We start from the raw sequence: 144,179 nt of genomic DNA, 5'->3' as shown, positions 1-144,179 counted from the left end.
CTCAAGCAAAAAATTTTCTTTTGTAGTCGCATTTCTTTTTTTTGAAAATAGCTAAGATTGTTGTGGAGGATTTCATTCAAGCTTGAAGAGCAAGAGAGGATTCATAGGAGATACTACATCATCTTCAAGCATCCAGGTTCCTTCAATTTAATTTTGCTTATTATGCAGCTTATCCTTGCTGCAAATTAGATTAGAACAATTTGCTTAAGAAATTAGATCATTATGTTTTAAATTCTTGATAAGAATTAGATCCATTCGTTTAAGAAATTAGATCAATATGTTTTAAATTCTTGAGAAGAATTAGATCCATTTGTTTGAGAAATCAGATCAATATGATTCAAATTCTTTTTAGATCAAAATGTTTAAATTTCTTGTTAAGATTTAGATCGATTCTTGCTAAAGAACTAGATTAGATTAATTTTTACTCATTTCGCAATTTGAAGTTTTAATTTCTTGGGTTAAAAATCTAAGATAATTACTATTAATTATTTTAGTTTAAATTTTAAATTTTTTTAATAATGGCATTTAGGAAATGTTGACTCTTTCCTTAGTGTAAATTTTAAGATATTGAATTTCGACTTAGAAAAAAATTGGGGATTAATGTGTAGCAAGTTCATAATTAAATTATCCTTAGTAAAGTTTATAATTGTAGACTATATTCTCTTAATTTGAGTTATTCAATCCATTTAAGACCCATTGGGGCACTTAAATTGGCCTTTAGAGATTAATTTACATTAATATGATTTGAACCGAATGCTTAAATTTAATCGCTATTTTGGATTTGCTAAATCATGCAAGATGCACTATTCTTATGGCATGCAAATTTCTCATAGATTAATTACTTTCATTGACGGTTCATAGCATGTGAATTATTTATGGATTAATTACATTTTTCATGCAAGTACACATGTAATTACTATTATGCAAGTTTCGCGATGGTCATTATTATGCAAATTATACTCCAAGTAGTTATTTCAATTAATTAAATTTTACGCTTTCATTTCGTGATTATTTTCAAGTATGATGTTTTCGTAGTTAGAAAACTAAATAAAGGAAGTTGGAAAACCAAAACCAAGTAGCGTTCGGTATATACAGTGCCTCTAGGTCACGCTTATGGGAAATGTCGTCGTGTTGAACTACTGCACTTAACGCCTAATAAAGCTACATCAACGACGTTTGTGGCATCGTCCCTATAAATCGTCAGGGAGTAATAAGTGACACTTGGAAGTTAAAATCCAAGGGGTGGGTAATCCCCCTTGGATCGATAATCTAATAAGATAACTTTTAAATGATTTCACACCCATTGAGATAAACCATAGTAAACCCCTTTTAGGGATGGTCAAGTTAAATGCTCTCATGAAATTGATTTCTTTTTTTTATCTTGAAGGGATATTGGTGATTTGCAATTTGGTCAAGGGTGACGCTCATGATAAGAATTAGGATCTAGTTATTTTTAGGCCACAAGCAATAGGCCATCTTGAGCCTTCGCTTAAGCGCTACCATCGTGGGTAGCAACCACAAAGAAACTGTCTAGGACATTGACCCTAGAAAGGGTTGCGTACCCACAAATCAGTTTACATCAAACCATAGAATAGAAAATAGAACTACATACTTTACGCCTTGATCCTGTGCCGAAGCAGGTATGTAGGCAGTCTTGGGACAGAGTTGTCCCTCGTACTCAGGTGTTCGTGGGTGGGGTATAGGCTTGGTTGACTAAGAATCATAATTGAAAGATAAGATAATTAAATTGAAAAAGAAATTCAATGCATACTCGGAAGGAATCCCGTATGGATTCGCTTGACTTTCCGAGGATTTAAGCCAAATTCCGAGGTGGAATTCAAGCTTGTATTATTTAATTACTCCTAAGGACGGCGACCTCGGTGCACTTTTGTTAGAAGAGTGTAGTACTTTGAGTGGCTTAGGACCCGAATGGTCCCGATGAGTCTAAGTCTCTGGCCAGAGCATCTCCTATCCCGTTTGGATAGATGCCTACCCCGTATGGGTAGATGCCTATCCCATTTAGATAGATGCCTACCCCGCATGGGTAGATGCCTATCCCGTATTGGATAGATGAAATCTTATGTCCCGTATGGACAATTGCCTAACCCGTATGGTTAGATGCTCATCCCGGATGGATGAATGCCTAATCCTAAATAGATGGATGCCCAGAGTATGCAATTGAATAAAACATAATGATTACATTAAACAAAGAAAAAAAAAAAAAGAATACTCAATTTTTGTTGAATCAATTATGGTGGGTTATTACATGTGGTATCAGAGCAAAGGTTCAAATCTAGGCCTTGTGCCCACTTCAATTTATTCAACTAAGGGAATGTTTTACAATAGTAGAAATTAATTTTTTTTTTAAATCCTAAGTCAAAAACTAACTACATAATTTAACTTTCAAGTAAAACCTAGAATGGCAAGAGGAAGAGGAAGAGGAAGAGGAAGGGGTAATGGAAGACGTACTAGGAGTCAAAGGGAAGAAAACCATGAGGAAAACCATGAAGAAAACCATGAGGAAGACCATGAAGAGGATCGACACAATCCAAGAAATAACGGAGATGGGGTCCAAGCTATAATCGACCTTCTAACCGAACAAAGAGATAAAATCAACTTCTTGGAACAATCACTGCAGGACCTTAGGGAAAGGCAGAATGACTATGAAAATAGAAGTGGTACCAAAAATGGAAACCCTGGTAGCGATCAAGGGAATGTGATGGGTAATAGAAAGGAAAATAACATATTGGAACTCTCCAAGGACCTAAAGAAAATCACCCCTCCTAAGTTCGATGGGAGGCAGATTCGTGAAGGGGCTGAGAATTGGCTAAATGAAATGGAAAAATATTTTAAGCTAAGAGATTTTAGCAAAACAACCAAGGCTTTATGGGGTTCCTATCAACTCACAGGGGAGGCAGCTAGTTGGTGGACCAACACCAAGGAACAAAATGGGTATAACAGGGATACGGTCACATGGGATCAATTTGTTCACCACTTCCGAGATAGGTGGCTCCCTCAATTGTTCTTTGATGAGAAAGTGACAAAATTCCATAATCTACGTCAAGGGTCCCTATCCGTTCAACAATATTGGGATAAGTTCGCCAAGTTGCTTAAATATGTGCCTATGTACCAAAAGGATGAAGAAGGCCAAGCAAGGAAGTTCATTTTGGGGTTAAATACCAACATAGGGGCAAAGGTTGACATGCATGGACTCAGAAACATGAATGAAGTACTTGAAAAGTCCCTAAGGCAAGAGAGGAAGATTCAAACACTAGCAGGGCGGAACTATAATGGGAACCACTCATTTAAAAGGAAGCAAGAATTCAATGGAAACACTAATTTCAACAAGGGTCAGAGGAATAATTCTTCCGAAAGAAGGCCACCGCCTAATCAATATCAGAAGAATGGAAATGATAATAATAGGGGCAATAATAATAGAGGCAATTATAACAGGGGCAACTATAACAGGAATGACCAGCAGAACAGGATAACTTATCCACCCAGGGCCATTGAAACAAGGAATGATCCCCTTAGAAATCAAGGTAGGAGGGGTCCTCCAGGTGGATGCTTTATGTGTGGAGAAAACCATTTTGCCAGAGAGTGCCCCAGGATGCAAGGGCAAATTAGGGCCAATCAACCTCAACAAGGGCCCCAACAAAGGATTCATGCAGCGGTTAGGAACCAAAGAGGAAGATACCAGAATGTTCCCGTGGAAACTACAGGTATGCTATTTGAACAACCAATATCAATTCTAATTGACACTGGATCATCTGAATGTTTCATCTCACCCGAATTAGTAAACAAATATGCATTAAAAGTTAATCAAATGGAGTCATCATGGATGGTTCAATATGGGGATAAGGCAACTAGGGAAGTAACTTAGTGTTTACCGAGGGCAAGGGTACAATTCCCTGAGTTCGAAACAAGGGTAGATCTCTATGTGGCACCCCTAGGATTATATGATGTAATTATGGGAATGAGTTGGTTAACAGACCATCAAGCTAATGTAGATTGCTATAACAAAGTTGTTGAATGTTTGGATGATGGGGGGAAAAGGGTCAAAATCCAAGGAAAGTTTAAACCCATTAATATAGAAACCATCTTAGCAATGCAATTAAAGAAGGAAAGGAGAAGAGGAGGTCAAATCTATATGGTTGAAATTGATGAAGGAAAGGAAGAAAATACACCAACATTTGAAAACACCCCTTTCTTAAAGGAATTTAAGGATGTTTTTCCAAAAGAATTACTCGGTTTACCTCCTAAGAGGAAGTTTGACTTTTCTATCGAAGTACTCCCAGGAGCTGAACCAGTATCAAGGGCACCTTACCGGATGAACACAACTAAATTACAAGAGCTCAAAATGCAATTAGAGGAACATTTAGTACACTTACAAATTGTTTTGCAAAGGTTGAGAGAACATAAGTTATATGGGAAATTGTCCAAATGTGCCTTCTTTGAGCAAAAGATTCACTACCTTGGGCATATAATATCAAAGGAAGGAATAGCAGTCGACCCAAATAAAATAAAGGCAATAGTAGAATGGCCAATTCCTAAGAATGTTTCAGAGGTAAGAAGCTTTATGGGGCTAGCAGGTTACTATAGGAGGTTTGTGGAAGGATTCTCTAAGATAGCAAATCCCATCACCTCATTACAAAGGAAGGGCAAAAGGTTTGTGTGGACCGAGCAAAGTGATAAGGCATTTCAAGTCTTGAAGGGAAAACTAACTTCAACACCCAAGGTACCAGATCCGAATGGACACTTCACAATCGTAACTGATGCTTCTATTGAAGGGTTAGGAGGAGTATTTGTCCAAGATGAAGGGGTAGTAGCTTACGAATCCAGGAATTTAAAGACTCATGAAGTCAATTATGCACCCCACGACTTAGAATTGGCAGCAATTGTGCATGCCCTACAAAAATGGAGACACTTCTTACTAGGGAAGCCCTCTGAGCTAAAGTCAGATAACCAAGGACTAAAATACATCTTTACCCAACCTCACTTAAATGCCAGACAAAGAAGGTGGTTAGAGTTTCTAAGTGAATATGATTTTGAAATTGAATATATTAAGGGGAAAGAAAATAGGGTGGCAGATGCCTTAAGTAGGAGGAGACACTTGATGACTATAGCAACATTCAAAACCTCTTTCAGAAGGCAAGTAATGGATGAACAAGGACATGACCCATGGTATGAGCAAGTCAAATTGACTTTAGAACACAACCCAACCGATCCTAAGGTCGAAGGGTATACATTAGATGAAGATGGGTTGCTCAGATACAATAATAGAATCTATATTCCTAATTCAGGGAACTTAAGGGAAGTAGTCTTGTCGGAGGCTCACAATGCCCCTTATTCAGGGCACCCAGGAGTTAACAAACTTTATGCAGATCTAAAGAAGTTATACTTTTGGCAAGGGTTGAAGAATGATATTGTCAAGTATGTAGCTAAATGTTTGGACTGTCAAAGAGTAAAGGCAGAACATAGACACCCAGCCGGATTGTTGCAATTGCACGATGTACCTCAACACAAGTGGCAAGTTATTAGCATGGATTTTGTGCAAGGGTTACCCATGTCACCTTCTAGGCATGATGCAATAATGGTGGTAATTGACAAACTCACTAAGGTGGCACACTTTATACCAGGAAATCTGACGAATGATGCACCTAACTTGGCTAGACGCTTTGTTAAGGAAATATTTAGGTTGCATGGATTACTGGAGAAAATCATATCAGATAGAGATGCTAGATTCACTTCAAGGTTTTGGACCACTCTTCAATCAGCTCTAGGAACTCAACTAAATTTTAGCACCGCATACCATCCTGAAACCGACGATCAGACAGAAAGGACAAATCAAATTATGGAAGACCTATTTCGTATTTATTGCATGGACCAACAGAGGAAATGGGAAGAGTACCTACCTTTGGTAGAGTTTGCTTACAATAATACATATCAAACATCTTTGGGAATGACACCTTTTGAAGCTTTGTATGGTAGACCATGTCAAACACCTTTGAGTTGGGATAGTCTTGAAGATAGAGTGATTATTGGGCAAGATATGTTGAAAGAAATGGAAAGGAAAACTAAGGAAATTAGGCAAAGATTGAAGGAAGCCTCAGATAGGCAAAAAAGTCATGCAGACAAAAGCAGGACACCAAGGGAGTTTGAGGTAGGAGAGAAAGTCTTCCTAAGGGTTAGGCCACACAAGAGTTCCATAAGATTTGGGAAAAAGACTAAGCTTGCACCTCGTTATGTTGGACCTTTTGAAATATTGGGAAGGATTAATCCAGTTGCATACCGATTGGCCTTACCTCCCCAATTGAGCCGAATCCATGATGTCTTCCATGTATCTCTTCTTAAAAAGTATGTACCTGATGAGAAACACATTTTGAATTGGGATGCTTTAAAGGTCCAAGAAATGGGAGGAATAATGATAGAGCTATTCAGAATCTTGGAGAGGCGCCAGTGCCAAATGCGCAACAGAGAGGTTGATAGCTGCAAAGTGCAATGGGACCAGTATGATGAAAAGAATGCCATGAGGGAAGATACTAAGGAGATGCAGCAGTTGTTTCCTTTTTTGTTTTAAACATGAACTATAAACTCTTTTGGATGCATTTAATAAGTGCATCGGGACGATGCACAAATTAAGGGGGGGAGGATGTCACAACCCTCCTTTATCACCTTTGGATTTAAAATACAAACTCTATTATATTTCTTTTGGATAAACTATTGAATGAATATTATAAAGGGATAAAAATAATAAAACACACACACACATGGAAAATATACTTTTTTTTCTTAATTGTTTATTTAATTTTCCTCACCCAAATTATGGCACATGTTGTAGGAAGAATAAGAAGCTTCTAGATGCTTCTCCACCACCTTGCATGTAACTCCTCCCACTAAGTCTAATCAATTTGCATGAAGGCCAAATTGGGAGAGAATCTCTTTTTTTTAATTAAAAATTTAGGTAGTGGAATAGGAGAATTTTTCTTATAAAAGATATACAAGTTTTCAAAAAAGGGAGTTGGTTATTCCATAAAAAAAAAAATTCTTCTCTCAAGCAAAAAATTTTCTTTTGTAGTCGCATTTCTTTTTTTTGAAAATAGCTAAGATTGTTGTGGAGGATTTCATTCAAGCTTGAAGAGCAAGGGAGGATTCATAGGAGATACTACATCATCTTCAAGCATCCAGGTTCCTTCAATTTAATTTTGCTTATTATGCATCTTATCCTTGCTGCAAATTAGATTAGATCAATTTGCTTAAGAAATTAGATCATTATGTTTTACATTCTTGATAAGAATTAGATCCATTCGTTTAAGAAATTAGATCAATATGTTTTAAATTCTTGAGAAGAATTAGATCCATCCGTTTGAGAAATCCGATCAATGTGATTCAAATTCTTTTTAAATCAAAATGTTTAAATTTCTTGTTAAGATTTAGATTGATTCTTGCTGAAGAACTAGATTAGATTCATCTATTTTTTTCCCTTCTCTAGATTCTTCTCTCTGGTTTTCGAACAGAAATCTGAAACTTATCCTTTGAAGAGATTTCGTTGTGATTATTCCCTCTATGATTTTCTCATTTTCTGGTTATCTAAATTCTCTGTAGAAAAAAAATATATTTAATATTTCTTCTCTATGAATAAATTTCTCTGTGTGTACGAATAAATTTATCTCCCTTCTCTGTGAATAAATCTCCCTGGGTAAAGAACAAAAGGAATAAATAATCCTTCTCTGGTTATTTCTTTATTGTATTTTCGTCCCTGGAACTTAATTTGTATTCTCTCTAACATTAATATTCTTTTTTTCACATACCTGTTATCTACTCTTCTCTGTGTGATTTTAATAATCTGGAAATGCAATCCTCTTGCATATAAAAATGCACATATATATATATAACATAAAATTTATTTCAAACTTTAAAATCTACTAAACCATTGCAATGCACGACATTCGAAAAATACCTTGAGACGGCTAGCGGAAGGCATGCAGGGACAACAATTAATGTAACCGCCGCAGGGGGAATGGAGGGGTCCGCGGTGTCCCCTCAATCCTGCGGGCCTACGCATGCAGGGCCGCAGGGGTGATGGGACCCGTGGTCCCCACCCCACACCCCTATTAATTATCTCAAAAAAAAAAAAAACATTTTTGCCATTTAGTTTATAATTAATTTTTACTCATTTCGCAATTTGAAGTTTTAATTTCTTGGGTTAAAAATCTAAGATAATTACTATTAATTATTTTAGTTTAAATTTTAAATTTTTTTAATAATTGCATTTAGGAAATGTTGACTCTTTCCTTAGTGTAAATTTTAAGATATTGAATTTCGACTTCGAAAAAAATTGGGGATTAATGTGTAGCAAGTTCATAATTAAATTATCCTTAGTAAATTTTATAATTGTAGACTATATTCTCCTAATTTGAGTTATTCAATCCATTTAAGACCCATTGGGGCACTTAAATTGGCCTTTAGAGATTAATTTACATTAATATGATTCGAACCAAATGCTTAAATTTAATCGCTATTTTGGATTTGCTAAATCATGCAAGATGCACTATTCTTATGGCATGCAAATTTCTCATAGATTAATTACTTTCATTGACGGTTCATAGCATGCGAATTATTTATGGATTAATTACATTTTTCATGCAAGTACACATGTAATTACTATTATGCAAGTTTCGTGATGGTCATTATTATGCAAATTATACTCCAAGTAGTTATTTCAATTAATTAAATTTTACGCTTTCATTTCATGATTATTTTCAAGCATGATGTTTTCGTAGTTAGAAAACTAAATAAAGGAAGTTGGAAAACCAAAACCAAGTAGCATTCGGTATATACAGTGCCTCTGGGTCATGCTTACGGGTAATGCCGTCGTGTTGAACTACTGCACTTAACGCCTAATAAAGCTACATCAACGACGTTTGTGGCATCGTCCCTATAAATCGTCAGGGAGTAATAAGGGACACTTGGAAGTTAAAATCCAAGGGGCGGGTAATCCCCCTTGGATCGATAATCTAATAAGATAACTTTTAAATGATTTCACATCCGTTGAGATAAACCATAGTAAACCCCTTTTAGGGATGGTCAAGTTAAATGCTCTCATGAAATTGATTTCTTTTTTTTATCTTGAAGGGATATTGGTGATTTGCAATTTGGTCAAGGGTGATGCTCATGATAAGAATTAGGATCTAGTTATTTTTAGGCCACAAGCAATAGGCCATCTTGAGCCTTCGCTTAAGCGCTACCATCGTGGGTAGCAACTGCAGAGAAACTGTCTAGGACATTGACCCTAGAAAGGGTTGCGTACCCACAAATCAGTTTACATCAAACCATAGAATAGAAAATAGAACTACATATTTTACGCCTTGATCCCGTGCCGAAGCGGGTATGTAGGTAGTCTTGGGATAGAGTTGTCCCTCGTACTCAGGCGTTCATGGGTGGGGTATAGGCTTGGTTGAGTAAGAATCCTAATTGAAAGATAAGATAATTAAATTGAAAAAGAAATTCAATGCATACTCAGAAGGAATCCCGTATGGATTCGCTTGACTTCCTGAGGCTTTAAGCCAAATTCTGAGGTGGAATTCAAGCTTGTATTATTGAATTACTCCTAAGGACGGCGACCTCGGTGCACTTTTGTTAGAAGAGTGTAGTACTTAGTGAGTGGCTCAGGACTCGAATGGTCCCGATGAGTCTAAGTCTCTGGCTAGAGCATCTCCTATCCCATTTGGATAGATGCCTTCCCCGTATGGGTAGATACCTATCTCGTTTGGATAGATGCCTACCCCGTATGGGTAGATGCCTATCCCGTTTGGATCGATTCCTACCCCGCATGGGTAGATGCCTATCCTGTATTGGATAGATGGAATCTTATGTCCCGTATGGACAATTGCCTAACCCGTATGGTTAGATGCTCATCCTAGATGGATGAATGCCTAATCCTAAATGGATGGATGCCCAGAGTATGCAATTGAATAAAACATAATGATTACATTAAACAAAACAAAAAAAAAAAAAAAGAATACTCAATTTTTGTTGAATCAATTATGGTGGGTTATTACAAAGTGTCACCATGAGGAGGCTTGAGAGGAGAGATAAGGAGCATTAAATGCTTGAGAGGACAAGATGGTTACCCTAGTCAAAGAAATAAATGCTTTGAAAAGACCCATGAGTCAAAAGGATGGTTAAGTTAGAGGAAAGTCTCTAACCAAAGGTAAAAGGTGAGTTAACCATAAATGGTTATGTAAGAGCCTTTAATAGTTTGGAAGACTTTAGAGGTTAACCATTTAAAGACTTAAAGCCTTAAATGTCTTTCAAAGACTTTGAGGGCTTTGAGAAGTGACTCCAAGTTGCTTAGGAATGTGACAATATTTAGGGGATGGATTAGGGTAATTAGGAAGGGGTTAGAAGAATCTAGAAGGGGGTTAGGATTGCAAGTGGGTTTTGTAGTAGAATGCAAGTGGGGGGAATTTTGGGATTTTCAATTAAAATAAAAACATTTATTTCAATTAAATGGTGTAATTTGCATTTGGGTAAATATTCAAATAAATATTAATTTATTTAAATGAGAAAAAGGAAGATAAAGCATTTAAATGCTTGAAGACTTTAAGGGAAACCATTAAAGGCTTAAGAAGACTCTAGAAAGAAGCCATGAAGTTTGAAGGCTTTAAGGGAAACCATTAAAGTCTTAAGAAGAATTTAAGGGAAGCCATTGAGTTTGAAGACTTTAAGGGAAACCATTAAAGGTTTCAAGTGGGTGAGGATAAATAGGATTTTAAATGAATAATTTATTTAAAATAGTTGTGCAACTTGCATTTGTAGGAAAATGCAAGTGGGTGGAGGATAAAGGTGATTTTAAATAAATGTTAATTTATTTAAATGTGAGAGATGAAATTTTGGGGGATTTAAATAAATATTAATTTATTTAAATGTGAGAGAAGATTCAATTAAACAAATATGATTTATTTATTTAATTAATGGTCTGAATTTGGTTAAGTGAATCAAATCAAATAAATTGAATAATTTATTTAATTAATAGGAGAAGAGGATTAAGCTGAATTAATTAAATATTAATTTAATTAATTATTGATTGATGGTTAAATAATCAAATAAATACTAAATATTCATTTAATTAAGTGGACAGATTTATGTGACTACATTTGCCCCTCTTTGAGACGGTGCGGTTTTATCGCATCGTTTCAAAGAAAGAAAAATAGGTGTGAAGAAATATGCCCCATAAATGTTAATTTAGTGGGTGGTATGCCCCCTCGAGAGATGGGCCGAAAAATTTTGAAAATCGAGCGATCTCTCGAAAAAGAACGAGAAGTGGAGGGGAGGTAGAATAGAAGAAATTAGCAATAATGATGAAAGAATGGGAGGAAATGGAGTGACTACGAAGAAACAACAAGCCAGCGAGTACCCTGAGGTCATGCAAGAAATACAGAGCAGATGTAGTGTGTGGTTTGGATTGATGCTATACAATTGATCAAAATTGGTTGGACAATCTGGTGCAATCGGTTTAATTGCCCCGGTCAAGTCAAAGCGTGAGAGTTGATGTCAGTTGGTCTCTTGGATAGGATAAAGTCTGAGTAAGTGAATCAAAGTGACTTGATGTGACTTAGACAATTGATGTAATTGCCCGATGAAGTCAAAGTATATGAACCAAAATACTCGTTGAAACGTAGACAATTGATGTAATTGTCTGTTAGATTGTGTTTGGATTGGTTGATCAATTGATAGTGTGTGTGGGATGGATGGTTGTGGTGAATCATAGCATCCCTGTTGAGACTAGGTCATTATGATAAATGCCTGTTGTAGTCTAGGTTTGTCATAATCGATTACCTAGTGAGACCCGAAGATACTTGATCAGAGTATCTGTTGATAGTCTAGCTGTGTGTGAGTCGATGTGCCTGTGTAGACAAAGTAATTGGCTTGATTGGGTTGATGGGAGATGATGTAGGGCATGTGATGCTGATTACCAAGATGGGGAGGGTGAGGGTGGGGTTCGATGTTAGATAGAAGAAATGGAGGACCTATGACGCATTCCTATGGAAGAAGAGGAAAATAGAGTATGCACCCATTGTCATTACTATGTATAAATGATATGCAACTATTTATGAATGTATGGATGGATGGAATGCAATAGAATGCAATATATACAAATGAGATGGAATGACAATCCATCGTACTTTATTTTTCATCATTGAGCTTTTGAATTGTGGGAAGTGAGTGCAAACATCGATAGTATAATTAAACCATGATGATCTGAGCACTTCTTTCCTAGATTTTGATATAGCAAGTTAATACAAGCAACTTGATATAATAGATCAAGTTGACCTGAGTAGTGCTTGCAAAATAGACAAGGATTATCTCCTTTCATGCATGACTTGGAATGTCCTCCTTGATCTTTTGTCGATCATATCTTGAGACAAGTTCATACCATAGTAAGAGATAAATCATTATCGAGCATGGATGAGGCAGTAGGAACCAAAGATGGAGCATTGTACCTGTAAGAAAACATCATATATAAAGAATAAAGAATATGGACCCTCGATAATGGTTCATGCTCATATGGTTGAGGTATACGTTGTAGTCAGTAAGCCATAGTGATCCATGATTGTATTGCGTAGACACCATTAGTAGATGCCCCAGTACTTCAATGGAATAATTCACAGAAGATACACAAACAATGTTGTAGGAACATGATATATATAAATGAATGAATAACCTACAAATCAACCAAGTACTTGATAGCTTAAATAAAATTTCCTTGTCAAAGAAAATGTTATCTTGTAATTGTTTTGGTAAGGAAGGATGCATCCTTGTTTAGACAGTTTGCGTGTTTGATGTTGATTGTTTGGTTGATTGGATAAGTGGTCATCATTTGATTATTTCACCATGTTTGTGTGGTATCTGCTTTGAAAAATTGGTATATACAAAGCGTTGCCATGTTTTTGTTTGTTTGATGTTTTCTGAGGTTTTTGGATTTTGTGAGATAGTTTTCCAATGTTTTTGGATTTTGATGATTGTTTTCCAATGTTTTTGGTATTTTGTGAGATAGTTTTCCAATGTTTTTGGATTTTGTGAGATAGTTTTGAATGAAGAACTCAATGAATCATTGAAATAATGTATAATCCACTTCCATCAAACAGATTAAGGGCATTGCCCCCAGTTTAGACATGACTATGAAAAAGCGGGATGCGAGATGCATGAAGTACTATCCTTGATTGTGGATCAATAACAAGTCATGGTTTGGACGGATGGATGTGTGGATGTAATGAATGTGATCGCAACAAGTTTGAAAGACAATGGAGCCATAGCCTTTACGAGTGGCGCCTGTTTGCCAAGTTTTCACTATCGCACTTACCTAAGGTGCCACCGAAGTGGTTGTTCACCGTTTGGATGCATGATTTTTCTTTACTATTTTGATGTTTTTGTATTTTCTTCAGGGCATTTTTCTAAATGTTTTTGGTGTTTTTCTGGTATGTATGAGAGCCTGATACTTTGTACAGCTTTTACGTATAAAATTGTTTGAGGTGCATGTTGTTGATCGGATCTGCTAGTGGTTCTCCTTCTGAAGTAGCCAACTGATATGCCCTAGACCCAAATACAGTAGTGATAACATATGGACCCAGCCAGTTTGATTCAAACTTTCCCTGATGTTCTCTGTTTGGTTGATTACAAGGATTCTCTCGAAGAACAAGATCACCTACCTCAAATGTACGAGGTCGAACTCGGTGATTGTAACTTCTGCTCATGCGCTGTTGATAGGCTTTGAGATGATTGTATGCAGCTTGTCACTTCTCATCAAGTAGTTCTAAGTCCTGAAGACATGATACTCTGTATGCTTCATCATCTATCAGATTATGCAAGGAAACTCGTAGTGATGGTATCTCAACCTCAATAGGTAAGATAGCTTCGGCACCATAGACCAATGAGTAGGGAGTTCCGCCTGTAGGGGTTCGAATGCTAGTTCGATATGCCCATAGTGCTGGATTCAATTGAACATGCCAATCACGGCCGGCATCATTGACTATTTTCTTGAGGATTCTTAATATGTTCTTGTTTGATGCTTCGGCCTGACCATTGCCTCGTGGGCAATAGGGAGTGGAAAAGCAGTGTTGAATGTGAAACTTTTCACAAAGTTCAAGGACATCTTGATTCTTGAATGGAAGATCGTTATCTGTGATGATGGACATGGGTACACCATACCGGCAGATGATGTAATTAAGGATGAATGAGGCGATCTGATTGTCAGTGACTTGGGTAAGTGGAACAGCTTCGATCCACTTTGTGAAGTATTCGGTGGCGGTAATAATGAATTTGTGGCCGTTGGATGAAGATGGATGAATTTTACCCACAAGGTCAAGGCCCCACTGACAAAAAGGCCATGGTGTTGTAATTGGTTGTAGTTCTTGTGTTGGTGCATGTATCAGGTCTCCATGGACTTGGCATTTCTTGCACTTTCTAACAAAGCAGTAGGAGTCTTTTTCCATAGATGGCCAATAGTATCCATTGCGCAGGAGTTTCTTGGCTAGTGACGGACCACTTGAGTGAGTCCCACAAATTCCTTCATGTACCTCTTCCAAGGCCTTTGTTATCTCATCTTGTTCAGACATCGAAGGAGAGTACCATCAAGACTGCGTCGGTATAGGGTTTCAGCAATAATGGTATATCAAGCGGTTTGGCGAATGAAAGTTTTACGTTGGTTATTTGATTGGTTGCGAGGAAGGGTGTGATCATGGAGATAGGTGTAAAACTCACCATACCATGGTGATTCGGAACCGACAAGGCGGCATATTATCTCGGATTCGGGGATATCATAAGCGGGAATCCAAAGTTGTTCTACCAAGAACTCGTAGCGTGTTGAATTCTATGGAAGATCTAGAAGAGATGCGATAGTAGCCATAGCGTCAGCAACTCAATTCTGATCTCTGGGTATCTGCTCAAAGGTAATTGTAGTAAATGATGCCTTTAGACTATCCACCATTTGCTTGTATGGCATGAGTTTATCATCCTTGGTCTGATATTCATGTGTTGCTTGTCGAATGACCAGTTGGGAGTCGCCATATACTTGTAGTTCTTGTAACTTCCATTGTATGGCTAGCCTGAGTCCTATGATCAAGACCTCATATTCAGCTATGTTGTTTGTGCATGGAAATGCGAGCCTGTAGGACTTCGGGATGCTGTCACCTTGAGGTGTGATAAATAGAATGTCTGCCCCCAAGCCATGCCTAGTGTATGAACCATCAAAGTATAGCTTCCATGGTTGTACTTCTGTGATCATGAATATCTCTTCATCTGGAAAATTGGAAATGAGAGGATGATTGCCTATGAGTGGTGCATCGGCCAACTGATCTGCAATGACTTGTCCTTTGATAGCTTTACGGTCCACATACTCGATGTCAAATTCACTTAGAATCATCACCCATTTGGCCAAGCGACCTATCAATGCTGCTTTACTGAGTAAGTATTTGAGTGGATCAATATTTGCAATGAGCTTTACTTTGTGTGTCAACAAATAGTGCCTCAGTTTAGTGGCTACCAAGATTACTGCTAGGCAAGCTCTCTCAATAGGGGTGTAATTGAGTTCATAGCCAACCAGTGTGCGAGAGATGTAGTAAACAGCACACTCTTTCCCTTATGCATTATGTTGTGCCAGTAATACACCCAATGCAGTACTTGTTGCGGATATATAGAGTAATAGAGGTCTGCTCGAATCTGGTGGGATCAGCAATGGTGTACTCGTGAGATAGTCTTTAAGCATCTGGAATGCTTGCTAGCATCTGGCATCCCATTGAAAGCGGATGTTTTTGTGTAGCAGATGTGTAAAGGGGTGACACTTATCTGTCAGTTGTGCAATGAATCTTCGGATGGATTGTAGTTGTCCTTGTAATGTCCTTAGCTAACTGATGTTCTTTGGTGGTGGCATGTCCATGATTGTCTTGACTTTTGTTGGGTTGACCTCAATACCTTTGCTTGAGACAATGTATCCGAGAAGCTTCCCTAAGGTTACTCCAAAGACACATTTCTTTGGGTTGAGTCTAACATGATATTGTTCCAGTCTATCAAAGATTATCTCTAATATGTCCAAATGACCTTCTCTTGTGAGTGATTTTGCTAGCAAGTCATCAACATAATCTTCCATTATGGTGTGCATCATATCATGGAAGATAGTGCTCATTGCTCGTTGATAGGTCGCTCCTGCATTTTTTAGACCAAAAGGCATTACGTTCCAGCAATATGTGCCCCATGGACATGTAAAGGTTGTCTTGTGCTAATCTTCTAGTGCGATTTTTATCTGATTGTACCCTGAAAAGCCATCCATGAGTGAAAGCATGGCATGTCCTGCTGTTAGATCCACTATGATGCCGATGTTGGGTAGGGGGAAGTCATCCTTAGGACATGCTTTGTTCAAATCTCTGAAGTCAATACAGATACGGATGCCTCCATTTGGTTTACCAACAAGCACAATATTGGAGATCCAATCTAAATAATCAATTGGTCTTATGAAACCAACATCCAGAAGTTTCTTAAGTTCTGCTTTGACGAGTACTACAATATGGGGATGCATCTTGCGAAGCTTCTGCTTAACAGGTTTGGCTCCTTCTGCTACTGTGAGATGATGCATGACTAAATCTGGATCAAGACCAGGCATGTCTGCATATGACCATGCGAAGTTGATCTGGCTTTTTTGGAAGAATTCGACAAACTTGGGTTGTTCCTCTAGAGTCAAAAGAGATGCCAGATGTATGTGGTGAGGAGTTTCAGGAGTCCCCACGTTGTATTCTTTTGTTTCCTCGATCAAAATCATTGATCTTTCCTGTTGTGTACTAGTGGGAAGGATGTCAAACCTTTCATCCTCGGGCGCCTCAAAGAGGTTTTCACCGTTGGATACGCTCTTTCTTTTTACTTTTGTGGGATCAAATAGTGCCACAATGTGGTTTTCACTAGAAGATCCATGTTTTATTGTGATATTTTTGTAGCTGAAAGGTTTGGCATCTGCCCCAAAGTATGTTGCGCTATTAAGTTCAATGGTGAATCCAGCTTTGTGATCCCCGCTTGGTATGTTATCCTGCAATTCCAAGAAGTCAATGATTGCCTCATCGTTTTGGAAAAGGTCAAGACATGGGGGATTAGGTTGGTTCCATTTGATGAGTTCAGGATGGATAATGGGCATTACCTCATCGATTAGGTTAAGTTCGTTCGATGTGTCAGTGAGGGTTAAGACGTTGTGGTGAAGGTCATTGATGGTACTCTCCCTGTCAGAATCAGGCGTAGGATGTGATGTGGGGTCTATGGAAGAAATTTCCAGTTCAGGAACCCAAGAGGTCTTTATCTATGCTTCTCCATAAACAGGGATGTCTTTGCGGGGTGGAGGTAGTGATGTGTCCTCCTCATCTGAAGTGTTAAGCTGTACTGAATCAAATTCCCACTCATGTGAGTCGGTTTCTGAGTCACTTTCCAGTAACCGATTACTGTACCATGCTGGATATCTTTTGAGTTAAATACTGCAGGTGTAATCGATTGATGTATCTTTGTGGATGAAATGATCAGTGCTGCAGGAAGAATGATAGGGATCAACGAATCTCATATAGGAAGTATTGGTAGTGTTGAATTTGCTGCTTCTGCTGGAATTGTTGGTGTTGTAGATACTGCGGGGAATTCAGATAGAGTTGTTGCTGCTAAGGGGACTATTGATGTTATCACTGCTGCTGATGGTGTTGCTGGGTCAATTGATGGGACGATTGGCATAGCAGATGGTTTTGCTGGGATTTTTAGCTTCAATGGGGCAATTGTTATGTTTTGGGGTGTTGCTTTTATAATCAATGGCGGCCTCTTTGTAGTAGGTTGATATAAGGGTTTGTTGGGTTTCCCTTTGAATCTGAGCTTAGGAAAGATCTCCTTTTGAAAGCCTAAGCCTGTGCTATCTTTAGGCTTCATTTCTGTCTGCAGTGGCTCATGTCGTCCTTGCTTACAATACCCTAAAGCACTTTGACCATCATATCCCATTCTTTGCATAATGAGAAGACCTTTGCCATATTGATCTATGGGAAGTTTAACTTGCGGAATGTAGGTGGTGATAGGATCCTTATAGATCCATTCTCCTATGTCCTCATCGTTGGTTTCCTCTTCTTGACTCTTTCCAAGGATGAAAGGCGTTAATGTACAAGGTAGTGTGACCAATGATGTTTGAAGCACCTGTTGAGGTTTGCCATGTGTTTTAGGAGAAGTGGGCATTTGTCCAACACAAAAGAGTTGGCTTAGATTGTATTCCCCAGGACCTTCCTCTGCAATTTTCATTTTGAGCTTCTCTTGCTTGGGTATAAGAGTGTTTGAACCAGAAAGAGAGGCGGGACTTATGTATGACGTGGAGGAGATGGCTTCTCTATTGTTGGGAACAGTTATCTCTGGCTAATGATTTATGTTATGACAATATGCAAAGGGGTTTGCATCGCCCAGGATTGTGATTTCTGCACCATTATGTGGGAACTTGATACACTGATGGTAAGTGGATGGAACGGCTTGCATGGCGTGTATCCAAGGTCTTCCCAACAACAAATTGTATGGCAGAGGAAGGTTCAGAACCTGACATATGATGTGCTTCACCACAGGGCCCACTCGAATTGGTAGTACAACAGCTCCTTTGGATGAACGCTCTGCATCATCATAAGCTTTGATTGTGATCTTCTTGCGAGGATCCACTGATTCAATTGCATATCCCAATGCAATGACTAATTGGAGTGTACAAATATTCAGGCCTGCTCCATTATTGATCAAGACTCGCTTGATCCTATGTTGATTAATAAATCCTTCAATGTGTAGTGAGGTGCTATGTGGTTGCTGGAAGGTAGAGTTGTCACTTTCAGAGAAAGTGAGACAAGGTGATGATCTTAGACTTCCAACCATGGCTTGGAACTGATCTATATTCAAGTTAGCAAGGACTGACGCCTCTTGGAGAGCTTGATCCAAGATTGTTTTATGAGATGGAGACAGGCGCAATAGCTCTAAGATAGATATCAGTGCAGGTGTTTTGTCTAACTGGTCCACAAGGTTATACTATTTTGGGATAGATGGGGTGCCTTGTGGAGCTTCTTTTATGGTAATCTTATTGCGACGTGTAACAACATTGCAAGTGGAGCTGGGATTTTTTATGGTAATAGTTGCAATTTGTTCGCTGGCATCATATAGGTGATTCACAGTGTAATTATACGTTGCTTGTGTATAATCAGTGGTGTCTGTGTTTCTCCCTGAAGTAGAAGGACCCCTTTGATCTTGTGATGGAAGTGGATTTTTGAACATCAGATGATCATTGTTTGTTGTCTTTGGGTCATGTCCTTCGATTTTGATTTCCCCTCGATCAATAAGATCCTGAATAAGATCTTTCAATCTGTGACAATTGCTTGTCTTATGTCCTTTTCCTTGATGAAAATCATAGTGTTCAGTATCTCTCCACCATGCAAGTTTGGCTTGAGGTTCATAATTTGATGTTCTGGGTAAGGTGACCAGATTCTGAGAAACCAACTAACGTAACACAGTTTCGATGGGTTCCCCTAAGGGAGTGTATGTTCGTTTTGGTTTTTGTTGATGTGGTCTGGGTTCATCTTGAGATGTGATGCATCCTTGATTTGGAGGAGCAACTGTGTTAGTCTTGGGTGGAGGATTTTGTCCTGCAAATCTAACCACAGGTTGGGCACTTTTGATAGTTCTTGCATTCGCAACCTCGTCGTTGACGATATTTTTGTTTTTGTTCCAAAAGTTTGGTTTGTCACTATTGAAGCGTGGACGAGGGGCATCCTTTGGCTCATTGTAGATTTTGATTAGCCCCTTTTTTATGAGAACCCGTTCACACTTTAAACCTTTTGTGATCATGTCATTGAAGGAATCTGTGTCTTTGAGATCCAGGTGAAATTCCATTTCGTCATTTAAGTTGGAAATAAAAATTTCCACTAATTCCCATTCTGGTAATTGAAGTGAACGTCTGCTAGACATTTGACACCATCATTGCAGAAAGACCGAAAATAGCTCACCTAGTTTCTGTTTAGTGTTACATAGATCCGCCATTGTGATATCCCATTCAATATTGTGTGAGTAATGTGATAGGAATTTCTGGATTAGCTCTTCAAAGGTCCTAATGCCACTTGGTAATCGGGAAAACCATGATGTGGTTGTTCCTCCCAAACTCTGGGGAAAGAGTTACATTGGGTATGTATCCTCGTATGCCACTTCTAGGCATGTTGAATGGAACTCTCTAACATGATCACGAGGATCTCCTTTTCCTCGATACTTTTCAAACTTGGGTGTTTCAAACCCTCGTGGAAAAGGTGGCATATAAAGATTCCTATCAAAGGGATAGGAACAAATATCATTAAGTGAAAACTGATTTGTTTTCACGCCACTATGAAGTTGTTGGGCGATATTTTCAACTTGTTGCCTCAATATCTCTATGTCATTCGGAGGAGGGGGAGGTGGTGGATTATCTTGATGAAGGTTATGTTCGATGGGATCTCTACCTCTTTCTTCCTCATTGTGACTTTGTCATTTTGATGCTTGTCTTAGTTGTGCAAGATCAAAGTCAGAGGGGAGTTTGGCTCCCTCTCAAGCAAGTTTTAAAAAGTGAGCATTAGCATTGCTCCTGAGTATTTCGTCAAAAAGTCTGTTAAAGAGAGGGTTGTGTCATGCCCTTTCTACTGTAGCAAGGGTAGGAGTACCTGCATTTTCGTCATTTGCGTTTCCTCCAAGGTCTTCTTGGAATTCATTGAGGTTTTCCTCCTCTTCTTCTTCAATTTTCATTTCTCGTTGCCTTGATCGTGATCGGGTATGAGCCATTTTGTTTATAAGTTTTTGTTGAAGTTGGGTGAAAATGATGATGAGTTGTTGATGAAATGAGAGATTTATGTTTGGTGTGGTGTTTTGCATATGGATCTCTAGCACTTTAAAGGTAGATGTTACCAAAGTTCTTTCTTGAATTGTTTGTTGTGTTTTGACAAAGTTTGATGTGATAAGGTTCAGAGAAATCTAAGATGTGTTACAGATTTAACCACCTAGTAATGAGAGGATTCACTCATAGACTAGTTTTTAACCTACGTAGAGATGTCTCTTAGGATGAGCTTATCCTAGATGTAGAGACACTCTAAAAAGTGATGTATTGTGTTTGATTCAAGCAATATCTAAAGAGAACTTAGGACAAGAACCTCTTAATGTTTTGAGAGTTGAAAATGAAGTGATGATGTGAATGTGAGAAATGGATGAAATGTTTAACTTCAATAGAAACTTTGTGTTACATATGGAACAAATTCTATCTCTTCTCTTTCAGGTGTTGGTGGTATCTCTCGAGCTACGTTGTATGTGATACAAATATCTAGAAAGAAGTCAGGATTGATCTTGCCTCCTTGGTTTTTGTGATAACTCAAGGCTCTATATTGCATAAAAGCTCTGCGGTTCAATGACTCTTGATCAAATTCGTTTGATTTTCCTTGAAGGTAAAGACGTATGTGACGTAAGAAGGTTCCATTAGAGACAAAGACTTGTCTATCAAGATAGAAGAATTTTCTCCTTTTGATAAGAGCCTTTGAGCTCAATGGTCTTTTCTTCAAGTTGATGTGTTGATGAAGATTCTTCTTTCTCAAGATGTGAAGAATGGTCATATAGTTTGATACTTTTGCTCTTTGATTTGGATCCTTTGTTGGTGTTCTGAAAAATGTTTTGTGTTGGATGAATACTTGTTTTTGGAACTGCTTTTTGATTTTTCTTTTATAAGAAAACAAAGCAAGCACACAAACACAAGAATGTTGCCTCAAAAAGCACAAATAAGTATGGATCTAGATCAACCCAATCATTGGACTTTTGATGACCCTTTCCTTTAGATGTATTTTAAGGTGTATTTCCAAAGCCTGAAGGCGGCTCAATTTGTAATTGGTCTTGACTAAAACGAAAACACTTCAAACACTTTTTATCCCTAAGGTCAAATGGCCAGTTGCGATAAATTCAGCCCACATCTTGATATTTCTTCGACTTTGGTACTACATACCTTATGAATCCCGCCGTGGCAGGTAAGGATGTGATATACTAAGTCTTGCACGAGCATAACAAATAGATAATCCCTATGATGGGGGAGTCACCACTTTCATCAAGCCACAAGTGACTTTTCAAAAAGTTATGTTTCAACTCAAGGAAATATGTATGGTGAGTATCTTGGGAGCAAAACCATCTATGCTCTTGCACTGAATTGTATCACAAATATCCTCAATCAATAGAACGGGTGGGCTTCTACTTAAAGGTGTTTAGTAATGTTCAATGTCTTTGAATATAAGTTCATTCTGCAGTGACTCACTTAAGAGCCTTGTAACTTGTGGTGGGGCCCATTTGTCCTTTCGGCAAGTTACACTGTAGGAACAATTATACCCAAGGCTACAGCTTTCGCCCTCACCTGATTTCTATAGCGGCTCGAAGGATTTACCACGCGAGGTCGTTCCCAAGAGTAAACGATCCCTTGGCAGGCCTCTCTTAAAAAGATAAAACTTGAGTGTTACTAACACTTTTCTCTTGCACCTAGAACCACGAGAGCCAAGGGAGAGGATAGTGTGTGTTAGAAGTAGGACCACTCGACAAAATCTTTTTGCACAAGTGTGCCAAACACGAAATGCATTTGTTCTTTTTAACTTGTCATTGCAATGATGTTCTATCTAATTGGAGATGTTGCTCCAACAATCATGGTGTTCTTTTTATCTTAATGGCAAAATATGTTGTAATCTAGGAATTGGAAATCCTGGTCAACTGAATTAAGAGCATGTTTTGCTTGAAGCAAATCGATTTGACAACAACTGTGACAAATTGGGGATTTTTTTTAACTTGCACAAAAATGAAGTGTTGATTGTGAATTTTAGTTTGATGCAAGAAATAAAATTTGTCTTGTTGATTTTAAGCACCAAAAGAATTTGTTCCTAACTTTGCAAAAAATAATTTTGTGTGTTTGTTTTTATCATTCTTTTTTACTTTGAACAAGTGTGATTCTTTTTAAAGCTCTAAACGAAAGATGTCGTTCTTTTTAAAACTCCAAATGAAAGTGTAGTTGATTTTAACCCAAAAGGAAAATGAATTTATTTTATCCTAACTTGAAAGACAAAGTTAACAATATGAACAAATATATTTCCTAAGCTAAAATTGCTAAAAATAATCCTATTGTAGGGGTTAGTTAAAACCTCCACAAAAGATAATTAGTTAGAAAAATCCGCATGTTTTGGTGGGCTTCTACAAGCCTAAAAATTTTGGTTTTTGGTTACAAGGAATTTTCTTACAACTCTCTGTTACAATAGCGCTACTCTGTGTGAAAACAAAAGCGCTATTTAACACGAAAGACCAACAATATAGACAATAGTGCTAAAGTATCAATTTGTGAATGCGCTAAACTGAGAACAAAAGCGCAAGAGAATGCCCTGTGAGTCAAGCTAAACAGTCAAAAAATTAGTAAAAAGTTGTTGGATTCACGTCGGGTTCACCAAATGATGCTCTGCAAAAAGAATTAGAAAATCTGTTTGATGGCAACACACACAAGAGCACAAGAAACAAATGTTAGTGTTAACAACAAAAGATTATCCTAAACAGGCATATCAAAGAGATATTAAGCATGAAATAGAAAGCATACAAACATAGAATAGATAAACTATACTCCTCCAAATGCTAATCAAGATGCTCATAGTTGCTCCTCCCTTGTTCCTCTCCTCTCCAAGTCCCACATGAGTGTAGCTCTCAACTTTTAGCACTAGCCATGGATGCCATATGGAGATTCAAGATGGTTGAATATGATAAGCAAATGCTATGCAAGTGTAGATAGTGATGCTATGAAAACTCTCTATGCTAATACCAGTATAACAACAATACTCTAATTCTTCCTTCTTTGCTTGAAGAGAAGGGTTCTATTTATAGAAGAAATGGGAAAATGAAGGGTTAAGATTGAGCAATCTTAACAAGGGTTAGGATTGAAAGATATTCAATCCATGTGAGACTTTCAACCCAATCCCATGTTGACAAGTGTCACCATGAGGAGGCTTGAGAGGAGAGATACGGAGCATTAAATGCTTGAGGGGACATGATGGTTACCCTGGTCAAAAAAATAAATGCTTTGAAGAGACCCATGAGTCAAAAGGATGGTTAAGTTAGAGGAAAGTCTCTAACCAAAGGTAAAAGGTGAGTTAACCATAAATGGTTATGTAAGAGCCTTTAATGGTTTGGAAGACTTTAGATGTTAACCATTTGAAAACTTAAAGCCTTAAATGTCTTTGAGGGCTTTGAGAAATGACTCCAAGTTGTTTAGGAATGTGACAATATTTAGGGGATGGATTAGGCTAATTAGGAAGGGGTTAGAAGAATCTAGAAGGGGGTTAGGATTGCAAGTGGGTTTTGTAGGAGAATGCAAGTGGGAGGAATTTTGGGATTTTCAATTAAAATAAAAACATTTATTTCAATTAAATGGTGTAATTTGCATTTGGGTAAATATTCAAATAAATATTAATTTATTTAAATGAGAAAAAGGAAGATAAAACATTTAAATGCTTGAAAACTTTAAGGGAAACCATTAAAGGCTTAAGAAGACTCTAGAAAGAAAACATTAAGTTTGAAGACTTTAAGGGAAACCATTAAAGTCTTAAGAAGAATTTAAAGGAAGCCATTAAGTTTGAAGACTTTAAGGGAAACCATTAAAGGTTTCAAGTGGGTGAGGATAAATAGGATTTTAAATAAATAATTTATTTAAAATAGTTGTGCAACTTGCATTTGTAGGAAAATGCAAGTAGGTGGAGGATAAAGGTGATTTTAAATAAATGTTAATTTATTTAAATGTGAGAGATGAGATTTTGGGGGATTTAAATAAATGTTAATTTATTTAAATGTGAGAGATGAAACTTTGAGGGATTTAAATGTAAGAGAAGATTTAATTAAACAAATATGATTTATTTGTTTAATTAATGGTCTAAATTTGGTTAAGTGAATTAAATCAAATAAATTGAATAATTTATTTAATTAATAGGAGAAGAGGGTTAAGCTGAATTAATTAAATATTAATTTAATTCATTGATTGATGGTTAAATAATCAAATAAATACTAAATATTCATTTAATTAAGTGGACAAATTTATGTGACTACAGGTTCTAATGCTTTTGTGGTTCGATTGATCAGCTCTTCAGGCTTTGGTTTCTCATGCCATCTGTATCTTCGAGTTCAGTGTTTTGTTTACCATCTAATTCGAGTAGTGTCATTTGAGGGCACTCATACAGATTACAGTGTTCTCTACCTGGTCATGTTCTATTTCAGTGGAGGTTCTTCAGATCAGCAGTTACTCTTCGACAGTGTTTGCATCTATTTCATGCTTCAGTGGTGTTCTTCTTGTTTTTCCATCTCTTTTTGGAGTAGAGTTTTTTTCCCACGTGGTTTTCTCTATTTCTCCGTTTCATAGAGATTTGGTTGTGATCGGGTACCTCATCAAGCCTTGTTGTCGGGACGCAAATTTGCCTTCACCATGTAGTTGCATTTTTTGTTTCATGCATTGAGTTTTTTAGCTACTCCCTAAGTTCATCTTAAGGGGGGGTGTTAGAGTTATCTTGTATTAGCTAATAATTATTTATTTAATTATTAGTCTATTAAACTCTACGCTTAAGCTGAACTTAGGCATTTAATAAATATTGTAGGTATTTAATAATTATTCTAATTATTAAATACACATTATCCCTTTAGGGTTTCTTTAGGGTTGCACATATTTAGGGTTTCTATTATCCTTTTATAAGGATTGTATTGTACTTGTTAATTAAATTGGTTCCCTTTCTGAATGATGATTTTCTTCTTCAGAGCATTTATGTTTTTTTGCTTTATGTGTCTCCATTCTTCTCTTGTGACAGGTATTTGCATACAGGTGTTCTTGAGATCTCTGAGGTTGTATTTCCTCAACTTCTTCAGAGATCTCATAGAGGGAGGAACCACAATAGTGTCCTTAAGACATGACAAGGCCACCCCAAGATCTAAGCACTCATCAAAGTCATGAGAAAGACATCCTCCAAAGAGAAGTGATCCTTAACATTCAAGTAATTGCCAGTAGCATTCTTCCATTAAGTCACTAGACCCTTCCAGCATCCCCAAGAACAATCTAAAGCCAAGTGGCTCATAGCAAAGCAACAACAACATCAGAAAGTGATGCCTTCATAGTCCAAAGGTTGAGTCCAAGGTTTATCAAAACCATGTCTCCAAAAAGAAGCATGGAGAGGTCAACATTACCCAAAAAGACAATGTGACATTAGTTAATGTTTGTACATATGATTTGTTAAAACGAGACTTAATGGGGCGCAATCTTATTAACTATATTGCTCAATGGGTAAGGCACTTGCTTAGCACTCATCTTCGTATGATTCATCTCTCAAACTTCAATTGTCATCATATGGTGTAGTAGTCTCATCATCATGTTAAGTTGATATATTGTTTACATGGAGATCCTATTATGTACTTTGTATCATATACAACACAACTTTTAAGTTTATCATCTTTCCACATGTTGAGGTTAATTTAATTATTTTTTAAAATTGGTTATCAATAATTGTGCAAAGGTTATCGTATTGTATGTAGACCAAGTCATGTGATAGTTGTTAATTATGAAGTGTCACATATAGAGGTGAGGGTATTAAAAATGTGTTATATAATCAAAGCAAGTAGGATCATGAGTAGAGAAAAAGGTGGAAAATTGCTATGAAATAAGTTGCATCATTCAATAAATTAAACAAGGAGAAACAAGATGTAATAGGGGGTTGAAGTTATTACAAAGTATTATCAATTTGATGCTTCTATCCAAGATCCAATAGGTTCTCTCTCCTCTCAGTCCTACCGGAGGGCATCCAACTTAGTTTGTTGTTGCAATATCTCTAGTATTGCCAATGAGTTATAATTTTTAGCATGATGTCATAATTGCATGTGGTGATTTGATTCTTTTAAAATTACCTTTTGTTGTTTATGAATGAAGATTGGTCATTTCCATCAATTCATTTTAGTTGCATGGCATGCCTTCTTTCTCTTTCATTCTTTGTGATGGCGATTGTGTTGTGCTATTTCAACTGCTTATTAAGTAAATCACACCCACGTCCATTAGCATAGGCAAGAACTTTAATATATTGTATTCTTCCTTTTGTTCAACTTTTCAAGTGGTCTTTTATATTTCAACACTCCAAATTTATCTCTTTTCTAGCTATTTTTCTTTCCTTTGGTACTTTTTGATAAAAATACACAAAATATTTAAACGTTGACATCAAGGGAGCTACCCCTGTTAAACATATAGAGACCACCGTATTCATTGTGATATGTACACACCCGATCAAGTAGTATATGGACTTAAATAGTGACGCCAATAATGCACATCATAATTAGTTTGTGAATGGTTATATCTATAAGGATGGAAGAGAAAACAATTCAAAAGGAAAATTAAAGGACATCGTTAGATTAGATATATAACACACATTTCTTAATAAAATTGAGTAAGTATAGAAAAGGAAGCAAAAACCTTATCATGATAGAATTCTAGAGCTGAGATAATTCAATGAAAGTTGACAATTTTTATTTTATGAAAATAACTAGAACATCCTATGAAGATGATGGTGGCAAGATCCATATGTGATACCTATCCAATCACTAAGACAGTGGATACAAAAATTTAGAATTATTTATGCAGTGAAAGAAGACTTTGTGAATGGTTGTTGAATCCCTACAGTAACTAAGATTATAGTTTAGGCAGTAAAACTAATATTTGTGTGACCTATTTATGTGAATGGTCATTTTAGAGGCAATAAATAGTTAGGAGTGTTTGAGATTGAAGCCTAAATATATAATTAGAAAAAAAATAAAGGAAATTAAGAATAGGGTTGAGTTCAGATAAGTGGAGAAGGCAAGTTGTCTTATTTGTGAGTGAAATGTCAAGTTATCTTCAAATATTAATAGAAAGGTGTATATATTACAATGTATGTATAAATTTTCAAATTTATTTGTATAATTGTTATAACTTATAAACATTGATCAACTCCTAAAACAAGTGATGTTATACATCAAGAAGATGTAAAGTAAGAAAATAAAAAGGTAAGAGAAGAATTAAGATCAATAAAATAAGAGTTAATGGATAATACCTTCCATTTTTATGAAAGCTATTAGAACCAAGAATAACTAGGGTTTTCTACATTTTATAAGGCATCGTCATAGTAGAGTAGTATAGAAAGAGACAAAAAACCACAAATATTTCAAAAGAAATGTTTTAAGAGACAAAACATAAATATGGTGTAGGACATGTATAAATGTCGCCCAACAAAAGGAGAGTTTCATGCATGGAGGAATTAGTGATGTCATTGTGCTCTATAGATGAATTGCTACTCAATTGGCACAATTAATTGATAATGAGAGATCTTTATGATCCAACAAAAGAAATAAAACATATTTCCAAAAGAAAAACAAACTCCATTGAGCCAAAATAATCCAAATGTGTCTAGGGAGAAAAGGACATAGAAGGAAGGTAAACGAGTCATCTAAGCCTCTATATTAAGACAAGAAGACACATAAAAGGAGAAAAAAAATGGAGAGAAAATGAGATATATTTTCTTCTCTATAGATGAAGAAATAGAGGTGTGAAATACACAAGCAGCAACAATCCTTATCAATTCTAGATGTACAGGTGCAAAACATAAGCACCCAAAGACATAAGGACAATATAAAGGATAAAAGAAAGGAGAATAAATCTATAGAGAGGATGACCACAATGAGTTTGTCTTTGTTAGCAAAATTTCCAATGGCCCCAATAGAGCAAATAGAAAAATATTGTTTCAGTTAAATTAGCAACAAAAAACCCCATAAAAAAAGATATTTGTTTTATAAGAAAAGACATTTTTAAATTTTCAAAAAGTTGTATGGAAAGGCCTATGACATCATAATTATTGTGAATTGCAAGAGGTAACACAAAACGGTAGGTTGTGTATGATGGCACGAGCACAAGGTCTTAATGACAGCAGCTGCAAATATTTAGTTGCTGGCACCATCAATAACAGTAAGTGTTACACATGTCAGCAACACTTAATCATCAATAAGGAATAGATGCACGATCTACATGAATCTTCGAAGTTGAAATACATTTTTTGGTGTAGCATATAGTGTTTACTTAGAGAAGGCTGTAGCGACACAATCCACTAATATCACAAAAAGATCCCCTCACTAAGGTTCAAAATAGTTCCTTAGGCCATCAAATATTACAAATACCATGAAGTGCATGGAGAATATAACAACCTAGTGACCCTAGCCGCTACAACCCTAAAGTGGCACAAGGGAATGGGGAAGAAAGTACATGGGAACCAACACTAGATTTAATTGGTCTGCATGAAAGTTGTAAATCGTTCGAGGAATTAGGTTCCCATGTACAACTCCCTTTAACAATTTGCAACTCAACATTTGAAACCAACCAGAGAACTAGATGAACAAAAGAAGAGGAAAGCAATTGTAACCAATGAAAGAGGATGAAAAAAGATATGGATGCATGAAAGATGGAGGGAAGAGAAAGATAGACAAGCTATGATGATTAAAACAGATACCCTAATTCAACCAATACACAATACACGTCCTTGTAGGTGGTTTACAATTTGGTATGACCATTGCGAGCAATGACAATATGGAACTGTGGCACATTTTAGACGAGTAGGTAAAAATGGCACAAAGCATATTTAAGCATATATCCATGAAAATATATTTTCTTCACACGTTATAAACAACTCAGATCTAATGTAATTGGTTTCAGTTTTTTTTCATACCTTTTTTATGGTACTGTTGTTATTCTGTGGCTTTCTTGTTTTATGTTCTAGCGTTTCAATTGCTTATGCTTACAGAGTTCCCAAACTCGCCGCGAGTCAGGCGAGTCGAGCCAAGCTCGGCGAGTTTTGCTGACTCGGGACTCGGACTCGGCGAGTTTTGACCATAACTCGCCTGACTCGCGAGTCAGGCGAGTTTTGACCATAACTCGCCTGACTCGCGAGTCAGGCGAGTTATGGCAAAACTCGCCTAGTCCAAGCTCCAAGACTCGGCCACGACAGGTCAATGTTTTGACTTGTTTGACAAGTTTTTCTCTCCATCGGGATTCATATATGGAATATAACATTTAAGTATAAGATTCTTATACTTTAAGTTATATTCCATATATATTGTCAGGATGTTTGAGAGTGGTTTCGGACCTCCATGAGTTATAATGCAAAATCTAGTTTTTGGAGGATCCTTCAAATTTCCAGACTTAGTCAAATTTCAAGCCGTTTCAAGATCAGGATGACATTCCAGACTTTTAAGGCGAGTTCACTCTGACCTTGATGTAAGGGACGAGACCTAGGAGGACACTATGCATTACACCAAGGTTTGATTTAGCAACATGAAGCGTGACCAGATAGTACACAAAAACCCTAGGAATGATCTAAATAACCCCTAATCACTCAACTGACCTAACCTCCTTCAGTCCACCTTGAGGAGATCCACTTGAATTGATGACCTTTGAGAAACTCAATCCCTTCAATGCAAAGGCTAAGACACTAAAACGACCAACAACAAAACTAAAAGAGCTAACCCTAGAAAGCAAAAAGTGGGGGTCTTCATTTGCAATGGGGCGATGTGTGAGTACCTAACAACAGGGATGTTTCTTAAAATTTTGAAAAAAGAGGGTGAGTTGGGGACATTTCCTACCTATCCCCACATCCCAAAAAATCCCGCCATGGGGCACAAGGCTATTTTTGGCAAGGGACATGTCTCTGAAGAGCATAATTTCAAACCCTTATGGCCTCACAATTCCCCCTTCCATCCAACATATATATAGCCTAAAAACTAAGAGGTCCAAGAAAGACCAAGGTCAACTATAGTCCCAAGGTAAAATCTAAGTTCAACAAGCACGCTATTTAATGCTACCATACACAAGCACTCCTTACAGTTTCCAAGTGAAGATGTTCCTGATGTCTCATGTTGGTGCTCCCAAAATTTCAATTTGGCGAAAGAAAATACTAACAGAAGCCCCAAACAAGTAGATACTCTACCAACATGCCTTTCATGGCATAACAAGCTAGCACACATTATAATTGGGCTTTATTCAATAATGGGTGCATGAAACAAGTTTAAAATTGTTAAAAATCTCTTAATTTCAAGGGTTTTTTAATTTTGCCGAGTCATTGCCGAGTCGTAGCCGAGTCACGAGTCGAGTCGGCCTTGCCGAGTCCGAGCCGAGTCCGAGTCTGGGAACTTTGCTTATGCCATTCTTTTGGTTGATTATGGGAATGTGAGAAGGTGATATTTTCTTGTATTAGAAAATGAGTCTACGCAAGTCACAAATACCACTTATGTTGTGGACTGCACAATGTTAAAAGTGGTTTTTAACTGAAAATTAAACCTTGAGGCAGACTTATAGCCCTCCCCGAATGTATTGGTGAAGACAAGGTTGTACAAGATTTACGACTCCTTAATTATCACATGTGAGGTTAATTAAGGGACAACAAAGTAGAGATTGCAAGTCCTCTACGTTTGAAACGCTAAATTAAAATTATGTCAATGTAGTTCTTCCCATTCAAAATATCATGGACCGATTTGGAGAGAATTTAATTGAGATATTACATACAGATATGGCATTAGAATATATTCTTCATCACATGATTATGTTCTACTACTACTACTACTAATGCACATATAATAAAGTGTAAATCTTCATTACCTAATTATTAAGCATGAAAAGTGACCAGATAGACCATTTCCTCACTGTCCTGACACAGATCAATAAATGAGGATCACCAAAATTTCTCTGCCACTTTTTGACAGGAAGAATATCCCAAGACATCACTGAATTCTTCTAATTAGATGGAACATCAACCCATTCTTCATCTTCTTCTAAGTTGCCCAAAACAGAATATGCATCATCCATAGCAAAGCCATATCAGCATTCCCTCTTAACCATCTGGTCCCCAGCTTTCTAGAGATTTGTGCAACACAAATTTACACAAATTAGTGGAAGAATTGGAGATTTGTACTATTATTTCATATAAATAAGGGTTTCTATTTCTCTTGTACTTACCGATCCAACTCTTATTATCAAGCTAGTTATATTATTATGTATTTCCTCCATTGTTTAAATTTATAAGTACAATATATTTATTAGGTACGCATGTTTCTTGTGTTTTGATGTACTTGTGCTTAGCATCCATTAAATATTCTCAACAAAATTATTCACAAGTATGAGAAAAGTAATGTTTCTTATTAGTTGGCTCATACAGAAAAGTTCATGTACCATCTCTCTCTTATACTTTTGCATTATCCTGGTCCATATTGTTGACCACCTATTTCTAGCTCTATATTTATAAATTATATCATTAGCATGATCTTCATTGATTAAGATTTATGCTTCTTTGTATTTGGGATATTGGGGTTTCCTATAAAATTCACACATCTCATTTATTGAGAAGGACCCTATTAAAAAGCAATAGATGCTGAAGTGGGTAAAATCTGATTAGTGTAAAGAATGGATGCCCAGAAGGCAACAATCCGTACAATTCCTTATGATGGCATTTTGTTCATCAATGTTTATGTTCAATGCTTGTCAAACTCTTACCATTAATATTTTCCTACATTATGAACATTTTTTCATAACACAAAACTGTACAATTACATATCATCAAAGTCATCATGGTCAATTACATAGTCTCCAAGTAATATAGACTTTGCACGTTAGTGCATTCTGTTAATGGTGCTTTATGGCTTTAACCGTGGCTTGAAACAAAAAGTAAATCACTTATTCTGTTAATAGTATTTTATGACTTTGACAATGGCTTGATATTTTAAAAATATCGCATTCCAACAAATTCACTTTACTATGAATTATGCATATCTAATTGTCTGTCTTAAAAATCCCATTTATTGAAAAGGCAGTTTCAATCAAATAGTAAATGGGAATCAATATATCCCCATGTTAAAAAGAAACGCTGTCAACATACCGAAATATTTCAACTCCTTTAATTATAATAACTGTCACTAACAAGATCAACGATGCAAGGAAAATCTAAAGATTAGAACTTCCATTAGCACAGTCCAAGCAACAGTTCAATGGCTATAAAATACAACCTCCCTCAAATCGAATCTACTTCTAGAATGGTTTCCCACTGGCTAATAAAGCACAAAGATCAAAACCATTTTTGTGAAGACCATAAATGCTATTCATACTACAAATGTAATGTTACAATTACAACTAAAGTGTATGCCACAATGGAATTGATTGACTTGAGATTTGGCTAAGCTGTGGTCTTACTCTTGTCATCCTTCTCCTTAAAAATCTTTTTCCATTGTTCAGGACTGTCAAGTATTTCCCCTGTTTTAAGAAGATATCGGACCTTCCTACCATCTTCTAGAACTTTATGTCCCACCCGACTTGCCATTTTCTGTGTCTTGGAGTACAGCATTACATTTGAACTGTGGATAGGTCCCTCAATCTGTAGAATCCATCAATACATGATCTATTAAACCAATGTTTTTTTCTCATTACTTTGGCAACGAAGGCATAATTTAGATACTGCTCAGAAAAGTTTTTGATGCCTCACAAAGTGATAAATAGCCATATACTGTGTTCAAATATTAGAAATGGAATTAAACTCAGTCATCATCTTTCCTCAAGTATAACTTACTCTCAAGTACAATTCACATTAAAACAATGGCACGGTCACAAGTACAAGAATGGGAAGTACAAGACAGCTTCTTAACTATTTGGTGTCTACACTAATAATGTCCACAGAGCAGCAGGTCACCTTAGGTCATGCAATCACACAACAGTTTAAGTGGGCTGTTTCTCAAAGCCTCCACAAGACGTACATTTTGGTTTACTATAAGTACCTTACATGGTATAATTGGCCAAAGGAAATTCATACCCCTTAAAATCTTGTACTCAACATTCTGGTCTATTTAATAACATGTTTATTTCGTTTCACTCATCTATCCAAACATTCCAGTTTACCTAATAACATCAACTACTATGGGAAAGGACACTACTGAGTGTCTCCAAAGATCTCTCCGAGAAGCAAGTTGTGTGTCCACCCATACAGAACCGATTGCATCCAACTCCTAAAATATGCACATTCCTGGATATACCATCCTCAGATAAAGCCTTGAGAGAGTTTGTGGATGTGGATGAAGAATGGCAATACTCATCGGAGCTGTATCAGACAAAGGGGAAACATTTTTCCAGCAGTTCAATAGAATTGAATTTCTTGAAGCTTTTATTTGATAATTGATAGTGAAGATGTTTCATCTACCTCTATTGATGGTGAAGGCTTAAGCTAGTTCCTATAATTTCATTTTAATCAGCTACAACAGATATTGTTTGACCATTCTCCTAATTACTTTTTGGCACTCATTGGAAATCAACAATGTCGATTCATTTATTGCCCTACTCATCACAATGCACAGATTAACCAAGCAACACGAAGACCTGATCCCCAGGACTCATGAAAAATGTCTATTCACTTACCTCAATAATTTGTCCTGCCTCGCCTTCTTGCTTGCCTTTCATATGTTTGGTCTTAAGATTAATGTCCTTCACAATAATTGTACTGTTATGCGTATAGATTTTCATAACCTCACCAACTTTACCTTTTTCACGGCCTGACATCACTTTGATGGTATCACCTAACTTAACATGCATTTTTTTAAGAATAGGAAGGCTGTTTGGTTTGACTTTTGTCCTTTCCCATGGCTTAATCTGCAAGAACACGAGAATCACCACTGATCAGTTCAAATGAAACTTCCAGATTAACAATCTAAAATCTTTTTCCAGAAGAGAAAATCGACATAATTACTGAAAGTTGTTACCCAATTATGAAAACATTACAGTTCTGGTCATGCACCATATTTCAATACCATGATTGTTCAATGTCGATGAATCACATTTCACAGGAATTTTCATCCTCGATATGGAGAATGGAATATGCAAACTTTTGCAAAAGGAGTAACCATGGAGTCAAAACATATAATATCAATCAACAATGTAAAATATAATATTTATTTTATCATTTGAAGTATTATGATATCCCTCATGATTATATCCATTCTTCCTACTTCTAAGATACTTGTTGCACACCAATCAATAAAATTGTTGGGCACCTAATTTGATTACCGATAAAAACTATAATGCAGCACCCCAACTTAAAGTTAGCTAAATCAGGCTCTTACATTAAGTCTTTGTACAATTTGTATATTTCAAGATTTGTTAGGGGTATATGCTTAGTATAATCAGAACCCCACAACACCAAATAGTAATAACAAAGAAGACCAGCTTATGTTTTCTATCAGAAAAAACATTGAGCATCCGGCATTGACCAAATCCAAATAAAATCTTTATAGGCTTTGTTTGTTAAATAAGAGACACAAGAAAACATCCCATAAGGCATCTGGCATTGACCAAATCCCAATAAAAAGAGCTGTAGCAGCAAGGTTTCAGAGACAATTTGTTGTCCGGAGTTGCACTGTAGCATTGGTTTATGAGCTAGTAGATTTCTGTATATCTTTTTCAATGCTCCTGCAATAAAATAAGGTTTTGGCAGCTCTAAAAGATTTCTTCTTTCAAACAAGGTCTTCTAGAAATATCATGAAATTCATATAGGACCTTATATTTGAGGCCATTATTTCTAAGTTGCAACTATATTGCATCCCACTATGAAAAAATATTCTGATTATGTGGATTAAAACAAGCTCTTGATTGAAAATGGAGCATAAATGTTTTTGATCATTCATTTATCTACATCGGCAGCATATTATTTCTTTTTCCTGTCACTCATAGCTTCCGCTAGCATCCGTACAGAATATAAATGGTTTGAATGCATTTGCTGATGTCAGCATTGGTTCTTCTGTTAGCTAGCAATGAATGAACGTTGTTATATCAGAGGATTAGTTATTAACTTATTGCAACAAATGAATCCTGTTCATTTGAATCTTTGCAATGTCATTAGGAGTTGTACTAGAGGATTAGTTATAGTCTCATATGGACTAATCAGCATCCACATATTTCTTTAATATCGAACATATCCTATGAAACTACATATTTACTATTTTGCAGATGCCTAAAGTTTACTTCATTGTCACTCTGACTTTTTGTGGGTCTGCACCTGCATCTTAATTTGAAATGAATATCCTAGGAAGTCAACTCCTTTGAAGAGACATTTAGAGACTTTAAGCTAGAATGTATATTGTTTTAGGAGTTCTAACATGATATTTAGCTGTCCTTAACGTTCTATTTCCTTCTTGTTACAGTTGAAATTATACATTTTATTGGTTTGAGTGGCACAATTTTGGGCACATGTAGCTTTTCAATGTTGATATTCTTGACTAAGCCCACTAAGGGAAACAATCAAATATCAAAGGTCTTCCACCAGAAATTTTAGAACGCACCAAGGTGGAATGATGTTCTTATTTGCAGTTTTACTATGTTCAGTATTTCTTCGTTGCATTTTTTTCTCATGGTAGATTATGAATTATTTGATTTTTTGGTCCTACAATCCATCTATAACTACAGCCCATGTTTGCCCATGTTTGATGTGATGCTGTCAAATTACCTATGGTCATGAAGGATGGCGATATTCATGATTATGTTGCTGCTACCAAAATTGATCATGTCTGCCAGCTCCATACTTCCTTTTAGTTTTTCACATTGCCCTTGCAAGTTGTTTAGTGTTAGAAAGACCCATTTAAATCTATCAATGCAGGAGTTGGCAAAGGTTGAAGAAATCATACTATTTGCAGGAATTTGTGAGCCAAACAAAAGTTTGTAGCCTGTTGTTGCTTGGAAGCCACGAGGGCACCCCGTAGAATGAAAGAAACAAAGAAACTATATTAAGTTCCAAGATGAGAAAATCTAGTCCAACTGGACTCAAACATTATATTCACTTATAATAGTAAAGTGCGACGGTAACAACAGCCCTGATTTATAGAAGGTAATTAATCACTAAACCCTTTAAGAAATGTAAATATTAAAGAAGTAAACACACAGCAGTAGAGGGCTTTGCAGCAAGCAATCCTCTTATTTTTCTAGATGAACAAGAATTGGTATTATATGCTATCGATGGTATAAGTGCAGAAAACCCTAATGAAATGTAAAACAGGCAAATCCCAAATCACTTGTGTGCTTTGTAGTTGAAGAAAATTCTTAAAAAATCATGTTACTAGAAGTCGGTGGCATGTTGCCATTCGCAACTCATTGCAAGCTAGTCCAAGTTGAATATGGAAGAATAAATTAAAGGTGTTCTGGTTATGACTGAAAAGATTGTATTCCATCAAATGTCCAAGATAATTGGAAACATTATCATTCAGAGGGTTGTTCAGCATGTCAAAAACAGAGAGCATGTATAAATTTCAAGAGTCTTAAAAGTGTTCAAAAACGTTGAAAACAATGAGAACCAAGTAAGACCAAGGACTATTATTAGGAAGAAAGATCCATGAAATTTTTCATTGTCAGGCCACACATTACTGATGTGCTGGAAAGCTTTTTTAAGGTTTACAATTTTAAAAGGTTTTGAAATAACAGGGCAAGTGGGAAACATGTCTTTGTGCAACTGAGAAAGCTGGGACACATCTCAGATACAAGGAAGTGAACTTGTCTTGGGGTGACGAGACAGAACACTGTAGACTTCTCCTAGTTCTTATAGACTTCATTTAGAGTTTCTCCTGTCTCCCACAAGCATCTGCTGATGTGAGTACCCATCACTTGCAAAAGCTAAAAAGGGTAGAAAAATATATTAATAAATTAAATGATCAAAACTAAAGCACCAAATGGAACACACATGAGCAACAAACTTCAAAGGTCTAAAACCCTATTGTTAGTTTTTTGCTTTTTTCTTTCATGTTTTTATCATTTTTCATTCAAACGTGAAGATTGCTGCAGCCACAATCAATAGTAGTCATGATTGCAACACAATGACAACTATTATTAGCAGCAACAACCACCATTCCCAGCCAAAGCAACCATTATCAGCTAAGGCCACTATATTCTGAGTACCAGTGACCAGTTTGAGGGTTGAATAGATCAGTATCATCATTTGTGAGGCTAGTAATGATAATGATAATAATAGAATTGTAATCTGAACCTAACAATCAGAAGATGAAGAGCCGCACACAGAAGTGCAACCATTTTATCTTCCATTACAATAATATGCGTTCTACAACATTGTATAACTATGTTTACATATCTAGTTAGGTAATTATCATCAGATATCATAATACAAATTTAGCTAGTAGAAGATAACCAACTATACATCTCCCTCAAGAGTATGCCATATAGAAAATGCATCGATTAATAAAGTTTTGCGTTACAATTCTATTATTATCATTACCATGCTCATTATATTTATGTTTAACATTGCTTCTACATATAACATATCCAGATTCTAAAAATTAATTGTAAGGTTTCCTCCAGTACCTTCTCAGCTCTAGATCATTAGTATCCAAGAAGTTCATCTTCGCCATGTGTGTACAAGTCAAACAATGTCAGGGTATCTAGAACTGGCATCCAACATTGTGACCCCTTAAGTATCACTTGTTCTGTTTCAACTTTCAGGCAAGTTTAGATGGCAAGAGACACCAAATCACAAGATGCAATCTGTAAGATGATTCATAACTAAACTCCAACAATGCTTAAACAGAAAAATACATTTTTTGTTCAGCTAGTTGGCTGAAATCCTCATACAGGTGGTTCGCTCAATCCTTCATTAAATCTTTTGGACATCAAGTCCCCTCTAAGTTTAAAATGAATTTAGATATTATTGTATTTGAGGATAAAATCAATGTTAGTGGAGTAGTGTTGATGTGCCTTTTATACACGATCAAACACAGAATAAAATACCCAAAGGTACCTTATCCTCTCTTGAACAAAGCTTCCCCGAATGCTGAAGATTTCGCCTAAGGATCAATCGAGGGAACTCCAAGGTTTTAATATGTAGGTTCTCTACTTGTGGATAAGCACCAATGTTTGTTGTGTTTGCTGTTTTATCAAGGGGCCTTACGTACTTTCTATGAAAGCTGGTTCTTGCAACTACTTTACTAATGAAGAACTGGATTTTCCTAATACTAACCGATGTTTCAAAAAAGGGCAAAAGATAATGGATTCAAGAGGGCTATGCTAAACTAAGCCTAAGAATGACTAAATGAAGGGCGATCTTAGTGAAACTCTACCAATCTCAGTATTGCCATAAAACAACAACTCTACTGGAATTGGTGCAATCTTCTAAGGGAATTCAAAGATTTTTGAATCATTAATGAACATAGATACTATCAATAGGATACATATCAATATTCAAGTAATGATTGAACCCTACACAATTTCAATATCTCCAATTGACCACACAGGGCACACTTACAATCAGTAAGAGGCTAGTGGTTTGGACTATGAGCTTCACTAAAAGATCAAACACGACATTTATCACTCAATCTAACTCTAACATCTAAATACTATTTTCAATAAGAGTGATTCAAGGAGATGAACAACTATGTAAGAAGCTACAAAGATTGCAATAAAACACCATAACTTCAATATTTCATTGATCTCATAGCAAAATATAACAACAATTGTTCAACTTTCTCTCTTCACCAAATTTGCAATAACTACTCTTCTTCTCTGCTGCTAATAAACTTATTATTCTTAACTCTAACCTACAAATGAAATGAGTGAGAGCTTATATAGCATTCTCAAATACAACGAATGGCCAAGATTTAAAGAAGATCGAGGGCTGAGATTTTGACACCCAAACCCCAATTAGGGTTTGTTATAGAAATAACCCTAATTAGATAAGCATTATTATAACATAGCCAATAGAAATTGGCACAAATAACGAGGAAGCATTGTCCAATAGGGATTGAATTGCCACATCATTTCATAACAACTTCTCATCTAGAATTTTGTTCCCTTTTCCTTGTTCCTTTCTGGCATATTCGATGAATCTGGGCGTAATAACTTCAACCTCTGCAATGGGAATCTCAGGCAGGTTCTTCATTCATTCTTCCAAGCGAAGGACCTCATCAAAGGCCGAAAGAAGAGTCATCTCCCATCTGTGCTCTAACTCTTTTGTTTTCTCAATCAGGAACATAGTAGTATACATCTGATTGCGTTGCTCTTATGTGATTATGTCTTCCTCTCTACAAAAGATGGCCTTGACCCTGTCCTCCAATTCTTGGACGTCCACATCTGTTTCAATCTCTATCCTTCTATCAAGGATTGTACACAGTACATCAAACACCTTATCCTGAACAGGATGGATAGTGTCCTCAACTCGGGTGCACCTACTATTGATGTCCTTGAATAGAACTTCCTTCATTTGGAGCAAAGTTGACAATTGTAGGAGATTATGAATTCCTCCATCAATTATCCTTTCTTGTGCTAAAACCTATCTTGATGTCCTTCTTACCACTTGCAATACTGGGATGACAATGTCTCTAGTGTGAGTGAATGCATCGACAGTTACCACTAGATTATGAATGATCTCAAGGACTTGGATGGCCCTGTGGACTGTTTTCATCATTCTTCCAACAAATTCCTTAACTACCATGTAGGATCTATCAATCCATGTATCCATGAGTTGGGCTAAGTTCTTCATCTTTTCTGCCTGATTTATTGACTCAAGAGGGAGTGCCTGCAAGGGTGAGACTACTGGATCCTGTTGCCTTAACGACTGGTTAAAGTGGCTAAGATAATTCCTCCAAGCGTTAATCTCCTTTTCCAACCTTTTATTCTTTTCCATTTCTTCTTTTAGTTTATCATTAACTGCCCTTACTGAATCCGTCGCATCTTCCTTGGCTTGCTCAGAGGTAAGTGGGCCAAGATCAAATGTCTCTAAATCATATTCTTCTGCCATGATCTCATCATCGTACTTGTCCACTGCTGGTGTAGCTATCTGTATCTTTCTGGATCCTGTATCATCTCTGATTACCTTTTTGACATCTTTGTAGCTTTCTTCCTTTCAATCTCCTCTTGAGAATTGCCTAGGAGGCTTTCTAAATCAAATGCTTGCTCTTCATCTTCAACCACAACTACCTTTGTAAGTCTTTCTCTAAGCCAATCTGGAATGGAAGACTTTCCCTCTCTTACCTGCACTTCCTCAGGCAATGGCCGCTCGCCTCTAAAAGGAGATGTCACTTCACCATCATTTCTTTCTCTTTGTTGCTCATTAACATCAACTTGGAGAGGAAGAGACTGACTTGATGAGTGTTGAGGTGTCCTTCCTTTGTCTTGTTTGTCATTTTGTACTGTGGATTCCATACACTCATCTATTTCTCTCTTTGATCCTCTCCTTGACTTATCTCCTTTTCATGTCTAGAAGAAGCACTCGAGGGATGATCAGGATTCACCTTCTGTCTCTTCTTGGATGATTCTCTCTTTTCAAGTCCCTCCTTTCTCTTTGACCCCTTAGAATGAGAAGTGTTCTCACTTGCACTCGCCTCTCCTTCTTTTGTTCTTGTTTCTAAGCTGAATGTCATAGCTATGTTTTGTTCCTTCAACTTTTGATGTTGGACATCTACCCATCTGCGAGTACAACTCAAGACTGGATCCATCAATGCTCTTAAGTCGGTGACCTCTTGCTCATCCCAATCAATCTTCATTTCTTTGTCTTCTTTCTCATAGGAAGATTGAAGATATCTGCCACTATCTTGTGCTTGATCTACTACTCTATAAAATTTGCATTTCCTGATAAGATCTAAGGGCAATCGAGAGTGCATCTTCCTTTTTACCTCTACATCATCCTGAACATTTATCTAGAAATCCTCTACTTGAAATACATGCTTGTACTTCTTCCCAACTGTTTCTTCCATATGACCATTACGATCAAAATTTTCTCTCAAAGCAAAAGATGTGAATGAGTAGAGAGATAGCTCCTTTTCTGCATCTTCAGCTGCTTGAGAATTAGGAAATACTTCAATTGAATTTCCAAGTGAAATAGGTATAGGATACCATTTCCATGCTTATGTCTCGATGCCTTAGCACAAGCTGCCAGCTGTCTAGTCACCTCAAGTAGTACTATTCTATCCGTAGGATACCTTGGCAACATATAAGGAGGGGAAGGACATCCATGGATCCTGATGTAGGTGAATTTAGGAAATTGAATGAACCATACACCATGTTTCTTCACGAGTTCTTGTGCCTCTGGAGACAATCTTTAGTGAATTCCTCCTTGTAGTGTCCCGGTGATATGCATTGTGAAAGTATTTTTGACTAGCTTGTAGTAATTCTTAGGTGAATGATGCAATTGAGCATAAGAATCACATACCCTTATCTCTCCGGGTCCTCTCCCAACAACTCCTCTGTGTGGTAGTCCTACATATTCAAAGCATCTGGCTAAAGAATATATAACATATGAGCTCATGTGGAATGACTTAGTAGGGACTAGCCTCCTCAACTGCACATCTAGGTTGTTACTGATAATCCTAGCCCAATTGAACATCCCTTTCCCTTGAACAGTCACTTGTATAAAGAAGAACATCCACCTGTTGAAAAAGAAGGCTTGAGAGGCACCTACAATTTGATTAAGCATGGTTATCAAGTCTCTGAATTCTTCTTGGAAATCAATTCTATGTGGTGTATTGGGTATCTTATTTAGGCGAGACCTACTTTTGAGCAACCAATTCTTATTGATGAAGTTTAGACAGGTATCAGGATCATCCTCGTAGATAGACTTAGCTCCTTCAAGACTCTTGTAAATCATATCTCTCTGTTCTGGAAGATGAAAAGCTTCACTTATAGCTCCTTCTGAGAGATAGGCGAGGACAGTTCCATCTTTGGCTACAATTGTCCTTGAATGTGAATCATAGTGCCTAGCACATTCGATCATTAGCTCATGACATCTGACTGCGGGAGAGAAACCTGCCGCCTTTATGATCCCACTCTCGATTATCTTCTTGGCTATGGGTGATGGCTTACCGATGTAGGGTGCTTCTCGAAACTTCTTCACATTGAAGTTTCCTAAGTTGGTGTCTCTGATATTGCTCCATTTGGATACAATCCTCGTCTCCAAGTCGTCATTCTTTTGATCTTCTTTAATGAGAGCCTGTCATGTAGAGGATCCACTTGCCTTGGGGGCCACCATTTGTTACCTATAAAAAAGGGCTTAAGTTAGGTTTTAGGTATAGTAACCTAGATAGGCGATTCAAGACCTTAAAAGAACAATTGAACTTCAATTTGCACTCAAATGAATAAGCATTAAAATTTACAAATTGAAATTACAAATGAATCAATAAGAAGACCTATCTTTACAAAAATATTGAATAAAATCAGAACTTCACTTAATCCTCTTCAAAATAAATCAGATTGCACATACTTTAACCTTGATTTTTGAACCTTTAAAGGAATGAACCTAAAAAGAGGGGGAAAATAATGCCTTGCTATTGAATTCGCCTCTTTCCAAAATGCTTTTCAAAGAAATTTGTTCTGCTAAAAGCTTCAGGTCTGCACCTCAAATTCACCTTCGAAGGATTGCTGATCTTCTAAGTTGTCCTTGAGAGGATCAGGTCTGAGATTAAGAAGGTTAAATCTGCCTGAATTATTATATGATTTTTGCCTTCTTAAACCTGAAATTAGCCTTCCATCTGCTGGAGTTCGCTTCTCCAAGTCTGCTCCTTGAATTCGCTTTATGAAGAATGAATGAATGATTAATGATTTTGAGATTTACTTCCCTTTATAGGCACTTCGACCCATTCCTTCAAGAGGCCGACTTTGTTATATATAAAAAAAATTCATTAATCCACCCTCTTGAGCTGGCCGACTTTGTTAAAATTATATTAAAAAACTTTGGCGCCAAAGGGTAAATTTTTTGAATTTTAAATTTAAAAAGTGTTAGGTCAAGGCGAATTTGCTTAGCTGTTCAAAATGAGGTTTGATGAGCGATTTAGGAGAGGAATAAAGTATTTTGGAATGTAAACTTGGCTTTTAGGTCCTCTCCCTATCTCAACCTAGCTCATCCATCCTTAAAATGACGTCAATTTCAAAGAGTTTGGTGGGAAATTAGGCTATCTTAGGATTTCGCTCTAGACCCTTTGGAAGGGTCAGGAGCTATTTTTGGTCTTTAGACCCAAATTTTCCACTTTCTCATCCTCCAATTGCTCCCAAGATATGATAATGTCCTAACTAAGGCTCCAAGCCACAAAATTGGTCCAAATTTGAAGCAAGGAGGATCTTATGAAAATTCGCTTTGGACCCTTTGGAAGGGTCAGGAGCGATTTTTGCTATTTTGCTCAATTTACCTCACATTTCATCATTTCTCACCTTTGAACTTAACCTTTCAAACCTCCTTTCATCATGATTATGCAACTAGCCTCCATCCTTAGCTCGAAACAAGATGAAAATGAAGAGTCCTAAAGATTTCACTCTGGACCCTTTGGAAGGGTCAGGAGCGATTTTTGTGATTTAGCCTTAATTCTGTCATTTGTTTGCTCCAAATCACTTCTCAAGGCAAGTACACATTAATCTACTCTCCACCAATGCCTTAGGAATCAAGATCTTGATCTCAATCATGAGCAAATCAGAGGTTTTTGGGAATTTCGCTCTGGACCCCTTTGGAAGGGTTGGGAGCTTGGATGAATTTCGCTCTGGACCCTTTGGAAGGGTCAGGGGCTTGGATGAATTTCACTCTGGACTCTTTGGAAGGTTCAAGAGCAAAATTTCTTTTCTTGACTCAATTCACACTCAACTTGCCTTGGACTCATCCCTTTGACTTTTACCTCATCATACAAAAGCCAACTTGCTCTAAGGTGATGTTCTTTTCAACTTTTTTGGTGAGGAAATGAGCTATCTTAAGGATTTCGCTTTGGACCCTCTGGAAGGGTCAAGAGCGAAATTCATGTTTTAGCCTCAAATTGACTTCATTTCCAACCTTTCCCTATCAAAACAAGTGCTTTGCTTTCAAAAATGCATGGGACAAGGATTAGTTCATAGGTTTGGGCAAGGTAGAATGCCTTATGAAGAAATTCGCTCTAGACCCTTTGGAAGGGTCAGGAGCGAAATTGCTCTTCTTGGCTCAATCCTCATTCTTTTTCACTTGGCTTTGTTCTAAACTTGATCTTTGATCCTTTTCCTTCCATAATCTTGCAAACTTGCCCAACCATTCAATGACTTAGGTGAAGAATTGGGTCTTTTGGGAATTTTCGCTCTGGACCCTTTAGAAGGGTCAAGAGCTTAAATAAATTTCACTCTTGACCCTTTGGAAGGGTCGGGAGCGAAATTTGCAATTATGCTTAATTTCTTGACCTTTTCATCACTTCGCTTTGTTGAACACATCAATTCTTTCTTGATCATGCCATAAGGACAAAGTTTTTATACTAATTAGAACAAAGAAGGGAGGTATTAAGAAATTTGCTCCTTAGGCTTATTTGACACTTCCTTTTCCCTTAAATCACCCCAAACTTGACTTATCCAATCTCTTCTCGCCATAATAAAGTCAATTTGCCATCAAAACAAGGTTGCCTTAGTGCACTAGGTGAAATTGGGAGCCCATCTAAGAATTTCGCTCTGGACCCCTTGGAAGGGTTAGGAGCTTGGAAGAATTTCGCTCTGGACCCTTTGGAAGGGTCAGGAGCTTGGATGAATTTCACTATGGACCCTTTGGAAGGGTCAGGAGCGAAATTTTCTTTTCTTGACTCAATTCACACTCAACTTGCCTTGGACTCGTCCCTTTGCCTTTTACCTCATCATACTCAAGCCAACTTGCTCTAAGGTGATGTTCTTTTCACCTTTTTTGGTGAGGAAATGAGCTATCTTAAGGATTTCGCTCTGGACCCTCTGGAAGGGTCAGGAGTGAAATTCATGTTTTAGCCTCAAATTGACTTCATTTCCAACCTTTCCCTATCAAAACAAGTGCTTTGCTTTCAAAAATGCATGGGACAAGGATTAGTTCATAGGTTTGGGCAAGGTAGAATGCCTTATGAAGAAATTCGCTCTGGACCCTTTGGAAGGGTCAGGAGCAAAATTGCTCTTCTTGGCTCAATCCTCATTCTTTTTCACTTGGCTTTGTTCTAAACTTGATCTTTGATCCTTTTCCTTCCATAATCTTGCAAATTTGCCCAGCTATTCAATGACTTAGGTGAAGAATTGGGTCTTTTGGGAATTTTCGCTCTGGACCCTTTGGAAGGGTCAAGAGCTTATTAAATAAATTTCATTCTGGACCCTTTGGAAGGGTCAGGAGCGAAATTTGCAATTAAGCTTAATTTCTTGACCTTTTCATCACTTTGCTTTGTTGAACACATCAATTCTTTCTTGATCATGCCATAAGGACAAAGTTTTTATACAAATTAGGACCAGGAAGGGAGGTATTAGGAAATTCACTATGGACCCTTTGGAAGGGTCTAGAGCGAAATTGAGGTTTTAAGCTCAATCTTCTCATTTTCCCCTTAATTTTTCTCTTAGACTTGGTTTATTTAGGTCCTTCCTTCATCTTAATCAAGTCCATTTGCCTTTTGATGACAAATTAGGTCTTCTCTAAGGATTTCGCTTTGGACCCTTTGGAAGGGTCAGGAGCAAAATTGATGTTTAGACTCAATTTCTTCATCCCCTCTCGTTCCAAGTGCATTTATCCCCTTCAAAGATGCCATGGGAGCAAGGTTTGTGCTGCAAATTAGGACTAAGAAAATAGATATGAGGAAATTCGCTCTAGACCCTTTGGAAGGGTCAGGAGCAGATTTCTCCTTTTGGCTCAAATTCCTTATAGTTACATCCTTCCAAGCTTGCTCATGCTATCCTTCATGCCTACATTTTGATCACTTGCTTCATCACATCAACTCAGACTCGACAGAAGGCAAGACTCTGACCTAACAACTCACAACCTTGACTCGTCCTGACTCAAACTCCTCAAGACCTCCTTGCAAAATATACATTCTCCAACTTTCTAAGGCAAGATCCTACTAAAATTACATCAAAGTTCAAGGTAGAGAAAAAATGACCTCCCCAAGCTTAGGTCAAACTTGGCCCTAAAAGGAACCCTAGGCAAGCTCTACGAAAGAAACCCTAACTTACCCGGCCTAGGCGACCACTAACTCACTCAAAACACCTAACAAGCAGAGAAAAAGATAAGCAAAGAGAAAGCAAGACCAAAAAAGAGACGGGGTCCCCATTTTGATGGGGCGATGTGTGAAATGGTCACAACAAGTAGATAATTGGACAGATCATTTATAATCATATGTATCTATGAGCAGCTTCTTTGATGAAGGGAAGATCACGACTGCGCTTTTGAAAGTCTACACACCTGTGATGAAGCAGTGGAAAGCTCATAGTCTATGGGAGAAAGATCAAATGCAAGAGTCTACACCAACCTGACAGCAATTCCTAAATGCTTTCGAGGATGAATATTATCCTGAAGATGTCTCCAATGATCTTTATATTCATTGACAACAATTTTGCCAAGGACATGATCAATCAATCCAAGAGTAAACAGATGTCATCCGTATCTTGTACATAAAACTAAGCCCATTCCCATCAGAGCAACACAAAGTTCTCAAGTAATACAATGGCTTACATCCCTGCATTCGATCCATACTGAAGCTGGCAAAGGTCAAGAAGTAGGGAAAAACTAAGAAGGACAAGCAGGACACAGCTTCAGCACTGAATATATCAGCTTATTCGAACAAGAGACCATGACCATCTAAAACAACTATGTGGTGCATAAAACATAAAACAGATCACCAATAAGCTGCAAAGTGTCATACTAGAAAAAATTGCTTATTGAAGACAAATAGAGGATTCTAAGTTTAAGCTCTCTAAAAAACTCATTGACACAGAGCCACACATACATTTGTAACCAGAGAAGCCATGTCAATAGCACAAGAAGAAATAGAAAGCACATTTCATTCACAGATGTGGGTGCACAAGAAGCCTCTAGAATCTTCTCTTGATAGCAATAGCATGAACAATCTCGTCTCTAAGGCAACCATCAAGTGGCCATGTTTTCCAACCAAGCCTTATCTGCAACCATACAAATCAGGATGGTTCACTTACTACAACACCAAAGGTAAACATGTCACCCATCAATGTCGCATATCATATGCCATGCAACCTGTTAGAGATGAAATAATATTTGACATGGTGCTTGTTGTGACGTTTTCAGACATCACCCCATTGCAAATGGGGACCCCCTCTTTTTGCTGAATAAACCAAGTCTTTTGCAATTTGTGTCGTCTCCTGACCCTACGGAATGAGTCGTAAGGAAGTCTAGATTTTGAACTTTGAAAGTAATGAAATGCCTAAGTATGGAATGGATTTCAAAGAATATACAGCCTAGACAGGATACAGTCTTAATATTGTCGTCAAGTCGAGAATTAGGGTTTTGATGTATTGAGAAATGCATTGTGCTTATTGCTTTATCCTTCAAACTTTGCATTTGCTAACTATGAACTAATACAGATGCAAAAGCATATGGATTTCAAAGAATCGATGTTGTTCAATTAATCAAGGAGACAAAGCTCCTTTAAATAGAGTTACAAAGACGATGTTTCTAAAAGAAACAATCGTTAACTAGAGGCGAAATTAGAAACAACTTAAATGACCATTAATAACATAAAGAGAAAGATATTATTCTAATACCCTCCCTTAATGGTCATCGTTCTAACTACCAAGAGAAGGTTGCCCCCTTCTTCTCAGAACACGCTGCAACAGAAGATAAGAGCCTGCCACTAACTCTGCCGCTTGAGATGAGTCTGCCACCAACCCTCCCAGAAACTGCAGAACTTTTGGAGATACAACAACACCAACTGTCCAACATGATGTTGGAGAACTGTTCCTCTCTGTAACTAGAGACACACCAAGAATAGCTGTCACGATTTTGAGGAAAAATCAGCAAACCCTCCAAACTATTGCAGATGAGCAAGATGCCCGAAAATAGACTACAAATAAGAGACTAGTGCAGATGTTCGCACAACTCCAGGTGCGACTAAAAACAGACTGCAGCAAAGTACAATTTTTGAGGAAAAAATCATAAACCCTCATGAATTTTTAACAGTTTTTTTTGAAAAATTTCTTTGTTTATTCGAAATTTCTACTTTGGCAGTTCATTTTGGCTGCAGCTACTAGGGTTTTCTGGCTATTTTATGCCCTCTCCTGCGACCCGTCTCTCCTGCATTTCGTGCAACCACGCAATGCAATTTTTTTCCCGCCTACAAATTCAGCGGGAAAAAAATTGCATCGCGTGGTTGCGCGAAATGCAGGAGAGACGGGTCACGAGAGAGGGCAGAAAATAGCAAAAAAACCCTAGTAGCTGCAGCCAAAATGAACTGCCAAAGTAGAAATTTCGAATAAACAAAGAATTTTTTCAAAAAAAACTGTTAAAAATTCATGACGAAATTTTAATTGAAAAATTATTTCGAAAATAACCAAGGCTCTGATACCATAATATAGATGCAAAAGCATATGGATTTCAAAGAATCGATATTCAATTAATCAAGGAGACAAAGCTCCTTTAAATAGAGTTACAAAGACTATGTTTCTAAAAGAAACAATCATTAACTAGAGGCGAAATTAGAAACAACTTAAATGATCATTAATAACACAAAGAGAAAGATATTATTCTAATATGAACTTGATTGATACTTGCATAGTTGAACTACTCGCCAAAACCAAAAACTCGCCAAGGCCTTAAAAAAAAAAAACTCAAGAAAAACTCAGCCAATACTCGACAAAAAACTCGAGAACTTAAAAAATTGCTTAAATTTAATTACAAATGCATTTTTTTTGCAAAATTCAATGAGAAGATGCATCCCATGAGTCAATAAATGAGAACACAAAAGAAACAAGCTGAGTCTAGATATATTTAAACGCAAAAGTGGGTGCAAAATCCCATCCTCATAAGGAATGTTGATGGCTGGAAGCAAAAATAGTAAATAGTTTTTGTAGAACTAAAAGTAAATAAATATATACAATTACATCTTCCTCTTCCTAACTCTAGTAAAAACTAGGGGAGAGGTAGAACTAGAGGATCTAGTCCTAGAAGTTTGTTGTGGGCGTGATTGTGCCTCCTCGCTCGATATGACTAGCTCAGGCTATAGTTCGTCCTCCATCTTGGATGTAGCTCTGCCTCTAGCTGCACCTGGCACTGGCAATGACTCCTCATCTTCCTCAATGTCATCCAGTGTGAAACCAAATCCAACCCCCTCCTCCTTTGTAGCCTGCCTCTCCAAATCATTGATGTCATCCTCTGTAAACAATGGAGGTTGCTCCTATGATGTCCAATCACTATAAGGATCTATATCATCCAAATAAATTGGACCAGCCAATGCTTCCTCCACCTTCCTTATGTGCAATTGAAGATTATATTGCACAAAGACAAGTTCATTGAGGCATTTTTGAGCTAACTTGCTCCTCTTCTTCGTGTGGATGGCTTCAAGCAAGCTCCAATTGTGCTCACAATTGGATGGTCTACAAGGCTGACATAAGATTCTGAGGGAAATTTTTTTGAGATTTTGGGTATCTCCACCCCAACTTTGCCACCAAGCATCTACAAAATAAAATTAGGTTGAAGGTAGCACCCCTTGCAGGGGTCTGAGGGTGAGAAAGAGAGGGGTAGAAAGATAGGTCTAGATCTTGGGGGAGAGAGGAGAGAGTGAGATGGAGAGTGGTAGAGAGGGGGGTAGGGGAAGAGTGATAGGGAGATAGATAGGTCTAAAATAAGGGGCAGATAAAATGAGTGAGATAGAGAGCGAGAGAATGCTGATAGGAGCATATTGATTACTAAAATTTGACTAAGTCTGAAAATTTAAAAGATCTTCTAAAACCTAGAATTTGCATTATAACTCCTAAAGATCTGAAACCACTCTCAAACATCTTGCCGGTATATAAATGAAATATAACTTAAAGTATAAGAAAGGAAAAAGATATATTGAAATGCGTTTCATGTATATATTCTGATGAAGAGAATGAGACTAACCTGGAAAAAAATCGATGGAAATCAGTTTGCAAGTGTTTGGGAGTGTGTTTTTCCCCTTCTTAGCAAAATACAAGACAAAAAATGATGAAATGAAACACATTTTTTCCGTTTTTTGCCTCTATTCACTGGCGGGCGAGTTTTTTTCACTGACTTGCCGAGTTTTTGGCAAAAACTCAAAGAGTTTTTCTTGCGAGTTAAAGTCGTAAGAACTCACCAGGGAAAAATACTCGTGAGTTTTTTAAAACTCGCCAAAAACTCAGCGAGTAGTCCAACTATGAATACTTGTACTTCACAATGTTTCCTTGTCTTTTTCAAGTACATTGCGGGGAGCAAGAATTTGGATATTGAGAAAAGGACTTTGTTGAGTGGATGATATCATCGTCCAAGGAAGAGATTGCAATGATTGAACAAGGAATTCAATAGCAAAAGGATGGACTGATGCAAATTTTATCAAGTATTGAAAGGTCTGCTTGAAGAAATGAAATCTAATATTGTTCAAAGCATGAAGGAATGAAAGAGAAACAGCCAAAATTTGGTTAAGTCTAGAAAAAGCCCTCCCCAAGAGTGAAAATGCGCTCCAGATCAAGGAATTTAGTGTGTGGATGAATGAACATGATTTATGCTAAGTCTATAGGCAAACTCGAAGAAGAAGTCCATAACCAAGTGCATAGTGAAATTTGGCTAAGTGCAAAAAAGGAAACCTTCAAAGGGACTACCAGTGAAATTTGAGCATTTTCCGAGAACTTGCTATTTTTCGTAAGTTTATTTTTAGTAAGTTTCATTGTGGCCCCGATTGGCCTAATTTTGAGTTTAAACAAACTTACTATTTTTAACAATGTCTATTTTTAGTAAGTTACACTATGTCCCTATTTGCCCTAATTTTGTGTTTGGAAGAACTTACTATTTTTATTAAGTCTATTTTTAGAAGGTCTATCCTTGGCAACAAGCTAGCACTGATTGCAGAAAGAACCAGAGCATCCAGTTCCAAATCCAAAAAGCAAATGAGCAAGCAGGTGATCAAATTCTAACTAAGTCGATAAATCCTCCTTGAAAAGACTAAGTATGACAAAATCTATTCTTGGGTGCAAATTCCAAGGAGAGAAATTTTCCAAAAATCTTTCTCTAGGTCCAAATGCGCCCAAGCATTCTCAAGGTATGGAAACTCAAAAATTTGACTATGTGTGGAGAAATTCCTTCTCCAATCTCCAAGTGCGTCCAAGTCTTAGGAAGACACAAAAACTTCAATATTTGACTAAGGCATTGGAAATTCTTCCTATCCGTTTGGAATGCACCCAACCTCATGAAGGGAGAAAATGATAAAAAATGGTTTAGTGTTTAAAAATTCCTCCTTCCCCCTCCAAGTGCGCCCAATCATTCATGAAGTCATGGAAATTGAAAATTTGGTTGTGTTTGAAAATTTCTCCTCCAAGCCTAATATGCACTTAAGCATTCCAAAAGGTATGGAAACTCAAAATGTGACTATGTTAGAAAAATCCTCCATGCCATCTCATGTGCACCCAAGCATTCTCAAGGCATGGAAACTCAAAAAATTGACTATGGAGAAATTCCTTCTCCAAGCTCCAAATGTGCCCATCTCCAAAATGTCAAAAAATGATAAAACATCAAGGATTCATCTATCCAATCCAAAGACAACATTAGGACGTCAAGAGGCATGGAGGTCCAAGATGAGCAGATCCAGTTTATGGCATCCAAGTTCAAGAAGAAATCCAATCTCAAGAAGTTTATGGAGGAAGAATTCCAACTCCAAACATTCAAGAAAGACATTCAAAGTTCCTGAGATCCAGTTCAAGTATGAAAGGCTTCAAGAATGATAGAATCGTTGACAAGGGAGTCCAATCCATTCCAAGAAGGTGAATTCCCAAGCAAATACATGGAAGGAAGAAAATGATCAAGGAAGGATAATTTCAAAAGAGTTGATCAAAGTTAGAACCTTGGTCCAAATGATGCAATTTGGGAATATATTCGATCACAACTAGTCAAAATGGAATACTCTTCGTGATGAGTTACTGGGTCCACATGGTGTCCAGCATGCTAAGGTGGTGCCCCGTCACCTTCTCTAGCCAATCACATGTTTCCAAACCGTCATGACCAAATTCAATGCATTTGCCGCCAAGAAGAGGGATATTGGGAATGCTATTTCGGGCAATGAGCTATTAAATGCTTAGTGGGCATGCTATTATAAGTGATGTGCTACTAAATGCTTAGTGGGCATGTTGTCTCATTAATTGCCAGGCCCACTACTTTGCACCTTGGGGGGTTATTTTTGGTCAAACGCTAATTAGCGTTTGCATGGTATAATTTTGGCCCTTGATTTCAAATCAATCTTGGTCGTTCATTTGTGGGAGGATCTCTATAAAAGGCCTTGCCTTCTCATTTGTAATTCATTGGATATCTCATTAGAAGTGAAGAGCTCTTGTTCCTTAGAGTAAAAGTAGAGTAGGCGAAGGAGAAGACATTGTTGCAAGACTTAAAGAAATAAAATTTGATTTCAAAGAAAATATGGTGGATTCATGTTTGTTTCAACTTGTTGCACGATGTTCTTCCAATTTCTCAATTGCTAGATAAAGTACTTTGGTTTTAATGGCGAATGCATTGGTGTTTGATGAATTTCCATGGCTCATACTTTTTACATCTTACTGATTATAAGTTGCAGTGTAAAGTTAGCCTAAGCCTTTTATATGGATGCTTAACTTCAATCATTAGATGTGCATTGTTCGTTATGATGGTGTTCATTATGATATGAACATTCTTTGCATAAACCTTGAAAAATTGCATCGGTACTATGGAGTTGTTGCTGAGCTTGGCGAAGTAGGACTTGGTTAATGTGGAATTCGTCCATTGGAGCACTATCCATTGATATCATTGTCCTTAGGAGTAGGGTAGATTCTCTAACCCTTTCCCCTTTAATTTCAGTTCATTTCAGTTGTGTTTGTTCGAAGAAGAAGCATCACGTGCAATATCTGATGATGAAGTTCCAGTCATAGCATTGAAAATTGAAAGAATGATCCAAACGTAAGTCCCTTTGTGTTACCAGCATATTACATCAAGCCAAACGAGCTCATATCCAACATAAGTCGCAAGTTCACAATAGGAACCTTGGAGTCGCCTCTATGATCTTCACAATCTTAGCATAAGAGGGGTCTTTGCTCAAGAGAGGATAGTGTCCTTTGGAAACTTTATTCCATGTTGGCGTGGTCATAAAACAACCATCAACAGTGCCAAATGATTTTTGTGATGTTATCTTTAAGCATTTGCCTAGTCACCAGAGTATATACATACTAATCCATGGAATATCATCATATGAATGGGCAATAAGACAAATGGGATTCTAGAAAGTGATTCCTTCCTCTAATGATGCCATGCCAACTCCAAGGATGATTGTGCCATATAGCTATATACATTTTGCATTCAGAATCCCACATTTTCTAGCAAACAACCTCAAGCAGTAAAATTGGATTGAATTCTAGACAAAATGCATACAGAGAACTATTCAATGCTGTTATATAAAGTTTCCAAAACAGATCAACTTACTCCTGCGCTCTCTAACATTCTGATAATGGATCACAGAGTGTAATCCAAAACGTTGATGCAAATAAAAATACACAATCGAAATCCAGTAAAAGCACACAGCAAGATCAACTTACTTTCCAAAACAAGTGGTTAAAGGTTGGCTAATAGGCAACTCTCCAATCTTTCTTCCTAGAATTAAAATAATAGACTCCTGCTCTTCAAGATGGAGCAAATAATCCAGGTAGATATACAACTCCAATGATACCAACAAACCAATTTTCCTGGTCTGCAATAAAGCCAACTCATGTTTTACGGTTTGAGGTATTGTACAACCACCTCTCGTTGTCTGCAGCACTTCGAAGATTACTGATCCATGTTCATCAAATAACCGTACATATGTTTCCAACAAAATAGGCATTTTGAGTAGACTGGGCATGATGCCATTCACATGCGCAACAAATCTTGCCTGATCTTCATCATTGGCTTTGTCAAGATTCAAGATATTTGCAGTCAAAATCACTAAGGTCAACTCACAGAACATGACCCTGCTGAGCGCTGACAATGTTGCCATCTTCACCCTTAGAAGATCCCCATCTGACTCACGAGGTTCCCCTACTGGAATCAAGGGCCAATGCCATAATGGAATGAAAGCAACTCTCCATATGCCAATTTTAACCTTCATATTTGTTATAGATCAACAAAACTAATGGAGGGGAAAAAGTAGCCAATGGGGGTAACCATGCATCTTCCATAATGATCCTCTACAGTTTTGCAGCATCGTATGATCATGTATTCATATCTAAATAGATAGATAACATCAGATATCAAAAGAAAGACATAGCTGGCTAGTGGAAGTCCTATTATCTCCTGAAGTCCTAGGGTGCCAAAATTGTCCTTCAGCAAAATGGGACCAACTGCCATCAAGGTGAAGCATGAAGTTTGGAGCATGCGGTAGTTGAGACAAATGGCCTCAATGATTTAGCTACAGTTGATTGCCTATAGAGGAGCCAAAGCTCAACAACAATAACCATATGGAGAGAATCCTGACAAAGCAATTGGAGATGGAGGAGAGAGTCATCAACAAAGATATTGATCTTGTAGATGGATGAATTGTTTTGTATCTAAGATAAAGGGATCTTAGACTAGGAAACATTGTAGAATGAGATGCCAATTTCTAGTTTCTGTTAACTAGACAAGCTAGGAAAAAAAAATACAACATAACTTTCAAAAATCGTTTATGTTGTTCACCACTGCAAAGGTCAACCTAAATATTATACCAAATACTACTTAATGCATATAAGAACAATTTTTTAGCCACAAAAATATTTCCACTTTTTGATCCTGAATTTTACAATTTTTAATGAAGAACAAGCTATTCTTATTTATCTGAGTCCTCCAACATTAATTTTATTGCCATGGAGGCAAAATAACTGCTATAAACCATCTTGCACAACTTTTTGACTACCCAATTGTCTGCTAGATTTGCCATCATTTTTCACATCCTAATATTTTGGTATGAGATCTCAAGATTCTCATTTTCAATCTTGATTTCCTCAATAATATTGTTCATTTTCCAATCATTGCACTTCACTTTTTATTGCTTGCATAATTAGCATTGAGTTCCCTTCCATCTAAATTTTTAAGGAATTGTTTTCTTTAGCCAGTCCTATTCCTTCTAAGAGTGTCATTCCTTCTGCCTTATCGTTCCTATTCAGTCCCAAAAGGTCTAAAAATATAAGCAAAGGTTGTCCATCATCATCTGAAAAGATACTTTCCCCCCATCAAAATTTGAGCCTATTTCTACCAATTATTAGATTACTTAATCAGATTGCCTCTTTTTTTAAATCTTTTCATTTTCTTTAGATGCCTTATTTGATTTGGGCTTCCAACTATTAACCAATTCTGATATTAAAGCCTATATCTTCCCCATATTCTCCACACTAGACTTTCCTTCTCCCTAAATATTTGAGTTTCTTTTCAGCTACATTGCAGGGTTCGGGTATTTGCAGGGGCGCATCCACACCAGGTTCGCGCAGGTTCAAGTTTACCCGGGGTACGCCTGGGTGGGCCCAAGGTACACACCAGATGAACCGGGTGCACGATGGGTATGCAGGGCAGTGCACCCAAGGCATCTAGGGCATACCCAAGGCGCAACCACAAGGAACCAGTGGAGCCCCCTTAAAGAAACCAAAAAAACACTTTTAAAAAACTTTTTTTTTTGCCCATAAACAAAGCACATTATGTCTCTTCACTCTCTTTTCTCGTTTTGGTATTTTTAAGGGCAGCTGGTTTTTAAAAAAGGAGGGAAGATAGCTTGCACAAAGGAGATTTAATCATCTAAGATAAACATTTAACCCTATTCTGAATTCTCTAGTCTTTTAACAAAAAATTTCAAGATTTCAATGAATTTTTTCAAGTTTTTTTTATATTTTTTTAGAATAAACAAAAAAAGCTTCAGTATTTGTTGTAATGTTTTTTGATCTTCATTTTGAACTTTCATTAGTTTTGTAGGCTTGCATTTTTATTATTTTTTCTAATTTAAAATTGTGCAATTTTTTATAATAGCAAAATCAGATTGTAAGAATGGCCACAAGTTCAAGTTCAATGGGTGTGGATGCAAACCAAAAACATAAAACTAATAAAGCATCTCCTTTATGGAGACATACTACAATGCTTGAACAAATTTCAAGAGATGGGGGATATCGTTGGAATTGTAATGAGTGTAGAACCAACTTTAAGAGCTCGTATTACCAAGTGAGACTTGACTTTTGCGGCCCTCTTGAGAAAAAGATTAGAATGTGTGAAGGGCTAGATAAGGGGTTGCCTACTGAAAAAATAGTGGCAATCATTAGAGAACAAGACAAAGCTGAAGGTATGGTTGAAAGACAAAAACTAAGATCTCATCCTTTAGCAAAGAAGAAAACAATGACTTTACCTACAAATTTTCAACCAGTAATGGCCTCCCAACATCCTCTCTTGGAGACACCCTCTATCCAAGTTGAAGATCCCAACCCCTCCTACAAAAGAGGCCCATTGAACAAGGCATTTAAAATGGAAGCAAGAGACATTGCAGCGGAATAAATTGCACATTGCATCTATGCCAATGGTCTTCCTTTCAACTTGGTGAGATCACCATACTACATCTACGCCAAAGGTGATCCTTTCAACTTGGTGAGATCACTATACTAGTGGGAAATGGTGGCAAGAATCAATAGTGCACCCCCTACTTTCATAAGTCCTAGGTATGAAAAAGTGTGCACCACCTTATTGGGAAGAGAGAGAAGAACTTTGTAGACACATCACTCAAACCAATTAGAGACTTTTGGGTTGAATCAGGAGTTTCTATTGCTGTTGATGAATTAAAAGAATGCGGAATCCGTCCATATAATAAATGTTATTGCAGTGTCCCCCAAAGGGGCAATGTTTTTGAAGATGGTTGATTGTGAGAGGCAAATCAAAGATGCAAAGTTCATTTCTGAAGTCCTCATCCAGGCCATAAAATGGTGGGTCATGAAACTGTTGTCCAAATCATTACAGACAATGCAAAAAATTGCAGGGTTGCAGGTGCTTTGGCTGAGACAAGATATGGGCACATTTTTTGGACACCATGCACCGTACACTCCCTTAACTTGGTGATGTGGGTGAAAGAAATATACCTAGAGGGTGAGGAGATCCAAATGTTTGTAACAAACCACCATATGTCACAAGGCATTTTCAAGACTTTCTCGAGGTTGGAATTGTTGAAGATAAATTTTATTTATTTATTTAATTTTATTTATGCCATGTTTAATATGTATATAATATTTTTTGATGTATTATTAACATATTTTTTACATGGTCCTTGGTTGTTGAGACCCGATTTTCATTACATACAATTGTTTTGAGACGACTTCTGAAGTTGCGAGTGGCATTGGGTGCCATGGTTATTAGTAACCAATGGAGTGTTTGGAAGCAATCAAATTTAGAGAGGGCCCAGGAGGTTGGGTCATTGATCCAAGATGACAATTGGTGGGTTCATGTGGAATATGTCTTGAATTTCACCGAGCCTATCATGAGTAAGATCAGGTTTGTTGATACAATTACACCATGTTTGGGGGAAATCTATGATGGCATGGACTCCATGATAGAAAAAATAAAGATCATAATAGCAAAAAAAGATGACCCCAAAGAAACATTTTTCAAAAGGGTGGAGACAATCATTCATCATCATTGGAACAAGATTAACACACCATTGCACCTCCTCGCGTATGCATTATCTCCCAGATACTATAGCACTACAATATTTGCTTTTCCAAGGAGAACTCCGCCATAGAGAGATGGTGAAGTTGTTATTTGGTACAAGCGAGCATTCGCTAGACTCTTCTCTGATCGGAAGTGGTTGAACATGTTAGGAGAGAGTTTGGCATGTTCATCTCAGGAAAAGATCATAGTCCTTGTGCTATTAACAACCAATCAAAGTAGATGCTAGTACATGGTGCTACCTCCAGGGTCAAGTTTATTTGTTCCTCCAACCTCTTGCAATCAAGATTCTATCACAAGTTTTTTTATTTTTTTACATTTGTATTGTAGACTTTAGTACTTGATATTCTTTAATTTATTTTGCATTTTTTATTTTTAAGTTGTGTTCGTTTTCTCTCCTATTTCAACTAGTTGCAAGTTCTTCTGCTGAATGGAATTGGAGTACATGCTCCTTTATCCACTCAATGAAGTGTAACCGATTGGCTGCAAAAAAAAGATGACTTGGTTTATGTTCATTCCAATTTGCATCTTCTATCACATAAGCAACACCATAAGGATGGGTCAACAAAGCATTGGGATGTAACCCCTAAGTGTACCAACTTGGATACATCTATTCAAGAGCTTGCTAGAGTCACCATGGATGATGACAATGATGATGAGATACTTACACATGATGCACCTAGTGGGAGTGGAACTACTTTGGGTTCAAATGATGTTGAACTAGAAGCAAACGATTATAATCTTGATCTAGATCCTTTCAATGATTGATGAAAATAGAACATAATTATTATTTTTGATTGTCAATTTTGTAATTGTAATGATTTTCATTTGAATTGTGACCCTAGACATATATGATATATATAATATATTATATGGCATATGACATAATATTGAAATCTGAACTATCAATTGGCATTTAATATTTATCTTAATCACTACCACTTTGGCATTTGGCATTGATCAATGATGAAATGTCATACTATCAAATGTATTTAGTTTTACAATTCTGTATATTTCTTTAAATTTTTTGTATATAATATATATACACGTACCCAAATATACCGTACCCAAGGGCAAAAAAATTGCTTGTATCAATGTACCCAGTTCTCGTACCTGTACATGTTCCCATACCTATACCCATTCTAATACCCGTACTAGCAACTTAGATTTTCAGCCATAGATTGCAAATTATAATGTTTGGACTTACTGTCGAAAAGGATTTCCAAATCCCATTCTAAATCCTCCTTCCCCAAATCTTCCATGATGTCTAAGTTTCTCTTACATTTGGCATCTTTAAGGGCCATGGAATTCTTAATGGGTGAGAATATCATATCTTGGAACTTCACCTAAAATTGCTAACCACATAAAGAAATATTTTTGGAAATCCATGCTTTAGCCACACATCTTTTCAAAAATGATGGGATCATTCACTTCCATTTTCTTCTTCCTTCTAAATATATGAGATGTTTTTTAACCTTGTCACCCCAAGTCCTTTCTACATAGTGTTGATGTGTTTTTTAGGACACCTTGACAACAAAATAAAATACCAAGTAATCTATCCTCGTTTGAACAAAGAAAACTCATATGCTAAACAATGTGATCAAATGAGACAACTCCAAGGTTTACAATGCGAACAATTGACTTTATGCCCCTCTGAATCATGAACTCCAAAACTAAAAAAAATTATAGTCAATCTTGTTGGCAAGAGACATTGTTCCGAAAGAGATAAGTGCTTGAGGATCGTTTAGGGGTTGTCACTGATGGCAACTCAGATCTGAAGCATCATCCGAAATATGCAAAATCATTCTACCAGAAGTTTGAAGTATGCATTGTTTAAGTCTAGAAGGTGGAACACAGTGTTTGTCAGTGTTCGAGTACATTAAGTAGAATTCAATTCTGGGTGCACTTTTTTTTTTGCAGTGGAAGAGGTAGTTGATTGGTTGATTGGAATTGCTTAGTCCGCAATCCTAGCCTTCGATATTATTTCTCGTGCTAGATTGGTGATCCGATATCCGACATTTCAGGAAGAACAAGGTTATTTTGGTGTAGCGTGTTATGTGGAACCTTCGGGATGATTTTGTTGATTGGTTTCGAGTTCGAGGTTGTTGAGCCGACATATGTGAAGCATACATTCTATTTGTTTTGGTCTGCATGTGTATTAGTAATAGGATTGAGACGACTTCTTGTTACACGTTTCATGTTTTTGGAGCCGACATGTTGGTGACCTAAATCAAGTGATGTGGATACATAAGACCGATCTATATGAGCATTTTGGTGTTCGATATTGATGTGCAAAGATTGTATGAGCATCTGTGAGCAGTTTCACGTGCGCTATCTTTGGATTTATGCTCTAGTGTATGACAGAGCAGCAGAACAAAGCAATGTGCCACAACAATGGAAGATAGTCACTTTGTGCTTAACCGGAACTGCATTTTGGCATTTGTAGATGTTATTTATCAGTTCAGTCATTCAAGTTATCATTTGTAAACATTTGTAGGACAGTGAGTCCTTTGGGGGTTGTAGCCCTATCTTTTGCATTAGAGCAGTGTGCCTGAATGCATGTGTGTTCCCCTTGTAATATTATTATACTCCTGATCACAATATTTTAATATTGTGGGTCTCAATCCCATCGTGGTTTTTCCCTTTCCAGGTTTCCATGTAAAAATTATGGTGTTATGGTTGTGTGCTTGTTTGTATTGTGTTTCTGCACTTTAATTTTATTCATCTGCATCTAGTGGTTTAAGAATCAGTTCAAGAAAGTTATAAATTGCAGAACACTGATTCACCCACCCACCTCTCAGTGTTCGTTGATTCCAATAATTGGTATTGGAGCCTAGTTCCTCTGAGGAAGCCTAACAACTCGAGGAGGATCTGGAATAGTGAATCAATGGACTCAAGTTTACAGAAACAACTCACTGTGGCACTTGAAGATCTAGATATAGCAAGAAAAGAAGCAAATAGCCTGAGAAGAAATCTGAGCAATGCTGAAGACTTCATTGAATCATTGAAAGAAAAAGTGAACACATCCAGAGAAAAGAGAAAGGAGCTTATGGACAAACCCAAGGAGAAAGAAGACCAAAGCATTGATGACCAACCTTAAAAGGCAAGACAGATGAATGTGAAAAACTTGCTAGAGATAATGCAATCTTGAAGAATGAGATGCAATCCATTGTGATGAAGCTGACAAAGGAGATTGAAAACAGGAAGAAGAATGAGGAAAATTTGACTCGGTCATTAAAGGATACATCTAATAAATGTTGCAAACCAAATCATGAAAATGACTTGCTAAAACTTGAATTGATACAATCCATGAAAAATGAGCATGAGCTTAAAAGGCAGATCATAATTTTGAGAGAAGAACTTACCACTACTAATGAGTACAAGGAAAAATTCAATGCTAGCTCAGCTAAGCTCGATGAGATGCTACAAAGTCAGAAGAACAAAAATGATATGGGAGGACTTGGATTTGAGAAGGAGACAGCTTTGGATTTGGTCAAAGCAATGCTAAACCTCATCATCAAAAGAACAAGAGATCTCTGGTAAGGCAACCTAATGCTTATAAATTCAATGGTAAATGCTTTGTTTGCAATAAATTTGGTCATATGTCAAGTCAATGCAGAATTAGGGCAAAACAAAATACTTCATCATTCTCTGGACAATGTTTCAACTGCAATAAATATGGTTATAAGTCAAATGAATGTAGAAGTATGGTAAATAGGAGAAATATAAGATGCTATGCTTGTGGAAGATTTGGACATATTGCTAATCAATGCAGGTCAAGGGGAAATCAAGGTAACGCTAGGCCTAATCAGAGATCCAACATTGTTTGCTATGCTTGCAACAAATCCGGTCACATTGCTAAATTTTGCAGAAGCAAGAATATGAACAAGAATACTCTGGCAGACAAGAACAAATCAAATGATAAGGGCAAAGCTAATACAGATGCAAAAGCATATGGATTTCAAAGAATCGATGTTGTTCAATTAATCAAGGAGACAAAGCTCCTTTAAATAGAGTTACAAAGACGATGTTTCTAAAAGAAACAATCGTTAACTAGAGGTGAAATTAGAAACAACTTAAATGACCATTTATAACACAAAGAGAAAGATACTATTCTAATACCCTCCCTTAATGGTCATCGTTCTAACTACCAAGAGAAATAACAGAGAAGGTTGCCCCCTTCTTCTCAGAACACGCTGCAACAAAAGACAAGAGCCTGCCACTAACTCTGCCACTTGAGATGAGTCTGCCACCAACCCTCTCAGAAACTGCAGAACTTCTGGAGATACCCAAAACAACACCAACCGTCCAACCTGATGTTGGAGAACTGTCCCTCCCTATAACCAGAGACACACCAAGAACAGCTGTCACGATTATGAGGAAAAAATCGGCAAACCCTCCAAACTATTGCAGATGAGCAAGATGCTCGAAAATAGACTGCAAATAAGAGACTAGTGCAAATGTTCGCACAACTCCAAGTGCGACGAAAAAAAGACTGCAGCAAAGTACAATTTTTGAGGAAAAAATCATAAACCCTCATGATTTTTTTATTTTTTTTTACAGGGACAAAAAATATTTAAAAACCCATAGATAATTTTTTAGGACAAAATTATTAAAATCCATAGATATTTTCAAGGGAAAAAATATTAAAACCCATCAGAATTTTTTTTTAGGTAAAAAAATATTAAAAACCAAAACAAACATTGATGCCCATAAGCCATCTTCACGCTTTTCGAGGCACAAAAAACGAGGTACTAAGAAGATGCTAAGTGCACAAAACCTGACTGCCTTCCAACATCAAGTTGGTCAATGATGCCATCTTGCACGTTTCCCAATGCATGGAAAACAAAAAACTGAGTAGTGTTGGCACGGAATTCAAAAAATCTGAATCCCAATGCAAAAACAAAGGTAGATGCAGGTATAAACTTTTTTAAAATGAAGTACGACGGGCACGAATTTCAAGAAAAAAATTTCAACTGACCTAGAAAAATCCGAAGACAACCCAAAAATCCTTGCGAAAAACCCAGAAAGAATCTGCTGTCGAGATCTGAATTTGTTGGCTCGAAAATCAAGGCACAAAAATCGAGGCACCCAGAAAATTCTGACGACGACCCAGTTGAAATCTCGAAAAACCCACCAAGAATCTGCAATCGGAAAAAAAAATTGACTTGATCTGAAGGGTAAAAATCCTAATTGAAAATGCAGATTTCCGTCCAAAAATGGTAGAAAAAAAATTGCAGGCGGGAAAAAAATTGCATCACGTGGTTACGCGAAATGAAGGAGAGACGGGTCGCAGTAGAGGGCAGAAAATAGCCAGAAAACCCTAGTAGCTGCAGCCAAAACGAACTGCCAAAGGAGCAGTTTCAAATAAACAAAGAAATTTTTCAAAAAAAACTGTTAAAAAATCATGACGAATTTTTAATTGAAAAATTATTTCGAAAATAACCAAGGCTTTGATACCATAATACAGATGCAAAAGCATATGGATTTCAAAGAATCGATGTTGTTCAATTAATCAAGAAGACAAAGCTCCTTTAAATCAGTGTTCCACGGGGACGCGTCCCCCCCTTTTTGGGCGCGTCCCCCCGTCAGAAACGTCTCGGGGACGTGACGTCCCCCGCCACCACCACCCAAGCGCCGCCGGGACACGGAGACGTCCCTGCGTCTCCCAAGGAGACGTGGAGATGTGGAGACGTCTCCTTGGGAGATGTCTGGGCGTCTCCCAGAGAGACATGGAGACGCCTCCACGTCTCCTTGGGAGACATTTGGGCGTCTCCCCATCCTTCAAGAGACGTGCAGACGTCTCTCCAAGGACGGGGAGACGCCCAGACGTCTCCTGTTGCCCCTCGTATATGCAATGTTTAAAATTAAAATTTAAAAAAAAAGTGACTTTTTAAGTTTTTTGAGGGTTAAGGGGTAACTCTAATAATTGGACGTGGACCGATAGAAAAATAACACCCGACGCCTTTAGAAAATAATAAAAGTATTTTTGGCCTCGCAGGGCGCCGCCCCTCGACCCCGCCCTGTATCGCGACAGGGAACGCACAAGGGGCGTTGCCCCTTGACCCCAACTTGGGGGCGCTGCCCCCAAACCCCCGTTGAAAAATATAGGAGGAAACCGCGCCGATAGAAGTAGGGAAAATCTAACCTCCGAGTCTGATTAGGCTCCATATAACAACACAACTTAGAAATCTTGGTATTTAGATTTAGTATTTCAAATTTCCTAGTCTCATTTGAAATGTAATTCTTACACTGTAATACTGTCATACATCTTTTCAAAACTAGTTTTTCAAGTACTATATGTATATGTATAACTATATCAGCACCACCACCCCGCCACCCCCCCCGTCGCCGTCCCCCCGCCATCCCCAAACTTAGGCCCTTGGTCCCCCCGTCTCGGAAACGCGTCCCCCCCATCCCCCCATCCCCCCGTCCCCAACGCCCGTGGAACACTGCTTTAAATAGAGTTACAAAGACAATGTTTCTAAAAGAAACAATCGTTAACTAGAGGCAAAATTAGAAACAACTTAAATGACCATTAATAACACAAAGAGAAAGATATTATTCTAATAAAAGCAAAGGTTGAAGAAATCAGAGAGCAATACAAGAAGAAATGGTCAAAAAGGGTAATTCAGATGCAGTGAATGAGTCTGCACCTAATTCCGGTGTTGGAACCTCATCTGATAACTAAGGCACTCGGCCTTAGGGGGAAGCTTTTCATGCAGATCCTAAAAACCCCCTGTCTGAAATTTGTAACTAGTTGCGGCAGGTTGTAAATGATTGTGAATGATTGATTAGTCGATCCTAGAGGATCGACGGAAGACTTCATGCCGATTTGAGACTCCGGAATAATATTCATGAGATACAGAGCATCCGAAAGAGTCAAGGTTGAGCATTTATTATACCTAAAAGTTAGGTATACAGTGGATAAAAAGGGTGATTTAACTCTCATTTCTCACATTGTGTTCTAAGCGAAAGAAAAGGAGAGCTTGGCAAAGAGAACTGTGCAGTGAACCCTGAGCTTTGAAGAGATTCGGCGAAAATTTCTTGCATCCGATTGGAGACTAAAAGGTATTTTTCAAAGTTTGATAACTTTCCCTATTTATAACCTAAAATTCAACAATGGCATCATCTAGTGTGGCAACTCCACTGGTTGACATAACTGATAGGGCAAAACCTAAGTTTAAGAAACGCCCATATAAATCGATGGAAGATGATCCAAAAGGAGCATTTTCATCCGTTCTATATGGTGTTTTGCATGTTGAGGATATTAGTGTTGTTTATAACTAGGTAAGATGGGTTCGGATTGCCTTAAGGCAACATCCGAACCCATATAGGACTGGGTCCTATCTTAAAGGGGTAGCATGCCCCCAAGACAAGTCCAGCCCCATCCTCCACGCCACACTAAAAGCACCACGCCTCAATAAAGTAATTTGGCGCCAAAAGGATTAAGGCCGACCTAGGATATATGGGTTAAAGACTCATATAAATAAAGGTAAATTGCAAACACGATTAATCACTTCATCTCTCACGCAATCAGCGAACTAGCTCTGCAACTAAAGGTGCGAAATTACTAAAGAGGATTGTGCGAACTTGTCCAAGAGGATATAAGGCATTTTGGTGCAGACTTGAAGTATTTAGAAAGGCAGATCTGATATACAAAAGGGGATCAGATCTGGAGAAGCAAGCTAAGTATTGTATTTGTGCAATTAAGATTGAATACATAATCTGACCTGTGGGTCTTTAATGTTGGGTTTTTCCTCCTTGGAGGTTTTCCCAGGGTATTTGTGTTTGTCTCTTGCTTTCTTGGTTCATTCTTGAACTTACTTGATTATGGTTTACTAAATGACAACAAATAATTAAACATTACAAATGCTATCTTTCTCTTGTCCAAAGCCTAGGAATCCATGTCTTGACCTTCATCATGAGTAAGTTAGGTAAAATTGAGAATTTCACTTTGGACCCTTTGGAAGGGTCAAGAGCGAAATTCATTCTTTAGCTCAAAATCCTTACCTCTTGGACTCATAACCTATTCAAACACATGCCTATGGCCATCTTTAAGTCCAATTCACCTTGATCACTGTCCTGGCCTAGCACAAACTTGAAGGAAAAATGACATTTTGAGAATTTCGCTCTGGACCCTTTGGAAGGGTCAGGAGCGAAATTCAAGTTTTTCACTTGATATTTCATTTCCTTCACTCCAATCTATCTTGCAAGGCGAGAATACATCACTTTTCTTCCAATCATGCCATAGGGATCAAAGTTTTGGCTTCAATCAAGGGAAAAATAGGTGGTTTGAAGAATTTCGCCCTGGACCCTTTGGAAGGGTCAGGAGCGAAATTCTTTTCTTGCTTGTTTTCCCTCATTCAACTCCATTCCTCTCACTTTGTTCTTACTTGATTCTCACCTTTGGATCTATCTCTCAACATAACAACACTTGCTTTACCTCAAAATGGCTAAAAAGGAGAATTTCACTAAAAACCATGGCCAGGGATAGGACCTATTTAGGATTTCGCCCTGGACCCTCTGGAAGGGTCAGGAGCGAATTTCTTGTCTAAGCTTAGAATCTTCATTTTTGGAGGCAACAATCCATTCAAGGGCAATCCTAGGGGCATCCCCCAACTTCTCCCACCTTGGTCTAGGCTTAGCTTGGCATAAAAATGAAAGGAAAAGGTGGATTTTAGGAATTTCGCTCTGGACCCTTTGGAAGGGTCAGGAGCGAAATTCACCTTCTTGAGTCTTATTTCATCATTTTTCCACTTCAATTCACCTCAAAGGTCAAGGAAACATTACTTCACACCCATCCAAGCCATAAAAACCAAAGACTTGACTTGCTTTGAAGGGAAAATAGGTGATTTTAAGAATTTCGCTCTGGACCCTTTGGAAGGGTCAGGAGCGAAATTCTAGTTTTAGCTCAATTCCTTCACGTTTGGTGATCATAAGAAACTCAAAACCATGCCTACGGACCTCTTCAATCTTGATCCACACTTGTCTAGACACAAAATTGAGAGGAAAAGATAGATTTTAAGAATTTCGCTCTGGACCCTTTGGAAGGGTCAGGAGCGAAATTCTAGTTTTATGCCAAAATCCTTGACTTCTTCACATTCTATCACTTCAAAAGGCAAAGACATGTCATTTCCTTTCCAAATACGCCCAAGGAACAAGGTTGGTAGTCTAAACAAGGAAGCAAATGAGGCTTATGAAGAATTTCGCTCTAGACCCTTTGGAAGGGTCAGGAGCGAAATTCACAATTTTGGACAAGATCCTCACTTTTCAACACTTTCAATCACTCCCTAAAGCAAGAACATATCAACCTACCCCCACCGTGCCCAAAGAACAAGACTTTCAGTGCAAACAAGGAAGAAAAAAGGGGTCTTCTAAGAATTTCACTCTGGACCCTTTGGAAGGGTCGGGAGCGAAATTCATATTCTTGATTGATTTCTCACCTCTTTCATCCAATCCATCTTCAAAATTGATCAAACTCACCCTCCTCTCGCCATATTCAAGTCCACTTGCCATCCACTTGGCTCAAAAATCTTCATTTTCAATGCCTTAGGCCAAAATTGAGGGTCAAATGAGGATTTCGCTCTGGACCCTTTGGAAGGGTCAGGAACGAAATTCTCAATTTGAGCTAATTTCTTACTTCCTTTCTCCTTTTCATGCCTTGGACACACTTTGTTAGGCTTCCTTCCATCATGACCATGCAAATTTTCTCTTTAAGTTGACACATAGCTCAAGATTTTGTGAAAAATAGGGTTTTATATGAATCTCGCTCTAGACCCTTTGGAAGGGTCAGGAGCGAAATTCCTATTTGGGCTCAAATCCTGACTTCATTTTCACATTTCTTCACTCCAAATAAGTGTTTTGCCTTCACAAATGCCTGGGAATGAGCTAGTTCATGGCTTTGGGCAATGTAGAGTGTCTTATAGAGGATTTCGCTCTGGACCCTTTGGAAGAGTCAAGAGCGAAATTCTTATTCTAGGCTCAATTCACCTTCAAACTGACTTGACTTTGTCTTAGACTTGATCCTAGATCCATTTCCTTCCATACCCTTGCAAATTTGCTCAACCATTCAATGACTTAGGTGAAGAATTTAGATCCTTTGTGAAATTTCGCTCAGGACCCTTTGGTGTTGGTGTTGGAAATAAGCCACACCCGGACCAACGATGGACTGGTCCAAGAGGGACCAGTAGCTCAGTGGTAGAGCACTCCAACAATGTATGGAAGGTCCTAGGTTCGAGTCCTAGCTGGTCCATGTCTCAACATGGTATCAGAGCCAAGTCCAGGCTAGGAGCCCCAAGCACACGAGACGTGTGGCTTAAGGGGGGGTGTTGGTGTTGGAAATAAGCCACACCCGGACCGACGATGGACTGGTCCAAGAGGGGCCAGTAGCTCAGTGGTAGAGCACTCCAGCAGCATATGGAAGGTCCTAGGTTTCAGTCCTAGTTGGTCCATGTCTCAACATTTGGAAGGGTCAGGAGCGAGATTGAAATTCGCTTTGGACCCTTGGAAGGGTCAAGAGCGAAATTTGACATTTTAGCCTCTCTGTCATGATTCTTTTATGGAATATAACATTTAAGTATAAGTGACATTTATACTTTAAGTTATATTCCATATATACTGTCAAGATGTTTGAGAGTGGTTTCGGACCTCCAGGAGTTATAATGCAAAATCTAGTTTTTGGAGGATTCTTCAATTTTCCAGACTTAGTCAAATTTCAGGATCAAGAAGACATTCCAGACTTAGCCAAATTTCAAGGCATTTGAAGATCAAGATGACATTCCAGACTTCATCACTCACCAACTTGACCTAACTCGAACCTTCAAAGAGGATATTCACTCACCAAGCAAGACACAATTAGCAACAAGAGCAAAACTAGGCCCTAAGGAAGAGTTTCAAAGAAACCCTAATTCTAGGGCCCCGTGGACTCACCCTGGCTCAAGCAGAGCCTGCCATCCTAGTGATCCCCCTGGCGACACTCAAAATGCAAAGGCTAATAGACAAAACCCTAAATACCTAGAAAGCAAACCCCAAAAAGCAAAAAAGTAGGGGTCCCCATTTGCAATGGGGCGATGTGTGAATACGTCACAACACATGGGCAAGCATATAATAAGCGACACAGATCTCATCCAAGGGCCTATCAATCATAATTCCTTATCTCCTGTGCAAGCACTCAAGTTTGCAGCTCTCGCCCAAGCTAAAACCAATAAAGACTTGTTGAAGTCCCACACTGAGGACAAAGAGCTTATATCATTGGCTACAAGTGTTCTTGATAAAATTTTGCCATCCTTCAAGCAAGACACACTTAACTCACCCTCCGGCAAGCTGAGAAGTATGCTTAAGGTAGTGGACTCTCATTTTGAATCTCTTGAGAAAGCTGCTGATGCAAAAGTACTAAACCATTTTAATGCTATGCGGTTAAGGACAGTTTTTGAGAATGGTTGAAGGTGATAGGGTCAGTCTGATTACCGGTGTGAAGGGCATTCGGGAGGCATGGGACGAAGGAGGAAAAATCTACAAGTCATGTCTTCTATTGCAGAAGTTCACTATAGAGTTTGATAAGAAGATCAAATTGTGTGAAGGACAATTGGTTGGTATATCTCAGTCCTATGTCCCCTAGGTTGTTTTTGCTAGTCATTATGAAGCTTAGGTGATGGCTCTACTAGATTAAATCAAGAGCCTGAATCAAGAGAAGGATAGAATAGTTGGTAGAGTGGGAGAGCTGAGGAACCTAATCACTCCCCGGTTGGATACTCTACTTAGCAATCAGCAGGATGCTATGAATAAGAGTGTTCCTTTAGACCGCAGAGGAGCAAAAATGCATGCATACCTATTTAGTGCTCTTATCAACATTATGGAGAACCTGAAGAAAGGTTGGGATGATCACTTGCAGTCATTGAAGACTATTTTCGCAGACATCTTTAAATTTTTGTAAGTTATTGTGTATACCCTTGTACATAGAATTTTGAGCGGTTACCTACCTTTGACATTGATGTCAAAGGTGGAGAGAGAAGTGAAAAATGTTGTATATTCTCAAAAGGAGCCTGTTAGAATCGAAGTTTTGAAATTTTGCAATGTATGACATTTTTGGTTTAACAGTGTCATTTTTCACCAAGTGTTGCCATCAATGCCAAAGGGGGAGATTGTTGGCAAGAGACAATGTTCCGGAAGAGATAAGTGCTTGAGGATTGTTTAGGGGTTGTCATTGATGGCAACTCAGATCAGAAGCATCATTCAGAATATGCAAACTCATTCTACCGGAAGTTCGAAGTCTACTTTGCTTAAGTCTGGAAGGTGGAACACAGTGTTCATCAGTGTTTGAGTACATTGAATAGAACTCAATTTTGGGTGCACATTTTTGTTTGCGGTGGAAGAGGTAGTTGATTGGTTGATTGGAATTGCTTAGTCCGCTATCCTATCCTTCGGTATTGATTCTCGTGCTAGATTGGCGAGCCAGTATCCGACATTTCAGGAAGAGGTTAATAACAAGGTTATTTTGGTGTAGCGTGTTATGCAGAATCTTCAGGATGATTTTGTTGATTAGTTTCGAGTTTGAGGTTGTTGGGCCGACATATGTGAAGCATATATTCTGTTTGTTTTGGTCCGCATGTGTATTAGTAATCGAATTGAGCCGACTTCTTGTTACACATTTCATGTTTTTGGAGTCGGCATGTTGGTGACCTAAATCAAGTGATGCGGATATATAAGACCAATCTATATGAGCATTTTGGTGTTCGATATTGATGTGCAAAGATTGTATGAGCGTCTGTGCGCAGTTTCACGTGCGCTATCTTTGGATTTATGCTTCGATGTATGACAGAGCGGCAGAACAGAGCAATGTGCCAGAACAGTGGAAGATAGTCACTTTGTACTTAACCGAAACTACATTTTGGCATTTGTAGATGCTATTTATTAGTTTAGTCATTCAAGTTATCATTTGTAGGACAGTGAGTCCTCCGGGGGTTGTAGCCCTCTCTTTTGCATTAGAGCAGTGAGCTCTAGGCAATGTGCCTGAATGCATGCGCGTTCCCCTTGTAATATTATTATACTCTTGATCACAGTATTTTAATATTGTGGGTCTCAATCCCACCGTGGTTTTTCCCTTTCCGAGTTTCCACGTAAAAATTCCGGTGTTATGGTTGTGTGCTTGTTTGTATTGAGTTTCTACACTTTACTTTTATTCATCTGCATCAAGTGGTTTAAGAATCAGTTCAAGAAAGTTATAAATTGCAGAACACTGATTCAGCCCCCCCCCCTCTCAGTGTTCACTAATTCCAACAAATCTTAAGTTTTTTTGTGTTGTCATGCACATTTGTGTTGTTTAATTTAGGCTAAAATGCCTCAAAATTTGCACCACCTACAAAGCTCAATCAAACACATGCAAAACCAAAATATTTTAGGCTATCAAAATTTGTTTTGGGTGAAATAAAAGCCTATCTTGACTTTCTTGAGTCTCCCGAATTGAATGATGTAGCCCCAGAAGTTGCACAATTTTCTGAAAATTATCTTTACATACAATAATCGAAAACTAAAAATCTCTCAAAGTAATGGAAAGCTTAGTGACTAAAACCTTAACACCACGAAGCTCTCATACTAGGTTAGAATATGCAAAGAGCATTAATAACCTAGAGCTAATTTAGAATTGACACTCAAACTCTCATTCAACAAATGACTCGAGAATCAAATAGTAGAATAAGGACAACTTCCATGAATGAGAAAGACGAGCACAAGATTGCAAGACAAGAATATGTGTAAATGCATTAACCAAAAGTTCACAATTGCATGAATAAAATGCAAGGTGAGTGAATACATAAATAACAAAGAGAGGGCAAATATGAACAATGAGAAATGTAACACCAATGAGAAATGTAACACCAACTACCCAAAAATAGGGGGGAGTTACATTCATGGAAGATGCCATTCACCCTCATAAATGATCCATTCCTAACAACCTATGCAAGCTAAACAAATGCATACAAAAATACATAATATCCAACTATTGAAAATAAAAAAACCTACACCAACAAACAATAGATTCAAAATACATATTACAAAGCTTAAGGTCTACTATTGAGACCTTACTTGCTTAATGATATAGCACAAAACGGCATGGTGAGCTTGAATATGCTCAATGATATCCTCTTGTGACGTCAAGTAAACAACACAAAATTGAGGCCATATGTTGGGCAGCAACACACAATCAATAAGTGAATTGATGTTATAGATTATATCCATTTTACTAACAAGGTCTTTATCTAAATGTTCTTGAGAACTTTTCTAATTTATGGTCCTAATGACCATTGTAATGCTTTTTTAATGGAGTCATTATGTGTGCTTCTTTTATCAAAATGACCTGTCCCTCTTTAATTTCACTTTGCTCTTTCACTTGACTAGGCACATCCAAAAAGTACATTTGGCACTTTAAGCTCTAGTGATTTTCCCAAGAATCCAATCACACTAGCCTACCAGAATTGAAAAACACATTTCACATGTAAATCGTCATTAAAAATCAGACAAAATTGATTTAATAAAATTTTGGCATGCCTGGAGGAGAGTTTGGCAGTTTCCAATGCTTTCATTTTTGGTCTCAAAGCTCCTTCATTGTCCTTCAATTCTGATTCATACCTACATTTCAATGATGATGAAGAGATTTCACATCATTTGATTGGCTTTAACCACATCCAAATCACAAAGAGGACACAAATAGTATCCTAAACAGCTGAAACGGAGTAAAATGGTACTAGTGACCAGGGTGAAAGGGTCATTTTGATAGGTTAAAATGACAGGTGTGTGTCGCACATCAATGTAATCTTGCATATGCAATCAAGGTATTGAAAGGTGAAGTCAATTATCATTCAAATAGTGGCATCATTGTGTATATGAATTTAGACCTTAAAAGTATCATCATCAATATTGGGAGCTACTTCCAAAGTAGTACGTCTAAGGTATAAGCAACAACCAATGTCATCAACCATTTAGCTGTATTTCGAAGTTTGTTTTTTTGATGATAAGACCCCAAGAAGAAAAAAATAATATCTTAGCTGCCCCACTTTCTACACTTGCTCAAAAAACACAGTGGCAGCAAATGGACTGAATTTTGTAGAAAAATACTGATATTTTCAGTTCACCATCTGAAATACTACTTCACTATAAAGTGAAGCATTCTACTAATGTTATAGCTTCACAATCGTCTAATTCTCATTTATCTAATAACATTCTACTATCTTTTCTGAAGAATGGTGAAATCAAGCACCAAATTCTAAAATTGATACAACATAGACACATTAGGCTTAGCACTTTGCCTTGCGAAAGTCCAATTGTACTAGCACCAAAGTACAGAACATGGGTATTATGCATTGATTACATGCCTCTCTACAAGATCACTTTAAAGAATAGACATCTGACTCCCAAAACTGAAGGCATGTCGGATCAGCTTCAAGAGTATGTAATCAAGATGAAACAACATGACACCGTCACCAGGTAGCTGCTAACCCCTACAAAGTTTGGAAGAAGGTTTGATTAAATAGCTAATCATCCCTTTTGGCCTAACCAAAGCACCAGTAATATCATAAGAATAATAAATGATATATCACACTCTATCACAGATTTATTTATTGTTGTTTACCTTTAAGATGTATTGATTTGCAGCATAATGTTTGATCTCTAGAACTATGTTCGGCACACTCTCCAAATATTGCACTAACATAGGCATTATGCGAATTCGGATTCCATGAAGTAATTTACTACTTGGGGCACATTTTTTATGAACATGGAATTTATGTACATCCACATAAGAATCATTTCACTCAAAAAAGGCTAATAATTTTAAGTTTATTCTATCACTTCAAGAATTAGATGAAATTATTTATGAACAAATAATCATCTTCCTAGCCATGAGCATTAGATGTGTGTTTGGAAGATGACATGCAAGTAAGAGAGAAAAGAAAAATTAACAAATGAGTCTCATCACACAGTGCTGAATGCATTAGATGCGTGTTTGGAAGATGACATGCAAGCAAGAGAGAAAAGAAAAATTAACAAATGAGTCTCGTCACACAGTGCTTCTGGAAGATGACATGCAGTGTGACGAGACTCATTTGTTAGTTTTTCTTTTCTCTCTTGCTTGCATGTCATCTTCCAAACATGCATCTAATGCTCATGGCTAGGAAGATGATTATCCAACATTTGATAGATAGAGACCGTATGCTTCAAAATGCAGCAAAATAAAACTTGTTTATTAAAACCACAGCTACGTTCTGTCATTATTAACCACCATATACATATTTCCAGCTTCATCCATCACCATTATAACATTATTCCATCCAACCTTAATACTATTTGGAGTGCTGTCTATTTTTACAGGAAACATTCAATTGGTCAATGTAGAAAAATTAAAATCATATGAAAAATGGTGATTTAAAAGTAAATCATTTTAAATTAGGATCCCTTAGTATGGAGTCCTTATATTTGTCTGCCATAACAAAAAAATGTCAAACCTTATAAATGTAACTTCCAGCTCACAATCACAAAGCTAACAATAAATCCCAATGCCAAGGACTAAGAAGGCTGTCAGGTCACTTTATATTTTTGGAGAAAACAAATATAGGCCTCAAATTAGGTGTTTAAAACTTCTGTTAAAAAGAGATAGTGTAAGGTCTATAAAATGCAGTTGACCAAGAAGTGGCCATGTGGCATTTGTAGTTTTTCCCCTTCCATTTCTCGATCCTCTTAATTTTAATTTTTTAGACATGCACAAAGTGTATTGCAGAGTATGCTAACATAAATTATTGTGTCAGTTCAAAAGATAAACGATTATAATGTGAGAAACAATAACAACTTACAAAAGTAGTGATCAAGCTATTTTTACAACAAAAAGAGAATAAAAGAATAAAGTATGGTCTAACCTGCATGGTGATCAAGCATGGTTTCTTATAGGAATTAGCCTGCACGTCAAACAAGAAATAAGTATCAATGACACAGTCGTAGTATGAAAAGACTAAAATTTAATGGCTCACAAATACATCATCCTTTTTGCATGCACTTCTAGCTTACTAAGTATGAAACTATCTTTTGGCTTAACTAAAATCTGAAAATACCTTACTCTGACAGTAAAAACAAGGGAATGTAGCAGTTTCAACAGGACGTACAACACACACACACACATATATGTATGTATGTATGTATACACATATATGTATGTATGTATATATATATATATATATATATATACAGAGCTGCACTTTGCTCTGTACTTGTCATAATGAAATCTTGTCTAATCTGACACCATTCAATTATCTTGAAAATGATTGTACTGTATAACACAAATGACAGTCAGAAAGTGAACCTGTCTTATTATAAATCAAGAATCTTTATTAAGTGATTTTCTTCTAGAAACATTCCTTCACATAATTTATAATAGCTAATGCTTATTACTAGATAAGAAGTATCCACATATTGGCAGGATGCAAAATGTTGACCACTCAGATTTTAAATATAAGTTCCTAAAGTATTTATGTATTGTGTATCTATTATTTATATGATGCCAAACTAATTCTTTTATCCTGAGAGATCTCACTCTATCTCTCAATTAGAGTAGTATGTTGTGGTCATAGTTTAGAACTCCATGTATATAATAATCTCTAGGCAATGTCAATTATATATAAACAAAAATGCAACAAATAATCAAATCAATTTGTGATGATCTATGCTATATCAATACAAATCTGTTTAAGGCTATTATCGAATTTCTATGTTCTCAGCTCAAGTTCACCATCAGTGCTATGGATGGACTCTTAGACCTGTTAAACATGAATTGGTTGGCTGCAGACATGTTATCTAAAGATACAAAACAAGCAAGATAATATTTAACATGAAAGCAGTTCCAAAGGGATCCAGCAAAGTACCTACAGACCCCTCAAGGAAAATCTTGCACAGGCATCTGAGGATTAAAATTTGTATCTAAATAGGGGCCACAAGATAGCTGATAAGAATACAGGTCAATCATTATATAGTATAGCTATATACATTATACCCAATCAAAGGGCTTAAAGAGATGAGATATCCGATTCAATTGGCTGAAGTCGCATTGCTATATATACACTATATCCACAACACTTAGGAATCATTCACTACTTATTACACCCTTGACTTTTAATAATGATGAAGTCGATCATTCTGCTTTCAGTCGCCACTTGATGAACTGAGGATATGTCTTTGGGATTAAGTTCCAATATTAGACAGAAATCAGTATCTGAATCCAGTGTGTACCCAATCAAAGGACTTGAAGAGATAAGCTAAGAAGAATAAATCAATTGTCAGATTGTCATATATACTTTGTAATGTCCCCTACTAGGATTTGGCCTATTTTAACCATAATTAATCCATCTCAACATACTTATGATTTAAACTAAATTGATTAGGAGACAAAACTATCTTAACATGAATCCAAACAGGGATAACAAGAGAAACATAACCTTCTTTCTGATATTAACTTAAGGATTCTATCTGATTTATATTCTAATAATTATTATTAATATAAATAATTATATCTTTATATATATTTTATATGTTATTTATTCTCAGATGTTATATTACTGCGGATTCTCGGAATAACTTTATTCTCAAATATTTATTCTCAGATACTTATTCTCAGATATTTACTCAGATACTTATTCTCAGATATATATATTCTCAGATTATTATTATATATATATATATATATAATTTGTTATATAATATATATATATATATATATATATATATATATAATTTGTTATATATTAATATATTATTATTATTAACTATATTTATATCACTATCAAATTCTGCATAAGAACATTATCGGGCTTCATATATTGAGCAGTCATACCGAGCACATCATCATGCATACCACCAAGAACAAGGATGAAACTGCCCGTAACTTAATAACATGCCCGTAACTTAATTCCTTCCCTTAGAATGAATTTGTTTGACTTGTCTTAACAAGCAAATAATATCATACTATTATTTCGCTTATGATAGGAGTGCCTTTGGTCAAATTGTGTGATTATTAAAGATCGCATTATTGTGAAATTGCATTTCCTCCACACACATTACCTTCGACATGACTTATATCATATCTCCTCAATCAGTTTTTATTATTATTTCTAGATATATATTAAATTAAATACATAATTAATCAACTACTATATCAAATATATTAAATGAATAATCTACTATCAAAACATCACCGTATCAATTGATACATGCTCATGCCATATTGTAATATTTGTAAATATAATTTATGTAATATAATATTAGCTTGAATATTCCAGGAATATTGTTATTGATAAATAAATATTAATTAAAAATAAATAAATATTTAAAAATTTCAAATAATCATTCGTTGATAATATTATATTAATTAACAAATAATAACAATTAAGGAGGGGACATGACAGTCTGCCCTTCCTGAAATTGCTTGTCCTCAAGAAATTGACACAAGCAATTGACAATTTTCTCAAACTGAGTCATTTCCTAACAAAACATAAGGTATATGTATGTATATAGACACGAAGCATACATGAAGTATACACACAATACATTTAGTACACCTGAAGCATGGGGCATTAAGAGTATGTAAGACATGGATGGCATGAAGTAATACACATGAAGTCATTTAAACACATGAAAAGCTTGAAGTATACATGGAAGACTTGAAGCATATATGTGAGTGTATGTGGTTATGAGAGAGGCAATTATGTAGAACAAGCATACACTAGATCGGATGTAAAGCATACATGATACATACGCTTAGAGAATGCTCATGGGGTCAGCACTCTGAAAACACATCAATCCGGAAGCATTCGAGAAACGCATATAAAATGCACATGGAATAACACATTGAAAACATATCAATCATAATGCGAAGCATATTCAAGACATAAAGCATACATTAGGAAGCTGTGGGTGGCACAGTCATGCTAAAAAATGTGACAAACATAGAGCAAACACATAGTTATACATACAATAAAAGTATATATGTGCACATATAAAACATACAATGGGGCCAACATATTGAAGACACAGTAAACATATAAATATCCACAAATTATGAAGTATATATACTTTTAAGAGAAACATATATAAGGCATGCAAATACACTTAAAGCATGAAGCAATTCACTTAAATACATATCAGACATGTAGCACAAATCCATAATATATACATGAAGTATGAAATAGCACACATGTAAACATAAGGTAACATACATAAGGCACAGAGCATAGATGTAAGGCATGAAGCATTCACGTAAAACACCAAGTAATATATAGGACATGTAAGGCTTGAAGCAATATACACGGATATACATAAAACATGAAGCAAGGCACATAAGGCAGGAATCAGCTACATAAAGCATGATTAATACATATGAATACACGGAAAATCATGAATCATGAAGTATACAGAGGAATACATGTAAGGCATGAATCATGCACATAAGTACATTTAAGGCCAAGTCATACATGTGGAAAACATATTAGGCAGAAAACCAACATGTCGTTGTATGATGCTACCATGTTACATGTACATAACTTAGTTATCAATAATGCTTATGTGTGCTCTTTAATTCTTATAATAGACTTTCAGCGTAACTCTTCTCAGTTCGAATTTGTTTTCAGTGTATTTTTTCATGCTACAATTTGAATGCTAACGAGAATAAATTGACTGTCAGATTGTTATACATACACTATATCTACAGCCCGTAAGAATTCTCAGCTCCTTAAGTTTAAACTCATTCTTAATCATGGTGAAATAAATACTTCAGCCTTTAATTGCCACTATCAAAATGGGAGATATACTCAGGCTTAAAAGATTTATACAAAATCATGATGCCTGGTTCACCAAACAAAGCTCAATGGTATTTTTACACAAGTATTCATGTAAATTTTCACTAGCATTTTGAGTGATGATACCATCCTGCATGTAGATAATTTAGTTATTACTAATGCATATGTGTGCTCATTAATTCTTATAATAGAGAGAACTTTCAGAATACATCTTCTCACTGCAAATTGGATTTCAATCTTTTTTTCCTGTGAACTTTTTTACACTGCAATTTGAATTTCAACCTGTTTTCCCTGCAAATTTCAGCCTGCTTTTTCTACAAGTTGAGGGTTTCAACCTGCTTTTTTAGCCACGGAACATACTTTACTCTTTTTTCTTTAAGTGTTTTCCAAAATTTTGTTTACTGAAGAATGATTGTATGTTTTAGGCATTCTATAACTATTTCTATTTAAGAAAATTCAAAACAGATGCCAATGACTTAAAAAAGGGCAAAATACCTCTGCTCTCAACAACAGATAAACCTGGTGGGGGACCTGTTGTGACCTATTTCACACATCGCCCCATCGCAGATGGAGGCCCCTATTTTTTCTTTTTAGAGTTTTGTCCTAGCTCTGCAGTTTCATAAATCCATTTTCTCTGAGAGTTTTGAGTTAGAGTTTTGAAGTCATCCCGAGCTAAATAGAGAAATCATGCTCAGAATCATGTTTAAACATTGTCAAAGTGCTTAGAAGGTCTGAAGGACGAGGATCGCAATTGCTTTGGGTCATTTCTGACAACTTTCTATTTTTAGGAATTTCTGCTTTTTTGTTTTTTTCTAAATTTAGGAAGTTTTGGTTTTGGCACTTTGAGCACAATCCAGGAAGCAACTTTTTTGGCTTGCTTTTTGTTTTTTTCACTTTTTGCTTTTTTCTGCTTTTTCGAAAGTAGAATTAGGGTTTTGTTCCTCGGGTCATTTCATCATTGCCCATGTTGTCAGAATCGAAACATTTGGTCTCTAAGTGTAAAAAGCAGGGTAAAAACCCTAATTAGGATTTTGTTCCAGAAGAACATTCCTCAAGCCATTTCATCAGTACCCATGTCTTCAAAACTGAAAAATTAGGTCTCCAAGTGCAAAAGGCAAGGTGGAAACCCTAATTAGGGTTTTGTTCCAGATGAATCCAGTATTGATATGGCAGATCATATATGAACATAGCAGCTCAAATGAATGTGTTTGGAAAGAAAATTGGAATCAAGGACAAAATTCGACCAAGGAGATGGCACATGGCTGTCCAAGGAAGCAATGTCTAAGCATATACCAAGTTTGCCTTGGCAAGGAAATCATCAAGTCCGCCATGTCTTGTCTATTTCGAAGTTCACCATGCCAAAGAAGAGATGGCAGAACATTAGCAAACTCTGCCCAGCATGTTGGAAGAATGTCCAAGCATACTTGAACTCCGCCATGTCTAGGGCTTCTTGAAGTCCGCCAAGATAAAAGCATGGCAAACATTCTTCCAAGTCCGCCTAGGCACAAGTTGAACATGGCAAAAGAACGATGAACTTCGCCCAGTTATTGGAAGTTGTCCAATCCCTCACAAACTCCTACCTTCAGTTAAGAAACCCATGGCAAGAGTTAATTAAACTCCTACCTAAGGTTAGGCCAGCATGTTGGAAGAATGTCCAAGAATACATGAACTCCGCCCAAGGCAACATGTCTGAGCTTCTTCCAAGTCCGCCCAGCCTAAGGAGATAAAGATAAAAGCTAAAGCGAAGTTGACAAGATATCTTCCAACTTCGCCTAGCCTTGAAACAAGTTGGCAAAACACATTCCAAGTTTGCCATGTGAAAGCAAGCCAAGATGATGGGAGAAAAGCAAAGCAAGAAAACAAGTGGACTTAAGGTTTGCCAAAGCACATAAAGATGGCAATCAAACTTCTAACTCCACCTATGTCAAACCATCTTCAAAGTCTGCCTACAAGGACAAGAATAAAAACAAATGAAGAAAAGCAAAACATGTCTAAAGCACTCAAAGTTCTAAGTCCACCCAAGTTTACTAAACTATAAACTCCTCTCGATTCTTGAAAGACAAAATTTGAAAAGGAAGGACATGACATATGCAACATGAACTCCACCCAAGTCAAGCAAGCACAAGTTGAAGGTGGCAAGACATTAGCCAAATCCACCTTGGCATAAGACCTTCCAAGTCCACTTAGACATGACATGATAAAAACAAACCATTATCCAAACACCTTGGAAGTCTGCTTAAACATAAGTTGGATAGACATGGGCGTTCCAAGTTTGCCTGGGCATAAATTGAATATGTGAAGATACCTAAGCAAGGCATGAGAAAAATTTGCCCATGGCTTGGACATGAAAACAATCAACTTGCCATCACAAAGAGAGAAAAGTGGCTAAAGGAAAAATAAACTTGACGAAATAAGCACATGAAATTAAGGGTCATTCAAACGAATGGGTTGGAAAATAAATTTTGACACATCAAATATTTTTAATATTTTCCAACACTTAGAATTATTTTCGAAGGGAAAATAATTTCAACACTCAGAAATATTTCAAAATATTTAGAAAATTTTAGAAATTGAAAGAAAGTTCTAGAAGATTCCTTAGCTAAGGATGGAATTTTGGGAGAGAAATAAAAATTTACATTTTGGAAAGATTTAAAACATAAAAACACAAAAAATAATAAAAAATTAAAAAAACAAAAAAACGCAAAGATTAAGCTTCTAAGTTTAAAATCCTTAAGCTCTACATATTTTCAACCAGTCACTTTCAAAATTCATTACTCAGGTTGGAAATTTGGGAGATCAATTGAGAAGAAGTTTTCTCTCAGATTTTTGTGAAAATTGATTTTTGAAGGAGTAAATTTTTCAAGTGTTGAAACACAAGAATAAAGTGTTTTTTTCTGATTTTAAGACAGAATCATCAGAATTAAAGGTGAATTGCAGTCACGAGATCAATTTCAAATACCCAAAATCTGAGTTTGACTGAATCCTACTATTATTTTGTCTGGTTTCTCTCAAAATTTATCGATTTCTAGACCAAATTCTTCACTTTGAGTCTGTTTTTTCACAGAAATTCAGCTTTTTGACAAGCTGAAAGTGAAATTTTCAAGTAAAAGGGTCTGAAAATCAGAATTCAAATCAGCAAGTCGTCTTGAAAATAATATTGAATTTTCATGTGTTATGTAGGTTAATGACCACCAAAGGAGCACCTTCCAGAAAAGCACCAATGAAGTTTGTCAGTAAAGGAGTACAACCGGAATCCAAGATCAAATCTAAATAGAAGAATGTCACAAACACTGACCTTAGACAAGTGGATTTAGAAGAATTCAAAAAAAAAATGTACGGTCATGATGGACACCTGTCGACACCCATTGCTTGCAGGATGATGAGAAATGGCATCATCCAAGCAGCTGGATTTCCACCAGCTAAAGAATGTGCTGAGCTGATAGTTGAGTGTGCTATACACTACAATGCACAATCAAGAGAGATCGTTGCACCTAATGGAAGGGTTTTAGCTAATCTTTCAGAAATAGCCATTTAAGAGACATTTGGAATTCCAAACAACAATAAAACCTCCTACAAGACCAAAGAAGATACCAAAAAGATCTATGATAACCAGTCTAAGCTCTGTGCAGCAAATATTAACAAGTCATGGTTGGAAAAGAAAAGACCCCAAGGGAAAGTGCCAAAGAATCTGTTATGCCCATATTTCAAAGAGGAATATGGTGATATCATCCTACTGCTGAATAGAGTAATGGGCAGCCCTCAGGGAGCGCCATTCAAGACGTGGATGTACTATTTCATTGATGAAATTACCTCGGGAGTCAAAATGTTCAATTGGTCTTGCATAATCAGCAACAATCTTCATGAACAATTGATAAATTTGGAGAAGACAAAGTTATTCTACATGAGCTCTTACATTATCTACTCATTGGCCAGAAATTTTAGATATCTTGGACTAATTTGCAGAGGCGTAGTTGGCAATGGGGAAAATGAATTCAAGTCTTATGACTGTTACCCGCAACTGTAGCTCAAGGAGAAAAGCCATTTCAAGCGAGTCGATGATGCATTTCTAATGTACATCACAAGGACATTACAAGGAACTCACCAAAGGTTATCTCCTGAAGCCAAAAGTTTAATCAGCAAGTATGGATCCTGGTTTATCCAGTTTCCGAAATTTACATATATAAGAGTTCAAGGTTTTGACGGTCATCCTTATCGACTTCCAATCTATCCAACCAACAGAATGGTCCTACTTGAAGTTCTCAAACAACTGGAAACATGTCAGAGCTTCAAAAGAATAAGACAAAAGGCAGCAATTACCTTTCCATTCTTTATCGGAAATATACAAGAGTCTTGTCCGATAGCACAAGCAGCTGAAAGCGCCAGGCTAGAGATGCAATGGTATCCTTTTGCATTCTACCGGTCCAGAGCTAACTATGATCCTTAAAGTAATATCGAGACGGTAAATGGCGAGATATACAGACATAGAGTCGACTTAGAAGATTTTTGGGCAAATGTTGCAGATGAGTTTGACATCAGGAAAAGACTATGGTCCAGACTGCCAATAAGCTTGATCAGAACAACTAAACCTTTCCTTGTGCCGGATCAGCTGGAAGATAATGCAGAATATACTCAGCCTAGCTTTGAAGAGCATGCACCTCTTTCTCCTATCAAATGGTCAGAACCAAAGCATGCAGATTTGACCACCTTGATGCAAACAATTATGAAAGATTCCAGGTGGTGGGTTGATTAGCAAAGTCATAGATTAAGACGGAGAAATATAACCTTGACTTATGACCTGATGGGTGAAGCAGAAGAATGTTCTTCAAATGCAGAGGCATCTCAAAGTGCCAGGCTAATTGAAAGAGCTAAAAAGAAAGGGAAGGCAAACATGAATGAAGGACCTACTCAGAAGAAGCAAAGGCTAGAACCATCTCGTTCTGTCGCATCAGCAAACATCAAACGACATATTGGCCATTGATGAGTCATTAGCAGAGATGGAAATTGCTTCCCCAATTCATGAAGAAAACGTAGAGTCAATCCACCAAGAAAATGAGCAACCTCCATCTCCTACCAGCATAGAAGTATTGGAGTAGGATAATGAAATGGACGTTGAGGAAGGTGAATTTCAAGAAGGAATGATTTCCGCCCTTCAAGGTATCACATGTGAAGAAGGCAATCAAGAAGTGGAAGGCATTGAGCAGCCCACTATTTCTGATTGGTTGAAGGAAAGATTGAAAGTAAAAACACAAGAAATAGAAGTTCACGAAGAGGATGATATGGCAGATTTCTTGGCCAGATTAGAACAGGTTGCCACAAAGAAGCCAGCCAGAAGGTTTTCCACCATCTAGAGAGATGAAGTCGATTGTAGGGCAGTGCAAATTGTTGTGCCAAAAGTGGACAAGGCAAAGGGGGATATCAATCCCTATGAATATGAAATCACTACAATCAGTTTAGGACCAACTACCAAGAAGCAGGAAGCTGAAAACTTGGATAATTTAGTTGCTTCCATGAAGGCAAGACTGGACAAGGAAGTAGAAAAGAAGAAAGAATACAAAAGAGAAGTTGAGCACCTGAGGGAATACATTCAACACTTGACTAAACCACTTAACCAAGCCAATCCAGAAGTTCCTCCACCTTTGAATTCACAAGTAACAGTCAAAAGTTCAGAGGAAGAAGCAGTGACAGCCAGAGAGACCAAGGCATGGATGGAAAGCACGGGTAAAGAGGCAGCCACATTTGTGGAAGGGTTAGCATTGACATAAGGACAAACCTCCTCTTTACTCTCCAGGATTGCAAGCATGGCAAAAGCATGGGCTGACCTTCAAGACATTCAAGATAGAATTATCCCATGCCTTAGAACATTGAAAGGAGTTCCAAAACAAGAGTTAATTGATGGAAATATAATTGAAGCAGGAGCTACATATGACTTCAACAGTTGGCAATGGACATTGGTTGCACGCAATGAAGTCTTGGAGAAAGTAAAGGCAGATGTTGACAAAGCTGAGGAGCAGATAAAAGCAGTGTTCCACGGGGACGCGTCCCCCCCCTTGGAGACGTTTGGCCGTCTCCCCGTCCTTCAAGAGACGTCTAGCAGTGTTCCACAGGGACGCATCCCCCCCCTTGGAGACGTCTGGCCGTCTCCCCGTCCTTCGAGAGACGTGCAGACGTCTCTCGAAGGACGAGGAGACGGCCATACGTCTCCCATCGCCCCCGCGTATATGCAATGTTTTAAAATTAAAATTAAAATTTATGGAGGTTAAGGGGCAACCCTAATTGGACGTGGGCCAATAGAAAAATAACACCCGACACCTTTAGAAAATAATTAAAGTATTTTTGGCCTCGCGGGGCGCTGCCCCTCAACCCCGCCCTGTTTCATGAGCTGTGTAGGAGTAGATGCAATATTGACTCGAACATGCTGCCCCTTGACCCCAAACCCCCATTGAAAAATATAGGGGGAAACTGCGCCGATAGAAGTAGGGAAAATTTAACCTCCGAGTCTAATTAGGCTCCATATAACAACACAATTAGCATTGAAGAAATTTTTGTATTTAGATTTAGTATTTCAAATTTCCTATAGTCTCATTTGAAATGTAATTCTTATACTGCAATACTATCATACTGATACATCTTTTCAAAACTAGTTTTTCAAGTACTATACGTATATGTATAACTATATCGGCACCACCACCCCGCCGCCGTCCCCCCGCCATCCCCAAACTTAGGCCCTTGGCCCCCCCATCCCGGAAACGCGTCCCCTCGTCCCTAACGCCCGTGGAACACTGGATAAAAGAAATTCAAGACAAGGTTTACCTTGTAGCTGCAGAGGTACTTGAAAAGGAAACTATCCGAGAGAAGGATATGTAGCTGGAAGACCTAAAGATCAAGACACAGGAAATCTTCTCCACTAACCAATCCTGAAGCGGAATTTGTCTAAGGCACCGAACCTCCTGTCTATCAGAGATGCTTTCCAAAAGCAGGAACTAGATTGGGAAATCACTTTTGTTGTATGTGCAGATGATTTGGAAGGATTGGAATTCAGGATCAGTATGCTGCCACATGTCACAATGGAAGAGGTTGATCAGTTTGTGTCCAAGTTCATTCAACATTCTGCCTCTCAACAAGAGAAGGGGATGCAATCCTAAAAAATAGCACCTTGTGCCACTTGTCTTGTATGCACTAGATATTAGTTTTATTTTGGGAAACCCTAATTAGGGTTAGGTTGTCTTAATCTCAGCCGTTGATCTTAGATTGATCTCGGTCTTTCATTTGTTTTTAGAAACTCTATATAAACTCATTCTCTCATTTCATTTCAGTGTGGAGAGATTTATTAAATTGTTGCGTAAAGCTACTTGACTAATAAAAAGTTCTTTATCGGTATTGTTTTGAAGTCTTATTGTTATCAAGTGGTTGCATGGTTGCATATTTTCTTCAACACTTAGAATAGATTTGCTTTGAGTAATTTTCTTTGAAGTTGTTAGATGAATGAAGGATTGATAGTTTAGATTGGTGAAACTTTTGCTCATGCTTTCTTTGGATGAATGATTTTCATTCAATGTGTAAAGTTAGCCTGAGCTTTTGATGTGGATGTTTAACTTCTACTTTGAGTAATATTGTTCAATTGTTGGTATTATTCATAAGTGTGAAAATCTTGAGCACAACCTTAGAAGATTGCACATGCTTTGCGTAGTTGTCCAAGAGTGGCGAAACAAAGTGTTGCTTATTGGTTTCACCTAGTCTACACCATCTCTTGACTTCTTAGCAATAGTTAAAATTCCTAAACCCTTATCCTTTTATCTTTTTTTTGAAATCCCAAATCAAAAAACAAAGAGCATTTATTGATAAATTCACCTAAGTCCAACTTGTGAATGATACTAGTTGTCAAGCGTAAGTCCCCCTTGTATTTCAGCACACACTACCCAAGAAGCTATCCAAATAAAGTCACCTGTTCGCACATATAGACCTTGGAGTCGCCTTGTGGTCTTTCTCGCAATCTTGGCACAAGTAGTGATTTTGTTCAAGATAGGATAGAGTATCCTTGGATATTTTATTCTAATGTTCAGTATATGATAAACCGTACACCAACAGGACCCCCCATAGTCTCTGTATTAACAATGTTGACTCCCTCACATCTCACATTACGTAAATACCAAATCCTAAAGATTGAGAACTTCTCTGTCTCCACATCCTGTAGAGAACAATGACAATAAATCCCATTGCCCTACAAAATATGGTCATCCAAAGATTGAGAACTTCTCTGTCTCCACATCCTGTAGAGAACAATGACAATAAATCCCATTGCCCTACAAAATATGGTCATCCATCACAAGTTGTAACCGATGAGAATGTACCCAAAATACAGTTGAAAATACGATCCACTTTTGTACAAGGGAAGAATGTTTTTATTATTATACAAAGGCTTAAAGGTTAGACAAGAAACATAGTCGGAGATATGTTCTACATTGGTTTAAGTAATCAAACTTTTCATAGAAAGGATCAAAGATTAGAGACAAGTACCTTGAAGATGCAAAGTGGCCTTAAGTATACATGTGAGTTTCTTGCAAAACATATGTAAATGTTAGGCATGAAGTAGTAAATTCGGCAGTATGTGGCTTAGTATGAAATTTGACAAAGGACTCACTAAATTGGAGTAAATGAAAATGTCAAAGCTTCTCCTGCCATTTTTATCCCGACCCGAAGATGTGAAAATATTTCAATGAATTTGATTATATGCTTGCACAATTCGACCAAATTGCAAAATTTGAACATTTTATGGTTATTGAAACAACAAATAAGGACAACCGTTTGGTAGGTATATTCTTCAATGGCATGAATCAATTAAATGGGTTATTAAATTTAATTCTTACGGGTATGCAAAGTTTATAAGCAAATTAACAACTGTGTTTTTTGACTAGATTGGGACTGTCCTGACTCATGGCACTAACTATCATTCTCAAACAGAAAACCAAAGCTTTAGAACATGTCTGGAAGGAAACCTTCGAAGTTGTGTAGCAGATTGTAATTCCATAGAAGCAAAATGGCTGTAACTGCCTAAAATAGATATAAAACCAGTTACAATTGTCAATCCATATGTCTCTCTTCAAGGCTCCATCTGGGTATATACTATTCCATTGAGAAATAGGTTGAATGATGCTTCACCTAATCTTTTTGTTAGAAATCTTTTGTATAAGCAGAACAGGTGCTTGACTTGCAAAATGAGAATTTAGAAATAGAGTAAAACTAGGTGAACGTCCAAGCTGATGAAAGACAGTGCAAAAAGAAATTTGAAGTGGATTATTGGATATAGCCCAGGTTCCAATCCTACACACGCTCCATATTAAAAAGTAAAAACAACAAAAAGGAGAAACCCAACCAGCTAGTATGATCCCTATAAGGCTGTTCTTAAGTTAGATAGATTATTTAGAATTTAGATTCACCGCTGAAGCAAAGATCAGGAATGTGTTCCATTCACAATATTTCCCACATGCCAAGTCTTAAAAAAGAGTTTGGATAGTGCAGAGTCCCCTTATAGCCTCCATTACAGAGAGAAAGATGTGTGCTAATACAAACTGAGGCCATTCTCAATAGCTGTGAAAAGTAACTACAATTTACTATGGAGTTCCTAATGCTTAGTAAAGTGAAGACATCTTCTAGTGTTCCGAGCCCATTTCTAAGACATTCTTGACGACAAGCATGCTAAGGAGGCAGGGAAGGCTGTAATGTCCCCTCTTTCCTACTTGATCACTCAAGAGCAGAGATTTGTCTGTTACTCATCTCCGCAAGCAAATTTAGTGAATAGGAGATGTCAGTGCTAGCAACGGGTTCACACTTAGCCATTTTTGAGGTTTGGATGGCTTATTTTATAAGTACTTTATGTTATATTTTCATAAAGTCACTTTTATGCTAAAATTAGACATATTAGTAAAGTGACTTTATAATAAAGAGTTATAAAGCTAATAAGTCATAAAGCACCCCCTTGGTGCCCGCCTAGTCACTTTAAGTTGTTTTTTTATAAAGTGGCTATGATTTGTATGAGGAATAAGACCCTCAAAGGGTCGAACTCTCTAAAAGAGAGTTTATTTTAATAAACTCAGTATAAATTAATAAAAGAAACCTTATTTGGTAAGGCTAGGGTTGGAGGCCATTAAAAGAACAAAGGTGGATTCATTTTAGCCATCTTTCAATCATTTTTACAATCAGCTTTTTGGGAATTGTGCTCTGCAATTTATTTCAGCAGCATAGCAGCTTTGAGGAACGAAAACTCCTTGATGACAAGTGGATTTGGATGATACTCCAGTTCACAGAATGGAAGGATTCATTCAGAATTCCTAATTGAGCTTCAATTCAAACTTGTTACAGCAGTTTCAAAGGATTATTTGCAGATTGGGGAGGGTTTGGAGACTTTAGAAGGTAGCCATACCTTCATTTGCAGCAGCAATACCCTCCCATAGCAGGCCATACCATCCTATAGACCCCAAACTGTCTAGAACAGTCGTACAACACGGGAAAGGGTTCGAATTTGCTGCTATCTCCATTGTCCACACCTATCAGCAAGAATCTAATAATTAGTTCAAGGTACAGGAGGCATATGTGGACTAGATCAGTGATTCATTGAGGAAAACTTGGTTAATTCAATGATCTTGCCTACAAGCCAGGCACAATTCTTAGTAGTTTCAGTATATTTGTTTTATTTAAATAAGGTTGATGCCAATAAACTTGTTTGGAGTCATTGAACCTCCCCGGATGCTCATGTGTTGTGATCTATTTGAGAATTTTCAATAGCACTACCCTGGTTGAGCGCTGGACTCCAGGTATGCAATCTTGTCTTGTTTCAAATTAATTCTGGAAAGTTGCTACCTTGCTGTTTTAGAAATCAGAATTCAAAAAATAAAAATAAGAACTTTATATTTCCGCAAATTGAATTTCAAAGTATTATATATCTGGTGTATAATTCCATTCCAAGGGTTGTTCTATCATTGGCATCCTAAAACGCATCAAAACCACTTGAAAACTATCCTAAAACCTCAAACCAACAGCATTAAAATTCAGAAAAAATTGTATCAAAATTGGCTGGGGAACTTTCAAAGGCAATCCTTCCCATAAGCAACATTTGCATGGATTACTCCATTTTGGACTAGTTAGTCTAGTAGTTAGAATTAGACAGTTTCCCACAAGCTTAGATGCATCTTATTATCTTAGTAACTTAGGTTGCATGCTAGATCTCATTTGTAGGGAAAAAAACCCATGTAAGATATTATCGTAATGGACACAACTGGCCTCATGCAAGATTTTATTTTCACAGATAACTTATCTTCTTGCATGGAGAAACTTGGTCAATTTTTACTATACTGGTCCAATAGAAACAATATAAATATTGTAACTATTGACTGGAAAGGGATGTTATTATTCTTGTATTTTGGACTTTTACGTTTTTAAGTATTTCTTGCTGCAAAGGAGGATAGAAGCTAACTTACCACAAAAGTTGACGGCACATTTTTGTCTTTCAATTCATTTCTTCTCTTGAAGTTAGAATTTTATTTCCTATAATTTACTTCAATCTCATTTAATGTATATAATGGTACAAGGCCCATTTGAGGACTTGATTTTTTGTCAACAAACCCAATATAAGAAGATGGAGATATGTTTTGATTTCATATGCAAGCCTCAGCTAAAACTGACATGATTTTTGCAATTATTTCAAATGGTAGTCTTACATGTTGCAAAAATAATCTATGAAAAGAGGAAAATATTGATAGAAATCAACTTGATTATGATTAACCCCAGTTCCTCACTTATCACAGAACCTTTGATCTGCTTTGCATTTGAAGATAAGAACCAAATAGACTTCTGCATCAATAACTCTTTTGAGTATTTCTAAACAATATCGTCTCTTGTTCTTATCTCCAAATGAAAGAAAATCATGTGAAGGCAATGGGAGGAAGGTTGCCATATTTGCAATATCATTACCCCTGGAATTGAGATATGTCTTCAGCAAGTGACATTTGAATGAAGTGACACCGAGTTGAAAACAGATACATTGAAATAATTAGGATATGAAGTAAACAATGTCGGAATGCAACTATCAAGTACACTGTTCTAAAAGATCACACCACATTTGAAATCTTCCAGGGTGCCTGGTTTTCAAAAGTGGGTATCAAATGAACATAAGGAGGCTTGGTGTTTCAATCTCTACTAATGGCATATATGGTCAATCAAAACATGGTTTTCCCGTGAAGTTCAATTAACTACATCACTGACCATGAGGGTTCGAATCCAACAGAAAGCTGGAGCCCATCGTGTCTAAAAGGGATGAAGCTATCCATATTCTAGGTGGAACTTGGCAGAAGATTAACCCAGCCCTGAAAGCATGTGATCTTCTTTCCCACTTCCAAAAGAATAAACATGTAGATATTGTAGGGATGGGTATCGCAGGGTTGGTGTGCTGTGGGGAACTATTTAAAAAAAATTCAAATAATGCCCTAATGGCAATATTTCCTACCCACCGCTATGTAAGAATATAATGATCAATTACAAATCATGCCCTAGTTTTTGAAATCTTATGCAAGGCGGTCAAACAGAGTTTGGAAAATTATTTCTAAACTTGGCACCCGCAAATAAAATCTTCTACAAAGTAAATATCCTTCAAAGTGACCTACAGGCCAATTAGGCTTAAAAGAAGACATCTCATCTGGAAAAGAGTTATTCATTGATGGTCAAAAAAATAGTAACAAAATTTCTCAGTTGCCACTGCAAACTAGCTACAAAATATGGAGACTCCAGCATATTTGAAATTTTATATTTAAAAAAATCCAAACGGTCCTCTTATCCATGTCCAAAATTTGCTTAAATTGTTTTTCTTCTCCTCATAATCTTACGAACTTGTTTTATTGTTCTGTTTTTGTGGGTATTTCGGAAGAACTGAAAATACAAAAATATTTAATGTAAACTAACCAGGTGTGGAGAGCAAATGGGGAGGCGTTGGCCAAAGAATGCGGCAGAAGAAAGACCCGCATTGAACTGAAACTGTGCTACGGACGCCATTGCCTCTCTGTTCTGCTGACGCAACGGTTGGGAATTTTGGAGTTAAATTGGTTCTATTCCATTCAATCTTTTTTATATCTTATCCACTTTGGCCAAGTTGGCTTGTTTGCTTAATAAAGAATTTCAATTTTTTTTGTATCCAAATCTCTAGGTATTCCTCAAGGTTTTTTCCTTTGTTCTTTCATTTAAGCGAATTTCAAATTTCTTTTTATCCAAATCTTGTTCTTTCATTGAAAACATATTCCTTTAAGGTTTTTTCAAATGTGTTACGTGTTCTTCCATATTTTTATTTTAAATCAAGATGTCATTGAAAAAAAAAATGTATAGCAAATTTTCCAATGTGTAGTCTAAATACCTGATTCATTGTCCGCAAAAAGGTAGTTAGGGGATTTGACAAATCAAATGGCATCACTACCCTTCCTTGGTTTTGGAGGCGGTCTTCCACTCATCTCCTTCACGAATCTAAATTTAGTGGTATATGCTTCTAAGGTCAATTTTGGAGAAGATAGTAGCACTTACTAGGCAATTTGACAATCCATCCATTCTTGCTAGAAGATATTGACACTTCATAGTGATTTTGTTTGTAAATAGAATCCATACATAATATCCATTTCCCCCCTCTGTTGGGAGAGAGTAGAGCATGTGTGGCACATGGGCTCATACTTTCCCTTATAAATCCCTTTTTAATAATTCAATAATATGTTTTCTCATTTTCTTATTTTCTAGAGGAGTAATCTTATAAGCAGCTTAATTTGGAAGTTTAGCACCCAAAATAAGATCAATTTGATGGGAGATGCCTCTAGAATGAGGCAGACCAGTTGGTAGATCTGCTAACATCAAGTCAAAATATTGGCTTAATACTTCTTGAACTTCTATTGAGACAACTTGTTGATCATATTTCTCTATCCCTCTACGGTATAATAGATAGAAAACCTCATTCTTAGACTTCTTGAAAAAAAAAATTCCAACTCATTATAGACAATGATAGCGTTGTCATTCCAATTGATCCTTCTTCTTTAAGAGGTTTCAAAATATGGAGTTTGCCCCTATGTTGCATCTCATGTGTATTTATCCTGCCATGGTGAACTTCATGTCTATCATACTACCAAGGTCTTGGCAATAATAAATGATAAGCATCCATAAGTATAACATCACACAATACCTTATCTTCATACGGTCCAATATTAAAGGTAACCAAACAAGAATTTATCAATCAACACAGCTTGACCATGAGATCTTATACTGTTCAAATTTGGGAATACAAGAAAGATTTATTTTTTTTGCACCATCTCAGTAGTCACTATGTTATCTATTGAACCACCATCTACTATTACTTTATATACCTTTCTTTGACACTTGTGTGTAGTTTAGAAAATATTTTTCCTTCTCCAATCCTCATCTACAGATTGTTTGTTTCCAGTTGTCGAGGTTATTCAAATCAAGGTTCTCTCCAATTTTAGCTTCTAATTCTATAATTTGAATCTCTTCCTCTATCAGCATGGCTTGATTTGCAGCCCTAGGATTGAGTGGGAAATCTTGACCATTATGAGCTTCATTGCATATGAAGCATCTTAAGGATTTCTAATTCTTAGAAAATTGTTGTCCTTGCCCCCTTCTCTAAAACCTCTTTTTTCCCGTGGAAGTCGGGCTTCACACTTTCTTTAGATTCTTCCCCTTTGGTGGATTTGAAGGAACTCCCTTTTCATCTATCTTAGTTACTATCACTCATTTTACTCGTCAACTTGTTTTTTAAATGTAATTTATCCTATGCTTTTAAGGCATATCCATATGCTTCATCCATGTAGTAGGTAACTTGACTAAGGTTAGCTCATCTTGAAGCTTAAACTTTAATCCATTAAAATACCTTGGAGTAGCTTGTTCTTCATCCTCTTGAATATCAATCTGAATTTTACGCCTCATAAATGGTTTGATGTAAGCTTAAACAAACTAATATCTTTATCTTAGATTCTAAAATTATTTGAACAACTTTTGTTGATAATTAAAATGCAAGAACCAAGCTCATGTGTGTTCCAACATCTTGGGCCATAGCCTGATTTTGTCCTTCCCCTGTCTTCTCCTAGAACTATGTAAATTTTCCCACCATAAAGAAGCATGATACTTCAACATGGACATTGCAATTTTCACTCTTTTACAATCATTTTCTTTAATGTTTTCCATATCAAAATAACACTCCAAGTCTTGGATCCAGTTTAAGAACAAATCTAGATTTAGTTCACCTTTAAATTCTGAAATATTAACTTTCACCTTGGAGCTTTGTTTGGATATGACTTCAGTGAACCTCCCCATAGGATCTGCTACCCTAGTTGCATTTTTTGGATGCTTCGGTTCTTCTTCAGAATCATCCAAACACAACCTATTCTCAATGGCATTAGCCAATCATTCACACTATTCCTCTAAAGACCAATATTTCTCTCGCCTATCCTTTTCGAGTGCATACAAATCCCCTTTTGGGCCATTGCAATTTATTGTTATACCAAACTAATGTAGATGTTTCAACTTTTTGGAGATGTAATTTTCAGTTTTTGAATAATGAATACAAAATGAAAAATTTTAAGAGCATGAAGATCAAATTTTTTGCTTCTTTGTTCTATTGTGTTTGTTTCCTTTGTTATATAGAGGACATGTTTACTAATTTGTAGGACATGACAAATCGTTTGCATCGTAAATGAAGTAGTTACACTTCAAAAATTATAATTTTAATTATGAGTAAATAAACAAAATATATGCAACCATACTTAACTAAAAAGTATGCCACATAAATACACTTTTTTGGTTTATTTTATATTTAATTATAAAATTACCTTAAAATATGCTATATAAATACATTTTTAATATATTATAAATAATTAGAAAAGGGTAAAAATCTCTAAATGCAACTCAAAAAACCTCTAAGAGCACCAATAGTCATATATTTTTATTGTTTTCTCGGTTTATTGTCTATGTTTTAGTCATATATGTATTGTTTTCTCAGTTTATTATCTATGTTTCAGTCATATATGTGTGTGTACATATGTATGCATATTTATACATTTATACATTTGAGTAAAGAAGAGAACAAACATATATACATTTCAGTAAAGTAGAGAACAAACATATATATGAATGCATATGTATACATGTGTATATGTGTGCATATGATATGCATACAAATTTATAAATATGCATACATTTATACATTTGAGTAAAGAAGAGAACAAACATAAATACATTTCAGTAAAGAAGAGAACAAACATACATATGAATGCATATGTATATGCATATTGTTGGTGTAAATAATTATTCATCTTGGATATTATTACACTATACTTAAGTTTACTTAGGTACATGCATTTAATAGTAGTTTGGGTATGAGACACTTGGGTGTTTGTGCCACATTGGGATAGTGTGTGTAGGAGAATTTCCACCTTGTATGGTGTTGATCTTATCTTTTTGTTACATTCCACCTCATGTGGAATATTTTTTTATTTCTCCTACCTACCCACACCTATTTCCTACCTACCCTTGTTTCTTATTGAGCCACATGTCATGTTTGTGTGCTCACATATCCTTAACCTTGCCTATATAAGCAGGCTCATCTACATTGTTTGTACGAACAACGGACAATCATTGAACATCTTGTAATGATCCAGTTGATCATATTTTGCATCTTAATAGAATATTGTTTATTCCTATCATCTATTTTGTCTCTCTTATTTGTGCTTTACATTGCCTCTAGATCTTGGCAAAATCTCACACATATGATATGCATACATGTTTTTAAATATGCATACATTTATACATTTGAGTAAAGAAGAAAATAAACATAAATACATTTTAGTAAAGAAGAGAACAAACATAAATACATTTTAGTAAAGAAGAAAACAAGCATTTATACATACCAGTAAAGAAGAGAACAAACGTACAAATGAATGCATATGTATACATACATACATATATTCGAGTAAACAAGAGAACAAACATAAATATGTTTCAGTGAAGAAGAGAACAAACATATATACATATCTGTGAAGAAGAGAACAAGCATACATATATATACAAATGTATGCATACAATTATACATGTGAGAAAATAATAGAACAAATATAAATACTTTTTAGTAAAGAAGAGAACAATATAAATAAATTGCAGTTAACAAGTGAACACACACACACACACACACACACACACACACACACACACACACACACACACACACACACACACACACACACACACACACACACACACACACACATTAGTAAACAAGAGAACAAACACATAACAATGTGTGTAATAACACACATTGTCTACTAGGTCATTGCCAAAGTAAAGTCATACAAACTTTACCTATTGTGAAGTCTCGTTGTCTTCTATATAATTTGGAGAAGCCCCTGATGTTTGCCAAAATAAAGAAATGTATACATGTAATTATACTATCATAAAATTGCGACCCTAGCAATTTTCGATTGCATTAGGGTCCTCACGCACGCAAGATCGAATCCTCTAGCCTAATCAGAGATCGGAGATTGCTCAGCTCTCATAAACATCTTCTTCCTTGGACTCTGCATCACCCCGTCCTCACTCTACCCTGGAGAAAGGGGTAGGAAAGGGGCATGGTGCCACTGTCCCCCCTTGGACAGGGGTGTGGCGCCCTCCTAGGGTTGCATTGTTGGTTGTGCATCGGGCGGGAAACTCCCCCAATGTCGGCCTATGACGAAAATCAGATCCACTAACATGTATTTAAGGGGCATTCGTCCTCTCATTTGCATAAGTTGGATGGGTGGAAGTTTACATGAGATCAAGCATTCCTTTCTAGAATTGAGCATTCTCAAGTCTCCCTTCAAGGTTAAGTGTTGCATTCAAGTCAAGGATTCAACCATTGAAGAGGAGATTGATTCCAACATTCAATTCCACACAAGAACTTCTACCAATATTGCTATCACAACCTCCCTTGAGGTGATTTGCAATTCAATCTTTCATTTACAGCTACCTGCAAGTACTTTCTTTCATTACTTGGTTAATTCCCAAACTAGCATTTGACCTAAAAGAAAACCCCCAATCCCAACCCATTTTCCTCTCTTTTCTGTGTGTAGGTTGTAGGTGTGCAATTGTACTTGCAAATTCGGGTTCCATTTGCAGAGGTGGAAAAACCCTTTTCATTTCGCGGATTCTTCGGAGGACCATGTACATTCCCGCAACGGTTCGAGTAACTTTTCTTCAAATTCGCAAGGCAACTTTGTCTCGACATATTGCTGCCAGATCCTAGTGCATAGCTTCATCCCATATTCCGATCTCAAGTTATAATCAGTTCTTTGTCACCTTTGCATTACACAATTCAATCAATTTCCTTTCCATCTCAAACAAGGAAGAGGGGATAAACTTGTCATTCCCATTTCATTCAGAATTCAATCTTTATCTTTGAAGGTTGAATCTAGTGAATTCTTCTCTCCTCTTCCAAACGTAACTTGGTGAAAAGTGTTTGAAGGGTAATCAATAGTGAAACTCTCATCTCTCTTTGAGGGAAAGGGTAGTTTTCCTCTTGATCTATCATTCATCATTTTCCCACCATTACATTTTGGTGAACTCGACATCCTGCATGCTTTCCTTTGAACAAAATTGCACATTTTTCATTTACAAGTTTCAGATTTCTGCAAACTTAGTGGTTAAATCATTAAAACCTCAGTTTTTCATTTAAAAATTGAACTTGTAATTTGTAAAAATTGTTTGTGATTATCTTAGATCTGAAAATTGTTTTGATTGTCAAATTCAATTTCCTCATTGGCTTGTTCAATTTGCAATTAAAATTTACAAATTACTTGTTAAAACCCTAATTTTCAAAAATCATCTTTAACTTGTGCAAAAATTGGATTTCCATTTAATTTTCAGATTTCTGATTGTTTTCATATTTGTCTTCAATCCTACAATTCAAAATTTCAATTTCCCCCCTTTTTCCCAAAATTCAAATTTTACAATTAAGTGGTTAGGTCGTAAAACCCTAATTTTCAAAATTAATTGGATATTGTGCGAATTTCAAATCAATTTCATTTCAATTCAATTTTCTAAACATTTTCCAAGGTGTCCCTATCCATTAGGTTTCACCTTTTTTCAAAATTGCAATTCAATTCCTCTTTTTCTTCAAAACCCTAATAGGGTCCTATTCTCACATTTGCGCCTTCATTTCGCCCATCTAGAGGTTGTAAAATTCATCAATTTTTTGGGATTAGCTTTAAAATCATCGTAATATACATCCTTGAAAATTTCAAAAAAAGTTAGTCGGACCATGTGCGTTCCCGCCACGATCCTTAGCTTTTTTCCTAAAATTTCAGAAGACTGTCATGACTGTAATTAATAGCCTAAATCCAGAAGATTGGTTGATTTTGTCGATTTTTTATCTGTCTAGAATCGGAAATACTTCCTAAATTCAAACATTTCAAATTTCAATAATTTTTTTAAAATTAAGAGGTTAATTATAGTCTACCCTAATTTAAAAAAATTTGATTTTAAAATTAAGTGGTCTTCCCTTGGCCCTAATTCTAAAATTCCAATTTCCTTTCATTTTTGGATATTGTGTCATTCCCTTCCTCCAAAAAAGTTCAAATTGTGTAATCATTATTTTCTTAAATTTTGCATTACCCAATTTTGTAAGTTTTGTTCCACAATTCAAAATTCAAAATTTTCCCTCTAGTGCATGAGTTTTACCACTATTAGTCCTACCTATCCTATCTTTGTTAGACGAAGCATTAGAATTAAGGCTTCCCAAGGTCTAATTACCAAGGAGATGGAGCCTAATTTGGGTGACTTCTTTAATGAGGATCATGCTAATTCTTCTCATCCCAATCATGTGCCTATTCACCCCATTGATGAAGAAGAAGCTTTAACTAGGGTTTCTCTAGATCAAATTTCCACGTTGAACAATCAATTTGATAACTTTCAACAATGGATGTCCCAAGAATACCCTAATAGTGAGGCTCTTCCATTAATTGAAGGCCTTAAGTGGATGCTTCAAAGTGATAAGAATGGAATTGATATATTGTGTGGCATTGCACATAGTGTTGATTCTAATGTCATGTCTATCAAGAGTTGTGTTGAAACCCTAGGTTATTCACAACCTTCAACACAAGTCAATCCTTCAATTCCTTTGACTACTCCTATGACTACTATTCCTACTTTCACATCCAACATAATGGCCACTTCAACTCAAAATGTCATTCCTACAACCATGGGTCATGGTGGCAATACCTCTTCTTCATTTAATCCTCCATCTTTACCTATGTCTTCCATGAGTGCTCCTATTGTTCCTCAACCAATCTGTGTGACACAAAGGGGCAATTCCTTCAACAACTTTATTCCTCCTTTAAGTGTCCCTTTTCTTACCCAATCATCACCTATGCCTACTTATCATAATATCCCACCACCTTATTCTCAGTCCATTCCTTCTTTCAATAGCATTGTACACCACCTTCTCAATCAACTATGTCTAAATCAGTTCTTCTACCAAAGCAACAATTAACAATCTTGCCCAAACTGTGTCTTCCTTACAATAACAACTTGCTTCTATGAGTCAATCCAAGTTTAGTGTGCCCACCTTTGATGTTGCGAGCCCACTTTCTCTTGATATTGTTAAAGTTGTGCCACCTAAACATGTTGAGATCCCTCAATTGGAACTCTATAATGGAAAAGGTGATCCTCCTACGCATGTCAAAACATTTCATGTATTGATTTTGCTGATGATCAACGATTGCTTGCAAAATTGTTTACAAGAACACTAAGAGATAAGGATTTACAATGGTATTGCTCTCTACCTTCTTATTCTATCACTTCCTTTCAACAATTGGCAAATGCTTTCATCCAACAATTTCAAAACAACATTGGTCCTAAAATCACTTTGACTGATTTAATGCATTGTAAACAAGGTGTTAAAGAAAAAGTGTCTGATTTCATTGGTAGATATAAGCATTTGTGTGCTCAAATTTCTTTTCATGTACCTGATAATGATATTCAAAGAATTTTCATTTATAATTTGCAAAAAGATATAAAGGAAAAGCTTCTTTTGTCCGAGTTTACTTCATTTCCGCAATTGTGTGCAACAATCCACAATTATCAACTGGTTGTGAGTCAAATGGAGCAATCCACTCCTATGGTTCCGAGTGATAAGGGGGAGAGTGTTCAACAACCATTTGTGAAATTCAAACCAACAAAAAGCTTCATCAAGTTCAATGATCCAATTAATAACAACCGTGTGAATGCTACAACAGGTGTGCCTTCTATTTCAAAAAAATTCCAAAGAGAAATATAATTTACTTCCTTGAATGAATCTTTACATAGTATTGTGTCTCAGTTGTTGCACATAAATGTTATCAAACTTCCTCCTATAAAACAAATTGATCCTTCTAAACTGGCATCCCCTTATTTTGATAACAGTTCTTTTTGCCAATTTCATCGTCAACCTGCTCATGATACTGAGAAATGTTCTACATTGAAGAATAAGATTCAAGACTTGATTGATAATAATACTATATCTGTGGCAGGTGTGAATGATAAAGGGAATAAATCAGTAGCTCCTCCTAATCAAAATCTTAAGATTTTCACTGATCCCTTGCCTTCTCATGCCTCTAATGTTATTGAGATTGTGCCTAATTCTCTCTTCTGAAGAATTCACCTCTATGGCTCCAAACTTGGTTAATATGGTAGAAACACAAGATACGCCTAAGGATCCTTGTATTAAATTTCACCCTAGCGAGACCATTAGAGCACCCAATGGCCCTTTATACATAGTTGCGAAGGTTAAGGATATCCCTTGCCGTGGTGCCCTTATTGATCCCTCTTGCATGGTTAATGTCATAACTGAAGAGAGTCTTTTCACTTTATGATTGCATAAACCAATATATGAGGCTTCTAATGTGGTTGTGAAGTTATTTGATGGCTTCTCTTGTCCTACCATTGGCTCTATCACTCTTCCTATTGAAGTTCATACTAAATCCATGGATGTTGACTTTGGTATCATACCTTCTTCTAAGCAATTATGTGTGAAGTTGGGCTATCCTTGGCTATCTTCCATGAAGGCTATTGCTTCTCCAATCCACAAGTGTCTTAAATTTCCGCACAATGGATAAATCATAACCATGAACCACAACTTATTTCATCCATCCGAAAGAAGCCCTGGTGTTCCTATTGATCTCTTTTGGCCTAAACAATTTCAATCTCTTCCATCAAGTAGCGATGCTCTTTTTCAATCTTATAAAAAATGGAAGAACGATATGATCTTATCCTTAAGTCAACCTAGATCTCCAACACTTGACATTCCTATTATTCTTCAAGATGAGGTTCTTCCCCTCATAGATAGAACTAATCTCCCTCTTAAGGAAGATCATCCACCTATTCCTATGGATGTGACTTTACATTCTCTTAAGGAGAACAACAATATTCTTCCTAAGGTTAGACCTATACCTCCTCCTCGTGATGGACCTGGTCTCCTTCCTACACCTTATATTCCTCCTTTCTATGGCACAGTTCCACTCGCTTCCTCTTATCGAGAGAAGAGGCTTGCTTCTCCTCTTGTTCAACCTAAAAGACCTCAACCTAAACCTTCAACTATCAAGGAGAGAAACATTCCTACTAGTTCAAATGTTCCTCCTCCTTCTCAACCTTCCACTAAGACTCGATGGAATTGTTGTGTGAGAGAACATCGACGAAGACACCGTGTTCGATCTCGTGAAGCTATCCCTCAAAATATTCAATCTCCTCAGACTCCAACAGTTGACATGATTCCCTTTTCTCCTCGGCAAGATGTTAAACCTACATCTCCAAATCATAAGTTGCATAAAACATGTGATGGTTTTACTCCTATTTGTGTTCTCGCTCCTCTTTCTCTAAAATTTGATGAATAAATGGGTGAAAATGTTATTCATAATGGCAATACAACTCCTAATGCTTCTTATAGTGAGTATGAATATGTTAACGTAGACAAGCATTTATCGGATGAGTTTTCACAAACCCTAATCCTAGCTTATAGAATAAAAAAAAGTGAATTACAACATGAGCATAGTCCTTGTTTGTATCTTATGATAGCTCCATATGTTGTGCTCGATGTCGCTCCTCTAGCATGTTGCTTGCCTTCCCAAAATAGCGATCAACAAGATCGGGAGGCGAATTTCGGGCTAGATTAGCAATATTAGCACTGCGGATCTTTCTCTCTCCCCTTTCTTTCTCTTTTGTGACCATTCTTCTATCTATATCCTTGTTCTTCTATTTGTTCCCTTAATGTCTATTTGGGGACGATGCAAAGCATTGAGATCTTTTCTTGGTCTCTTTCATGTTGACTCAAAAGATATCCTCTCTTCCCTTTCTTCTGAGGGAGTGTCCTTCTTTGGGGAATGACGATTATTATATGCATATACATACATGATATACATAAGTTATCATACAACATACTGACCCCGAGGAAAGCGATACTACCTCATGTTTTATGTTCATTATCATTAGGTTTATACCTCGATTGGGGGCTAAATCCTTGTGATAATGTGCTCCCTTTCTTCTCTCTCTCTCTTGGGTGTATCGTACCTTAAAGTAATTGCTCTCAATAAGGCACATGCGATCGCTTTAATGTGGGGGCATACACTACACTCATATTTTCCTTCTTGTGATACTTATAATTACTTAGTGAACTTTGTTTTGCTTTGTAATCTTTGGTATCCCCGCTTTCATGACTCATAGCGAAGGGAACTTTGTTACTTGAAATCATGGTTCTCCCCTTCTTGATCTTCCCTTTTACTTTGTCAATCGAAGTCATAAGATCCTAAGTCCATTGGGGGCTTGGTGCATCTTACCTCCTTGACGTGGTAAAAGTCTTTCAATCTTGTTTTGTTGTACTTTACCGACATTATTGGCGTACGCTTATACTCCTGCTAAAGTGGGGGCTAAATGTAGTATCATAAAATTGCGACCCTAGTAATTTTCTACTACGTTGGGGTCCTCATGCACACGACATCGAATCATCTAGCCTGATCAAAGATCAAAGATTGCTCAACCCTCAGAAACATCTTCTTCCTTGGCCTCTGCATCACACCGTCCTCACTCTGCCCTAGAGAAAGGGGTAGGACAGGGGCATGGCGCCATTGTCCCCCTTGGACAGGGGTGTGACACCCCTGTCCCTGCCCTATTTTGGGGCAGGACCCCTCCTAGGGTTGCATTGTTGGTTGTGCATCAGGTGGGAAACTCCCCCGATGTCAGCCTGTGATGAAAATCAAATCCACTAACATGTATTTAAGGGGAATTCATTCTCTCATTTGCATAAGTTGGATGGGTGGAAGCTTACATGAGATCAAGCATTCCTTTCTAGAATTGAGCATTCTCAAGTCTCCCTTCAAGGCTAGGTGTTGCATTCAAGTCAAGGATTCGACCATTGAAGAGGAGATTGATTCCAACATTCAATTCCACACAAGCACTTCTATCGATATTGCTATCACAACCTCCCTTGAGGTGATTTACAATTCAATCTTTCATTTACAACTACTTGCATGTACTTTCTTTCATTACTTGGTTAATTCCAAAACTGGCATTTGACCTAAAGGCAAACCCCCAATCCCAACCCATTTTCCTCTTTTTTCTATGTGTAGGTTGTAGGTGTGTAGCTGTACTTTTGGATTCGCGTTCCATTTACAGAGGTGGAAAAACCCTTTTCGTTTCGCAGATTTTTCGGAGGACAGTGTACATTCCCGCCACGGTCTGAGCAATTTTTCCTCAAATTCGCAAGGCAACTTCATATTGACATATTGCTGCCAAATCCAAGTGCACAACTTCATCTCATATTCCAATCTCAAGTTATAATCAGTTCTTTGTCACTTTTACACTACACAATTCAATCAATTTCCTTTACATCTCAAACAAGGAAGAGGGGATCAACTTGTCAGTCCCATTTCATTCAGAATTCAATCTTCATCTTCGAAGGTTGAATCTAGTGAATTCTCCTCTCCTCTTCCAAATGTAACTTGGTGAAAAGTGTTTGAAGGGTAATCAATAGTGAAACTCTCATCTCTCTTTGAGGGAAAGGGTAGTTTTCCTCTTGATCTATCATTCACCATTTTCCCACCATTATAGTAATCATACAAACATACGAGAAGAACAAATTTATAAGATTGTTTTTTGACAAACTACAAAAATATTAAAGCATATAGAGCAATGTATCCACCATAACAATTAAGTGTGTTAACAAACACAATTACATGGATATGTCAATCATCTACTTGGTTCAACTCTCAATGCTCTTGCATGCCAACAAAAAAATTGTAATAACTGGGGGTAGTAACACTCTCCTATGAAATCATCCTTTCAATATTGCATGTAATTGGATCCTTACATAAATTCATACATATCTATACTCATAATTTTATATTCATAGTCATATGCACATACATACATACATATAGTTCACTAAAAATAATATATGAACTACAAATAGTGTATTGATTCATGAAAACATGAAGATAAGACCATATCATAGTTGCATTCCTAAGCTCTAAATATTGCAAAGGATATTAAGTTAAAACAGAGAAGACTTTATAATGAAAATGACCATGGAAATTTTTCCTTATTAAATCATTCAGATGTAGAAAATGAATGCATTAATTTGTGGTAGTTGATTTTCAAATTTGAATATATGTGGGAAACAATTGGTCATTTCATACTTGCATTTGCAATTTATGTCAGATTTCTACAATGACTTCAATGAATTCAGTTTTATATTTTTTTTTATGTTTGTTTTGGAAGACTTGGGACTGCAATGTAACATACAATGTATAATATGAGTATATGTGGTGCAGGAGCACCTAATTTTGAGCTAGTTTTGAGTCCAGTTTCTACATTTTGGTGTGTTTGTTCATAGTTTGGTTTGGAGTGGTGAATAAGAGTCTTCTCTTAGGTCTTAATATGTTTTTTTAGTGCTTTGGTAGGTTGAATGTCCTTAGGACAATGCATTTGCTCAATTTTGGCTTGTAAGCCCTTGCAAGCCTAAAATGGCAAAATCTTGCATTTTGATGAAAAATGCCTTGAATAGATTTGTTTGGCATTGGAACATGTCAATGTAATGATTTTTTGTCATCTTAGATGGTTTGAAGGAGAGAATAAAGTATGTAAGGCAAAAATGCACTTTTTGGCAAAAGTTGTCAAAGTTGCTTGACAACTTTTTGCAACGTTGAGCAACTTTTTGCATTTTTGTGCAAAGGGTTGGTTAGGGAATTGATGGGGAGTTAGTTAGAACAAAAATGACATATAAAATCTTTGAGAATCAATGTAATGAGGTTGTTCAACGCCTGGAATAGATTGGAATACATTTTGAGACCAATTTTGAGGTTTTACATTGTATCTTGTCAAGAATTAGAGCAGCAATCCGTACTTAATGGATTGATTGCATTGTTGTACCTTTCTTTATATTTTGTTCATATTCTTGTAGTACTCAGGAAGCAATTTGAATAGTTTATTTGCAGGTTTGGATTGAGTTTCTCATTTTGTAAGCTCTCGGCCTGAGTAAGGGTTTGAGAGGCCTAAACATGGTTCCCGCTTGAAGTCCTTTGAGTTATTCTCAATAACCATTGGGAATCAAGCCATGGAACCTTTGTACAGTGTATATAACTTTTATTTTCCTCTGGAGGTCATTGAAAGGCCAATGAGCATCATTTCCTAGGCGAGCTCTGTCATAGCCCGGTTAGGAAATGAATGAGATTATGCAAGTGTTTGCAAGAAAGATCAGGGTTGGAGTTGCAGAGTGTTTGGGATGAACAAGTGATGCATGGCAGAACATATGTGTGAATTTGGAGGTGTGGCAGATCAAGGAAGACACCTAAACCTTGGAAAAAGACCAAAACAATCCCAAAACCACCTAAAACAAGCATTTCTCGAGTTCCGTACTTGTACGGTGAAACTTAGATTCCTAAATTAAGAAGTTGGAAAGTACTTCCAAAAGGGTATCCTGATCAACAAAGAGTTTGTGTGAGTCTTTGGAGAAGTTGGGAGAACATTCACAAAAACCGGTTTGGTAGGGCTAATTAGGGCTCTAGGGCTACTAGGCCTAGAAAGTAGGAAAAGGAAGGAGAGATGGGGAAAAGAATGAAACCATCACTCAAAACCAACTGATTTACTTAGGAAAACATCACAAACATCTGCTACAACCCCTTCAAGTACTTGTGAGGAGTTTTAGAGTATAAGGTTGGATTTACCCTGCCAAATCTCAACCATGCTTAAGCAATCAAGGAGCACATCTGGATTGGGAGCACTCCTAGGGAGCTTAGGTGTCCAATTTATTTTGAAGACAATATGAACAAAGCATGAAGCTCACTAGGACAACATTTGACAGCCTTTAGACAAGTTGTAAGCTCTCTTTGAGTAACCTCCCCATCAATATGTATACATAATGTACACACACACACACACAAGTATATGTATGTATGTGTGTATACAACAATAATAATTTTAAAAACATCTAATTACAAAATTAAATAACACCTAATTCTAAGTGTTTGTTCGTATGGACCCATTCAAATTTTTCACTTTAATGTGAGGAGTGTGTGGCCATTTAATTTTCTAACCACCCTTTTATGTCCACCTTTAGCCATGTACACAACTTGGTTGGAACACATTTTGAATATTAAATGAACCCTAAAAACATATTTTTTTGATGAATTTGGGGAATATGTTTGTTGTTTTCTTTACTTATATACATATACATATGCATATATATAAAGACATATACATTCATATGTATGTTTGTTCTCTTGTTTATTGAAATGTATATATGCTTGTGATGTATTGTTATAAATGTATATGTATAAATGTATGTATATGCATATGTACACACACATATGATTGAAACATAAACAATAAATTGAGAAAACAATAAACATATACGACTAAAACATAGATAATAAATGTATAAATGCATGCATATGTATTCATATGTATGCATGTGCATATATATATATGCATATGTACACACACATATATGATTGAAACATATATGGAAAATACATAGACAAAACTGAGAAAACAATAAACATATGACTGATTCATAGACAAAATTGAGAAAATAATAAATATGAGATTGAAACATAAACAATAAATGTATGCATATGTATTCATATGTAGGCATGTGCATACATATGCATATGTATGCATATGTTGCATATATGTAGGCATGTGCATACATATGCATAAATATGTATGTATATATGTATGCATATGTATACACGCATGCATACATATGTATGCATATGTACACACACATATATGACTGAAACATAGACAAGAAACTGAGAAAACAAAAAAACATATATGACTGAAACATAGATAATAAACTGAGAAAACAATAAACATATGATTGATACATACACAATAAGTTGAGAAAAAAATAAAAATATATGATTGAAACACTTGTAACTCTAGATGAAATCATTTCATTGTTGCGAATTTGACAAAATAGGTGTAATGAATTTCACATTATAAATGGAGACTATAATAGGTGTGCATACTAAGTCAAAATTGGAGACAATAACAATATACCCATTAAATTTCATGGTTATGAATCAAGGGTTTCAAATAAAAGTAGACAATAATCTATATTTCGCATTCTTTATAATGATTTTCACATTATAATGTGACAGAGATAACTGAAATGAAACTCTCAATGCCATAAATAGAAATGATGCAAAAATAGATCAAAATGTTGTGATAGTAACTCTATATATTTAAACCCTACACGAAATCATTTCATTGATGCAAATTTGACCAAAAAAAGTGTAATGAATATCACATTATAAATGGAGACAATAATAGGTGTACATGCTAAGTGAGAAATGACAACAATAATAGTATACCCATTAAATTTCACGATTAAAAATCAGGGGTTTCAAATAAAAGTAGACAATAATCTATCTTTTTCGCATTTTGTGTAATGATTTTCACATTATTAAGTGAGAGAGATCATTGAAATGAAGCCCTTAATGCCATAACAATATTCCCTTTAAATTTCATGATTAAAAATTAGGGTTTTCAAATAAAAGTAGACAATTATTATTATTATTTTTGCATTTTGTGTAATGATTTTCGCATTATAAAATGGGAGAGATCATTGAAATGAAACCCTCACCTTCATAACAATATTCTCATTAAATGTTATGATTCAAAATTAGGGGTTTGAATAAAAGCAGATAACAATCTCTCTCTTTTACATTTTGTGTAATGATTTTCACATTATAAAGTGAGAGAGATAGTTGAAATAAAACCCTCAACGCCATAGAGAGAAATGATGAAAAAGCCAAGGAAAATGCAGGTATGAAGGAGCAAAAATCCATCATTGAATATGGAAATTGCAAAGAAGAAGGATGCATGGGCATTACTTGGGTGGAGGCATTGGAGTTTTCGAGAGGAGATGGCGAGGAAGACAGTCATCGTAGAGTCGAGAAGAAAATAGGGGGGAAATTAATCCCCAAATTCGCCAAAAAAAGAGGTTTTTATGGCTTAGTTAATATTTGAAATGCGTGCTAGCCAAGGTATGTATGTGCCTGAGGGTGGACATAAAAGTGTGTGCAAAAAATTAAATGACCACACACTCATAACATTAAAATGAAAAATGTGAGCGGGCCTATACAGATAAACACTTAGAACTAGGTGTTATTTAATTTTCTAATTGGATGTCTTCGGACATGTAGCGTCACGGTTAAAACACTTCGATGGTGAAGTGACCACCAAGGTTCAAACCCTTGCTGGGCCATTGTGTTCGCAGGCCTTATGTCTTCACTGGGCCGTTGTGCTCGTAGGTTTGAACAAGTGAAGTGTGGGGATGAGGTCCCCCGGTTGTAGCCTCACCGGTTCATAGCTCCGGATCAAAAGCGTTTCACGTGGAGCTGGAGGGCGTGTCATGCTAGCGTCGCTGGTCACGTTAAAAAGTTTACTAGGCATTATTTAAAAAAAATAAAAAATAAATTTGTAATTGGATATTTTTAAAGTTTATACTGGTGGTCTCCCGAACCACTATTGGCCCTATATCATTGTATCGGGCGACAATTTGAAATGACCACTTTTTGACCCTTTCATGCACAACGATTTCTACAATGTGAATCGTTACTACCCAAAAGTAGAACCTTAGTTATAAGCAGTTAAGTCACATATAGAGACAACTGTTAGGGTTTCAAGCAGATCCGAAGCAAATATGAACTAACAATTATATGTAGATTTAAATACAAAAGATAAAGAAATAAAATAGGACATAGATAACACAAAGATTTAACGTGGTTCACCCAAAATGGGTTACGTCCACCATACACAGTCGTCCAATCTTTCTTATTATCCAACAAAAATAGTACATCAACCTTACAATGCCTTAAGCATCCCAGCCGCTTATAACATGTGTTTTTAGGGCAACAAACAAAGTCGGCCTTTTTAGGGTTTTATTACAATGTCGGTTTTCATCAACAAAAAACGGCAAAATTTTTTTTCTTGAGGGCTGTTGCTCCCGAACCCTCGCAGCGGCCTTCGCCCGCTTTCCCGGGGCCCGGACTTGCCCCGGACCTCAGCGAGAATACGTGCTAAGTGTACAGTACTTTGCTGATCAGTCACCACATATCAACAATCTCCCACTTGGAGACTGATCAGGCTCCATACTAAACAACAACTACAAAAAAATTGTCAAAATCCGATGCATTGTTTAGAAAATCTAGATGCACAAAATTAGCTATATCCACTAATGGTACACTTCCCCTAATCGCTACCAAGTGAGTATGAATTTCTCATGATCCCACATCAATTAAAATAAAATAAAAAGACAGAATTGATTCAAAATTTTCAAACAATATTTTCAACAATTAGTGACGGCTTAAAGCAAAGAGAAAAAAGTATCAACCATAAACCCTAATGTGATTCCCGCTTCCCCGCGTACACGATTCAACTCTGAAAACAAATCTCCGGTCATCGCACAGCAAAATAAATCTGCTGAAAAACCCTTTCCTACTCTCCTGTTGGTTAAGCAACTCCGCCGTAGTTCAAACATGACAATCATGTTATGCCCCAATCTGTTTGATATACACCCATTCCATTCTCACAAACAGTTGGTTAAGCTTCCATTTCATTCTCGCACTTCTTTGTCAAGCCTTGCCATTACCAATGCGCATACGCAGAGCCTCTTTTCACACTTTGCTTCCAACAAACTTAACATGTCTGAGGCTGACATCACTCGGATTTTCAGATTGGTCCCCCATTTGCAGAATCTTCGAACCCTTCACAGCGTTGAGCAGTGTATTCATTATTTGAAGAAGCGCGGCTGCAGTGACGTCCAAATTGCCAATATGATGAGGAATCAGCCCTCATTGATCACCAGTTCAGAAAAAAAATTGGAACCCAAGATCAGGCTGCTGGAAGATTTCGGTTTTGAGGGTCGAAACCTGACGAAGCTTGTGACGGTCAATCCAAGCATCTTGTCTCTGAGCCTCGAGAAAAATCTTCTTCCCAAAATGATGTTCCTCAAGAGCATATTTGAGCCCGAGGACGTGCTCGTTAAAGCCACGTTAAAAGCACCATATCTTATCGGTCATAACCTGGAGAACGTCCTGAAGCCCTCGCTTGCTTTCTGGGAGGGATTTGGTTTAAGCAGGGCGGAACTCTCTAAATTCTTACAGTTGTCTCCGAAAGTACTGTCACGCAGTTCTCTAATGCCTGCAGAAGTTGTTCTCATCGAGAACATTGGCCTTGATAAAGGAAGCAAAATGTTCAAATATATTTTAAGTGCAGTGATTCTTGGCCGCATGGAAACGTTGGAGGCCAGGATAGAGAATCTCAAATTCTGGGGTCTCTCAGCCGAGGAAATCTGGCGAATATTTAGGGTTGCTCCTCTAGTCTTAAGTTTCTCCAAGGAAACTATTGGTGAGAAGATGAATTTTGTAGTTAATCATTTGGAGGTTCCTGCAAATTCTGTAGTGAAGCACCCTGTCTTGTTGCAAAAAAGTTTAGAACGGTCTATGAGGCCCAGGTTTCTGGTTTGGCAGAAAATCGAGTCCACCACTGACCTCAGTCTTTCTATTATCAAGGTATTGAAGATGACGGAGGAAAGGTTTATCAAGATTATAGAAGAGCATCCTGACTCTGAAACCCTGTGGACAATTTATGAAAATGCCGTTTCTGATGCTCCCAATGATACAAAGAGATCAAGCAGATTGAGACTGTGAGAGTCAGGAATCCAAAACCACAGAAAACTTGTTTAGCTAGTCTTTGGCAGAGGCGTTCCCCATCTAGATGTTGGCTGTGAGCATTTTACTTTCCTGGAGGCACCATATTCAACGTCAGGAGCGACAATGTTATTTCCTCTGCCGTTTGTTCTGTGTGTAATTACTCTTCAAGCGAGGGTATGCATGGCAATTATTGAATGTTAAAATGAGCTTCTAATTGCTTTCATTGCATCCATTCAGTGTAATTTAATTGTTGAATTTTTAATGCCTAGAAGTTTTGTGGTAACTAAAATCGGTTTCAGAAATTGCGTCATTATGTTTATTTAGGATGGGAATTATGTCAGAGCAACAAAGAGTGAACCATTATACATAATGTTCATCAAACAAGTTTCCCAGCACTAAAAATTTTCAGAAGTTGTAATTTTGGGTATGATGCATAACAGTTAGAAGATCCTAGTTAGTCGAGTCAAGATATCATGTAAGTTCATTAAAGAAGACAGTAAATTAAGTAAATCGGAACAGTAGCTTCTTACATTTAGAGTGCAATTTTATCAGCAGTTGGATGACATCACAAAACATTTTGGGATCGATACTCACCATATCTGTTTCACGTTCAAAATTAACAACTTAAAAAACTGTATTTCAAGATAAATTGGATTTTTTTGATTTCCAATTCATAATAACAACAATAACATGTGAATCGAAACTGCAAGTTCTCTCAAAATTCTGGAACAAGTTGCACACTTGAAAATTTTAATGGACTAGTTGCCGTGTCATACCTAGTAGATATTTAATTAGAGATATAATTCACGAGTGGAACATTTATAGATTAAACATATTGCTGAATGTTTAAAGAAGCTGCTTCTAAAAGATTGAATACTTGAAGACGACTGTTTCAAGTTTTAGACTTTATGGTTCTCAATAACTTTTTAATTTTTAAAAATAAGGTGGGCCTGAAACTGATTGAGTCTCGGACAAGTTCTACGTTCTGTTGGATTCTGTCTAAGTCATGTCTTTATTGAGTCAAGGCAGCAACGTGTGCTGCTGCTGGCTCAGCTTGAAACTTTGCAAGTCTACCACAGATGTACATTGTCTCAAATCACATTTTTATGCGTGCCACATTTTTATAGATAACGTCTCAATTACTATACTGATCATGCAATCTATTTATGCTTTTTTCATTTCCCATGGCAGGATTCTGCCAACTCTCCTCTGGTCTATATACATGCACCGATGCACGTAATGCAGTTTCATAAGCATTTAAACATGACAATCATTTTTGTTTTCTGCTATGAAAAAATCCAGTGCCTAACTTCAAGATTGCAATAATGGAGGATTTGCTTTCCCACAACAAAATATTGGGAAATCACTGCCTCAGGGAATAACTGCCTCAGGGAATAATTATAGACAATTGGAGAGAGGAAATGATGGAGGCCTTTGACACTGATGAAATCCACATATGTTTTCAGGTGCTGGTGGTGTTAGCAATCATTACTGTAGATCTCTTCCAAGCAATTTATAGTGATAAGTTTGCATTTACAGGAATTTTGATTGTAAATATAATGGTCAATGGAAAGAATGTTGACATTGAAGCATGTTTCTAATGGCGGTCAAGATTCAAACTCCATTGGACACCGTAATGTATGAAACAATTATTCAATTATGTTGTCGTGAGTATGTTTAAACCTTCTCGTTTGCATGATAATCAAACAATGAAATTATTGTTTGTTTACGTTTGGATGACACTAAATGGCCAACCAGGCCAACCAGGCCAACCATTATCAGTAAATTGAATATAAAGTTATATCAGTGATAAACTGTTAGATGTAAATTGAAATTGTATTAATATTATTATGTTGATCCATGTTAGCGAACTCCGCATGGCCCATGGTAGTGGGCTAGGAATGGGGCAGTTAAAATGAAAATAAACAAATAAAAAGAAAGAAATCAATGGTTATTAGAGAGAATGTGTTGTATGGCCACCATTCCTTTCCATCCTAAGAGTATGCATCTGGATTTGTTGTGATCTTTGTTACCTGTTGATATTTTGCTGAGTCTGTTAAGATTAATGTGGAATATTGGTATTTCTTTCTGAATCGAAGTGCAATGGGCAGGAGAGTAGTCCACATGAAAATAAATTCTTTAAAATCAGCGTATTGATTGGTTGATACCAAATCTGATATTAATATAAAAGCAATCAATATTGACTCTGGATACTGAGAAGTAGGCTTGCTGCACAATATTATAATTTATTCAGTTGATTTAATCATATTAAGCATGGAAAGCGATTTGAGTAAGAGAAATACTTGTCCACTGTCTACATATTAATTTTAAACGGTTTTTATAATTTTCTTAGCCATGCCAAGTTTGTTTGGCAAGTTCAAGTCAGTTTAAAATGTGCCTATTGAGACTGAGTATAAAATAGACATGGTGAGCCCCATTTTCAATATCATGACGATCACCCAACATAAATAGATGAGAAAACTTTTAAAATTATGCAATAAAAAATCTCAATAGACAAATTAAACAGCAAAATATTAAGGAGAAGTGCAACGTAATAGTATGTAAATATTTTATCAATAATTCTTAATGTTTTGTAGAATCTGAAGAGTCTTTCAGAAGATGAACTGAAACAGTCACATTGTTGATCTATTCGTTCACAGATTCTCATTTAATGGCAATTTTGGGTTTGTATTTTTTTAAATTTTTGTTTGGATTTTCACTGTCCATTTTTTTTGTCTGAACATAAGTATTAAAGACATAATTCTTTCATTTGTCTGCACCAAACTCGCCTCTGTTTGCCTTCATTTTTTCTTGAATGTAATGTTCTAATCTGATTTTTATGAAATATTTGATTTTTTTTAGCATTTTATTTATTCTAAAACTCAAACAACAATAAACTGAACTGAATGGTAAATGCTGATAAAATAACAAGTGCCTGGAAATCGCACCACAAACCCCAGGTTGCAAAGTAATTGCAGAGTTTGATTATTTCAGTAAACATGAACACCAATTTGAAACCCTGAGAGGTGGATTTTAATCAATTTTAATTGCTGAAACTGATTACAAATGCTGGAAATAATATTTTCAGAATTGGAATAATTACAATCCACTCATGAACTACAAATTTGAGCAGGTGATTATGAAAAACCTGGATTGTATGAAATATTGAATTTTTTTAGTATTTTATTGATTTTGAAACTCAAACAACAACAAACTGAACTGAACGATAAATGCTGATAAAATAACAAGTGCCTGGAAATCGCACCATAAACCCTATGTTGCAAAGTAATTGCAGATTTGGATTATTTCAATAAACATGAACACCAATTTGAAACCCTGAGAGGTGGATTTTGTTCAATTGTAATTGCAGAAACTGATTACAAATTCTGGAAACAGTATTTTTAGAATTAGAATAATTACAATCCTCTCATGAACTATAGATTTGAGTAAGTGACAATGAAACCCTGGATTATATGGCCATAGGAACCTAAAAATGACCTTTACATCATTGGTATGGCTGGTGGTTGGCTGCAAGCTCTGTTATATGGTCATGCCTGGAAGTTAGGGCAGTTAGGAATGAATATAAAATCGCATATAATGTTGGTGCCATCTCCAAAGCTGGCTGCAAATTGAAGATTGCAGCAAAATATGGCATGCAAATGCCTCCAAATTGTGTGGACCTCCTCTATATCAGTGGTGGCTTGTCCCAGCCAGGAAAATATGCAATTAACGATGGAAAAACAGGAGCAATAATGGATGAAAACTCTCCAAACAGCAACGGTTGATGTTTAGAACTTCTCCAAAGTGTGGCGCACAAGATCTAACCAAGAAATGTAGTGAACAACACATAAACTCTGAAATTTCAACAATGCCAATTTGCATGAAAATCAATCGCTTCAATTTGAAAATCCAATGCACACACCAAAATTCAGCTCCAAAGCAACCTCTGCATGTGGATGCCCTATACCCGGATGAGGGTTTTCATCCCCAAATCCAATGCTGGAATGCAAGAGGGTTTTCCTCCAAGATCTTCCATGCAATATCACAAATTAGATTGTTTCTGAATTTTTACAAATATTTGATGAAATGCATAAACCCTCATAGTTACTGATCACCAAGAATTTGATGTGGGCAAAGTGAGAGGGTACAGTGAAATAGATTAGATTAATTAGTACAGAAAAATGCTTGTTGGCAGCAAGCCGCACAACTCATTATTTTATTATAATTTTTTTGAAGTAATGAAATGCTTTTTTGGTGGCAATCCTTACAAATTAAATATAAACTAAAAATTGGAAATAATTGAAGCTAATTTTGACAGCAAACCTTCCAAAAAAAATTACAAAATCCCAAACTGGCAGTGTGCTCCATAAATTAACATTGGAACTAATAATGTTGGAAAGTAAACAATTTTTTATGTTGTAGCAGCATAGCCATCTAAACTTAGAATACTAAAATCATTAATAGTTCTAATAATTTGATGATAAACTACATAGAAAATTACAATGTAATATTGTTCAAATAATTAATTAATATATTGATTGTCACTGCAGAAATGCCATGCCAAAATATGAAACTAAAATCAAACCTCAGAGTTTGTAGCTCCCCCTCGAAAGCTATGGCTGTTGCAGTAGGCTGTATTGATATTAATTTAGCAGCTAATAAAGGCTGCATCTGTCATGGGCTTAATGTGGCTGCAATGTTTCAAAGCCAAAATATATTAATATGACCTTGTGCAAAGAAATCACACACCTTTGTGATAGATGTGGCAACCAAGGGCTATTCAAAGCTATGCAAGTGTTCAAAGCAGCTGCAACCCTTTTGAAGAGTATGAAGGCTGTGATTAGATATAAACGATTAATACAAGAACTGTTAATAATAATCTCTATAATGAAGTCACTACCTTCCACGACTGAGCTTCGCGCTTCTAAACAACACTAATATAATATTAACAAGAGTGGTTTGACTACCACAATTTCAATTAAAATTTGCAACAATAATTCATTTGAGCCTCTAGGCTGGTAGGGTTTTTCAGCTTTTTTTTTGCATGCTATTGTTTGTTTGTGTCGGTCTTGTGTCATACTTCTTTAACTGTTGGATTTCTAGTCTTTTTTAACGGCCTTTGCCAATTTCATATCAACAGTTGATGTTGGTGTTGATGCTTTGGTGTTTGGCATTAATGGCTCCATCAAACAAGTGTTCTCGAAATTTTTTCGCGAGGCATGCCTTCGGATAGCCTTGTCGATGTGGTTTTACCCATTGAGGAATTTGATTCTGCATGCCAATGGTTAGAGCAACATACTCTTATAGGCTATTTGTTGGGATGCACAAATTCAAATTGGGCAAAGGATTATCAAGATCACAAGTTTACTTCAGGGTATTGCTTCTCTCTTTGTTTCGGTCTAGTTTGTTGGTCGAGCAAAAAGCAGTCCGCAATTGCTCTTTCATCTATAGAGGCTCAGTATCGAGGAGCAGTTAATGCTACTACTAAGGTTATTTGGCTTTAGAATATTCTTGTTGAGTTTGGCGTTGCTTTTTAGAGCCCTACAATCATCTTCTGTGACAAGTAGAGTGCCATGCAAATCTTTCAAACTTCGGTCCATCATCAACGAACCAAACACATTGAGATCCACATGCACTACATTCAGAAGTTGATTCATCAACAGATCATTGATCTTAGGTATTGTCTGACATCAGATTAGATTACAAACATCTTCACCAAACCCTTCACTAAGAGCAAGTTCCTTCATTTGCGAGTTTTGTTGGGGGTGCAAGAGGTGCCCACTTTGGGGGAGGAGGCTTCTTAGTCTTGTGTGTGTGTGTGTTTGGGGGGAGGGCGGTGGGGGGACTTCGTCTTTTGGTGGGGAATTTTTATGTACATGGGTACCTAATATGACCTCACTTGCTAGGACTCATCATCATTTTATCCACCTAAGCTGCACTTAAAAGGGGGGGTGTTAGTGTAGGATTTATTTCCTAGTTGGTTATTTATTTTTCTATTCCTAGGTTTTTGCTACACTTTTAATTAACCTTCCTTAGGATTAATTGAGTATTAATGTGAGTGGGTGCAAGGTGTCAGCATCTTCCATGAGAATTACACTTGTCTTTTTTAGTCTATTGTGGTGGTCTCTTCCCTTTGGTCGTATTGGCCACCTCTCCTCTCTCACATTTTCTATATATACTCACTCCTAGCTAGTCTTTGTATTCCATTCTATTGCATTGTAATTACATTTTGCAACTTTTTCCTCTTGCATTCTCCTAATGTTATTTTGCTTTTGTAGCATTTGCATTTATCTATTAGTTACTAACTTTGTGTTGTTATTTTGAGTTTGTGTCATTTTTGATATAATTAATGGCGAGAATTGCTAATATTTTTAGATTATTTAATTATTTATTTAATCTATTTATTCTCCTACAAAATATCATGTATGGGTCGGGTTCCCCATCTAAGTAGGTCAGCCCATGTTGGATGGACAAGAGTTCCTATCACTTGTGGGCCAAGGGGTTTTATATCACACCCTTGGGCTTAGTTGTGGTGAATGTTCCAAGCACCCCTATTGTGCTCTCCTCTCCAACCCCTAGTATGGTTGATTAGTGGAAATGAAGCTATAGATTAGATCCAAGTATGCGATGTTATTTAACTTAATTGGTTAATTACTTTAAAAGTTTAATAACTTTTACATTTTTTAATTATAGAATACTATTTGTAAACAAATTACGTTGTGCAATTGTTGTTAGACACAATGCACCACTGAGAGGGGGGTGAATCAGTGGTTCTCAAACTTTTCCCTTTAACTACCCTATGTGTGTATACCGGTTATCAAATCTAACTGAATGCAGACTTACCGGTTAGAGGGGAGACCAACACAAATGCAATCACACACAAAACAAACATCACATAACACCAACATATACGAAGAAAACCCAATATGGGAAAAACCTTGGTGAGAAATGCTGCTGGAGACTACTGCTCCAATCCAACCTCACAATGAAACTCCGATTACAATGTTTAGGGCACCAACCCAAGGAGCACTAACCCCTGATTTAGGGCACCAACCCAAGGAGCACCAATCCCTGATTTAGGGCACAAACCCAAGGAGCTACAACCCCTGCACCGAGCTCCAACTCAGTGATTACAAAAACATATTTTTATGCCAAAGTTATCTTCTTGTTACAAATAGATTTTGTAACTCTTCTTAAAAACTCTCTAGTGGATCTTCTATCTAGTTCACTGTCGGTTCTCTCTTCTCTCAACTACTTTGCTACACTGCTGCTCTCCACCACTGGTCTTGATAACTTAGTCAGATGTCTACCATATGAAACTTGTCTGTTCTCAGCTTCCCTTATGTGCACCGGTATACATCTCTCACAGACTCATTTGCAGTCTACTGGTTGCCTCATTGTTGCCAGTTGATCCTTTCAACCTGATTCTTTCTCACACTTAGTCTCTCCTCTGATTCTCGATGAGCACTTGACTGATTTTCTCTCTTCTGAACATCAACACTCTCTCCTTCAACAACAAAGACAATATCTTTGGCTTGCATACTTATAGCCAGATTTTCCTGCCAAGACGTGAGTTTGAACATTGGCATGGTTAGGGTTTCCGCCATGCACTGAATTTGCATCCGATCTGATCTCTGATTATTGTGACATATCAAATCCAATTTGGTATCATGTCCTTGATCAATGTTCAACACTCAATCAATGAGCATTGCCCATTTGTCTACCTTGTGAAACACGTCTTCTCTCTTTTGTCGTCTATAGCATGTTTTTTGGCCTTTTGTTTGATCGATCACGTGAATGATGTGATTTCCTTCACCCACTTCGATCTACAAGATTAGCCTTATCTGGATCTCTATTGTTTCCTTCATATCGAGCCTCAATCTTCCACTTTTCTTCCTCGGGCCTCACAATCGTCATAAATGTCGACCAACTGCCAGCTGCCTCCCTGACATGACACTTCACCGACCTCTGCGAGCTTGCCACTTCAACTCCATGTGGCATCCTTGTTGATATCCACCTCAACAAAGATCTCTGTGTCGGCTAGACTCGGTCACCGATAATCAACACACAACCGGTCTTCTTTTCTACCGGTTCTCTAACCCTGTCGGCATCTCACACTTTACCAGTTAACCATCATGTTTGCACTTTGCTGATCTGTTAGTGGAACACCTTAACCGGTTGCTAGACATGCCTATCCATAGCATGCCCATTCTCATCAGGTAGGAGCACATCACTTAGCCTCTTTTCTCTCTTATCGGTTCTCATACTTATTGGTAGGCACCTTGATGACATCATGCCATCAACCTTTAACTATTTCCATCTAAGGCGTCTGCATGCCAGTTGCATTCTCTATTTGCAGGTGCTCCACTTTGCCTTCTTCATCATCAGACCGAACATCATCTCAGCCGGTTTGTCAAGGTGACAAACCCATCACTTCTTTACTCTTCCTTTTCTGTCCCGGTGGCACAATATGCCAACCCTTTCTGATCCATTGCACATCTTTGATTATATGCACCTGAGGCATCCTTTTGTTTCACCAGTAGATCCACTGTGAGCCTTCAATCACCTGCCTTCTACTTCCGTCTTATCTCACATAACTAAGATGCATACTTTGCATAATAGGAGATGAGCTCCACTTACCAGTGGTAGTGGATCCTTGTCATCTAAATCCTACAATGCACTCATGTGGCTTCCCTGTTTGTGCAACATATCTTCAAACAGACACATGTGATCCAGTTGGGGCACACTCACTGTCAGTCATCTCTTCACATGGTGACTGCATCTTTATCCAGTGGGAGTCCTATTGTTCAGCATCCATAGAGCATACCGGTAACCTGTACATCCTTTCCACACAAGTCAAACACTGAATTGTATACCGGTGACTCCAAAGGTCATTCTATTGAATGACACTCTCTCCCTTACCTTATCGGTGCACTGCAACACAAGGTGATATCAAAGATATCTCATTTTGTATGCATCCATGACAGTGCTGCACATTCATCTCTTATACGGGTAATCATTCTACACCGGTTGACATCAATGACAACACAATGCCAATAATCTCCCCTTTTGGCATTGATGCCAACCCATGTAGTATCCAGCATACTACATAATCTCTTTCTTCCTTTGTGTGATCCAACTCTCCCCCTTTGTAAAATCAATGGATTCTCACACATGTAGTATGAGGTATACTGCATAATATTCTCCCCCTTTGACAACAATGGCAAGGGCACTGTCAGGGTCTCTTACCTCCTTGTATTTACCAGTCACTGTCAAATATTTTTCTCCCTTTTTGCTCTTTACTGGATGCATCTCCTCTTTTGATACCAATTGGTACAATCGGTCAAGTTACAACTCTTGAGATGGAGGACTCAACCATCAACTAACACAAATTGAGTATGCAAAGCTGATATTAATTGTTAAAGCACTCAATTGCAGAAGGGTGTGTCAGTGAATACTACTTACTTGCCGGCCAGATTGCATCATCTCTCGTTTGATCCCAAATTTCTTTAGAATCAAGTGTAATTGTACTATGAATACAACCAACCAAATGAAACGTAGATACCCTTAACCATGAAATTCTCCTGGGTATTTCTACAACCATTTCCATCATGTGCAGTCAGTACACTCACAAATTCAAGCATGCTGGCTCTTCTTCATAAGCACTCGAACTCCCCCATAAGCCATTAATCTCAGGTCCATAATGCCGATCAGATCTAATACCGGGGCTCCACTCATCTCCATATACCGGTTGAGTTGTGCATATGTGATCAATCTAATGATCTATCAGCTCCATTATATCTACCACAACCTATGACATGATCCTGGATCTTCACAACATCATACAATGTCATCATCATGCCATGAATCAAACCGATTAGCCCAAAAACATCTATGCCTACATGATCAACAACTGGGCCAACATATGTCATTTAGGTCTTCATCAACACCACCTGAGACATAACTTCCCCATTCCATGTTACTGGGGCTAATGTAATGATCTCCAACCTCATTGTCTTGCATAACTTGCAAGTACCTATTAGCATTATACTTGTAACATCCTGCACATATCGGTTTCTTGTACCGGTCCATCATCACTACCGGAGCACCTTCCTGTAACTCCTATCATTTTGTGTCACTTTGCATCTGAGTCCAATTGTTAATCTCCATCTATTGACACATGCAGTAGTGATCCAATTTTGATTTGTAGATGTGTAGCCAAGGCCGCCACTACACACACTTATCTTCTCATTTTCATCCTTCATACCGACAACATCTTGTTTTTACATGTGTCCTTCTTCACCAAGGGGGTAAATGATAAGTTTAGTATACTACTCCCCCTAAGGTCCTACATCTCCTTTAAACCTGAGGAGACATCACCTGTGCATTGAATGCACAATACTGGTCCAAGGTCACATCTTCTTGCTTCTTCCTCCATATCTGTATGGTCTCAAACTTCTTCCCATTTTCACTCTTGGGAGCAGGTCTTACCTTCTTATACTAATTTGTCCTTTCATTTCCGGGTCCTACATCATATTTGACTGCAGTGCTATAGTAGCACACAACATCCATGCCAATCTCATGATTGGGGAACCTTCTAGCATTCCTGTTTCACCATTTTCTTCTAGTCATGTTGTTGTATCTTGCAACCGGAACCAGTGGACCACTTGATGTTGTAGGAACAAAACCTCTTCTACTTTTGTTCCATGCAACATTTTGTCTCTCATATGCTCCATATCCATTTCTATGTTGAGCATAGCTACTACATCGGTAGTCATGTGACTGCAAGTTCATCCTTCTGCAGTTATGACTTTTATGGCCAAAGCTATTACACCTCTAAGAGATGACATTATTGTTTCTAAGAGGAACATACTGTCTATTCCTAGACTTCATTTTGCACTCATCTGCCCTATGGCTGTATTCTTTGCATGCAAAACAGTAACCAGAGAGAGGGGGCACATAACTTACAAGTTTGTTTTTCCATGCTTGAGGAGATCTTACTAGTTTAGTATCTCCATTTCTGCTTCTCCGGGGATGAATCTTGGATTGTCCACACTCTGCAGCTCTTCCATCCATTCTCTCCTTTTCCCATACTTGCTTTGTCTTGTGGACAGTAGCGTTTCCTTGTCTTCTACCGGTAGGAGGTCTTCTATGTTGTCTTCTCATGTTCTTGCTTTCGGTGAAGTTGCCTTCTCTCAACTTCCCTTTTCCTTTTGGATCTGCATTGTTCATTCTTACAACACCGGTCTTCTTCTACATGTCCTCACCGATTGTAGTCAGATCAATATTTTTTATTGGAGCATTTCTAACCGTGAAGGTCTGACCCTTACCATTTCCATTTTGATGAGACAAATTGAATATCTTTGTGGGAGGTCTCCTTGCTTGTGGAGCATTCACCTGCACCACTTCCTAATCCTTTGGTATCCTTGGAGTGTTTTTGTTTCTTCAACATTTTATCCAAGGCATCACTGCTACCATCAAACCAGATTCTTACCTTGAGCTCATCTTGACATTTCTCAAGGTCATTTAAGAGAGTCTCCATTTCTCCAAGCAACTTCTGATATTCTTTATCTTTTACTTCTAGCTCAGAAGCTAGATCATTGCACCGACACTCTTTGGTGTCTTCTTGTTGGGTCTTCAACTCTAAGATGCATTTCTCAGATTCTTCAAGGCATTTGATCAACCGGTTTTGCTCCACAACTGCAACATTCTTGAATAGCTTGTATTCATTTCTCACTCTACTAAGCTCTTCGAGTGCACTTACAAGTTCCCCTTCAAGATCAACCTCTGCTTCTTCTTCTTCTTCACCTTCACTATCACTGACAAACACATCTCATCGGTAGGAGTGATCTGCATGATCATTCTCAGATGTGTGCCTCTCATCTTCTGATTCTTGAGCCATGAAGAGGTGGGTTCCTGCTTCATCAATGTTGGCTGCTAGCAGATCTGCCTTCATCATCTGTAGATACATGAGATAAATTTCTCATTCTATCTTCACAAACTGGTTTTGTAGTAGTAGGCTCATTTCCATAGAGCTTCTTTAGTCTGTCACATAAGCTCTTTACCGATCTACATCTATCCACCTGTGAGGAAACATCATCTGATAAACCACAGAGTATAGCCTTCATTGCTGCTTCATTGCACTGGTTTCTTCTTTCTGCATCAGAATTGGTGGGAGGACTGACTTTACTAGGACAACCATTTACAACAGACATCCACACATCAAACCCTAGAGAGGATAGGTAGACTTCCATTCTACAACTTCAAATGGAATATTCTGAACCATAAAAAATCAGAACAGGGATTGACACTAAACAAACCATTGTGTCTTTAAGCCATAATCTACCCAAGCTAGAGAAAGCTTATCAACCGGGAACCTAGGGCTCTGATACTAATTGTTAGACACAATGCACCACTGAGAGGGGGGCGAATCAGTGGTTCTCAAACTTTTCCCTTTAACCACCCTATGTGTGTATACTGGTTATCAGATCTAACTGAATGCAAACTTATCAGTTAGAGGGGAGACCAACACAAATGCAATCACACACAAAAGAGACATCGCATAACACCAACATATACGAGGAAAACCCAAGATGGGAAAAACCTCGGTGAGAAATGCTACTGGATAATATTGCTCCAATCTAGCCTCACAATGAAACTCTGATTACAATGTTTAGGGTTCCAACCCAAGGAGCACCAACCCCTAATTTAGGGCACTAACCCCTGATTTAGGGCACCATTCCAAGGAGCTACAACTCCTGCACTGAGCTCCAATTCAATGATTACAAAAACATATTTTTATGCCAAAGTTATCTTCTTGTTACAAATAGATTTTGTAACTCTTCTTCAAAACTCTCTACTAGATCTTCTATCCAGTTCACTTCCGGTTCTCTCTTCTCTCAGCTACTCTGCTACACTGCTGCTCTCCACCATCGGTCTTGATAACTTAGTCAGATGTCTACCATCTGAAACTTGCCGGTTCTCAGCTTCCCTTCTGTGCAATTTGTTATGGCTCTTCTCTGCCGATTTAGTCACCACTTGTATACATCTCTCACGGACTCATTTGCAGTCTACTGGTTGCCTCACTGTTGCTGGTTGATCCTTTCAACCTGATTCTCTCTCACACTCAGTCTCTCCTCTGATTCTCGATGAGAACTTGACTGATTTTCTCTCTTCTGCAACAACAACACTCTCTCCTTCATCAGCAAGGACAATATCTTTGGCTTGCATACTTATAGCCAGATTTTCCCGCCAAGACGTGAGTTTGAACATTGGCACGGTTAGGGTTTCTGCCATGCATTGAATCTGCATCCGATCTGATCTCTGATCATCATGACATATCAAATCCAATTTGATATCATGTCCTTGATCAATGTTCAACACTCAATCAATGAGCATCACCCATCTGTCTACCCTACGAAACACGTCTTCTCTCTTTCATCGTCTATAGCATATTTTTTGGCCTTTTGTCTGATCGATCATGTGAATGATGTGGTTTCCTTCACCCACTTCGATCTGCAATATCGGCCTTATCTGGAGCTCTGCTGTTTCCTTCATCTCGAGCTGCAATCTTCTGATTTTCTTCCTCGAGCCTCACATTCATCATAAATGTCAACCAATCGCCAGCTGCCTCCCCAACACGACACTTCATCGACCTATGCGAGCTTTCCACTTCAACTCCACTTGGCATCCTTGTCGATATCCACCTCAGCAAAGATCTGTGTGTTGGTTAGAATCGGTCACCGACAATCAACACACAATTGGTCCTTCTTTTCTACCGGTTCTCTAACCCTGCCAGTATCTCACATTTTACAAGTTAACCATCATGTCTGCACTTTGCTGATCTATCGGTGGAACACCTTAACTGATCGCCAGACATGCCTATCCATAGCATGCTCATTCTCATCAGGTAGGATCAAATCACTTAGCCTCTTTTCTCTCTTACTGACTCTCATACTTATCGGTAGGCACCTTGATGACACCATGTCATCAACCTTAAACTGTTTCCATCTAAGGTGTCTGCATGCTGGTTGCATTCTCTATTTGTAGGTGCTCAACTTTGCCTTCTTCATCATTAGACTAGATATCATCTCAACCGGTTTGTCAAGATGACAAACCTATCACTTCTTTACTTTTCCTTTTCTATCCCGGTATGTCAACCCTTTTTGATCTGGTGCACATCTCTGATTACATGCACCTGAGGCATCCTTTTGTTTCACCAGTAGATCTGGTGTGAGCCATCAATCACCTGCCTTCTACTTTTGTCTTATCTCACAAAACTAAGATGCATACTTTGCATAATAGGAGATAAGCTCCACTTACCGGTGGTAGTGGATCCTTGTCATCTACATCCTGCAATGCACTCATGTGGCTTCCCTGTTTGTGCAACATATCTTCAAAGAGGCACATGTGATCTAGTTGGGGCACACTCACTGTTAGTCATCTCTTCACATGGTGACTACATCTTTATCAAGTGGGAGTCCTATTGTTCTGCATCCACACAACATACCGGTAACCTGTACATCCTTTCCACACAAGTCAAACACTGACTTGTATACCGGTGACTCCAAAGGTCATTCTACTGAATGACATTCTCTCCCTTACCTTACCGGTGCACTAAAACACAAGGTTATATCAAAGATATCTCATTCTGTATGCATCCATGACAGTGTTGCACATTCATCTCTTATTGGGGTAGCCATTCTACACTGGTTGACATCAATGACAACACAATGCCAACAATTGTTACTTTAGGCAAAGTTTAGGTATACCTCAATTTGGGGACATTACACACTTTAGAATGACCTCAAATTTCAAATGTTCAAATTTAAATTCTAATTTCCTCATCCTTTTTTGCTAGTTCTTGCGAGTCAACTTGACACATGTTTATGCAATTAATTCATATAGGATGGTAAAGAGTAAGTCAATAGATCATATAGAATATGAAGCATTCATTCTAAGAACATTTCAATTTGGAGCTCAAAAAGAATTTCAATGTAATTTAAAATCACATAGGTCGTTTGCAAGTGTAATCTTGTCTACAACCATTTATTCAAAGTTGTAAAGCTAATATGAAAAGAGGGTTTACCTAGGAGAACTTGACACTAGAAATCCAATAATATCTTTAAAGGTATTTTAAAATACTATCATCCTAAGAAGCATTCAAATATCAATGATTACAATGAAGTATTTTTTTAGTATTTGCACTCTACAAGATCAATATAAAAAATTAATGACTAGTTCCACACAATATATATTCCTTCTCCACTTGAAGTTAATCTTGAAAGATTGAATATAACCCAGAAATATTTCTAAGATTATTGAGAACTTGAAACATTTAACAAATTGAAAATTTTGATATATTTTCCTTCACATTAAAATTTTACACAAGGAGGAAAGTGAGCACGGAAGAAAGTTTGCTACGACATGAGTGCTGTAGCGTGTGAATTGTTTGTATGCTAGGGTTTCCCTAGTTGCACTATTTGCTTTGTTCTTTTCATGGTTGGGGAGTTTTTTGTGGGGGCTTGTCTATGAAGCATTACTAGGGTTAATGTGGCATGGTGATTGGGTTTTTTTTTTGTACAGTTATGTGGTTTTGTGCAGTTTTGTTGTTCGCGCTTTAGTTCTGTGTTTTTAGGAAGGGTTTGTGCAAATATTTATTAGTTGTCTCTATGTGGTTTCTTATTTGGCCTATGGGGTTTATGGTAGTTTGGTGTTTTGGTTTTTATAGCGCGACAACAAGCTTCTTCCAATTTGGGGGTTTCTTGTGATTTGGGTTAGAATAGTTTTTCTCTTGGTGTGCACACAAAGGTAACAAAATCTTTTTGATGCACATGAAAGGGGACAAGAAAACAAGAGCCCAAAGAGTTAGTATTGTTAGTCTCAACCGAAAACCAAATAAGCACAAAAAACTCTAAAAACCTTCAAATACATATCAAAGGAGATGAAAAGCAAATTAAGCATAAACAAGTGAAAGGAGAGTAAGAAGACTCCCTAAGATGCTCCCATTGTGCTCTTGATAGCTCTCCCATGTTCTTATCCTCTTCAAGATTTTATCCTCTCCAAGATCCAAAATCTTGCTTAAGTGTAGCCCTCAGTTTTTAGCATGTAGCCATGGATGCCAAATGAAGGATTGAATGTGGTTGAAAATGTAGTTCTATTGCTATGCAAATGCACAAATGGAATTGCTATGAGAAAGCTAAGTAGAAATGCCTATGCAACTATAAGAACAATGCTCAAGATGCTTCCTCTTTTGCTCGAGGATGATGGTTCCTTTTATATGCAAAATGAGCAATTGAAGGGATAAGATTGATCTGGCTTAGTAAGGGATCAGATTGCATGAGGTGGGCTTGATCCTCAATCCATGTTTGCAACTTCCACCAATGCAATGGTGGCAAGTGGCACCATGGGAGGGCTTGAGAGGAGAGGGAAGAGGCATTAAATGTTTGAAGAGATGTAATGCCCACCAAATGCCTTAGAGAAAATAACTAAACTAACCAACAAATAGAGAGAGATTTTTAAAAAAATCATCTACTAATGCAACATAGTAAACTTTCATTACTTCAAACATGGCTTTACTTCACATGTACGCATAAAACATTGTAACATAATCATATCTAAGACAACATATAACGCAAGCAGAAATAACATCTTAACCTTATACATATATCCATTCATCTATTCATTCATTCCCTAGGGTACTTCAACATCACTACTTACTATCAATAACACATAAACACGTCTATAACATGAAACCATTAACATCTATTTTACTTAAGTTCTACTCAAATTAATTATCTTGATTAAGTGAATTCCTAATTACCCAAGCCCACTAATCAATTATTATGGTTATCACTTGCAATTAAACATAAACTCTTCATGTGGTCCCATGATAGCTCTAGACCCTAAGCATCCTCTCTAGGAACTTCTTAGAAGCCTATTGCTCATGACTCCGGTCCTACACATGTAAGAACCCACTCCCCCTAATCATGGACCAATACCTTAGGGTGAAAATATCAACAACATCACATGAACATCCAATCCAATAGCATAAATGATAGCCATAATCATCCACAATGAATCATGCATCAAGTGCCAAGCCATGAAGCTCACAATGCCAAATTACAACTGTAGTCACATAAATCTGTCCATTTTAATTAAATGAATATTTCGTATTTATTTGATTAAAAATCCACTAGCCAATAGTTAATTAAATTAATATTTAATTAATTCATCTTCAAACATTCTCCTATTAATTAAATAAATTATTCAATTTATTTTAATTAATTCAATATACCAAATTCACAAATCAATTAAATAAATAAATCATATTTATTTCATTTAATCCCCTTTCCTCTTTTAAATAAATTAAAATATTTATTTAAATCATAAATCCCCCTCCCACTTGCATTTTCCTACAAATGCAACTTGCACACATTTATTGAAATAAATTAATTTATTTTAAATAAAATCCCATTTTCCCTCACCCATCCAATCCACTTGCAAATCTAAACCCCCTTCTAGATTCTTCTAACCCCTTCCTAATTAACCTAATCCATCCCCTAATTATTGTCGCATTCCTAAGCAACTTGGAGTCACTTCTAAAAGACTTCAAAGTCTTTGAAAAGCATTTAATGCTTTGTGTGTTCAACAATTTAACCTCCAAAGTCTTCTAAAACCACTAATGGCTCTTACATGACCATTTATGGCTCTTACATAACCATTTATGGTTATTTCAACTTGCACTCATGTGTCTCCTCAAGAATTTATTGCTTTGACCATGGTTATCCCTTTTGCCTTTGCATAAGAGTTTATCCATTAGATAAAAACTTTATTCTTTGAATAAAGAATTTATTCATTCAACCTAACCTTGACCTTAACTCCTAAGTTAACTCTCAGGTCATGTCAAGCATTTAATGCTTATTCCCTCTCCTCTCAACCTATCTCATATTGACACTTGTCATCCTAGGATTGGGTTGAAATCCATCACATGGATTGAATATCATTCAATCTTGACCCTTGTTGAGATTACTCAATCTTAGCCATCCATTGCTCCATTTTTCCTATAAATAGAGCCCATTTCTTCATAATCCAGATCCTGAAAACTTGTATGCATTTAATCTATAGTGAATTTTAGAGAGCATTTTAACATAATAAACTCATATAATTGTCATTTTGGTTTAAAACAAATCATCTTAGTATCTATAGCATCTAGTATTAGCTTTTCATTCATATTGAGAGCAAATACTTTAATCTTGAATCTCCATAAGCATCCATAGTACAAAAAGCTGCTGAGAGCTACACTATTTTGGAACTTGGAGAGGAGAGGAACAAGGAAGGAGAAGCTACTAGCATGGTAGAGAGCATTTGGAGGAGCTTAGTTGCTTTTTGTAGATTCCTTAAGCTTTCTTTTTGCTTAGTAGTGTCTTTCTTGATATGCTTGCTTAGGATAGTTTTTAATTTATGATTTTCTAACATCTAACAATCGACTTCTTGTTGTTTCTTGTTCGGTGTTTGTTTATCCTAACCCTGTCTTTTTTGTAGAGCATCATTTGGTGAACCCGACATGAATCGAAGCAACAAAAAACTTAAAAAATAAAAACAAAAAAACCAACTAACATGTTTGAATGTTGAAATTGACACACAGGTCACGTTTTAGCGCTTTTGATTGCGTTGTAGCGCTATTGCAACTTGTTATTCTAGCGCTATTATTTTTACAATAGCGCTATTGTCTCAAGTTTGGCACTATTGCGCTTGTTTTAGCGCTTTTGTGCTTATTTCAACACTTTTGAGTTTGTTCTAGCTCTTTTGTATTCATTGTCAAATTCTTCTTTTAGTGCTTTTGTTTCTGTAAAAACATGTTTTTGGTTAACTAGCGCTTCTGTTTCTGTAAAAATGTGTTTTTGGTTAACTAGCGCTTCTGTTTTCACACAGACTAGCGCTATTGTAACAAAACATTGTAAGGGAGGCCTTGTAACCGAAAAATTGATTTATTTTAGGCTTGTGGAAGCCCCCCCTTAGGTGTGGATTTCGCTAACTGTTTGCTTTTTGTGCAGGTCTAAAACTCACTTCCTTAAAATCAATATTTTATCTTTGGTGCTCTAAAAATTGAACAAAACAAGTTTGTTTTCTTGCAAGATTAGGATCATTTGCATTTGGTGCTCTAAAAATTGAACACAACAAATTTACTTCCTTGCAAGTTAGGTTCATTTCATTTGGTGCTTAAAATCAACAAGACAAATTTATTTCTTGCATCAAACTTAAGCAAAAATTTACAATCCACACTTCAAAATTTTGGTGCAAATAAAATTCACAATCAACTTGTTTCAATTTTGTAAGCGATTTACTTCAAACAAACGTGCTTTTTATTAAGTTGACCAGGATTTCATTTTCTTAGTTACTTAAACATATTGCCTTTGAAGTTAAAAAGAACATCATGGTTGTTGGAGCAACATCTCCAATTAGATAGAAAATCATTGCAATAAACAAATTAAAAAGAACAAGTGCTCTTCGTGTTTGGCACGCTTGTGCAAAAAGTTGGTCGAGTGGTCCTACTTCTAACACACACTATCCTCTCCCTTGGCTTTCGTGGTCCTAGGTGCAAGAGAAAAGTGTTAGTAACACTCAATTTTTTTTTCTTTTTAAGAGAGGCCTGCCAAGAGACACATCACTCTTGGGAATGACCTCGCGCGGTAAATCTTTCAATCCGCTATAGAAATCGGGTGAGACTAAAAGCTGTAGCCTTGGGTATAGCTGTTCCTATAGTGTAACTTGATGAAAGGACAAATGGGCCCCACCACAAGTTACAAGGCTCTTAAGTGAGTCACTGTAGAAAGAACTTATGTCCAAAGACATCAAAAATTACTAAACACCTTTAAGTAGTAGCCCACCTGTTCTATTGATTGAGGATATTTGTGATATAATTTAGTGCAAGAGCATAGATGGTTTTGCTCCCAAGATACTCACCATACATATTTCCTTGAGTAGAAACATAGCTTTTTGAAAAGTCACTTGTGGCTTGATGAAAGTGGTGACTCCCCCATCATAAGGATCATCTATTTGTTATGCTCGTGCAAGACTTAGTATATCACATCCTTACTTGCCACAACGGGATTCATAAGGTATGTAGTACCAAAGTCGAAGAAATATCAAGATGTGGGCTGAATTTATCGCAACTGGCCATTTGACCTTAGGGATACAAAGTGTTTGAAGTGTTTTCGTTTTAGTCAAGACGAAGTGCAAATTGAGCCGACTTTAGGCTTTGGAAAGAAAAACACCTAAAATACAGTTAAACGAAAGGGTCATAAAAAGTTCAAGGATTGGGTTGATATAGACCCATACTCATTTGTGCCTTTAAGGCAACATTCTTGTGTTTGTGTGCTTGCTTTGTTTTCTTGTCAAAGAAACATCATAAAATCCAAAAATCAAAACAAGTATTCATCCAACCAAGCATTTTTTTTCAAAACAACCAAGAAGATCAAAAACAAAGAAACGTATCAAACTTTATGACCATTCTTCACATCTTGAGAAAGAAGAATCTTCATCAAAACATCAACTTGAAAAGAAGACCATTGAGCTCAAAGACTTTGATCAAAAGGAGGAAATTCTTCTATCTAAATAGACAAATCTTTGTCTCTCATAGAGTTTTTCTACGTCACATGCGTCTCTACCTTCAAGGCAATTAAACAAATTTGATTCAAAGTCATTAAACCGCAGAGATTTTATGCAATATAGAGCTTTGAGTTATCACAAAAACCAAGGAGGCAAGATCAATCCCAACTTCTTCCCAAACATTTGTATCACATACAACGTAGCTTGAGAAATGCCACCAACGCCCGAAAGGGAAGAGGTAGAATTTGTTCCATTTGTGACACAAAGCTTTTATTGAAGTTAAAACATCTCATCCATTCCCACATTCACTTCATCATCAATCCGTTCCAACTCTCAAAACATTAACAGGTTCTTGTCCTAAGTTCTCTTTTGGATATTGCTTGAATCAAACAACAAAACATCACTTTTAGATTGTTTCTACATCTAGGATAAGCTCATCCTAAGAGACATATCTACGCAGATTAAAACTAGTTTATGAGTGAATCCTCTCATTACTAGGTAGTTAAGTCTGTAACACATCTCAGATATCTCTAAACCTTATCACATCAAACCTTATCAAACACAACAAGCAATTCAAAGAAGAAAACTTTGGTAATATCTACCTTTAAGTGCTAGAGATCCACATGCAAAACAACACACCAACCATTGATTTTTAATTTCATAAAAAACACATCATCATTTTCACCCAACTTCAACAAAAACTCATAAACAAAATGACTCATACCCGATCACAGTCAAGGCAATGAGAAATAGAAATTGAAGAAGAAGAGGAGGAAAATATCAATGAATTTCAAGAAGCACTTGGAGGAAATGCTAATGACGAAAACCAAAGTACTCCTACTCCTGCAACAATAGAAAGGGCTTAGCACAACCCTCTCTTTAACAAAATTTTTGACGAAATACTCAGGAGCAATGCGGATGCTCACTTTTTAAAGCTTGCTCAAGAAGGAGCCAAACTCCCCTCTGACTTTGATCTTACACAACTAAGACAAGCATCAGAATGACAAAGTTGCCATGAAGAAGAAAGAGGTAGAGATCCCATTAGATATAACATTCCTCGAGGTAACCGACCACCTCCTCCTCCAAATGAAATAGAGATGTTGCGGCAACAAGTTGAAAATCTCGCCCAACTACTTCATAGTGGTGTGAAAACTAATCAATTTTCACTCAATTACATTTGTCCCTATCCCTTTGATAGGAATCTTTATATGCCACCTTTTCCACGAGGATTCGAAACACCCAAATTCGAAAAGTATAGAGGAAAGGGAGATCCTTGCGATCATGTCAGAGAATTCCATTCAGCTTGCCTCGAAGTGGCATACGAGGACACATACCTAATGCGACATTTTCCCCAAAGCTTGGGAGGAACAACCACATCATGGTTTTCCTGACTACTAGGTGGCATTAGGATATTTGAAGAGCTAGTTCAGAAGTTCTTGGCACATTACTCTCATAACATTGAACGTGATATCACCATGGCTGATCTATGTAACACTAAACAAAAACTAGGTGAACTATTCTCAGTATTCCTGCAACAATGGTGTTAAATGTCTAGCAGACGTTCTCTTCAGTTACCTGAACAAGAACTAGTGGAAATGTTTATTTCCAACTTAAACAAAAAAATGGAATTTCACCTGGATGTCAAAGACACAAACTCTTTCAATGACATGATCACCAAAGGATTAAAATGTGAGTGAGCTCTCATCAAGAAAAGACTTATCAAAATCTATAATGAACCAAAGGATGGTCCTCGCCCATGCCTCAATAGTGACAAACGAAGCTTCTAGAACAAAAACAAAAATATTGTCAATGATGGGGTTGTGGATGCAAGAACTATTAAAAGTGCACAACTTGTAGTTCGATTTACAGGACAGAATCCCCCACCTCAGGCTAACACAGTTGCTCCTCCAAATCAAGGCCGCATTACATCTCACGATGAATCCAGACCTCTTCAACAAAAACAAAAGCGAACATACACTCCCTTAGGGGAATCCATCGAAACAGTATTGCGACAACTAGTTTCTCAAAATCTGGTAACCCTACCCAAAACATCAAACTATGAACCTCAAGTCAAACCTGCATGGTGGAGGGATACTGAACATTGTGATTTCCATCAAGGGAGAGGACACAAGACAAGCAATTGTCACAGATTGAAAGATCTTATTCAAGATCTTATTGACCGAGGTGAAATTGAAATCAAAGGATATGACCCAAAGACAACAAACAATGATCATTTGATGTTCAAAAATCCACTTATATCATAAGATCAAAGGGGTCCTTCTACTTCAGGGAGAAACACAGATATCACCAATTATATACAAGCCACGTATAATTATACTGTGAATCACCTATACGATATCAGTGAACAAATTGCAACTATAACCATAAAAAATCCTAGCTCCACTTGTAATGTTGTTACACGTTGCAACAAGATTACCATAAAAGCAGCTCCACAAGGCACCCCATCTATCCCAAAGCAGTATAACCTTGTGGAACAGTTAGACAAAACGCCCACACTGATATCTATCTTAGAGCTATTGCACCTATCTCTGTCTCATAAAACAATCTTGGATCAAGCTCTCCAAGAGGTGTCAGTCCATGCAAACCTAAATACAAATCAATTCCAAGCCATGGTTGGAAGTCTAAAGTCATCACCTTGTCTCACTTTTTCTGAAAGTGATAACTCTTCCTTCCAACAACCTCATAACGCTTCGCTACACATTGAAGGATTTATCAACCAGCATATGATCAAGTGAGTCTTGATCGATAATGGAGCCGACCTGAATATTTGTACACTGTAGTTGGTCATAGCTTTGGGATATGCAATAGAATCAGTGGATCCTCGCAAGAAGATCATAATCAAAGCTTATGATGATGCAGAGCATTCATCCAAAGGAGCTGTGGTACTACCAATCCGAGTGGGCCCTGTGATGAGGCATATCATCTGTCAAGTTTTGGACCTTCCTCTGCCATACAATTTGTTGTTGGGAAGACCTTGGATACACGCCATGCAAGCCGTTCCATCCACTTACCATCAATGTATCAAGTTCCCACATAATGGTGTAGAGATCACAATCCTGGGTGATGCAAATCCCTTTGCATATTGTCATAATATCAGTCATCAACCAGAGATTATCATTCCTAATAATAGAGAAGCCATCTCCTCTACATCATACATAAGTCCAGCCTCTCTTGCCAGTTCAAACACCACTATACCCAAGCAAGAAAAGCTTAAGATGAAAATAGCAGAGGAAGGTCCTAGGGAATACAATTTGAGTCAACTCTTTTGTGTGGGACAAATGCCCACTTCTCCTAGAACACATGGAAAACCTCAATGATTACTTCAAACACCACTGATCACGCCATCATGTGCTTTGACACCTTTCATCCTTGGGAAGAGTCAAGAATAAGAAACCAAAGATGAGGGCTTAGCAGAATGGATTTATAAAGATCCCATCACCACTGATATGCCGCACGCTACACTTCCCACAGATCAGTATGGCAAAGGCCTCCTCATTATGCAAAGAATGGGTTATGATGGTCAGAGTGCTTTGGGACCTTGCAAACAAGGAAGACATGAACCACTGCTGCCAAAATTAAAGCCCAAGGATAATACAGGCCTAGGCTTTCAAAAGGAGATCTTTCGTAAGCTCAAATTCAAAGGAAAACCTAGCAAACCACTATATCAGCCTATTGCAAAGAGGACACCTTTTATTATCAAAGCAACATCAAACACCATTGCAACTCCCCCATCGAGGCTCAAAATCCCAACGCAACCATCTACAACACCCATCATCAAACCAGTGATCCCATCAGCAGCATCAATAACATCAATAGCACCATTAGCAGCAACGACTATATCAGAACCCATAGCAGTATCTACGACACCAACGGTTCCAACAGAAGCAGCAGAGTCAACACTACCAACGCACCCTGTATCGGATTCACTGATCCCCATAATCCTTCCTGCAGCTCCGATCATTTCATCTACAAAGGTACATCAACCGATCACACCTGCAATGTTTAACACAAAGGACATCCCAGTATGGTATAGTAATCAGACACTAGAAAGTGATTCAGAGACTGACTCACATGAATGGGAATTTGATTCCATCCATCTTAATACTTCAGATGAGGAAGACACATCACTACCTCCACCTCGCAAAGACATCCCTGTTTACGGAGAAGCACAAATAAAGACATCTTGGGTTCTTGAGTTGGAAATTTCTTCCACAAACCCTACGTCACATCCTATGCCTGATTCTGACAGGGAGAGTACCATCAACGACCTTCACCACACCGTCTTAACCCTCACTGACACATCTAACAAACTTAACCTAATCGATGAAGTAATGCCCATTATCCATCCTGAACTCATCGAATGGAACCAACCTAATCCCCCATGTCTTGACCTTTTCCAAAATGATGAGGCAATTATTGACTTTTTGGAACTACAGGATAACATACCAAGCGGGGATCACAAAGCTAGATTCTCCATTGAACTTAATAGCGAAGCATACTTTGGGGCGGATGCCAAACCTTACAGCTACAAAAATATAACTATAAAACATGGATCTTCCAATGAAAACCACACCGTGGCACTGTTTGATTCAACAAAAGTAAAAAGAAAGAGCGTATCCAATGGTGAAAACCTCTCTGAGGTGTCTGAGGATGAAAGGTTTGACATCCTTCCCTGTAGCACACAATGAGAACGATCAACGATTCTCATCGAGGAAACAAAAGAATACAACGTGTGGACTCCTAAAATTCCTCACCACATACATCTGGCATCTCTTCTAACTCCAAAGGAACAACCTAAATTTGTAGAGTTCTTTGAAAAGCGTCAGATCAACTTTGCATGGTCATATGCAGACATGCCTGGGCTTGATCCTGAATTAGTCATGCATCACCTCACCGTAGCAGAAGGAGCCAAGCCTATCAAGCAAAAGCTTCGTAAGATGCATCCTCAGATTGCAGTATTAGTCAAAGCAGAACTTAAGAAACTCCTAGATGTTGGTTTCATTAGACCCATTGATTATGCAGAGTAGATATCCAATATTGTGCCTATCGACAAAACAAATGGGGGCATCTGTATTTGTACTGAATTTACAAATCTGAATAAAGCATGTCCTAAGGATGACTTCCCCCTACCAAACATCGACATCATAGTGGACCTAACAATAGGACATGCCATGCTTTCACTCATGGATGGCTTTTCAGGATACAATCAGATAAAGATCGCACCAGAGGATCAACATAAGATAACCTTCACATGTCCATGGGGCACATACTGCTGGAATGTAATGCCTTTTGGTCTCAAGAATGCAAGAGCAACCTATCAACAAGAAATGACCACCATCTTCCATGACATGATGCATACTATGATGGAAGATTATGTTGATGACTTACTAGCAAAATCACTCACAAGAGAAGGTCATCTCGACATATTAGATAAAATCTTTGATAGACTGGAACAATATCATGTTCGACTCAACCCAAAGAAATGTGTCTTTAGAGTAACCTCAAGGAAGCTTCTAGGATACATTATCTCAAGCAGAGGTATTAAGGTCGATCCAGCAAAGGTCAAAGCAATCATGGACACGCCACCACCAAAGAACATCAGTCAACTAAGGACATTACAAGGACGACTACAATCCATCTGAAGATTCATTGCACAACTGGCAGATAAATGTCACCCCTTTACACATCTGCTACACAAAAACATCCGCTTTCAGTGGGATACCAGATGCCAGCAAGCATTCCAGATGCTTAAAGACTATCTCATGAATACACCATTGCTGATCCCACCAGATCCAAGCAGACCTTTATTACTCTATATCTCAGCAACAAGTACAACATTGGGTGTACTACTAGAACAACATAATGCAGAAGGGAAAGAGTGTGCTGTTTACTACATCTCTCACACACTGGTTGGCTATGAACTCAATTATACCCCTACTGAGCGAGCTTGCCTAGCAGTAATCTTGGCAGCCACTAAACTCAGGCACTATCTATTAACACACAAGGTACAACTCATTGAAAAGATTGATCCACTCAAATACTTACTTAGCAAAGCAGCATTGACAGGCCGCTTGGCCAAATCAGTGATGATTCTCAGTGAATTTGACATCGAGTATGTCGACCGTAAAGCTATCAAAGGTCAAGTTATTGCAGATTAGTTGGCCAAAGCACCACTCATAGGCGATCATCCTCCCATTTCCAATTTTCCAAATGAAGAGATATTCATGATCACAACAACACAACCATGGAAACTATACTTTGATGGTTCGTACACTAGGCATGGCTTGGGGGCAGGCATTTTTTTTATCACACCTCAAGGTGACAGCATCCCAAAGTCTTACAGGCTCATAGTTCCATGCACCAACAACATAGCAAAGTATGATTCCTTGATCACAGGACTCAGGCTAGCCATACAATGGAAATTACAAGAACTACAAGTATATGGCGACTCCCAACTGGTCATTCGACAAGCAAATGATGAATATCAGACCAAGGATGACAAACTCATGCCATACAAACAAATGGTAGACAAATTAAAGGCATCATTTACTACTATCACCTTTGAGTAGATACCAAGAGATCAGAATCAAGCTGCTGACGCTATGACTACTATTGCATCTCTCCTAGATCTTCCACAGAATTCAACACGCTATGAGTTCTTGGTAGAACAACTTTGGATTCTCGCTTATGATATCCCTGAATCTGAGATGATATGTCACCTTATCGGTTCCGAATCCCCACGGTACAGTGAGTTCTACACCTACCTCCGCGATCACACACTTCCTCCTAACCAATCGAATAACCAACATAAAACCTTCATTCGCCAAACTGCTCGTTATACCATTATTGCTGAAACCCTATACCGACGCAGTCTTGATGGTACTCTCCTTCGATGTCTAGAACAAAATGAGATAACAAAGGCCTTGGAAGAGGTACATGAAGGAATTTGTGGAACTCATGCAAGCGGTCCGTCACTCGCCAAGAAACTCCTGTGCACTGGGTACTATTGGCCATCCATGGAAAAAGACTCCTACTACTTTGTCAGGAAGTGCAAGAAATGCCAAGTTCATGGAGACCTGATACATGCATTAGCATAGGAATTGCAACCAATCAAAACACCATGGCCCCTTTGTCAATGGGGCCTTGACCTTGTGGGTAAAATCCATCCATCTTCATCCAATGGTCACAAATTCATTATTATCGCCACCGAATACTTCATAAAGTGGATCAAAGCTGTTCCACTTACCCAAGTTACCGGCAAGCAGATCACCTCATTCATCCTCAATTACATCATCTGCCGGTATGGTGTACCCATGTCCATCATCACAGATAATGGTCTTCCTTTCAAAAATTAGGATGTCCATGAACTCTGTGAGAAGTTTCACATCCAACACCGCTTTTCCACTCCCTATTACCCACAAGGTAATGGTCAAGCCGAAGCATCAAACAAAAACATATTGAAAATCCTAAAGAAGACAGTCAATGATGCCGGTTGTGATTGGCACATTCAATTGAATCCAGCACTTTGGGCATATTGAACTAGCATTCGAACCCCTACAAGCACAACTCCCTTTTCATTGGTTTATGGTACAAAAGCTATTTTAGCTATTGAAGTTGAGATACCATCACTATGGGTTCTCTTACACAATCTCATCGATGATGAAGCATACAGAGTATCCCGTCTCCAAGACTTAGAGCTACTTGATGAGAAGCGACAAGCTGCATACAATCACCTCAAGGCTTATCAGCAGCGCATGAGCAGAAGCTAGAATCATCGAGTTAGACCTCGTACATTCGAGGTAGGTGATCTTGTTCTTTGAGAAAATCCTCGTAACCAACCCAACCGCGAACATTAGGGAAAGTTTGAATCAAACTGACTGGGTCCATATGTTGTAACTACTGTATTTGGGTCTGGGGCATATCAGTTGGCTACTTCAGAAGGAGAACTACTAGCAGATCCGATCAACAACATGCACCTCAAACAATTTTATACATAAGCTACATAGAGCGTCAGGCTCCCATATATACTGGAAAAAATACCAAAAACATCCAAAAAAATGTCCTGAAGAAAATACAAAAACATCAAAATAGTAAAGAAAAATCATGCATCCAAATGGTGAACAACCACTCCGGTGGCACCTTGGGTAAGTGCGATGGTGAAAACCTGGCAAACAGGCGCCACTCATAAAGGCTATGGCTCCATTGTCTTTCAGGCTTGTTGTGATCACATTCCTTTCATACACACATCCATCCATCCAAACCATGGCTTGTTATTAATCTGCAATCAAGAAAGTACTTCATGCCTCTTGCATCCCGCTTTTTCATAGTCATGTCTAAACTGGGGGCAATACCCCTAACCTATTGATGGAAGTGGATTCTACATTGTTTCATAATTCATTAAAGTTCTTCATTCAAAACTATCTCGCAAAATACCAAAAACATTCAAAACAATCATCAAAACACCAAAAACGTTGAAAGACTATATCACAAAATCCAAAAACATCAGAAAACATAAAAAATCAAACAAAAAAACATGGCAAAACCTTGTACATACTCATCCGAGCAGACACCAAACAAACATTATGCAAAACTCAAAATGATGATCACTTCTCAAAATTGACCAAACAATCAACATCAACACTCAAACCTGTCTTCAACAAGGATGCATCCTTCCTGACCAAAACAAAGACAAAATGACGTTTTCTTTGACAAGAAAATTATGTGTTAAGCTATCAAATACTTGGTTGGTTTATGAGTAATTCATTCATTTATATGTATCATGTTCCTACAACATTGTTTGTGTATCTTCGGCGCATTATTCCAGTGAAGTTCTGGGGCATGTACTAATGGTGTCTACGTGGGAAGTTCTCTAAGCTACGTGATCTTATGCAAAATGCAGTCATAAATCACTACGGCTTGCTGACTACAGTGTATACCTCGACCATATGAGCATGAACCATTACCAAGGATCCATATTCTTTATTCTTTGTATATATTGTTTTGTTTGCACGAACAATGCTCCTTCTTTGGTTCTTCCTCATCCAATTTGGATAAAGGTTTTTGTCTCTTATTAAGATATGAACTTGTCTCAGGATATGATCAGCCCAAGATCAAGGAGGACGATCCAAGTCATTCATGAACGGAGATTGTATATGGTGAAAATGGATAACAATAATAATGATATTGTAAGGGTAAATGAATCCAACCACAAAACCCTAGCCTAACAACAACAAAGATCCACCATAACATATGAAGATTACCTAAGACAATGCAAATCAAACGAAATCACAAAGATTATACCATCACATGTCTAATAGGGTTTTGATCTCCATTCTTCCTATCTCCATTGATCTTGCTTGATATATTTGCTCTCAGATTTTATATGCACAAGAGCTCAACAAAGAACGGAATGTGGTTGCAAGTAGGATCATAGTGTAGACAAGTGCCTAAATTCATTAGCTCATTCGGGTTTGATAATGAAGGGATCATCTCCTTATATAGAAGACACAATATGAAATGGAGGGATAAGATTGAGAGGTGAAAAAGGAGGTCGACTATGATTAGAGGGTAGGTAAAAAAAAAAAAAAAATAATGAAAGGGGTGGGTAGTGTATGAATTAAGAGATGAATGACATGTGTCATGGGTAGAAAAGGTTAATGAATTAATTAAATAAATAAAGATTTATTTAATTAATAGAAGGAGTGAGATCAATTGAATAAATAAAATATTTATTTAATTTAGGAAAAGGATAATTTAAATAAATAAATGTATTTATTTAAATGAGAAATAAGGCTAGAAGAGGATAAATGAATTAATTAAATAAATAAAGATTTATTTAATTAATAGAAGAATTAAGCTTAGATAATTAAATAAATAAAATATTTATTTAATTAGACATGACAATTTTAGGTGTCTACATTTTGCCCCTCTTTGAGACAATGCGGCTTGTCGCGTTGTTTCAAAGAAGATAATATGAACTGATACAGAGTTGCCCCAGGATGGGAATGATATGCCCCCTCGAGAGATTGGATGAAAATGTCTGAAAAGATTGCAGACAATCTCTCGATAAGAAAAAGAGGCTAGAATGGACTGATTGGATAAAGTGACAGAATCACGAGATAATGAAGACTGACTCGGGAAACGAAGGCGAGGGCTAGGGTAGGCTATAAGATAGACCACGGGGGAAAATACATCCTCATTGTCATCTACACATCCACAAGAGCATATTGCAGAGTGAGAATAGAGCAGGAGCAGTTAGCAGCGATGGCTTTCATTCACAGATTCGACCGCATTCGTCGATTCCAGAGGCCAGCAGAGGTAGGAGAGCCGGTAAGAACCACCAAACCTCCTCGTACTTTGACGCATTTAATTTTGTCATTAATACATGCTAGATAGGGTCATAAATGCACTTAGATTAGGGTCCAAAAAGTGTTAAAAAATGTCCAGGCACGTCTGTGCTCGCGAGGCGCGTCTGTGTTTGTGCCAGGCGCGTTTGTGTCTGAACCCGCGTCTGTGTCAATTGCGGCCGCATCTGTGATGTGCAGGCGCGTTTGTGCCAAGAAGGCACATCTGTGTCACTCAGGCGCGTCTGTGCAGAGCATAGGCATGTCTGTGTTAATCAGGCGTGTCTGTATTTTTTAGGCGCGTCTGTGCAGTCTGAAAGCGCATTTATGTCAGGTAAGCGCGTTTGCATTTGAAAAGTATGAATTTGCATTTTCTAGGTCAAATTGGCAGTTCTGTGATAAACATACGCTGTCGATTGGATAAGCTGCTGAGAGGATACACTCAAGCAAGTCCTCTAAGAAGACCAGGATAGATCAAGACACTTTGTGATGAACAGTGAGTACACCAAGATAGAGTACTGTGTGATGAACAGGGAGTACTAAAATATGATCAACACTTTGTGATGAACAGGGAGTGCAAATGTGAGTAACACTTTGTGATGAATAGGGAGTACCACTAGGATAAATAGCAACACTTTGTGATGAACAATGAGTGTCACTAGGATAGATAACCATATGCATTTAGATAGCAAGTAGCATTTTGTGATAAACAGTGAATACCACTATGACTAACATGATTGATTTGCTTGACTGTAGGAGTATTTGCCGATGCTAGAGTCACGGGAGAGATTCCCATCGATGCAGAGGTTGCGACTTGAGTTGTTGTTCGAGGACAGAGCTGCCATCGAGGAGATGGGATTGAGACTTGTGCTGTATGTGCCCGCATTTTGGGCAAACATGGGTTTGCTGACTGCGCTGGCTGAGAGATGACACTCTGAGACGTGCATGTTTCATTTGCCGATGGGTGAGATGACAGTCACCCTAGAGGATGTGTACAGGATATTGCGGATACCGATCGATGAGAAGCTGATCCCATACAATCGAGATGGAGATAGAGAGGCCTTGAGATGGGTGTTCCAAGACCCTGGACTGGAGATGAGGGCAGGACACGTGGCATGGGACACCATGACAGCCACATGATTGGCATTGTCGGTAGTGATAGGAGGAGTTATCAGTGGGTTCTTATGTCCGGATAGGGTGACACGGGGTTTGGCTGTGGGTTGGGGAGGAGCACTGGAGACACTGGTGACGTAGCACACTAGATATGCTTGGGGACCGTGTTTGCTGACCCACTTGTATTATGAGCTTCATCAGTTTGTGTATCATGGATCCATAGGATTGGGCTACGGAGTGACATTGCTGCAGGTATGGGCCTATGAGCATCTGTCGGTTACCCGACCGATACACTTCAGGGGCAGGGGT

General features: G+C 37.3%; 2 protein-coding genes across 2 annotated transcripts; one reads left to right on the top strand and one right to left on the bottom strand.

Moving 5' to 3' along the window:
• Positions 1 to 33,005: 33,005 nt before the first annotated feature.
• On the bottom strand, positions 33,006 to 92,662 carry LOC131062942 (large ribosomal subunit protein uL24c). Its single transcript, XM_057996687.2, has 4 exons — positions 92,486 to 92,662; positions 75,614 to 75,652; positions 34,532 to 34,762; positions 33,006 to 33,500 (listed from the first exon to the last, which is right to left on the bottom strand). Exons 1-4 carry the CDS (start codon positions 92,573 to 92,575, stop codon positions 33,303 to 33,305), a joined length of 558 nt encoding a protein of 185 aa, XP_057852670.1. The 5' UTR covers positions 92,576 to 92,662; the 3' UTR covers positions 33,006 to 33,302.
• A 17,781-nt stretch (positions 92,663 to 110,443) lies between these two features.
• Positions 110,444 to 113,560, top strand: LOC131062943 (uncharacterized). The gene is made up of 2 exons (XM_057996688.2): positions 110,444 to 111,957; positions 112,975 to 113,560. Exon 1 carries the CDS (start codon positions 110,608 to 110,610, stop codon positions 111,778 to 111,780), a length of 1,173 nt encoding a protein of 390 aa, XP_057852671.1. The 5' UTR covers positions 110,444 to 110,607; the 3' UTR covers positions 111,781 to 111,957; positions 112,975 to 113,560.
• The last annotated feature ends 30,619 nt before the right edge of the window (positions 113,561 to 144,179 follow it).

The sequence above is a fragment of the Cryptomeria japonica genome, chromosome 6 (assembly GCF_030272615.1).
Source record: "Cryptomeria japonica chromosome 6, Sugi_1.0, whole genome shotgun sequence".
NCBI lineage: Eukaryota > Viridiplantae > Streptophyta > Pinopsida > Cupressales > Cupressaceae > Cryptomeria > Cryptomeria japonica.
The sequence above is the reverse complement of the archived record's forward strand: the minus strand, read 5'-3'. Positions and strand labels throughout refer to the sequence as shown.

Bases quoted from the DNA above. Each gene is read 5' to 3' on its own strand.
- LOC131062943 (XM_057996688.2), top strand. From the start codon at position 110,608: ATGACAATCATGTTATGCCCCAATCTGTTTGATATACACCCATTCCAT.
- LOC131062942 (XM_057996687.2), bottom strand. From the start codon at position 92,575: ATGGCGTCCGTAGCACAGTTTCAGTTCAATGCGGGTCTTTCTTCTGCC. The intron at 34,763-75,613 runs GTTAGACCATAC...GTGTTCTTGCAG, and splicing joins CATGCTTGATCACCATGCAG to ATTAAGCCATGGGAAAGGAC. The intron at 33,501-34,531 runs GTAAGTGAATAG...TGGATTCTACAG, and splicing joins AGGCAGGACAAATTATTGAG to ATTGAGGGACCTATCCACAG.